Source organism: Anarhichas minor, unplaced genomic scaffold (assembly GCF_050575085.1).
Source record: "Anarhichas minor isolate MPS153535 unplaced genomic scaffold, ASM5057508v1 ptg000058l, whole genome shotgun sequence".
Classification (NCBI taxonomy): domain Eukaryota; kingdom Metazoa; phylum Chordata; class Actinopteri; order Perciformes; family Anarhichadidae; genus Anarhichas; species Anarhichas minor.
Window position 1 is genome coordinate 12,777,144 of NW_027466504.1, and position 137,158 is coordinate 12,914,301.

At 41.3% G+C, this 137,158-nt stretch overlaps 5 protein-coding genes and 1 pseudogene across 7 annotated transcripts; 5 read left to right on the top strand and 1 right to left on the bottom strand.

Annotated features, from left to right (window-relative positions):
* The first annotated feature begins 3,670 nt into the window (after positions 1 to 3,670).
* LOC142932865 (A-type potassium channel modulatory protein KCNIP2) lies at positions 3,671 to 85,516 on the top strand. Of its 3 annotated transcripts, XM_076076954.1 has the most exons (10): positions 3,671 to 3,747; positions 35,597 to 35,605; positions 81,933 to 82,015; positions 82,707 to 82,831; positions 82,970 to 83,039; positions 83,436 to 83,506; positions 83,724 to 83,831; positions 84,331 to 84,435; positions 84,576 to 84,638; positions 85,100 to 85,516. In XM_076076954.1, exons 1-10 carry the CDS (start codon positions 3,671 to 3,673, stop codon positions 85,145 to 85,147), a joined length of 759 nt encoding a protein of 252 aa, XP_075933069.1. In that variant the 3' UTR covers positions 85,148 to 85,516. The 3 variants fall into 3 exon arrangements, with proteins under 3 accessions (XP_075933069.1, XP_075933070.1, XP_075933071.1); XM_076076955.1 differs by lacking the exons at positions 35,597 to 35,605; positions 81,933 to 82,015 and having other exon boundaries at positions 3,671 to 3,743; positions 82,943 to 83,039; XM_076076956.1 differs by lacking the exons at positions 35,597 to 35,605; positions 81,933 to 82,015 and having other exon boundaries at positions 3,671 to 3,743.
* A 766-nt stretch (positions 85,517 to 86,282) lies between these two features.
* On the bottom strand, positions 86,283 to 90,973 carry cox15 (cytochrome c oxidase assembly factor COX15). Its single transcript, XM_076076952.1, has 9 exons — positions 90,763 to 90,973; positions 89,909 to 90,087; positions 89,688 to 89,810; positions 89,273 to 89,459; positions 88,944 to 89,111; positions 88,720 to 88,801; positions 88,230 to 88,384; positions 87,992 to 88,105; positions 86,283 to 87,905 (listed from the first exon to the last, which is right to left on the bottom strand). The coding sequence occupies exons 1-9, from the start codon at positions 90,835 to 90,837 to the stop codon at positions 87,774 to 87,776; spliced, it is 1,215 nt and encodes a 404-aa protein (XP_075933067.1). The 5' UTR covers positions 90,838 to 90,973; the 3' UTR covers positions 86,283 to 87,773.
* Positions 90,974 to 91,385: 412 nt separating this feature from the next.
* On the top strand, positions 91,386 to 94,045 carry cutc (cutC copper transporter homolog (E. coli)). The gene is made up of 9 exons (XM_076076953.1): positions 91,386 to 91,542; positions 91,668 to 91,746; positions 91,977 to 92,036; positions 92,132 to 92,341; positions 93,012 to 93,047; positions 93,215 to 93,348; positions 93,487 to 93,514; positions 93,593 to 93,698; positions 93,817 to 94,045. The coding sequence occupies exons 2-9, from the start codon at positions 91,677 to 91,679 to the stop codon at positions 93,926 to 93,928; spliced, it is 756 nt and encodes a 251-aa protein (XP_075933068.1). The 5' UTR covers positions 91,386 to 91,542; positions 91,668 to 91,676; the 3' UTR covers positions 93,929 to 94,045.
* Positions 94,046 to 98,261: 4,216 nt separating this feature from the next.
* abcc2 (ATP binding cassette subfamily C member 2) lies at positions 98,262 to 119,008 on the top strand. Its single transcript, XM_076076941.1, has 32 exons — positions 98,262 to 98,306; positions 99,967 to 100,143; positions 100,445 to 100,585; positions 100,678 to 100,818; positions 100,959 to 101,081; positions 101,240 to 101,295; positions 101,381 to 101,630; positions 101,780 to 101,964; positions 102,477 to 102,654; positions 102,999 to 103,253; positions 104,036 to 104,101; positions 104,417 to 104,554; positions 104,659 to 104,805; positions 104,883 to 104,967; positions 105,107 to 105,173; positions 105,301 to 105,427; positions 106,487 to 106,663; positions 107,205 to 107,372; positions 107,602 to 107,785; positions 107,967 to 108,102; positions 108,364 to 108,466; positions 108,554 to 108,773; positions 110,683 to 110,837; positions 111,765 to 111,920; positions 112,065 to 112,264; positions 112,592 to 112,718; positions 112,854 to 112,955; positions 113,045 to 113,188; positions 115,719 to 115,877; positions 115,960 to 116,126; positions 116,519 to 116,713; positions 118,879 to 119,008. Exons 1-32 carry the CDS (start codon positions 98,262 to 98,264, stop codon positions 119,006 to 119,008), a joined length of 4,704 nt encoding a protein of 1,567 aa, XP_075933056.1.
* Positions 119,009 to 121,051: 2,043 nt separating this feature from the next.
* On the top strand, positions 121,052 to 124,370 carry LOC142933197 (pyrokinin-1 receptor-like; annotated as a pseudogene).
* A 3,237-nt stretch (positions 124,371 to 127,607) lies between these two features.
* Positions 127,608 to 134,128, top strand: LOC142932860 (rho GTPase-activating protein 19-like). The gene is made up of 11 exons (XM_076076948.1): positions 127,608 to 127,659; positions 127,958 to 128,211; positions 129,197 to 129,277; positions 129,802 to 130,011; positions 130,132 to 130,358; positions 130,711 to 130,797; positions 131,266 to 131,331; positions 131,501 to 131,710; positions 131,795 to 131,890; positions 132,114 to 132,226; positions 132,656 to 134,128. The coding sequence occupies exons 1-11, from the start codon at positions 127,613 to 127,615 to the stop codon at positions 132,663 to 132,665; spliced, it is 1,401 nt and encodes a 466-aa protein (XP_075933063.1). The 5' UTR covers positions 127,608 to 127,612; the 3' UTR covers positions 132,666 to 134,128.
* The last annotated feature ends 3,030 nt before the right edge of the window (positions 134,129 to 137,158 follow it).

Here is a 137,158-nt window from a genome sequence, read left to right on the forward strand (position 1 = left end):
TGAGAATATAAAGCTGCTATGGGAGTTCAGAAAGCTTTCACAAAATTGTAAGCACTTATTAACAATAGTCTCTTTACTGTTGATAGTAGGTCAACTATGATTTTTGAATCGGAAGCATGAAAATAACCTTCTCTTGCCCTTAATGTTTTCTGATGTTAAAAATATGGATGCAAACAACACCCTGCTAACAAAGCAGCAGTAGACCTCCCTAACCAGCTGCCATCATGCCAGGTGTCTGCTATTCTGTTCTGGGATACAGCAAGGCTGTTTCTGGGTCACTGCGCAGCTAAGGACGTGTGCACATCCACATCTAGGTTTTTCTAGAAGTCCCGACCCCGCAGTCACAGACAGCCTCCTTAACTATGACTCGCAGATTCTCTTTATTTGGGCTCCGACTCGCTAAATCCCCTCTAACTCACCATGAATCGATCTCCCAGCGTCCCCTATTCATTCTTGCACACTCCTCCTCGCCTTCATTTAGAATCCACCTCTCCTTGTCTCCTTTCATTTACCACACACAGAAATCCAATCACTAACCAATCGTCCGTATCTGTGAAATATTTTGTTGGTATTAGATGACAGAAAAGCAGGCCTTGTGGTTATTGTGGGCCTCCCTCTGTTTATTGGCAGCACGCAGGGCTCAAATGAGGCTTAGCAGGGGGAACATCCAACTTCTCGTGACCTTAACTCAACTCTTTTACAGGGCGTTTTGGTGCCTTTCAGTCATACTTTAAACTCAAAATGTAAAGAACCACAGATAAACCAACCATGTAGGCATCTATATGGTAATGAGACTAGTAGATTGGGTTATCAGGATGTGGCCACCTGCTCCTCAAGATTCATCAAATAAACAAAGCTAAGCCTGGTAACATTACGGCTTCTTGTTGTTGTGGGGTTAAAAAAAGCAAGTGGCAATAATCAGAGTTCTGACCAAACAGAGTCGGTCTAATGTACCGAGGCCAAAGTCATTTGTGTATACTCCCACTGTGTCATTAATGCTTGCAAACACAGCAATTTTCCCCAAAGAGGAATGTTAGTGAGTCAAACCCACATTTATTTTCTGTCTGCCAAACAAACAAGAAGCAAATTCTTAATTATGCTGTATAATGACACGATGTCAATTTCAATCAGAGTGAGTGCAGTTTTGCCTCTCGTTGAGACCAACCGCTGTGACCAGCTTCATTTAATGGTATTGTAGATTCCACAGTTGTCAGCATGTCAGTTACAAGTAACAAATAACACTTATTAATCACACCTACAAATGAATATTTAGGCATTTTTTGGCAAGATTGTTTAGAGCAAATATTACACTGAGTTATTTAAAAAGTGATATCTGATTTGAATCATTTGAAACAAACAAATTCATTTGATGTGTCGTCCAATTACGTCATGACATCATGACACTGTTTAAGATATACTCTCAGCGCAATAAATTGTACAAACACGGATTCTCAACATTAGCAGTGTTGCCCTCAGTTGGTCACTCGCAAAGTTGGAGAAGTAGTTTTTGAATTGATGAAAAAAGAGTTTGAAAGACGGGTTCACATCCTGCCTTACGTTTGCACCTGTGAACACCTGAATAATCGCTGCAAGAAGTGGGGTCGGATTGACGGTTTTATAAAGTTACAAAAATTGTCAGGTGCAGCCTCCCCTCTTCTTGCATGAGAGAAGCGTGTCGGAAGGGGCCTTCTGATGCTGTTGGACAATCCCACAAGCACCCAGTTTGAAGCATACTGGGCCCTTGGAGTCTATTGTAATCAACATGACTTTCACAGCTGAGCTCCTTTCTCTGTGGAAGTCAAAACTACCAACTTTCAGCTGCAGTCTTTCAAGGCATATTTGATAGTAAAAACAACCACTCTGAGACCTGACGTAGAACTAAATCAAATAAGATGATTACAACATCTTATCTCTCACAGAAGCCAAACCTTCATCAACAACACCATCCTCTTTCAGTGTCACACTTCACTATATGCTCACATAACGGGCAGGTCAAGGGCAACATCTCACGTGCACTGCTACATGTGACAAATGCACACTTGAATGGTTATTGCAGTGACAGATATGACACATCAGGCAGCGCCATCTGAAGACAAGGTCTTATGGCCAACGTTTTTGTGACACGTGTCTGATTCCGATGTCAATTGATTCCTGAGAGATCAGGATGGATGACTGAGCGCAGTGGTGAACAGGGAGGGAATCTAGCACCCAGCATTCTACAGTTTACACTCTTCATTCAGCGGGAGTCAAAAGAGTGTGAACATCTAAATAAAAGAATAACTTCACCACACAGTTACTATAAAAAGAAAGTATTACAATTATTCATACTGCAAACGGATGGATAGAGGGATGGAGAGCGTTATTGATGCAAATCCTGATATAATGTAGGAAAATATGGCATCAAAGACAGATTGCGTGACAGATTGTGACCAAATGTAATTCTGTAAGCAAGCAGGAGTGAGGCAAAGAGAGGAAAAGACACCGAAAGGAAGAGGAGGAAAGGGATAGACGCAAGGCTTCCCAGAGCCAGGGAGTATTTATAGATCAGATATAGTCACAGAACCTCTGCCTGGCAGCAGCAGTGTGCTCCTTGTTGCTCCTGCTGATGTCTCTGTACACATCAGACACAGCTTTGACTCAGTGGAGAACATCAGGAGAGGATTTGATGGTAATGGCAGAGTGGCAGGCTGGCGACCAACTCACTGAGTGAGATTCTGCATGAATGGAGCCAGATAGATATTGCTGGTTACACTTTACAATGCGATACCCAAAATGTGAGTTATTACTGGGGAAGGAGTGAGGAACAAATCAGGAACGACATAACTCTGAAGGACTGTAGTAGATATTGATGAGTTTCTGAACAGACAGGAATAAACAATATCATTGATAGATCATTAGGAAGGCTAATGATTAATCCACAAGTGTCTGTGGATCGGAGTAAGGACTTTCTTCATGAGTTGTCCCTGATTAATCAGCCAGTGACCGACACAGATGACTCATTAACGGTGTCGGTGTTCCTGATTTGGAGACTTTCTTGCTAATTTGAGCAACTTTTGGAGCTACTGCTGCTAGCTACTTTCATTGACTCATTTTAAAATCTAGCATGCTTTTGCTATTCGTTATCCAGTCGTTCCTGATTTGTTCCTCATTCGTTTCTTGGTAACTACTCATTAATTTGTGTATCATGTTGCAAAGTGTTGTCATATTGCTTATTCCCACAGGGGGGAAATGTTGGGGAACTCACCATTGTCATATTCATATTTTGGCTAAGTGTACCTTTGTTCTCCAAAAAAAAAGCAAACCAAAGCAATGTATAGATAGATAGATGTTTTCTGTTTGTATACGTTTTTCTCTTTGTCCCCTCTGTCTGTGTGTGTGTGTGTGTGTGTGCGCGCGTGCCAGCCCGTGTGAGAGTGCCGACCAGAAGCGCGCTTGGTTCACTCCTCCTGGATGCCGAGAGCGCACACAGAAACAGACACGGGAAAAACAACTTACATGGCTCTCTCTCTCTTTATTTTTATTTATGGCAAATCAATTATGACTTCTTAACGGTAGCATACTTGTAGCCATCTTACGTGAAGGCGTACAACAAAACCACTGTTTTCCCACGTAGAATCGCCAATATATCAGCTCTTTGCCACAGTTCCACATTCCGGCGCACGCGGGGAAAATGAAGGCGAAAAACCGTGACCAAAGCTTGTCGGACTCCAGAGAGCTGGACGGATCCTATGACCAGCTCACGGGTGAGTAAACCGGCGTCTGACACACCGGTGCATGTTGTACGATTGTCTGCAAAAAGAAAGATTCAATATGTTCGTCTGATAATCTAAGAGGAGCCCGGGTCCACCTAACTTCAGGTGGCTTTGGAATGTCTCAACCTGTTCGTCATTCATCTCATCGCCTAAGGAAAAACGACTAAATATGTTACATATATTGAGAGTTCATTTGTAGAGAAAGTTTACAGGCTAAGTTAAGTCTTTCTCATAGCTACTTAAATAACCAGCTTCCGGGGTAACACCATTTATTTTATTCATGTAGTTGCTTGTAGTGGAACATAAATGCTACTAGCCTTCTTTGGGTAAATAAATACATTTCATTTTTATTTATCCGAGGGGATAAAAGAGAGAATGGCGACGAGTTGAAAACAAATATATAATTGGAAAAAAATACACATTGAATCTTGTAATGTTATTGTTGCATGTCAGTGTGGTTGCATAATGTGGTGCGTAATGTTGGATGATATTTAAGACAACAATGTGATGTTTGCTGGTGCCGGCTCAGCTATGGGAGACCACCTTATTGTCGATGTCTCGGCTGTTGTGTAAAGCGCTGCGGGGCGGGCCGGTGGGTAACACCTGTCTGACCGAACTGATGATGCCCGAATTGTGGAGCAGATTCCTCTGCTTTGGTTTGTTATCACTTCTGACTCTCGTGTCGCTGTGAGTGTGCTATCCGCCGAAGTCTGGGTTTGTAGTTTTGAAAAAGAGCTGATGTGTCTGCAAGCACAGCAGACACCTGAGCCACACTCAATGCCATGTGGATTTTCAAACGGGGTCAATTTATGCGCACTTTCGTTTGTTGGCGTCAGCTCCGTGCATTGAATCAAAACGTGTCCCTGTATTGTGCTTTATTTCCCCTCGTGTGTTGTGTGTACTTGGTACTTGACACACACCAGTTTTATCGCGTTATAATGAAGCACTTCATTGAGTGGCAGCGAGCTTTCCTGCATATATACCTGCGCTTTGTATGTGCTCATGTGAGCTGAGCACTCTCTTGAGGTGTTTCCCTGTCACCACAGCCTCTCATTGTCACATTATAGCCCACAGCTCTCCCCTGCTTATGTGAGCGCCGTTTGTATGTTAATTGCCAGCTGTTTAGAGAAAATGCTTGCTTTAATGCCTGAACACATCTCAGGCCTGCAGAGGGAAACAGTGCCTGTCCAGACAGCTGTGTGCCTCTGGCTCCACGGGAACACTATAATCTCATTTGCACAAGTCCTCACATTAGCAGCTAAACAGCACTCTCTCCCAAATTGAATGGTTCCCAAATTAGGAAAAGATTGCAAGGTGTCTCAGTGAAACCATGTTTGTGTGTGTGTGTGTGTGTGTGTGCAACAGACCTTCAGTATGTGTGTATCTTGTGCTGGGTTTATCTTTGAATAGTTGTGCATGTGTGTGGGTATGTATGTGTGGGTGAGTTTCGGAGGCAGCAGCTTCACTTTTCTACAGTCCATTGTTGAAAGTCACAAAAAAGAAAAGAATTCAAATTTGTTCTGCCGAATTCTAAAACATCCATCAGGCTTTACTACTCAATATGGGAATTGTAAGTCATGTCGGCCAAACCACACAGTGTGCTGGCCGTCATGCCTGGACAAACACGGAGCCTTGCAGGGCTTCTAAGAGACTACACAACACACTTCAACACACTTCAGCACACTTCAGCAGCCGTGGAAGTTTACCTTTTGTCTCTGTAATCATTTGCAGATTAGTGTGCAACACACACCTGCGAATGAGATGCATTATGGGGGGGATTAGTAAATGTGACAGTGAAGGAGATGAAACTTTCTGTAATGTAAATCTAAACTCCTCAGAAGAATCATTATTTTGTCCTCGCTCTTTCCTCTTTCATCCCCTCTCTTCAGTCCGGCTTGTTGAAGTGGTCCCCTGTGTCTGACTGTCCACAAGAAGTCATATTGCTTTTTTAAATAGTTGAGCGAGGGGAGGGGGAGAGGGACCAAGTCATTCAGTGTGGCGGAGCAATTTACTTGTGGCATAGTTTTTAATGACTTTTTCAAAGCTTTGAATTGCATGGTTGATTAATCTTTGTAAGACGCTGTCAACTCGAAAACATACTTAGCCCCGATGGTTTGGATGGTTATTAAGGCTGGCTCTTACCAAGAACAGTCAGTGTAATGGAGAGGTGATGCAGCTAAATCGGTGGAGAAATATTTCTGGTCATAGGATTTTTCATATACACAGCTGCCCGCAAAGTGTGCGTGTGTGTGTGTGTGTGTGTGTGTGTGTGTGTGTGTGTGAGAGAGAGAGAGACAGAGAGAGAGAACAGGTGATTTTCTGCATAATTCCCACTAAAATGCAAAAGTATAGGCTGTAGGGTGATGTGAGTGCATGACTTGAGAGAATGGATTCTTAAATGGGTTCTCTTGTGTGGGAAGGACCGCTACAGGTGAGTCACTCTTATACTTACAGCGAGATAGTGTATGTGTGTGTGTGTGTGTGTGCGCTGAAAGCAAAGCTGACCTGTGTTGCTTCAAGGTAGTGTGGGTGGTCTCCTATCACCATTTGAGTGAAATGTAACCCTCTCGAAATAACTCCCTCTCAGCCTGCTACATTGTACTGTAAGTGCGCCCCACTGTGTGTGTGCATGTGCCGGAGTGTGTGGTAGCCTGGCGTTCCCCGTTGTGTTGAAGAGCACCGGCTGAGAGAGATGAGAGGTAATTATAGAAGCGTGGTGCAGTAATCTCCTCTTCCACCTCACAAGCCACACTCAAGAGAAATCATATCGCACACACACACACACACACACACACACACACACACACACACACACACACACACACACACACACACACACACAATGGCTTCTCTCTACATATGCATCTATTATCTCAACCTTGTCACGCTTCCTTCTCTTCGCTCAAGTCCAGAATACAACCCTTTGTTCTGTGAGGTAATAGTGTGCATCATCTCATGTTGGTGTTTTTAAATATATCATTACAACTTTTGAGGTATATTGTTTGGTTGCATTGTGGTCTTTGCTTTATCACGCCACTCTAACTTGATGTTCATTTATGGTTTGTTCTTTTTTTCCCTTCAAGCTCTGAAGGATCTGTCAAATCCAAACTTGCCAAACCCTTGTTTTCTTTACATCAATGTTTTTTTTACATCAATGGTCAATAGTTTAAGCATACATGAATTGCTGGAGTGCAGAGGGATAATCACCACCGCTTTAGTGAGAAATTTGTTCTCTGTTTAGAAGTAAAAGGATTAGTAAATAAACAGGAAATTCATTCAAAGTCATTTTCTAAAGCGAAAATGCCCAAAATGTTTTTAATTTAGTTTTTGTGAATTTTTGGTCGTTTCTTTCGTCTTCTTTAACAATAGTAAATTGAATATATTTGGGTGAGGTAACTGCGATTTACCATTTGTGAACATTTTACGGCCCCCTCGAAGTGTATGTGTATTCTTCGGTGAAATCTTGTACTCTTTGTTTTGTTTGGTGGTCAGCTCAAAAATGAGTATGAAGGAGTCCAGAAAATGGGGCATTCAAGTTTATTTGTAAATGTGTGCACGTAGTAAAGACGCACTCGGATAGAAGACAATATTGTGTACAAACACCTTCTTGTGTGTGTGTGTGTGTGTGTGTGTGTGTGTGTGTGTGTGTGTGTGTGTGTGTGTGTGTGTGTGTGTGTGATGTTCACTGTGGAGGATAAGTCGGGCAATGAAGTCATCTCTTAGATTAGCTGTATATCCATTTTGGCAAAGTGAGCTGATTGCCCAACTCTCAACAGTCAGCACAAATTACACACTAGTGCAGATTTACACACACACGCGCACACATACACATACACTTTATACCATAGACAAACGAGAAGTGACCTCTGGTTCTGCCGAGTGAAGCCATAAGGAAGTGTCTTAAAACTTGCATTGTCTATACTGACCAGCAGGGGGCGACTCCTCTGTTTGCAGAAAGAAGTTTAATTGTATGGAAGTCTGAGAAAATGACCCTACTTCTTACTTGATTTATTACCTCAGTAAACATTGTAAACATGAGTTTATGGTCTCAATCGCTAGTTTCAAGTCTTCTTCAATACAGCATGGTGCTTATTTAGTAAATTATGGTCCCTTTTTAGAGTTAAATAGCCCATAAAACGGAGTATGCTTCAGGGCGGGCTTACTGTGATTGACAGGTCGCTGCCGCTACCAGAGCCGTACACGACTACTCTACATCACTCCTCCGCATTCCAAATATAGTAACTTCTCTTCATTGGTTGCAAAAAAAAACCAACATGGCGACTGTGAAATTGCCGAACTCGAGGCCTCGAAACGACATTCCACAGACCGATGGTTGACGTCACAATGACTAAGTCCACTTCTTATATACAGTCCACGAGACAAACATTTGTTGTAGGTTTCCATTCAATTGTCAAGTGAAATTTATCGAGCTTTAGAAATGTTGCAAAACAGAAATGTGAATTGGGCACATTTCCATGAACTGGTTGAAGTGGAGCGAATAAACTAGGTTGGGAAGATTGGTCAGAAGTTGGCTAATGTCCATGTTTCCTCTTCTACTTCAAAATGTGCGTGATACTAATGGTAATGGCAACAAGGCCTTCAGTCATTACTTGAGGTGAAGTCTTACTTAACCTAACGTAACAAATATGTAGAATGTCCTCTATAGCTGACTTGTCTCACGCAGCAGCTCAGCTCTCGGCTCTCGGAGAGATGTTTACCCTTTGATGAATCTGGACAGTTCATTTCTCTCACACAAACACACACACAGCTCTTAATGAGCAATTTGAAAAGCTCTGGCATTAAGAGCCGTGCCAGAGAGAGAGGGTAGAGGTGTTTAAGGGAATGGCATTACTGTAGCTGGTCTGGAAGCAACGGGACACACACACACACACACACACACACACACCCCAACCTCCTGATTGATGCAGAGCCCCCATTGTGGAAATAATAATTTACAATTGCTAGATCAAAACGATTCCAGGGCTGAGATTGCTTTCATAATCGAGCCTGACAGAGGGAATTCAGCCTGGAGTCGCCTTCCCGGCATGACAGTATTTGCTGCAGCTAGAATCGTAATGGCCACTGGCACTAATTAAAATACTTGATTTAATGTGTCATCCGATGTGCCGTGACATGTGTGACATACACTGCCTCGTCAGGGATCCTCTCTGGGTTCCCGGGCCCGGGTTGCTTCTGGAAGTGCCAGGATTGCCGATGTGAAATGACTGGATTCCTACATGGAGGAAACTGCTTGGAGTGGTTCACTTAGGCTTATCTGTCACATTGGCTACATCATCGTGGGAAGGATAGAAGGAAATAATAAAGAAAGACGGGAAGGAAGGATGGAAGATGAGTTAGTTGGAAGACTGTATGTAGAAGGTGTTACCTATTATAAAAGCTCCTCTTGCCAATGCATCAGTGCAGTCTGACCTGTAATGATATAGGTGCTGCCGCCTGAGACCTGAGTTCTCTCTGACATTTAAATGTGTGCCTTTTTAAGGTAAAGTGGATGTTTGCATGTAGAAATAAAGGAGCTCACAGTATGTAATTGCCCATTTATTCTTCCCTCTCCTCTCCCTAATGTCTCCTACATTTCTAAATATTTTGACTGACAGTCCCCACTTAAGCTGCACTCTCTTTTTCCTCTCACTCTATCACACTCCTCCCCCTCACTCTGTCTTCACTCTCACAGATTAGATTACGTAACAATATCGTCAATATTTCTGAGTGTCTTCAGTGTCTCATTTTCCGTGCCCTTGTTCATCCCGCCTCTCCTCCTCTGCTCTCCCACTTTTGTCTGCCCCCCTATCGTTGACTTCACCTTTTAGCTTTCCCATTGTCCATCCTCGAACCAAACTGCCCCCCCCCCCCCCCCCCCCCCGACCCCTCTTGTGCCTCCCTCTTCTCCGACTCTTTCAGGCCCCAGTGGCCTAATGGGCCTGGAAGCCAGCGTCAATCCTAACCAGTTTTAATCTTTGACCGAATCTACGGAGGAGCGGGGAGATCGTTAATTAAAATAAGCCCTGCTCACCTCTCCCTTGTCCCCCCCCCCCCCCCCCCCACCCCTTCTCCTCTCCTTCTTATCCTTCTCTGTAAACACATTAATTTATAAAAGCCTGCAGGGAGGAGAGGAGGGGAGAGAATGAAGAACGAAGCAAAGGGAGATGGGAAGGCGGGAGGGAGGAGCAGAATTTGCCTAGGAAAAGTCGATGTACATCTGAGGATGAAGGAATAATGGGGCAGCGGGGAATGTAAATTGGAAGAAATATTTGATTCAGTGTTTAGCAAATGTACAATCATTTTTTTTCCCTCCCCGTCATCATCAATCTGATGCTTTTTCCTTGTCGGAGATATTCATCAACAAGCGGCTGATTGATCGAGTGACTCAAAGTGACTCAAAGTGTCTCTGAGTGTGACAGAGCCCCGTGTCATTCATTGTGTGTCTCTCTCTCGCGTTGCTGTACTGTCACTCACAACATCTGATCTGCATTACAGGATGATTTTCTGTCCATTAGCTCAGCCATTCTCCATCAGACTCATAGTAGCTCATCAGTATGGGGAAGAGGAGAGACCAGCAGATAGCCAAACAATGCTAATACAATGTAGGTCGCAACCCTGTTCCCCTTTCTTTGTGCACTTTGACTCATTTTGTATCTGTGTGTGTGTGTGTGTGTGTGTGTGTGGGTGTATGTAAGAAAGATTCCTTTGTCATCAGAGGTTATCAGGTTGCACGTCTCAGATTGGAGATGGGGGATCACTGGGTGTGCGTGTGTTGTGTGGGGGAAGCTGTAAACATTTGTGTAGAGGATGTCTGAAGGGCACACGTGACTGCCATCGAAATGATGCCTGCAGAAGTGTGCGCGGCAATCTTTCTCATTGTTCTTTTACTCATTTAAGTGGTGCACGTGTGAAAAATTGACTTTTAACAAAAGATGCTGCGTACGAATGATTTTTAAGAATTTGTTGCCTTCCCCTTCATCGTGTGTGTGTGTGTGAGAAAAGTAGAGAAGGCACAACGAACATTTACCTCGCATGACTGATCAGCTGGTTCTACTGTCACTGTCTTCTCAGATATTCCCATAACGTGCAAATGTTTGTGTTGGTTTCCAGACAGCATGAAACATGGCCAATAGTTAAACTTACCCAATTAAAATATATTCCTGACGACCTCTCCATTTTTTCTCTTGTAGATGGATTAGATGGCCAAGGCAACAATTACAGCTATGCATGACCTATAGCGCTAACATCTGATGAAACTACTACTGTTTATACGCTCCAAACCAGTTGAAACGCGTCTGATTCGCATTTATTCTTTTGCCACATTTCAAAGGTTTGCTTGACAATTGAATGGAAGCATGGCTAAGGAGTGACTGTAATTTAGTTGTGAACAGGCCTGCTGAGGACATTTACTCTATTCACTGAAGGTTCTTCAGTAACAACTTCACTGTGATTGACAGCACAGCAGAGAGTGATAAGGAGGTGGAGGTGATTAGAGAGAGCCTGAGGTTTGCTCTTGTCGAAATCAAAATCTCTCTCACACACACACACACACACACACAGGGTTTTGGCCTGAGGGATGACAGCGCAGGAGAAGACTGCAGCCGGTCTTACAATCAATCAGTTAGCTCTGACAAAACTTTGGACAAGGTCTAGTCAATAACACACAGGCGTGCACATTCACACGAACACACATGCATATACACACATGCGCGTGCACAGTCGGAGAGGCAAGCACAGAGGGCAACGCCTAGTCAATATCTGTCAGTTAGACTACCAGTCAGAATAAACTGAACACTGCTCAATGGACAGAGTGAGTAACTGTTAGCCCAATCAAGCTCTGTTAAATGGAGAATGACAGTTTCTATTCATTCTCATGCCATATGAGTCTAAACGGTCAGGGGTGTTTTACCTGGACTGTAGATACTGAACTAACTGAGGGTAACATGTTACATTTTTCTGTTGTGATTTGAAGGAAAGATTGAGATTTAATGGTAAAGATCAGCTTTTAAGTTTACTTTACAAGTCAACCCCCAAAATCCAATTAAAATATGACTTCTCGTGGGCTCCTTTATCAAAACAAACATCGACATCCATCAAACACAGTCTGCCACGATCAGTTTCTGCTGTAAAATGTGTGGAGAAGTTAAACAAATGATACAAGTAGACGACATGCTAGACGGAGAGAATCTAATTTGAATTTCCTATCAATACTAAGAATCTTAAAATCTATGCTCGTGTCGTCAGACAACATATTGTATTATTGTCCAGCATCATTAGCTCGCTGACGGGCCTAGCTGCCCTTGCTCTGTCCCCCAAAATGGCTGCCTTCATCATTGCTCCTCTGTCAGCCTGGGGCCAGGTTGTCAGAGGGGACACTTCCAGACAACTCGGTCTTTATCTCTCCCAGGAGAGTTGCTGAAGTCAGCCAAATCCGCAACCAGCTAAATATGCAACGTGGGACAAGGTAGAAGGAACCAGGACCGATAGCATTTGGAGGCTGCAATATGGTTCAAGGTATTACAATTGTGTGAGAGAGGGTATTGTCAAATGTTGAAATGCTGAGCTGGGGACTTTGCGTTCAGCTTCACTGAGCTTTTCCATTGTCTCTTGACTCGGCTGGACTTCCCCTAGGCAGCCGCGCCAAACTGCACACTTGTAAATACACGGACTTTAGAAGTCCAACAACATATTTGTGTACTTGAAAATCCATTTGGTTTAATCATCTCCACTGCACACTGCTCGCTCTGGATGTTTGCTTGCTGGCTGTGGGGCTTGAAAATTCTATTCCCCCCCGCTATCTCCCTCTGGCACTGGTAAACCGATTACTCACACAGCAACCTGACGTTCCATAAGTGCTTCTCCCCAGGCACCACGGCCTGGCACAAGAATTCCATAAGAGTTAATGGAGTCACTCTAATCAGCAAGTGCAAAAACACGCACAGAATAAGACTCGCACACAGGCAGGTTTGATTGATTGGTGGAGTGACAGTCATGACGGCAAAGGGATCATTATCGACCTGGAGTAGAGCAACAGCCACTGACATTGCCATCAAAGGTGGACCAGAGCTTAATGTCAGAGAGAGAGAGAGAGAGAGCTGCCGAAAGAGCCTAACTTAACTTTCAGTTATGTATTTGTATTTTTCCTTTCACCAAAAATAATCAATCATGTTACTTAACCGAGAAGCCGTTCCTTCCAGTTATCCAGATAGGTTTGACTTTGGAGTTGGTGACCAACGTTAGCTAATAGCTTGTAAGTCGAGACTCCAACGGCATCACACACAACAATTTAAAATTGACAATAGTGCTTGCTTAGTTCATACTATACATTTAATGATCTTATTACAAGAATGTTTTTGAATGTGTGGGATGCTCAGGACATTTTCTTTTTTGCGATATGGCAATAAGTCTTTGAGTCCTAAGGCATCACCTGACCTGCAATTCCATCTGTAGCCACCAAACCCGTCTCACAGTGCTGGGCTGTTCTCAGCGGCCTGCCGGTCCGGGTTGTCCGACTTCCTGACAGCGTGGTCTTTATGTCTCCTCTGGAGGAACGCTTAAGTCAGCCCAATGCTCAAACTGCTTTAGGTAATTACATTTTTTCCCTAACATTTGAGAAAATGTTAGGAGCTTAAAGTGGACAGGTGGAGATATATACAGGATCAACTCAGAGGGACTGAGTTACTTTTATATTTATAAAACGCATAAAAGATAAAAGCTGACTGAAAATGCTTTCTCTGTATTAGATTTGTTTGTAAAATCAAGTCAATGCATCACGCATGACCAAGCGTGATATTGAACAGTGACTCATACCTCCACAGAGCAGCACTGTAAATAATATTGCATGTAACTATAAAGGCCGTAGTAAAAATGTACTTGAAGGAAGCCATAGAGCATCTGTCTGAAGGTTGTTGTTTCCCAACCACAAGATGTTTCCTTCTGAGAGTGAATTAAGAAAACGAGGTGTGCACGTTCTGATGCACATTCACAGAAAGTCGTTAAGAGGAGTAACGATTATTAATGAGGCCAGTATACAACCCATGCACTGAAATATGGGCCTGTTTGTTTCCTTACTGCGTGATCACGACTGAGAGACGCTCTGCTGGATTCTGGCATCAAAGGAGACTTTACGGTGAATAATGGCGCTCCTGACTCACTGAGCAGGTTGAGCACCATTTGGGGATTGAACCAGTTAATTACAGTTTCACTTTTGTGAGTTATGTGAGTTATATGCCTAGATAGCTATCACATGCTAATCATATTCATCACTGTAGCTATAATTATGTATAATAAATAACTGCCCAAAGGCAAAAAATGATACTTGGCTATAAGGTCTAGTTACTGTGCTCTCTAAAACCTGGTGTCTGTACTCAACCCAAGATTTTAGGTTTGTTGATTTTAAGTTTATGTTACCATTCTGTAACATGCCTCTTTGATTAACAGACTGTGTGTTTTTGCAAACCGATGGATGAGACTTCTCTGGTAAAAGAATCGACCTCATACTTTGATCAATATCACATCACAAGTTTGAGCTAATCAATTTAAGAAGCAATCTATTTTTGGAGCAATATGCTTGTGAAAGCTCTGCAGAAGTAAGAAGGCCACACCTGTTGTTTTAATGTGTCGCCTACGTAATAAATACTGTAGATGTCTAATGGTATGCTTATGCTGCTCATCTACACTTTTTTAATTAAGTTGTAGCTACAAGTTGTAAACATGAATGAGGCTGCTACTCAGAGCTGTGGTGTTTCAGCCAACAAAAGGTTGTTACAGAGCTCAGATCTTCAGAACAGGGAAACATCTTGGTTGCTGTGTGTGCTTTTGTGAATGTGTTGAAGTGTTTGTGGGAGTGTCTGTGCAGTACAGTTCCACCGCGTTGATATTCCTGAGTAGATCTTCACATTAGGGAGTCATTAGAGTTTGCCAAGCGAGAGGCAGAGGTCTATTGTAGATTCCTCTCACTTCTTCTCTCACCTTCACTTTTCACCCTCCTTATTTCTTCTCTTCTACATGCCACACTTTTATCAATGAGAGTCGGTACCAGTTTTAAAGTTTTCCGACTTAACCCGCTCCTCTTCTCCTCGGAGGTGGAAAAGATGATTAAGGTGGATGTAAAATGAATAGTTTCAGCCCCAGCTCTCATGCCTCGGTGGGCTCACTAGATGTGAGTGCACTGTTCACAGTAATGGAAAAATAATGTGTGTGTATATATGCATGTATCTTTGTGTGTATGTGTGTAGGGGTCATTTGTCACTAAGGGAGATCTATTATTGTTCACATTAGCCCTTTAGCTCAGTATGGTCGACAGGGTCAACACGGATTAAGGTTAAAGAAGCAAAAAAAAGATCTTTCTGCCTGTCAGATGTTATCTGTCAGAGATGAGTCAGTCAGAGAAAATAACAACTTAAGGTAAATAATGTAAGTAAATAATGCCCTTCAGGCATTGTGCTATGAAGTGACTTTTACAGTACAAGCCGGCCATCTGGGGTATTTCCATGGTGAAAAATTTCTAATGCAATAAGCTGCCCTTTATTCATTTATCAGTTATGCATTTTTAACATTTCAGGCTGTTAATAGTGGAGAGCGCCAATGGGAGAAATCTGCAAAAACAATCACAGACTAACATCATTGAGATTGTCAAGTTTGCTGAATGACCTCGTCATGTCGCAGGAGCACTATATTGGCTGTGCGGTGCATTATTGTGAATAACTGACTTATTACGACACATTGAAAAGACATTGGCTTATTTTCCCCTTTTGAATGTGTGTTTAATTTGTAATTCCTGCGCTTTTGTTTAAAAATCTTGAGTTTAGTGAGAAGAACATCAAAGGTGTGTGTGTGTGTGTGTGTGTAAATGAGAGATAGAGAGAGGACCACAGAAGTCATCTCTAGCGGCCCTCTCAGTTGTCCCTCTCTGTTATATGGCTTGTGAACAGAGAGTCGCTTTGGTCTCGGATCCTTTTTTCTCTGAACTTCTCCCATTTCTATCAAAGACTTCCAGAATAAAACATCTAACATGCAGTTAAATGTGATCAGGGCAAGCAGCCAGACAAAAACACACGCCACTACTCAAACACACAATTTAATAAGCTCAGATACAACCCTGTAGGTCAATTGTGGGACGAAAATGAAATAACTTAAAAACTTGGACGGCACCGTTATCATCTGGTCTCCTATCTCGTGTTTCTTTTAAAAAATGATTTAACAGGCTTCCCAGGCAGGGAAACCAAGTCAAAGTTGTACAGACTAATGCAGCATCCATTTAGTGAGTATTAGTTTCCAGCTTTCAATCAAGTGAGACACAGCGCGAACACACACACACACACACACACACACACACACACACACACACACACACACACACACACACACACACAGACACACACACACACACACACACACTGGAGGTGAGACTGATGCCTGTTGATCTGTTGATTCAGAACTATAATACTACAGCTGCTCTCTGTCAGCACCTCCAAGCAGCTAGAAAAGAACCTCTGTCACCACTCGCCTGCCTCTTAGTCCACCTTTGTCAGCATAATGCTTGTGGGAATTATTTTTAGCACCTCTTTCATTCTGTCCTTGGATGAAATGCATTATTATTACCCAGGCTGAAAGGAGGGGATGGGGTTCATCATGTGCAACACACCAATAGCCTCCACACATCAAAGCCTGTTGACTTTGACCAGTTTCCTGCAAACCTGCAGCGCAGTGAATCAATGATGGACGATTTACTTTACACACTACATCTGAAAGCTAATGATAACTTTAGGAATATTACATGTTATTGGTAGAATTGTCAGTTGTTTTCTCCTTAATGTTCTTCTTTCTCCCACACAAAGGCGAACAGTGATGTATGTGTCCGTTGATCCCTGGGTTGATTTGGGGGATTTAGAGACAACTAGATGACGTCAACGTGCGTTTATGACCCTCCGCCATTGTTAACGGCTAGCTTACATTGATGTGTGTGCAGCCACTTTCAGTCTCAGAAATGACTGCATGTGTTATACACCGTGCTAGACCTGCAACAGAGGGAATCTGTGCGCCTTCCTGTTCCTCGGTTTCTCCATCTCCTGCTTTGTGTTTAAATGGAGACAGTAACAGAGGGAAAGGCACACTAAGGAAAGCCTGCAACATATTGTGTGTGTGTGTGTATGTGTGTGTGTGTGGGTGGTATGCCTTCAACAGAGACGGGAAGAGAAAAACAGACAGGTGTGTGTTCCTCTTTCACGAGTCTGCTTCTCCATACTTTGCTGTTACAGCAGCAGAGATGAATTGGTCTCTCTATGTCTCCGTTTCCTACCGGCTCTTTAAACAATCCTCTGCACTGCTCTTCACTTAGCTTTGAGTTAGACAGGCGGTCTAAAGATAGACTGGAACAATGAGGACTGCACTGCTGCTCTGCTCTAATAAGCAATGATTGGTACTTTGTGTTTTTTTTTTTTAAAGACTCAAACTTTGAAATAATAAGAGCTGATGTATATCATTACTATGTATAATTAAGTGTAGCCTCAGTATTGTACAATTTGAGAATTGTTATTTTATGATTTATCACTATAATATGTGACCTCTTCATACAATTAACACGTTAATTACCCTGGCATCTCTCCCAGGAAAACTTGGAAAACGTATGTGGCACAAAAGAGGCTGATGCCTTTCATGTGTTATGCAGCATTAATATTTTTTTTCTTTCTGTAATAAATACAAGATACAAGTTAGCATGAGCAGTGATAGTCAAAAAAAGGAGGTAATATGTTGAAGCGGTCTTTGGAAGGTGCAAAAACACCTCAGCAATGAAAGGCAGGCTCTCATACATTGGCACTCATAGTGTGTGGGTGTGCGCGCGTACAGCAGGAAATCGATGGAAGGTTTGGCAGCCACTCTTGCCGTCCTGATGGCGTGCGTGAGAGATTGAGTAAGGGAAGAGAGGAATAGAGAGATGCTGGTCAGAGCTCTCTTCTGGCACAAAAATGAAATGATGTGTCTCAAGGATTTGAGGATCCTCGGTAATGCTGATGACACCTTTTGTCTCTCATTTGTTAGTCAAAGTGCATGCCGTCTTGGCTCAGTAGTAAATCCTCCTCCCCTCTTCCTCCCTTCTCTTCTGACATCCCTCTTCTCTCTGCTGAATTTGCGACCTGCATTGTGGCAGTGATGACAGGAATGCTACGACAATAATCCCTTCGCCTCTGTTCTGCTCCTCACCTCTTTTATCAACGCACCTCCCTCAGCCAGCTCAGCAAAGGCTGTTTTCTGTCACAAGAAGACAGCTGCTGTGTCAGAGTGTCAAAGTATAGGTTTCCACTCCACTCAAGTGGGAGCACTTACAGATTGTATTATGGATGATACGCTCTAGTGCACTCAGAGATACTACGTTGTACGCGCGCATAAGCGCATGCAGAAATACAGAGATCATTTTTGCAGGTAACATTTTACGGTCACCTCGAACAATTTATGCGTCTCCGGCATCAACGCCTCCCCTCTACTCAGCCAGAGAGTTCACCTTTATTGTCCTGAAAACACAAATCACCTTTTACGATGGTTGTTTAACAGCAATAATGCATGCACGTCCACCCTAGCTGTAATTACCACCTGGCACCTTCACGAGGTCATTGTGGAAAACAAATGAAGCGAGGGGAGTTTTCACTTCGGTGGAAATCTTTGTCACATGGCTAAGTTGAACTTCATTGTACTTTCCTTTTACCTTTTGCAGCCAAAGCTGTTTCTCTGGAATGCGCTGCTCAGTTCTTAACAGGCCAGTGCTCGTTCTCCTTCTAGGTGTGACTCATATGTGAATTGTTTCTTACAAATGGGGACTTTATTTTTTTTTCTGTCTGTGTCTTTCTGACCTTGCTAAAGTTTGGCATTTTGAGTATAGCACATAGAAAGTTATAGACAGATGGGAAATATGTGGTTAATCGCACCGGTTAATGGCCCAGCATGAAATCTCAAACACTCGCCCACACGAACACATACACACAGACATGTGCGTGGACACATACAAGCATATTCTGTCTTATAAAACAGTGACATTTATCTGCCGCTCACCTCCCCCCCCCCCCCCCCCCTCTCTTCCCCATCCTCTCCTCTCCACTCATCTCTTCTCCTCCTCCTGCTCCCATTCAGCTGCGTCCTGATGGGGGAGCCTGTTTGTCTTATCGCCCTCCGCCAGCTGTGGTTCGGATCAGGCATCTAGGGGTCTCTCCTTCCCTCAGCTCACCCCACACTGAAATAAAAGGGGGACAATGATGTGTCATGCTTCACACACACACTCGTATACAATTATTGCACACAAAGACACACAAACACTGACGCATTCACACACTTGTGGAGCTTATCCAAATTTCATGGCTGCAAGTTGTGTGGACGTCAGAGGCAAAAATATATTATTGAAGAAAGTAATCTTGTCCGACTCTCAGCTGGCACTTTCCCCTTTCCACTGTCATTAGATGCTCTCTTTGCTAGACTCTGTCATGCCACCTGACTTTAGCTGTTAATGACTATAGCCTCACTTCATTCCCCCATTCTCCTCAGTCACTTAAGCACTTTAATGAACCACCTGTACAGCGTGTGCGTGTATCTTCGGCTGTGTATTTGCGTGTGTGTCTGTGCAATAGGCCTACTTCAACTGCCCGAGGGTTGCCCCCTGTGTATATGAGCCAATTATCTTTACTTACTTCTCTCCTAACAACTACTTTGAAATGAGCACAGAGAAGGTAGAATAGAGACAACTCTGGCAGCCACAAGGAGCATGTTTGTGCGAGAGGCCACAGGTTCAAGCCAATCATGGAGATGACTCTGGCAAAGAAATGTGGATTGCATTTTGATAGTTTAATTATTTGTTTATTTATTATATTCTGCAGTGGACATTGGGCAGTAGTGCTGGACACTCCTTGACCTTTCAGATAAATCCTGCTTTTTTACCAATTATTTCTGCAGTGGAGTTTTAGAAAGGATGGTTGAAATTGACATCATGTATTGTTACTATTTTTGACAACACTAAACAAAATTAAAAAAAAAAAGAAATGAAAATGATAAATAAAGTATGTAACACAGATTTTCAGGTTGTGAAGCAGCCATCGGTGTTCCTGGAGCCTGTACCTTAAAGACAAAGCATGCAGCAGCACCAACATGTGCGTTGCAAACATGAAATATACCCATCTCTCCTTCTTGGAGCTTCGACATGATAGACGGTCTCTGAGGGATCTCTTGCCTTCCCTTTAGTAAGACGCGTTGCATTAAACCCCTCAGCACATCAGTGGTTGTATTCATGAGCGAGGGCTAGAGCTTGTCATGTTAGCTGATGCCGATCAGATGATGTTGTGCGTGACTAGTATGCTCTGCCAGAACCAACATGGTGCTGCATTAGTCAAGATATTCATATCAACGTTAAATCCCATGACTTTAATCATATGGCTGCGTGTAAATTGAAAGTGGTCACTCATAATGACAGAACCCTCGACATTTTCACCTAACTCTGCAGCTCCATGAAGCTTTTTCCAGCTGAGATAAACCATTGTGCGCTACCAATATTCAGTCTCGCTCAAGCTCTGCTTTAGTCTCAACTGATTCCTGAGAAAAATATCTGTTTCTCAAGCTGCTAAACACTCCACTGTGTGTGTTTGCTAGATTCAGTTTAGTTTCAGTTGTTTTGATTTTCTATATTTAGTTTTAGTTTTCCAGTAGTTATAGTTTGTTGTTGTTAGGGCCAGGTATAACGTTTCATAGTATATATTCATACAAAATAAGTGGTTGGAGAACTGTGTAGGAACGGCCATAATGTTTAAATCTTTTGATTTTACTCTACTTATTTGACCAGTAACATCGTCTCAGTTTGGTTTGAGTTTTTTTGGATATTGCTCTTATTTATTAGTTAACGACAATATTTTTCACTGCTTTTTTCAGTTTTAGTTTAAGATAATAACCCTGCCTCAAACCGTCAAAAGACCAGTGAATGTTTTTAAAAGCCCAACTTTTTGCCTCAGCTGAAGGTAGTAATCGGACTGTCTCTCAAGATTTGTTTTTCAGACACGCTCGCCCAGACCTGCCTAATTAAGCCCACACAAACCTTTGGTAGTTTCTCATCACTTTCGCTGTACTCTGGCCTTTTCTAATAAACGTGAGGTCTTAACATGGTTGTGGTGGCGTAGCTGACAGTAATGCCTTTGTTTATGCTGCTCTCCATGTCACTTTCAAATTACCCGAACACAAGAGGCAGCGGTTGCAATCCACTGGAACCTCTGTTTAATAAACAGAATTCATTCCCTCTGTCTCTCAGCATTGCCTGAGGTAGGGACTGGGTTGTGCCGCGTTGTTGAACGCATAGTCAGATTGAAGTGTCCCAGCTTGTAATATTCCTCCTCCTGTTGTTTTTTCTGATATTTGGATATCAAGTGTCTGTCTTCTGTTTAATTATTCAGGTTATTTCTTTGACATGCAAATATGTCCACATGGGCACACGGTATTAACGTTTTCTTCAATAATAACTTTATTCAGCCTTATATCAAGAGAACCATCTACCAACACACAGAAGCCCGACAGATGGCAAAAATCCAGCCACGTTTAATACTTTGACTGGTCGACACGTCAAACAATCTAATTCCATCTATTGGGCCGTTTCATGGCTGCATAACAAACTCTAAGATTAGGCCAGTGTCGGCTCTCTAAGCAAACGCACACATACGCTGTGTGTGTATTTATTTCCTCTCCATACTGAAGGTGTTGCCAGGCTTGCAATGTCTCTGAGGTGTTTGCTTGGATAAAGGTCAGCTGAACAATTAACCTTGTGTGACGAGTGAGGGAGCAATGTAAACAACAGGACAGCGGCCCCTCAGTAACAGACAGTCTGCGCCCAAACAAACACAGACGTATATAGCTATACGCTTGGCACAAAGTCACCCGGGCTTTGATTTGAGCTGCTTCGTGGCTTTGAGGGTTGAGGTGTGGGACCCACTTCATCATATCCCTAATGCCCGTCTGACCAGCAGACTAAATCTGACAGAAAACCAACAAAACAGAAGATCTGCGTGCGCTTCGAGCCCTTGAAAAAGGACGATACAGCTGCAGCCAACAGCTTGGAGGCACATTAGCTCTGTTATTGAACACCTGCTGGGCTGTGGCAGAGCTCTGGCTTCCAGTTCTCTGGGGTATCTGAGAGCTGAAATCTATCTGGGGTTAGTGGAGGGATGAATGGGATTTGAAAATGAAAATACCTGGAGGAGATTTTATTGAAATTAATAAAATGTTTGATAGAGACTAGGTTTATCGGCTGCTATAGTCATAATAGGATTACAACATTTCACACTCTTCATTATCAGGATACGCACCTGTTTAATAATATGTGGCAAAAAATGCACAAACTTTTATTTCCTCATATCTCTTCCAAATAATATGCATTACTGTTATTGGAAGTTTACTGAAGTCAAATGGAGACAGTGAGCTGACGCAACAATCATGCTCCCATTTATACACCACCCCTGTCCTTCACTCTCTGTGCTGCTGGTCTATAAGGGACCCAACACTACCACCCCGTGACTTCAGACTCCCCGCTGGTGCTCAGTCCCCGACTCCCTCATGCAGAGATATTTGCCAGAATCCGCTCATGCATCAGCTCAAGCCGGCTGTGACGTTTGCATAAAAACTTCTCATAATAATCATTTTAATAATAACTTTTAATATGATGTAAAATCTGCTACAGGAGATCCTAAACATATTTACTAAATTCAGCTATGCTTTGTGTTTAATTCATATCGGTATTTCACATATTATCCGGATCTATAAGTAAGAATGCACCGATCTGACTCAGGACTTCAGTCCTGATACCGAAACCTGTGCTTTGGGTGTTTGCCAGTACCTAGTACTGGTCAGATATCAGTGTGGAATTGACTGGGATCATGTTGTGTAAGGCAACATCAAGCTTAACATCAATTTAGTTTGTAAATTTAAATGTAACAAATAAATATACATTTACTGTATTGTTGTATACTATTAAGATAATAAATCATGCATCAGTAACTTGGTTAAAATTTTCAAAATTAACTATAATTACAATTCAGTTCTAGTATATAATGTATATACATATAGAATTGAACTGAATAGATTCAACCTAATGTCACCGATACCCGACCCAGCTATTTGAGTCTGTATCGGCCCGATATCCAATATATGGTAACGGTATGAGTAGGTGTGAGAACGCCAACTGTACATGCATGCACATGGAGAGGCACAGCAGGTCTTTTTTGTCACATTTAGAAGCTTTATTCCCTTCCATTTCCTCCTACACTGCACTACAGTATGCTTTGCTATGGAGTCAGCGTGCAGGAAACTGCTCCACGGGGAGTTGATCTCCAAAGTAACAAGACGGCGAAGTCTGAGAAACTCTGTCCCCCACACAAAGTACAGTCGGTGGCATAATGGCCTTTGTGTTCAAAGGTCATACTTCTGCTCTTTCTCTCCTGCCTTTTAAACTATAATCATTGTGACACCAAAATAAAGAACCACACACCTACATGCTGCATTTTTTCACTTAGGTTTTGCATTGTCATTAAAGCTTCAACTTGTTAATACAAACTCTGTAGACTCTTACTGTACACTCACAGTTTTACTCGCTGTAAGAAGTCTGACACTTACTCCCTCTTTACTGGATCCTGTCCTCTCTCACTGAGCATCTCTCTGCTGTCATTTCTCCTCATTGGCCCACTAATTTTTACGTCTTAATGTATGTATGCATGCGTGTGCGTGTTTGGTTGAGATTTGAGTGTGTTGGCTCGGGTGCACGCCTGTTTGGATAGAACTAATCCATCCCGAGAGATACGGGAAATAATAGAAACTTCATTCAGGATTTATGAGGGACGCATAAACACAAGTTCACACTTACTCACACAAACGCACACACATGGTTTGATCCTGTTAGCTGCTCAGTGTTTGAGTCGCTTGCTATTACTCTCGACTGCAAAAGCTATCTATTTATATTTTGAGAGATGTTGTACTTAAGTCCCACACACACACACACACACACACACACACACACACACACACACACACACACACACACACACACACACACACACACACAGCAAATACTGACAGATTTACAATAGCCAGCAGCTGATATTTAATTGTACAGGTATGAAGTTAACTGCACCAATGATTAACAACAATTTTTTTTCTTTAAAGAATTGTCAATGAATGACACGTTATTATCATTATTAGTAGAAGTAGTATACATTTTTTTTAATTCAACATTTTTTACATAAATGTACATACAGTATGTGTGAGTTTTTAACACATATATGGTACTTCAGTTTCAACATACTAGTTGTTTGACTTTTGCCTGTGTTTTGGCAAAAATACAATAAAGGCACATGTAATCGCAGTATGCTCAATTTTACTGCTGTCATGACACACAATACTCTGTGTATACTTAACAGCAGATGAGCCATAGTGTGCAGTGTTGTTTTTATTAATAATTACTAAAATACACAGGTGGTCAGACAAAGAGTGCCTCCATATTCGATTAATTAATTCAGAATAAAGTGTGAATCATCCCTAGAAACCAGCCAGGCAGCGCGCACCAACCTGGGCAAAGCAGAGAGCCCTGCGTAGGGGCAGGTATACCGGCCACAAAGTTTCTGAGTTTGTCGGCCAGGCCGTATATTATCACCACCGCCAGGCACAGGGTGGGAACCAGGGACTTCAGTGCATGAATAGACAAAAGACTCTTTGACGCTGAGGCACACCATCCCCTCCTCCACCTCCCTGATCTGCACACATGGGAACTTATTGTACGGATCACACAATAACGACGCAGCTGTGAATGTAGTTTGGTGAGAATTGCATTTTTAGTTACGATTTTTAAAAAGCCAATTTTACGCAGCTAAAAAAACAAACAAATTCCGCCTCAGAATTAGAAGATTACAATCTGTTGATTATTAAAGTCATTTTCAACTCCACAGTTGTGCAGATTGTGGCTTTTTTGTTTGGGTCGTAGACTGTTGTGGGACAAAGACATCAACTCGGGCTCTTGGAGATTTTGATGGGCAAATGGAAATGGCATAAGATTTGCAGGTATTTGGTCATTAAAATATTGGGGATCTTATTACAATTCAATCTGAGGTGGACATGAATGTGTGACGCAAATTTCATGACAATCCGTTTAATAGTTGTGAAGACATTTCACTCAAAATCGCAAATGTCAACCCCATGGTGACATAGAGGAAGAGAGGGGTCCCCAAAGTCCTATACGTCATCTGAGATCCATGAATGTCTGCTCAAGATATCATGGCAATCCATCCAATATGATATGTACTGTATCATGAAGTGACTTGGTGCTGTGGTCCTCTGTCCTTGGCCATCCCTTCCAGTAAACATGTCACCTCAGCAATATAGAAATAGCAGTTGTTCCTGCAGCGACAGCTCTCCTTATCCATCGTTGTTTGGAGACTGTCACACTATATTGTTTCTCCATGAGGCAATATGCCAATCCGCAAACAGGATATCTTACTGTCCTCTATCATTGCTAATACTGAGGTTGGTTAATCAACCATGATATAGATCTCTCGGACATCCTCTGAGGATGGTTGTGTGTGTGTGTGGGTGTGTGGGTGAGCACTTTTCTCACCAGCTCCTGGCCCTCACTCTTTGTGCATGAATCAGAATCAGGATCAGAAGATCCTCTTGTTATTGTTGAATATGAGTGTGTGTCATCGAGACTACCTTTTCAGAGACAAACAGACAGACAGTATTTGTATGTGTTGAATCATTTAAGAATGAAAAAGGCAACAGGAGAGCAACAGACGGCTCAAAGTTTCATGTTATTCACTGCAGCATTCATCTTTTCAGCTCTTTATGAACGCTCCTCTGTTTTATTATGTGCCTAATCTAAATAAGACACTCCTATGTCTCTCTTTCTAACTGCTTTTCCATTTTTTTCCCCCCACTGTTGCCTTTTTGTCTCTCTCTTTCCTTGTCCTTGGCCGTCCCTCCCTCCAAACCGTGTGTCGAGACTTAAGAAGCAGAAAGATAAGGACGGAGAGAAAAGATTGAGTCAGAGATGGTGGGTGTATTAGACAAAATTGGTTGGCAGAGATGGGTCGATAAGAGGGGGATGGATAAATGAACACAAGAGAGGAAAAACCCAAAGCTTTTTTTTTTGTTTTAGGATGGTTAAAGCCCAGACTTTTCATAGGGAAAAGTACTTTTTGAAGAGTTTTGGAATGAAATGGTTCGGCAGGGCTTCAGCCAGAATACTTAGTGAATTGGGAACAAGGGGCAGCATGGCTGCATTTAATATCAGCCACTCTATATATTATAGATAAAGGAAAGCCTTGAGAGCTTCTTTTTCTCCAACGCTGCCCTGCATGTCTCACCTCATGCTGCTTCCTCTCTTCTGTCACCCGTGCAGAATAAAAGAGTGCGAGCAGCAGGAGAGAGGAGCACATGCTTCATATTTCAGAAGAAGTGAAAGAGTAATGCAGGAAGGTATTATAAGGCAGTGCTGACAGAAAAGGAGAATATAGCAGAAAAACCAATAGACTCTAATGTAAAGCAGCACATATGCCTGCAGGAACCAATAATTAAATTGATAAAGTAATGTTTAAATTTGATTGACCTTGTCAAAGGCTGTAGTTTGTTGAATTGTTAAGCATATGACATTGTTTTAGTCAATGATGGTGCAAGTCTTATTATGAACTGTATTCCTTTGCAATGCATAAATCACCATATTATCCCCTGGAGCATTACATTATTTTGCAGTGATTGAGACTGTAAATCACAATTAGTCGTTGGTGTGCCATATTCATTTGAAAACCAATTAGCAGAATGTGTCGGCTTTAATAGAGGTCTGACAACCACTATTTTTATGACTGACATTACAAGGAAACGAAAGAGAACTCTGAAGTACGAAGCAGTCAAAATGAAAATAATTCTCACAGGTTGCCCTTTCCAGATTACCAAGTTTGCAGTGTCTGTTGCTGATACATGTGCTACACACAATAAGGCTGCACTGACAATGAGGAACAATGGTCACAAAAAGACAAACGGTGTGTATTTTATTGTGTTTCCGTTATTTTGCCCACCCCATATAGCGGAGGAGGAACGAAGGGAAAAAGAAGAGATGAGAACTATAATGTCATTGCGATGTTTGAATACAACATACACACATACAAGCACACACTTTTTCACTACCTGCTGCACGGTTTGACGAGACCTTTGTATAATTGTTTTATGTTTCTTTGTTTCTTTGTCTCCGAGAAGCATCAAATACACAGGCCTGTCACAGCGACTGATGAAAGGAGGAAGAGCTGAGCTTATTTTCTTTGTATTTTTGGAATTGAGCTGCTTTTTTATAATGTTTCCTTACAGCTCAGGGTATCACCAGTGAGAGAATGCATTAAAGAAATGGCTGCTTACGTTTACGTGTTGTCTGATTGGTGTGCTGGCTGATCATGTGGTCTGTGTCCCCAACATAAACCCTGGTTTAATGTATTGTTATAACACGTTCATTCGTACATTTAACAAAGCACAAATGCAATCTTTGTTTGTGTGTGCGCCAGAATACATTGATAAACAACATCAGTTCACCTGCAGTTATTTAGAGTCCACTACCAACATATTAAAGACACATTTATACCACTATCATTATGCATTGATTTGAAATGTCACCTAAACTCATAAAAAAGGCATATTTGTATGGTGTGTTGCTGGAGGAAGTAGACTTTATGTTATCACATATGGGTCAAATATTCCACTCATTTTTTACAGTAATTTTAAACATAAGGAAGTTATAATAAGACACAATGTTTCATCTTATGTTCAAATGTACGAACTTGCATTGAGAGTACAAGAAAAACATCTTTATTCGTCCGTCCTAAACATTGTCAAAACCTTGCAAAACTGTGTGAGCAGTATTTATCCCACAGTATGTACAGATAATCATCAGTTCAGGTGTTTAGAGAGACGTGTAACTGTTGAACTTGCAAAGAAGATAACCACTCAGAACAGGTCCAGTTATTTTGAAGAGAAGAAGAGAACGAATTCATGAGAGACAGAGAGAAGGAGAGCGTTAAAGTGTGTTAAAGAGTGAACCCAACCCGCCCTCCTCCTCCTCCTCCTCCTCCTGTCACCGATCCATACCTGTCCGCCCACTGATTTCCCATGAGCCTTTGGGTGATTGTGGGAATTTAACCAAGTAGGGCTCCTTTTAGTTACTGTTCATTTACACAAACACACATGCAAGTATACACTCCATGCGAGAACTCATACTGTACACCAATGCTCACATTAGCATTCCCTCCCACTCGCATGCACATACTCACTGTCCTCTGTGTCTTACATAACAGTTGTGTTTACAATGATGGAGGATAGATGAGCCGCTTGCGGGAGAAAACCTACAGGCAACAAGTTAAGTGTCCTCTAATCAATACAACTGTAACTTCATTTTTTATTCTGTGAAAGATGTTTGTGTAGTGCGCGTCAGTGTTTATATTGTCAGGTCTGTCTACATGCTGCAGAGTCTGCCGAGTGTCTGGTCTTTTATCACTGTGTTGTTATAGTGGGTTGCAGTTCACCCTGGTTCACCCCTGGCTCCCTGCCCACATGGTGAGAGAAACAGAGACACAGAGAGAGAGAGAGAGAGAGAGAGAGTGAGAAACAAAGAAAAACTATTTTCCATTGCTTCACTCCCCAGGATCTCTGTTTCAGATTCTGTGAATACCCCCCCACACACACAAACCCATCACACCAGTGTCATTAGACGGCACTTAAGAAGCCCACCAAGAGCGTGCGAGTGAGCTGGATTGAGAGAGGTGGAAAGTTCGGCGGCAGGAGAGACATACTGAGAGAGCTCCTTAAGAAAGCTAGGAGGTGTCAAGAGAAGTGAGGGATTACATTAGGAGAGTTGGTGATTATAGTAGCGTGGTGTAAGTACCGCACTTGTCATGATCAAAGCTGTTATTAGTGCACTTAGTGAGGATCAAATGGGGCTCATGTTACATGAGTGCAAATGGAGAAGCTGTCAAGAAGTTAAAGTATTTGAATTTTTTTCCCTCTTTTTTCTTAGGTGTTTGGTTGTATTTTGTCAGCGAGTGGGAAGGTGTATAGGTTTGGGACTCTGGCAGAACGTAAATGGCTGTATTGGGATTAATGTGGCCTCTGACGGCAGTCCCTCTAACCACCCTGCTCAGACTCGGCATGCTCTCAGGCCCTGTATAACCTTTGCACCAACACTTTTTGATGAATTACCCCCTCGGGGTTAGGGTCCCATCAATAATGCCCATACACACCTTCATGTTCTGGTGCAGCCTTCAAATTTCTGCGCTGAAGCACAGAACTTGAGCAAAGAGTTGCTGTAAGCTTGTTGAAAGACAAACCACCCTCCTGACACTTTATACGTAACCAAATATCACAAACGCACGCATTCCCAAACACAAATATAGGCAGTTGCACGGCTTTCGGCGAGTCTCTCTGTGGATTTCCAATCTGGTGGACTAAATCCCAGTCAAGGTGACCTGTTGTCCTCTGATGGCTGACAGCAATGGGACTGATCTGTCCCCGTTCTATTAGGACTGATTATATCATTTAGATACAGATGGGTCGTTTAACCCAGCAGCTGTCCTCATCAGACACACCAGACTGAGCCCCCTAGTTAATGGCTGACAAGAAGCCATGAGGGTAACAGAGGCTGGCAATGAAGAGGAAACACACGGTCACCAGGGTGTCGCAGTGGATGAAGTAGCCAACCTGTAACCAAAAGGGCTCAAGCCTATTCAATGGAACCCCGGATGTGTTGTCCGCAACAACTTAAGCAGTGTCCCGACTCCTTTTATGCTCACTCCTACAGTAAATAACTTACGAGTGGATCCTGTCCTCACCAACAGGGGGCACAGCAGCTCTGATTTTTCAACCTGAATTGTTCGAATCCAAATAACTTTAGAAAACGTCCAGATTTCAGCGATTTCTGATACGTCTAAAATTTCCGTCAGTTGTCTTCCAGTGTGAGTTGCTCCACCATCTGATTTACCACGTGGTGGTAAAAAAACAACTCTTTCCAATATGTTTGAGGACGTTGTCGTCTAGTTTGAAAAAACTTTATTGGAATTGTCAAAGGACAAACCTGATCAGGGGTTTTGTGTTCATGTTCAGTGTGAGATCCAGGTTGTGACCAGGTCCTTTGATCTGTACAGTGTAAGCGTTTTATGCTTTCGCCTTGAGCACATTAAAACATAGTGTGGGTTAACATGATGTACATTGTCTGCTCAATGACAGAGGTAGGTTGTTTCGCACAAAGTTAGTACACTTGAGAATTTATTTATTTTGAATGAGCTGACGGTGAGATATATTGTATGCATTGGGATGTAAACAAAGGCAGTGACCTGGAAAGGAAAGTGGAGATGCTTTTCCATCATCTCTTCCAAGCATGCACTATTCTAGACCAATTGTCAATTGGTGGGCAAAGAACGAGACTACTGAAGTCAAAAGAAGGGCGGCAATCAACAACTACTTTTTGATACATTAAGTAATTATCTCTAAAAAACATAGCAAACATGAGCAAGTCAGAGGATGCCAGGCAAGATGTTTTCAGAGGGAGAATTATTTCATACAGAAACAAATGTTGCACTTAATATTTTTAGTCACCCACCCACGAGTGGGAAGATATGCCGTTTCCATGACTGTTTTATATTTAAATACAGAATCAAGGTTGGTAAAATAGAGGATGTTCTTTAAATTGGCCATTTGCGGATCTCTTACAGGCTGGTCTTAGAGACAAGATGAGCAGGTGAGAGAGGGACAGTGAAAAAGAAGTCAACACATTATCAAGGAGGGACAGCGGAAGGGAGGGAGAGATGGAGAGTGAGAGAGAGAGAGAGAGGGAGGGAGAGGAGAGCTGTTGTATAGTGTTAAGTCAGCATCACTGAACCTAGTTTTAGGTCAGAGAGTGGGCTGCTGTGAAATTGGGTTACCACAAAAAGGTTTGATTTAATCAGTGCAAACTGCAAAGTCGTAGTGTGTTTTAGTGTTATCTGCATATGTCATGCAGAGAATGGACATGATAAAAAAACGATTCCATCTCTCTTTCTTTACCTCCCCCACTCTTCATTTGCTGTATCAGTCATTGCATGCGTGCACCCACACTGCCTCTCTCCCTGTTAACGCCTCAACTCGGCAGCAAGTCGCTCCCACGACTCTTAATAAAAAGGCTCCTCACTCAGAAGACATACATGAACAACATGGATTAGACACACACACACTTGTATTGAACTGGTGCGACTGTGGTCCGGGGGGGGGGGGGGGGCGGTAAGCGCTCCCTCCTGTTGCAGAGAAGAAGACCGACTCTGAAAATGGAAGCGTAGACTTTCCCTCCTCCTCCCACACAGGCAGCCTGGTTCAGAGGGGCTCCGTCTCTCGGGAGGCTCTCAGATCTTCGAGTCACAAAACACCTGCTGCCTGCCTTCAGACAGGCAAAGAAAGAGAGAGAGAGAGAGAGAGAGAGAGAGAGAGAGAGAGAGGCGGGAGGAGGAGGAGGAGGAGAACAGCAGTCAAGCAGCCAAGAGGTTGGGTGTGAAAGCCAGAGGAAGGGAGACACAGGCTTCAGAGGATTTACAGAGCTCCTGTGTTAGATGATAACATGTAAAAAGGTGTGGAGCAAGATGTAGCAAAGGCGAGGTGATGGCAGGAGTTAACATCGACACAGGCACTTAAGTAATATCAGAGACCTTTTGTCACTCGCAGAATGCCTGATGCCTTCAAGGAGGAGCAGGTAGCAGCATGTGAGCCGGTGCTCCTCTTTTCCGACGTCAGGCTCGGCTGACTTTGCTGCCTGCCTGGTGATAAAATCAATGGGGAAATCACATAATCTCCCCTGTGGGTTATTTGTAGACCTCATGGCCCAGTAATCCATTCCTCTTGCTTATCTGTTCATTTGTCAGTCTTGTCTCCCTTGGGTCCGTCACCCTTTCCTTCCTCATCCTCCATGCAGTAGTAGCTTCATCCCTGGCTTTATCGAAAAGGAATACGCTCCCACGGGGTATAAAGGCTGAGAACAGTAGAAGAGAGGGTGTGTTGGTGTGGAGCAGAGGCATGGCTTGAGTTTCATATTTATTGTTTTGCTTATATTTTACCACAGCAAGGCCAAAGATTAATTGCAAGTGTGACAATTTATTTTGTTGCTATTAATTAATTGTCTGTATCATCTAATTCCTCTTCCTGTATTCCTGTACTCGCTATACAAATCTCTCACCACACGTGACCTTTCAGCTCTTTTTCACCATCACAACGTTGAACTGATACAGATTGGAAGATCAGTCTGATGCCCAGAGTAAAGAGCAAAGCAGAAGTCTGAATCTTAAATCAGTAAAGCTGTGGGCCGATACAGACCAGTGAATATCTCTGCATATACCCTCCTGCATATATAACTCTTCTAATGGTTCAATTACCCTGTTGCTATATTTTCTGTAGACAAGATAATTAACTGTATATAAAAGCAGACAGGCGTAAATTGGTGCCAACATTAATGTAAGAAAAATCGAACCAATAATTGCTTTGCTAAGATTTATGTATTAAGTCATACCCAAGCTATAAAATGTTGCTATCTATGTACTAAAATATTAATTTGGAGTGGGTGCCAACCTTTCCACAATAGCGTATTCAGAGTGGAGGTAATGCATTGGTGAAATGTATAATATATAGTATTGAAATTTATAATTTCGTGTGTATTTCGCTGCTTTCTTATAAATCTAGTTTTTCTGCAGGGCATTATGAGCCCCATAAAATGGAAGGTAGGAAGAAAATTGTTTCATTTCATGCTATAAGGGAAGATTATGAGTTTGCATGAGATATTGTTTTAGACCTACAGCAGCTATGGTTTATACTGGTCTGTAACTGCCCTCTACTGGTCTACACCGTTCAGTACAGCCAACTATTCATAAGTCACAGGACACAGTAAACCCCAGAGTGAGTGGTGGAGTTGATCTGGTGGAGTTGTACCTCTAAGACCAAACCAGTAGATATCACTGCTATTTCAGATCTGTGTTTCTCTGTGTTAAATATTTACAAATGTATTCATGGGTTTACAGGGGTATGTCAGCAGATGGAGCAGGATACTTTGTCGTATACTCTTGACATTTGACATGATACTTACTGAAGCAAACACGCACACACGCCCCCTGATAAAAGGTTGTCCACTCTTGACAGGGGTTGAAGGAACCATGTAAGGTCTGTACGTGTGTGGCAACCCGGTCCTTAGATGCTTACAGACGCACATACTTGAACACACACACAAATAATTATATCCTTCTCATCTTTAGAACAGCTTTTAATTAATATTCATATTTCCCTCCCAGCTGGAAGAGCCATGCATCATTGGTTACTTTGTATATTGTGTGTGTGTGTGTGTGTGTGTGTGTGTGTGTGTGTGTGTGTGTGTGTGTGTGTGTGTGTGTGTGCGCCTGCCAGATGACTTCCTCCGGAGTTGTGGCTCTGCAGATTTTTGCCTGCAGGTGGCAGCAGCGTCATGGAGCTTATGTTCTGGTGTTTGCTATCTGCACTGCTGGACAGCCAATGGCTACAGTGTTGTGCTTATTAGTATTAATCTAACAGAGTTCAGAAATCTAACAGAAATCTGCTTCCTGGTACAGTACCAGTATAAAATAGTATAGAAATACTCAAGTGAAGTGTAAGTATGTCAAAATTGTCTCAAGAACTCAAGGACTCAAGAAAGGATGTCGTGTCCAGTGAGAAAGTTTGTGAGTTGGATTTCAACCTGTGACATTACAATACATGGCACATGTCTTATACCTGCTGAAACACAACACTGCTCTTATTGAACGAGTCAGATTAGCTTCGACTGTTAATTAGGGCCGTACCGTATGCTGATAGACTGCAGGACACATCTGCTAGCAAAGCTCCTGATGCTCCAGTGTTGTCATCTATCTTCTGTATGATGTTTGAGGGTTTGCAGGAGTTATTTTGTGATGAGATGCTGCAATTTCTCTTTTTGGTTGTGCCCACTTTTCCTCAATCTAGTTTATCCGAGTTCAACTTTCAATTATAGAATAAAGCTATACTTTCCCAAACCTGATCCCCACTGACTTAACTATGGAGTGCCATTCCACAATAAATCATACTTGCAGCTTTGGAGAGCCCTCACAGCACATTAAAGGGGAGGGTATAAATAATCAGGTAAATTGCGGGACACACTTGCCACACTCCATAAGCAGAAAATGTCCATTACCATTGATACGGATAATTGCTTTGCTCATTTAGCTGTTCAGTTACCTCACGTTATGTTCTGTTTAACTGTAAATGTGTAACATCCCTGAAACAATCTGCGTATCATGTTCATTTTCAATTGAATGACGCATTCATGTGGAGACAGATCAAATATATTAAAAGTGCTATATAGGAAATTGGGAGCATTTCTATTGCCCCTCAACGGCTCTCAACATGGAGATGACTCAGCTGGCGGCACGCAGCTAATGATGCAAACAGTACTTACAGTGCAAATTATGGCAATAGTGCTGACCGAGCTAACAGTGTTTACCGGGGGGGGGGGGGGGACTAGAGGGTGGGCGCTACGGTTCAGCGACGACACCATTGGTTGGGATGGTGTCATCTGCTGACTGTGAGCGAGCCAGTGGGGCGCTCTCACATGCACAAAAATGCACTAAATGCACGCACACGCAGCCGGGCCGGCTATTTACACGAAGCAAGAAGAAGCTCAGATACACACACAGCCGGAGAGCGACTTCTCATCAAGGTAGACATTACTCCACTATATATTTTTATAGCAAATAGTTGTTTGCTACTATGTTAATGCTCAAAATCCTATTTATGGCACCCTTATAGTTTATTGTCTACTTCCAATCCACACTAGCTAGTTTGTAACAGACCCTAAGAGGGCAAAACCTTTCACACAAATATGCAAATGGAGAGGGAGAGGTTGAAGGGCCAAGAATGTCTGTCTCAGCTCTGTGACAACTTTGTATTTAAGTCCCTGAAGCCGAGTGCTTCCACCTGTGCCTCTTTCTCGCTCCTCCCTCCCTTTCTCCTCTCGCCTCCCTTTCTCCTCTCCTTCCCTCCACAGTGGCATGTTCCCTGTGAATAGAATGTTGAGTGGGTTTCACCAGCTGGTGCCTTTTGCCTGCAACATAAATAGTGTTAAAAGACAAATGTATGTGTGTCTTTGCCAGATACTTGAGTGGAGTGGAGTGTCAGTGTCACTGCCCTCCAACATTACTGTGGGCCTTTGTGCTCACACAGCAGCCTGCACAGACTGCTGCACCGGTTCCAAATCTGTAGTAAATCATTATGTTGTCCTTGTCCCTCGCAACACACGGACACACAAACTTGATCTTTCATAATATTTACCAGCCGCAACACTGGTATTGTTTTCACCTTGTGAGTCAGTGTGTGTGTGTGTGTGTGTGTGTGTGTGTGTATGTGTGTGTCATATTGGTAAAATATGGTCCTGGAGACAACTACTGTAGCAAGAAATGACCACAGAGGCGGTTTTGAGTACTTTACCAGATGTGGACAGATTTTGTGACCCTATAGTGTCCCAATCATGCAAGATTCAGTCTTGATACAGATGTGTAGTTGAGATAGAGTTCGATGGCACAATTTGGCATCACTGCTCTTGTGATCCCAGCTTATCTCTGCATCTGACTCTCCTTCAGTACAAACCTTTTGTGAAGTTTTGAAACGGGGAAGGGAAAGAGGGAAGCAGGTGAATGAGGTCAATCAGACAGTCAGTATAGATTTATCCTCCTGTTGACCTGCCAAAAAAAGCTCCAGATTTCCAGTCTGCTCGGTGATGTTTCTGACAGTCACTTCATGGCGAGGGCAGGTCTTAGGCCTCCAGGGTCTCCATCCTAATGATGGATCCAATCACTCAGACAGCCTGCTGATCTGGAGCTTCACTGTCGGGCCAAGAGTGCAGCAACAGTGCCTGCTACTTAATTAATCTTTCTTCTTGTCTGTTTGACCTCTCTTTCTGTCTGCCAGCATGTTCCTCCTTCCTTCCTGCCTCCCCGTCTGTCCAGTTTTCTGTTTTTTGATCACTGACATTTTAAGGCTGAAACTATTTTTAGTCCTTGAATGAATACAATGAAGAGCTGCTGGCATTTGATTGAAGTCTCAATTAACACTAAATACAAAAGGGTTTGTCAGCGGATAATTGGTGCTAAAAGGGCCTGTTGTGTGAGGTGTTGTGTTCTTTGTTTGTGTTGTATTTCTTGGTAATAGTCGATAATGGACTGCAGCCTGGATTTGGTCTCTGCTAGGTTCACACCATGGACATCTTGGTGGTGGTGACTCAGACGTCTGGACAGAAACAATTGAAAACACACACACACACACACACATACACTCTGAGAACTTGTCTTGGCACAAATCCTGGACATGTGTCACGGTGTCTTAAACAACAACACGTGCAGATATCTCATTCTGAAGCAGCCACACCCCTCTCTCCACTTCTTCTCGTCTCCTCCATCTTACCCCTCATAGAAAATCTTCATCTTTCCGCTGGGTAGCAGTCAACTAATTCTGACTCTGTGTCATTTTTAATTTGACCACCGCTTCTTACTATTTCTGTGTGTCTGTCTGGTTGGCTCAACTAATGGCGCCACAGTGTTGCAGACAATCAGATATCTGGAGATGGTCTGACATGCTCTACCTCACAGTGTCAGAGCTGGAGGTACAATTGTTTGGTGTTGAATATGTAAAGCTTTTCTGAAAGGAAGACAGGTCCCTGCAGCCCAGTCGCCAGGAAAAAATGTTGGCATTGTCTGTAAAAGTGACATGCAGAGCAAGTGACATATACAGAGCAGCCTTTGTTGAAAGTTACATATCATAACGAGTATGAGGGTGAGAAAGTCTACAAAGGGCAGGTGGGAGTGGTGGAAAGGACTTTCACCCAGGAGACCGCTTTTGAGGTCTTGTTTGAAACCAGAAGTAGACATTGAAAAAAGATCATGGTTTGTGTTATAATAACAAAACGTAACTCTGCAACGAGCATAAACACAAAGTACTTCTGTTGCCTAAACCAAACCAATCGTTTTGCAATGTTAACCATGCGGCAGCATGATAAGAGAAGAATATTAAAAGTACTCATTAAACGTATTTTTGGTTCAGGAACTTTTAACGTATCCTGTGAGTCGGAGCTGTTTCTGGAATCAAGTGGGTGTAAGACACAATTGGTCCAGTAGGTGTCACCCTTGTGCTTTAATATTGGTAGGTGTGACCAATACATATTCCATCAAAGGCAAAGAAGCAGAAGTTGAACTTGTTATTAGCTAGACACTGCTAAGCTGTGCTACAGCAAGTACATCAATAATTAACATGACGCTCCTCAGTAGCATTGTGTTTGGGCTTAGCCGCTGCACCCTGGTTAACAGATATTGCCTACATTCGTCTGACTAGGTTGGTCCTTACCTTCCACAGCAGCTTGATTCTCATGATGTCAGGAGATCACGCAAGAATCCTGGTATCTTACCACATATCCATCTTGTCAGACTTCAAGTATTGCCTTTGTGTCCGGCAAGCCAGTGCACGGACCAATCAGCGTCCTGTGAGGAGCTAGAGGCAGCTACGGCGTGGCTTACGTGTGTGTGCGTTCTAAACAACAACGGCAGCTCCTTAATGTAGATGCTACAATAGCCTCAGTTATATCAGAACTGGAGATGGACTGCAGATGGTTCATCCTATCGCCTGCCAAGTATTCTTTGAAAGTGCCTGCCCCTTTCCAAACAGTTTCCACTTCCAGTGACGCCTTCTCAGACGGCTCTGTATAGCAAACCATCTGGCGGGTCAGGTTAGGTTAGTCCCTGACTGATAGCTAACACTTGTTTTGAAGGCAGCAGCATCATCTCTGATCACTGCGTGTTGTTGGTAAAGTTAGTACCCAGCCACCCACCATCAATAGTTCCCAACTTGGGGCTCCTCTTACCAGCTGTCTTGCTTCGTCGTCTCTCCTCAGATGCCAAAATGATGAGCTGATCAGACTCAATGATTAGTTTCAAGGATCGTGTGTGAACCGTAAACTGTGAACAAAAAGTGCATTGCAGATTTTCAACACACATTCGGTAGTTCCTTCTCACAGCATGACAGTTTCATGCTGTGAGACTGATTTTGCTTCTAACACATGCTGGAGTTTTTCTTTTCTTTTTCTTAAAACATTTGCTTTCTTTCAAAATTATTAAACATAATTGTTTTATTCTGTTTTCCTTATTTACTACCTTTCTGCGTTATGCAATTAGAATTGCCTTTATGTTTTGTAGTTGCCTTGCTTTTAAATTCCAGACATATAAATGTTGAGCAGCCTCTTTTTCTTCCATTCTTTCATCTTCTAAGCACAAAGCTGGCTGTATTAAACTCCATCATCAGATCATACACACTGCTGTGTGTGTGTGTGTGTGTGTTTGTGGTCGGAGATGGTACGTTGTATCAGCCCCCAGTGCAAATCGGTAATCCTTCATGCTACACTGATCACTCCATCCATTACTTCAGTTCTTCTTCAGCGCAGTATGTGTATGAACTTACGGGTGTGTATGTGTGCCGGTGTGCTGTCCTTCTCAAACTACAGTGTGACTCTAGACATCTCTATTATTCATAGGCTTAGGGAGAGGAGCAGTGACCATGAAGGTGTGTGTGTGTGTTTTTGTGTTAAAATAAGTTTGTTTGTTTCCCTCGCATTTCTTTACAAAATCCTGGCTGCAGAGTTAAAGTTAAAACTAAGAGATGAGTTTTCATTGATTGCCTATAATCCCTTTTTAAGATTATCTTGCCAGCTTTTATGAGAAACATTTCTAATATATTAAATCTGCTATTGGAGTTGAGCAATGCAGTATGGATTACCTAATATTTCATAACGTGTTGTCAGGCTTGCAGTATACTGGCAGGTTGATGAAGACGGGGCCTGAAGGCAGAAGACAAGTTCAGCTGACTGCTGTCTGCTCTACTTGCCCTCCAATGTCAACACAAATGTATCTATAAATCTGTGCTGCAGTGAGTTTCACATTCTCCACTATGTTCATCAGCTAGTTACCAACTTCGTCTACCTTTTAAATGCTTGACAGGTAGTTTACATGGGATTTTCTTTTCTTTTTTTTCTCTCAAAACAGCTGCGCTTGTTCTAAACCCTGCATTCACACAAGTAGGGGAGTTAATCCTGATCTGAATCATTAGAGATCCCTGTCCCAAGAAGCCAGGAGTCCCCATTAATAATTAGTAAGTGATCCTTGTATGATCTTTAATACCGACTCAGCCTTACAGTCTTTCCCACATGCTCAGAGAGCCCTGACACACCCAAGTAACACAGCAGGACTCTGTCTGACAGCGTTGCATCGACTCTTGGGTTCAGAACAGCTCGCTGTCCAACGCTCACCTGAACTTTGACCCTATTCTTTGACTGCTAAATGAGAATGAGAGCACAGAGCCTGCAGAAAGAGAGCAAGAACGTTTTAGAGGAAGCATCTGCCTGACGTTTGATTGATTTTCTCCCTGACATAAACAACAGACAGGTGTGTATGTAAGTGTGTGTGTGTGTGTGTGTGTGTGTGTGTGTGCCACTACTAGAAAAATCCATGTCATCTGAGGTTGCTGTGGCAACGGTAATCACTTTTAATTCAGCCTCAGGGAGAAGGAAAGAGTATAAAGGTGGAGTGGCAGCAGTTTAGTTGGGTAATGTGGAAGTTGTGGAGGGAGAAACAATAAAACGTGTCGACAAGGAAAACAAGGTAAGTGTGTTTCCTTGTTTAGTGACTCTGCAAGCGTTCACACTGAGTGAGTGGACGCAGAATGATAGAGCTTTCCATTAAAACCTTTCTTTCTCAATGCCACAGGATTTAACAGCTCCTCCTCTCTCCCTACTGGCAGGTAATAATCCGTTTATCAGCGACTGGTGAAGGCTGGTATTTGTCCAACAACCTCTCTCTCCTGTCAGGCTTTTTCTCTCTTTTAAAATTTTACCACATTGGAGAATGGAGGGAAATATATGAATTATGCATTCTCCTTTTTGCCCCATCTCCACCTTCCTATCTGTCTCTTCGTATTCCTTCACTTTTCCTTTTTGCTCCTACACTCCACCTCCTCTTCGTCCTTTTCCTCGCTGAATGCCATTAATGAACGAGCGCGCGAGACAGAGAAGGACGGTGTGTGTGATGCTAATTGATGGGTTTGCTTCGTTTCCTCTGTCACTTTACTCAACCTCCTGCTGGCTCAAACACACACAGACAGACACTCACACACACACACACACACACACACACACACACACACACACACACACACACACACACACTCAGAAGCTGTCTTCTTTATGAGCCATGAGTGGAGGAAAAAGAGAGGAAAAAAAAAACATCAACAAGATGTGTGGAGCTCGAGAAAAACCACCACCTGCCACTCAAGACCTTGTAGTATAGCGCTCACACACGTACACAAACACACACGCACTCTCGCATGTGCGTCGGTCCGTAATCTTTCCGCCACACTCTGCTCCCAGCCAATGAGAGGCCAGAACTGGGCTTCTCAGAACGTGAGGGGGAGGAGGCAGAGAGCGGCTGGCTGATTGACAGCCAGCACCCTACAGGTGGAGAGAATAGCGGAGAGAAAGAGAGAGGGGGAAGAACGACAGAGAGAGGAAAGAGAAGGGGTGAGTGAGGAGGAGAAGAGAGGCAGGCACACCTACTGTACACACACACACACACACACACACACTCACACACTCACAGTGCTCTGTTCCTCTCCTCCTACCTTGAGAGCTTGCTTCCCCCGGCAGACTAGCCGACACAAACACCACCATCACTATCATCACCTCCACCACAGCTGCACCAAGATGAGCCAGTGCAGGAAAAGGTGCAAGAGGCAGCTCACCAAGGTGGCTCGCTATTTCTACCACTTCCTCATGGGAACTCTCACCGAAGGTAGGCACCCAAAACTTCCACTTCCACACCCAGAGCTTTTGCTGGTGGGTCCGCTTATTCTGCGAGTACAGAAGCCAAATGGCGATGGTGTTCACTGGAGTTTGCTGTGTATTTAGCAGAGGCTGTTTCTGATCTTTGCTGATGGTCCTGTGGTTGATCCATCACTTCAGTGTCCTGCTGTGTCTGTGGCTGAGCTTGTTCTCTACCTAAATGATGGTAGGGCAGATGTATACTCCGTATTTGCATAGATCTAAAACAAACATATTTTTTTTCAAAGAGCGTGAGTGAACTTAGGGTTTGCGTGTGTGTGTGTGTGTATACAGTACGTCTGAGTGCTTTGTGTCATCTCCAGACAGAGAAACCATACAAACGAAGACATCAAACAGCTTGAAGAGTATTCTCTGTATATTGTTCATATGCATTGTATATATAAGTATCTATGTATGTATGCTTGTGGGCATATGTTTTCTGTTGGGGTTGAATGAACTCACTCCTCCCCTCTTTCTATCTTTTTTTGACTCCCTCGTCCTCCCTCCCACAGCCTCCTTTCTCTCCTCCTGCTCTCTCTCTGGCAGTCAGAAAGATTGCCCTCTGGAAGCAAGTGGCATTCCACCTCTATTGAGAAACTCTCAGTGGGACAAAGACACGGAGCCTTTTATCCAGCCCTTCAGTCAGCTCTCAGTATGACATCGACTCACCCATCCTCCTCTTTAGCTCTCCCTGTACACTTACACGCAACTTTAAAATGCTAATCTTTACGCTAAGATTAGAATAAACTTGTATAAACCACGTCAGAATATTTTCTTGATACTTAAAAGGTCTTATTTCCTTTATGTACTCACACTCTTTGTCCTACTGAGCGTAGTGTTGAATGAATAAAGTGTCCTTTGCCAGAAACACCCTCTATAATGTGCCTTTTGACAGCCTGCTGCTAAGCTTTACACCCATTCCCTCTCTTTTTCTTGTGAGTGATATTGAACAGCAGCTCACATTGCCTTGGGGAAGACACAACAGAGTAGGGTGTTTCTATTAAATCCCAGCAGTTGATCCTAGAAGGTGGAGATAAAGCAGTGTTTAGATGACCTTGTCAATAGAGCGGCGCGTGAATGCTAATTTGACATCCGTGCCGCTCATCTCCACCTCGGCTCTCCTCGTTATCTCCTCAGACTTTGACATCTGCAGAGCTTCATGTTCGTGCTCTGACAGCAGCGATTGGACGTGAGTGCATGAGGCACGCACGCACACACATACACACACGTTATAATCCATGTAGGAACATTGTATTTTGACCAAAACAATAACATTGCGTATGATGACCAATTTATTCAGGTGGAAAAGTTACCAATATTTGTGCTGATAAAGAATTCTTTGGTTGTTAGAATGATGCTTCAGGTGTTTTTTTAATATTTTGTTTTTGGGACGCAAATGTGTTACCAATTACCACATTAAAACGGTCAAATCTCAGTATTAAAGCATTTAAAACTCAAGCATTTAAACTTTGGATTCAACAGTGAAACACTGATGACAATTCTTTTCAAAATATGGCAGTATATGAATGATTGAATGAATGATTAATTGGCTCTAATAAATGAATAAGATATTCTGTATTTTTCTTATTGTCAACAAATCCAATTTCAAGGTGTAGTCAAAGCCTGAGAGCTTATTGCTCTGTGCCATACACATCTGAAACTACTAAAAGCGCAGCAATTAGCTAAAGTACATTGTAATGAGCTACATGTTCGTTCGTTACAATGAACATGGGCACTGTCGTATACTTTAAGTCAGTACATACTCCATCCTGCTGTTAATACTCCACCGAATGCATATTAATCCTCCGCTGTATATAGTTCCTGACAAACAAAATCTGTTTTATTAGCATTTGCTAAAAACTACAACGCCCAGCTTTTAAAATAATTTACTGAGCCTTTTTTTTTTTAACACAAAACTATGTATTCCTGTGTTTTCTTTAAAAGGTTTGGTTTAATGGTCTTTATAGAGCTGTCTACTACGAAATTCTCAGTCGAATGACACCTAACGACTAATCGATTTAGTTAGATTTAATAAACAGATCTGTAAAACTGAGTTTCTCCACAGATGATAATGCAAAAGCAGTCATTTAAATCTGATGTGCTCATTAGTTTCTTGGAAATAAGTCATTCAGCATGAAAAACATGGATACTTGATTAATTAATTGACTTTGATTGTGTATATACATAATTAATGTACCAGACATCTGTTGGGTGCTTCATGCATCAAAAGCAAATTATTATAAAGTCAGATAAGGAAATACAAACATTGGTGAATTATGGAGTTTGACATCGTGCTTTGCAAAACAAACTACTCTGTTTACACAGCTAACTAGCTACCAGAGTCTCAAAGCCCCTTCACCAGCTCCCCTCCATGATGCATTTACTAAAGTGTGTGTGTGTGTGTGTGTGTGCGCACATACATACGCATCCTTACGTTTGCCCAGAATGGAGTTACCATGACTACTGGCTCCTGTGTGTCTGTTCCAATAGGAGAGAGAGAGAGAGAGAGGGAGAGCGATGTCTGCTTCAGTGTGATGGGAGCCGGTGAGGGCAGAACGGTGTAATGGCTGTGCTACATAGGGATTTCATCAAGGCCATTCACAGTTTGGTATTTGAGTATTGTGGCATTTTTGGCAGTGCTGAGGGACGTGTGATTTAAGTCGCTCATGGACTCTGCCATCAAAGTTGTGTGTGACCCTTAAACTATGCAAAAGAAAAGGACACATGGAATGAAGAAAGTCCCGGGTTACTTGGTGTTTTATTCCCCCTCATTGGGTAAAGTCAACAGACCATGTTTGAAAGATTCTACCAGATTATTCTTGATCCCAACTGAGCCTTGATACCACACAATGTTTCTGGATATGTTGTTGTGTCTATAATTAGTCCAGTCAATTATAAGCATACTTATAAGTATGACCTGCCTATTCCACCACAGACCTACACGATGCTTAGGAGTCTGATTGTGTCTGGTTATGGCTGCTTGGGGTTTGTGTGTGTGCACATTACTGATGACAGTCATTTATAGTCACCCTCCTTCTTGCCCCTACTTTGCCCAGTAATTAGTTTGTTTCATTAGCCTCTGTAGGGGAAACAAGCCACTCTGATGTGTGTGTGTGTGTGTGTGTGTGTGTGTGTGTGTGTGTGTGTGTGTGTGTGTGTTCTCTGCCCTAGAGCTTTGTTCGTGTCGATTTGCCTAATAGTGGGACTAGCTTTGTTTAGTGCAATTAAGATGTATTAAATACCATTAAATGTGTTTGCCCGCCCACATACCCACACAAAGTATACTACTTAACATACACCAACTGTATGCGCACTAACTTCCTTTTCTACTTCACTCTGTTGCATGACACAATCTTCGTCTGTAGATGTGATCTTGAGGCTTTGGCTGCATAGAATCTCTGTGAGCCCTATTGATCTGTCCTTTAGCTGTGCTCTTATCTCACGTAACAAGTCCAAGCTGACAGTACACGTCTCTTTCTTCATTCTGTACCCTCTCCGGGGGCGGTGCAATATATCCATATTATACCTGTATTGTGATACAAGACTAGATATTGTCTTAGATTTTGGATATATGGCATAAGTGTTGTCTTTTGCTGGTTTTGAAGGATAAATTACAGTAAAGGGATGTTATTTTCTTACCATGTCCCACCAGACCTTCCTAGCTGTTCTATTATTTGATTATTTATCAAAAATATCATTGTATGAATATTTTGTGAAAGCAACATTTAGGGGGATCAATTGGCAGAAATGACATATAATGTGTTTTCATTAGTGTATAATCGCCTCAAAACAAGAATCGTTGTGTTTCTGCCTTCTGTGGAGCTGTTTAGTTGTTTGTCTTGAGAGAGGGTCCTCTTCACGGCTGTCATGTTTCTTTTTTTGACCTTAATGCCTCCTTCTTTTGATAGTGATCATCTGGAAAGAGGGAGTTTCAGTTGTTTGCGATCTGCAACTCCACCGCATGTTACAGCCAGATCCTACACACTGCATCTGTAACTGAAGTAATACCACCTGTGGTTTGGCATGAAGTTAAAGAGGTTGGATTTGTGAGCCTGTGCCCACGCTAAAAGGCTGCGCTCACCTTCACAGGTGTTTTCAATTTTGGGGGCTGCCTAGACCTCTGTCCAGGTTGAATTTTGGTGTAGCGATGCTGGGAATTGCAAGATGTAGCAATATGTAATGTTTAGGTGTACCATGGATGTGTATGGTGCTATAACTGATGGCTAACCATGACAAACAGCGAAAATATGTCTTTCACATACTATCTTTGTCCAATTTATATACTGCCACATGTCCATGTTGTGCTCTTTAAGTATTATTTATTTCATACTGAGACCACATAATCTCCTCCAAAACATTGAATCAGTGAAAAAGGCCTTTTGATTCTGTTGCTGACACACCTAAATGTGATTACATCTGTTTTTCACGGCTCAAAAACTGTCCACTGCAATAGTTTGTCTCTTTTCCATTCCCTTATCAATGCATCAGTAATCACAATATCGAACAACCCAGTTTGACCTTGTTGTCTACATGTTTACAGCCCTGCATGCTTTAGCATTGACCCCCGTACGCATTCTGGTTTTGTTTTTGCTAAATAACAATTTCCCAGTGAGAGAGAGCGGTTACGTTTTTTTCTAATCGAATAAACGAGCGACACCTTGTGCCCTAACAACTTTTGGCCGCAGTAACTGTTCACAAACATGTTGCTTTGACTTGCAAATTGCTTTAGCTTGTAATGAATAGTCTTAAATCAATATTTCATATCTGAAGATTAATGTATTTGGGAGCTGTCTAATGAGCAGCAATACATACTGGTCATTGCTGCACATTCATTCTCTTCAGGTGATTCAGATCATGTGTTGCAGAAACTAGCTTCCTGTGACTTTAATCATTTTATAAAATGCCCCGCCCAACACGGCACCTTCATACCTTTCAACTGCACTTCTTGGTACACATATGAGCAAGAATTAGTCAGATTCATTTCCTTCTTCAGAGTCATTTGTTAGGGGATTTGACATTTTTCGAAATTAAACTGGGTGTTAGTCTTCTTCTAGACTAGAGGCTGTTGTGGAAGTAGACAGGCCCAAGCAGCAGAGTTATAAATTACAAAGTGCAAAGTTATACTTTGTAATTCATAACTCTGCTGCTTGGGCCTGTCTACTTCCACAACAGTGAGGGCTTACATGCACATTGGCTCAGATTGACAGACACACATACATTTCCACAAGTTGTTTGATTCTCTTTGCAGCTCCATCGCTGCTATGACCAAAGAGATTTTGTTATCAACCTTTCAGCTATGAATAAAATATGTTCGGTCTGAGCCTTGGCCCAAGCCTTGAGATTCTGAGCCTTATGTGTATTTGTGTTCGAGATATTGCTGCTACGTATTTTGTATTTTATTCAAAAAAAACTCTCTTATGCTGTTTGAAGTATATGTGTATCTTTCCTCTGAACTTATCCCCTTCAAGCACCTGTAGAGTTGATGCAGTTTGCTAGTGTCACCCTCCCTCTTGTCTCTGACAAATATCATTACACACCCATCCATCACGTTCCTCTCCTTTTCAGGAAAATTGACATTAAATGTTAATTTTAGACTAAATGAATAAAACAAAGACTGCCTGTGATGGTAAATTCTGACGGGTGCTTGCGGGGGTTAGTGTGTGTGTGTGTGTGTGTGTGTGTGTGTGTGTGTATGTGTGTGTGTGTGTGTGTGTGTGTGTGTGTGTGTGTGTGTGTGTGTGTGTGTGTGTGTGTGTTCTCTGCCCTAGAGCTTTGTTCGTGTCGATTTGCCTAATAGTGGGACTAGCTTTGTTTAGTGCAATTAAGATGTATTAAATACCATTAAATGTGTTTGCCCGCCCACATACCCACACAAAGTATACTACTTAACATACACCAACTGTATGCGCACTAACTTCCTTTTCTACTTCACTCTGTTGCATGACACAATCTTCGTCTGTAGATGTGATCTTGAGGCTTTGGCTGCATAGAATCTCTGTGAGCCCTATTGATCTGTCCTTTAGCTGTGCTCTTATCTCACGTAACAAGTCCAAGCTGACAGTACACGTCTCTTTCTTCATTCTGTACCCTCTCCGGGGGCGGTGCAATATATCCATATTATACCTGTATTGTGATACAAGACTAGATATTGTCTTAGATTTTGGATATATGGCATAAGTGTTGTCTTTTGCTGGTTTTGAAGGATAAATTACAGTAAAGGGATGTTATTTTCTTACCATGTCCCACCAGACCTTCCTAGCTGTTCTATTATTTGATTATTTATCAAAAATATCATTGTATGAATATTTTGTGAAAGCAACATTTAGGGGGATCAATTGGCAGAAATGACATATAATGTGTTTTCATTAGTGTATAATCGCCTCAAAACAAGAATCGTTGTGTTTCTGCCTTCTGTGGAGCTGTTTAGTTGTTTGTCTTGAGAGAGGGTCCTCTTCACGGCTGTCATGTTTCTTTTTTTGACCTTAATGCCTCCTTCTTTTGATAGTGATCATCTGGAAAGAGGGAGTTTCAGTTGTTTGCGATCTGCAACTCCACCGCATGTTACAGCCAGATCCTACACACTGCATCTGTAACTGAAGTAATACCACCTGTGGTTTGGCATGAAGTTAAAGAGGTTGGATTTGTGAGCCTGTGCCCACGCTAAAAGGCTGCGCTCACCTTCACAGGTGTTTTCAATTTTGGGGGCTGCCTAGACCTCTGTCCAGGTTGAATTTTGGTGTAGCGATGCTGGGAATTGCAAGATGTAGCAATATGTAATGTTTAGGTGTACCATGGATGTGTATGGTGCTATAACTGATGGCTAACCATGACAAACAGCGAAAATATGTCTTTCACATACTATCTTTGTCCAATTTATATACTGCCACATGTCCATGTTGTGCTCTTTAAGTATTATTTATTTCATACTGAGACCACATAATCTCCTCCAAAACATTGAATCAGTGAAAAAGGCCTTTTGATTCTGTTGCTGACACACCTAAATGTGATTACATCTGTTTTTCACGGCTCAAAAACTGTCCACTGCAATAGTTTGTCCCTTTTCCATTCCCTTATCAATGCATCAGTAATCACAATATCGAACAACCCAGTTTGACCTTGTTGTCTACATGTTTACAGCCCTGCATGCTTTAGCATTGACCCCCGTACGCATTCTGGTTTTGTTTTTGCTAAATAACAATTTCCCAGTGAGAGAGAGCGGTTACGTTTTTTTCTAATCGAATAAACGAGCGACACCTTGTGCCCTAACAACTTTTGGCCGCAGTAACTGTTCACAAACATGTTGCTTTGACTTGCAAATTGCTTTAGCTTGTAATGAATAGTCTTAAATCAATATTTCATATCTGAAGATTAATGTATTTGGGAGCTGTCTAATGAGCAGCAATACATACTGGTCATTGCTGCACATTCATTCTCTTCAGGTGATTCAGATCATGTGTTGCAGAAACTAGCTTCCTGTGACTTTAATCATTTTATAAAATGCCCCGCCCAACACGGCACCTTCATACCTTTCAACTGCACTTCTTGGTACACATATGAGCAAGAATTAGTCAGATTCATTTCCTTCTTCAGAGTCATTTGTTAGGGGATTTGACATTTTTCGAAATTAAACTGGGTGTTAGTCTTCTTCTAGACTAGAGGCTGTTGTGGAAGTAGACAGGCCCAAGCAGCAGAGTTATAAATTACAAAGTGCAAAGTTATACTTTGTAATTCATAACTCTGCTGCTTGGGCCTGTCTACTTCCACAACAGTGAGGGCTTACATGCACATTGGCTCAGATTGACAGACACACATACATTTCCACAAGTTGTTTGATTCTCTTTGCAGCTCCATCGCTGCTATGACCAAAGAGATTTTGTTATCAACCTTTCAGCTATGAATAAAATATGTTCGGTCTGAGCCTTGGCCCAAGCCTTGAGATTCTGAGCCTTATGTGTATTTGTGTTCGAGATATTGCTGCTACGTATTTTGTATTTTATTCAAAAAAAACTCTCTTATGCTGTTTGAAGTATATGTGTATCTTTCCTCTGAACTTATCCCCTTCAAGCACCTGTAGAGTTGATGCAGTTTGCTAGTGTCACCCTCCCTCTTGTCTCTGACAAATATCATTACACACCCATCCATCACGTTCCTCTCCTTTTCAGGAAAATTGACATTAAATGTTAATTTTAGACTAAATGAATAAAACAAAGACTGCCTGTGATGGTAAATTCTGACGGGTGCTTGCGGGGGTTAGTGTGTGTGTGTGTGTGTGTGTGTGTGTGTGTGTGTATGTGTGTGTGTGTGTGTGTGTGTGTGTGTGTGTGTGTGTGTGTGTGTGTGTTCTCTGCCCTAGAGCTTTGTTCGTGTCGATTTGCCTAATAGTGGGACTAGCTTTGTTTAGTGCAATTAAGATGTATTAAATACCATTAAATGTGTTTGCCCGCCCACATACCCACACAAAGTATACTACTTAACATACACCAACTGTATGCGCACTAACTTCCTTTTCTACTTCACTCTGTTGCATGACACAATCTTCGTCTGTAGATGTGATCTTGAGGCTTTGGCTGCATAGAATCTCTGTGAGCCCTATTGATCTGTCCTTTAGCTGTGCTCTTATCTCACGTAACAAGTCCAAGCTGACAGTACACGTCTCTTTCTTCATTCTGTACCCTCTCCGGGGGCGGTGCAATATATCCATATTATACCTGTATTGTGATACAAGACTAGATATTGTCTTAGATTTTGGATATATGGCATAAGTGTTGTCTTTTGCTGGTTTTGAAGGATAAATTACAGTAAAGGGATGTTATTTTCTTACCATGTCCCACCAGACCTTCCTAGCTGTTCTATTATTTGATTATTTATCAAAAATATCATTGTATGAATATTTTGTGAAAGCAACATTTAGGGGGATCAATTGGCAGAAATGACATATAATGTGTTTTCATTAGTGTATAATCGCCTCAAAACAAGAATCGTTGTGTTTCTGCCTTCTGTGGAGCTGTTTAGTTGTTTGTCTTGAGAGAGGGTCCTCTTCACGGCTGTCATGTTTCTTTTTTTGACCTTAATGCCTCCTTCTTTTGATAGTGATCATCTGGAAAGAGGGAGTTTCAGTTGTTTGCGATCTGCAACTCCACCGCATGTTACAGCCAGATCCTACACACTGCATCTGTAACTGAAGTAATACCACCTGTGGTTTGGCATGAAGTTAAAGAGGTTGGATTTGTGAGCCTGTGCCCACGCTAAAAGGCTGCGCTCACCTTCACAGGTGTTTTCAATTTTGGGGGCTGCCTAGACCTCTGTCCAGGTTGAATTTTGGTGTAGCGATGCTGGGAATTGCAAGATGTAGCAATATGTAATGTTTAGGTGTACCATGGATGTGTATGGTGCTATAACTGATGGCTAACCATGACAAACAGCGAAAATATGTCTTTCACATACTATCTTTGTCCAATTTATATACTGCCACATGTCCATGTTGTGCTCTTTAAGTATTATTTATTTCATACTGAGACCACATAATCTCCTCCAAAACATTGAATCAGTGAAAAAGGCCTTTTGATTCTGTTGCTGACACACCTAAATGTGATTACATCTGTTTTTCACGGCTCAAAAACTGTCCACTGCAATAGTTTGTCCCTTTTCCATTCCCTTATCAATGCATCAGTAATCACAATATCGAACAACCCAGTTTGACCTTGTTGTCTACATGTTTACAGCCCTGCATGCTTTAGCATTGACCCCCGTACGCATTCTGGTTTTGTTTTTGCTAAATAACAATTTCCCAGTGAGAGAGAGCGGTTACGTTTTTTTCTAATCGAATAAACGAGCGACACCTTGTGCCCTAACAACTTTTGGCCGCAGTAACTGTTCACAAACATGTTGCTTTGACTTGCAAATTGCTTTAGCTTGTAATGAATAGTCTTAAATCAATATTTCATATCTGAAGATTAATGTATTTGGGAGCTGTGTAATGAGCAGCAATACATACTGGTCATTGCTGCACATTCATTCTCTTCAGGTGATTCAGATCATGTGTTGCAGAAACTAGCTTCCTGTGACTTTAATCATTTTATAAAATGCCCCGCCCAACACGGCACCTTCATACCTTTCAACTGCACTTCTTGGTACACATATGAGCAAGAATTAGTCAGATTCATTTCCTTCTTCAGAGTCATTTGTTAGGGGATTTGACATTTTTCGAAATTAAACTGGGTGTTAGTCTTCTTCTAGACTAGAGGCTGTTGTGGAAGTAGACAGGCCCAAGCAGCAGAGTTATAAATTACAAAGTGCAAAGTTATACTTTGTAATTCATAACTCTGCTGCTTGGGCCTGTCTACTTCCACAACAGTGAGGGCTTACATGCACATTGGCTCAGATTGACAGACACACATACATTTCCACAAGTTGTTTGATTCTCTTTGCAGCTCCATCGCTGCTATGACCAAAGAGATTTTGTTATCAACCTTTCAGCTATGAATAAAATATGTTCGGTCTGAGCCTTGGCCCAAGCCTTGAGATTCTGAGCCTTATGTGTATTTGTGTTCGAGATATTGCTGCTACGTATTTTGTATTTTATTCAAAAAAAACTCTCTTATGCTGTTTGAAGTATATGTGTATCTTTCCTCTGAACTTATCCCCTTCAAGCACCTGTAGAGTTGATGCAGTTTGCTAGTGTCACCCTCCCTCTTGTCTCTGACAAATATCATTACACACCCATCCATCACGTTCCTCTCCTTTTCAGGAAAATTTACATTAAATGTCAATTTTAGACTAAATGAATAAAACAAAGACTGCCTGTGATGGTAAATTCTGACGGGTGCTTGCGGGGGTTAGTGTGTGTGTGTGTGTGTGTGTGTGTGTCTGTGTGTGTGTGTGTGTTGCTGTATTTGCGGGCGTGGAGTGTACCCACTACTGTAAGCCATATCACAGTGTGTGGTAATGGCACTCACAGTGGGAAGGCAGTTGTTCATTGCCATAAGGATAACTTACGGTTCTCCAAGCTTAAGCCCCCTGCTCGTGTGCTTTACTGTGGGGTGAAGAGGACACACTCTGCCAGGCTGAGCTGCATGTTGTCTCATATTACTGGATAATAGGCAATACGAAAACCCAGCGGGAAGCAGCTTTTAATCCTCGTGTTTGGATAGAGTGACTTGCGGGGCAGAAACAGAGAGATGTATTCATTTAAAAGATGTTGTTCCACTTCATTTGAGATTATTATTTTGCTGGCTGCAACGCCAAGTTGTGACAAGTGTTTTGTCATTTGATAATCTGTTGACATTATATTAAAAAAAGATCTTAAAGTGAGGGAATAGAAAGATAGAAAGCCACAAAGGGAGAAGACGGGAAGGGATGGATAGAGACTCCAAGATGCCACGTCTGAGCACTCGCATCTATTTTAGGAACACACTCGTTTTGTCGCCAGACATGTGAAGATTCTCACTCAAATTATCTTGCTTGCGCTGATTATTCTTGTCTGTTGTTGACACCTCCTGACTCGTGCATTCACAGTCAAAATAAAACGCTGGCCTAAAAATAAACTCCTTGTGGAAGTTCACGGTCAGAGCCTTTGCAGGAAAAAGTTCCTCTTTGAAGATCTATATTTAAACATTACATCTCTGTTACGCACGTAGTGCCAATTTTATGCACACGCAGTGGCAGTCCAGATCAAGTTATTAAAGGAAGAGCGACAGTTGGTTTGTAGTTATTTGTGCACTCCGTGTATGCTGAATAATCCCGCTGTGTATCTGTTGCTTGCTTTCTCATCCTTTGTTTTCTCTGGCATTCATCCCACTGTTTTAGCCCTAATCTGCTCCATGCTGTTCACATTTTCGCTCCGTTAAGCTGATCAAGTCAGTACTCTAGCTTGCTCTGCCCGTCAGGTACTCTAGTGTCTATATCGGGGTGGTGTCTGCACTTTCTGCTTCTTATACCCACTTTCAACATGATTTAAAGCAGGTTACAGGCTTCTCACCTCCGGCCAGCTCTTCGACTCCCTCTCAAGAGATACTGGGGGAAAGACAAGAAGCTAGAAATGATGTGATTAAATTTCAGTTCTCGCCCAAAGCTAAGGCCGGTGGGAGCTGTCTAATTGAATGGTGCAGTACACCAGACTGTTCCCGTCATACCTCATCTCTCTGAAGGAGAGCACTATCAGATTGGCCTGCTGATCTTCAGCTGCTTGTAGGTCAGTTTGCTGTGCCAGCGGGGCTTTCAGGTGGAAGCCTTGTCCCTTTCACCTTTCCTTCTGCTCCACACTTCCTGTATAGTAACAGCTCTCAAGCCTGCTTCTTATCCCCCCTTCAACTTCCGCTCCATTCACCTCCATCCCTCCCTCATCTTCTTCCCCCTTACGAGAGAGATGTGAAACATCAGCTTCATCTATCATGTGTATACACACACACACACACACACACACACACACACACACACACACACACACTCACACACCTCAAATGTGCTAAAAATAAAATCATATTAGCAGCAGGGAGTGTGGGGAGTGAAAGGGGGCAAAACTAGGTGTGAAAAATGTGACGCAGAGGAGGAACTGAAGGAAAATGTTTTATATTTTTGATTGTTTTTCTCTCACTGGAACTTCTTCTAGGATTGATACATCCCCCCCAGAATTAGACCATGATGCTTCGTTGGTTGGCTTGGTTATAACCACAGATTATAGACATGAGCTAACTCGTATAGTTTCTGAAGGGTTTAGTAAAGCCTGATTTATGGTGGATTAGGACTGGTGGGGGCAGAACATTTTTCAGCATAGAGGGAAGAGTATGGAGGGGTGACGGTCTCATAATTCTGTTGTCTGAGCAAACATGCATCCAAAAACTACTCTCTTAAAGATTAAACATCCTATTTAATCTTATTCTCATCAATATATTGCAGTATAATCTGACACGGTGTAGTGAAGCTGTAACTGACTCATCTCTGTCCTGAATCCAAAGAATCTCTAGTTCTTTAAAAGCCCTTCTGGGGACAGGTGTTGCAAATTGGCATTTGCTATAATGACACTTGCATCGGTTAGCTGTTTGCAGTTTGTATTTTGTGTCAAAAGTCAATTTGTGGGCATAAAACTCTCCATTCTCCGGTTGTTACATGTATTCAAGTTCTGTTCTTGTGTTTGGAAAACAAATAGTAAGAAACTGGACATCTTAGTTAGGTTCAATCTGTCTTTCTCTGTGTCTCTGTCCATGGTGCTGAAACACAGATACTTACACGAGGCACTCATTTTCTGTTACTTTTAGCCTTCAACTTTTGTCTGAAAAGTTTCCATTTAATGAACTGAACGATTTTTATTTAAATTTTTTGCTGGGTATACATTTTTTGTAGTTAATAGGCTGAAACGCCCATTACTTTGACAAATGATCTATTATAATGCACACCAGGCGCAGAGGGACACAATAATGAAGAATACATTAACATATAAGTTGTCCTAAGTCTGTATGATAAAAGTAAAATATATAAATAAAGTAAATATAGAATGTAAATATGGCTTGAAATATTATAGTGCTCCAACTGGCACTTCCTCCAGGTCTTTCTCCTTGAACTCTGACTAGCCAAGTGAAACACCCTCAACCTTTCCACTTCTCTCTGCACTCGGAGAGAATGAGTAACATTGTTGCACAGAGAGCAAAATTCTCAGATGTATCCAGGTGGCCCCAACATTCATGTCTGCATGTATCATATGGTGAAAAAAAACAACAACCCTCTTTACAGCTGAACTTGAACTTGCAACGATACAGAAAATGTCCTATATTGAAGACATGGTTACTTATGCATTAACTTACAACCGGCCCCGATATTTCTGATGGCTCCGTGTCAGCAGCCAGCGATAAATCTTTTAGAGCTAAGAGAATTAGACTTTCTGTGGAATAGCCATGTGTAAAGTCAATCCATTCACGTCCACTAAACTGATGACATGATAAGCTACATTTGTTTTCAACAACCACCCTGGCCAGGAAAAAAAGTGGGCCTGTAGCTATGCAAGACTGTTAGATAAAGAGAGGATTAAGTTCTAAACTGAATGAGAACACCATCTACTAGTTTAATTTTGACCCTGGACAAATGCATAGAGAGGACTGGCCGTGGCCGTGTGTTAGGTTATTGATCTTTCCTTATTATCGACGAATCTCCTTCAGACACAGATACACTGAGCCTCCACCACTGAACGAGAAGCATCCCCAACACACAGGCGTGTGTTCATACATAAAGACCTATACTCTTGATATGAAATTCGGGACATTCAATTTTCACCTTAATGACTTGCTCTCAATTCTTCAGGGGAAATTTTTAGTAGTATTTTGATAAATAATTAATTTTCTAATCAGCTCTTTCCAGCCAGCCCCTCAGTCATTAAAGCCTAACTAACTCAATGGAAGTGTATTTTCCATCCTCCGTTGACAAGTTCTCTTGGCAGGTGGATAAATTTACTGCTAACTATAGCTATCAGAGCAGTGAATAAATGTAAGCTATTAAAGGCCTCCGGGATCTCTGTTATACTCCCACTGCTGTATGAATGTGAGCACAATGTGGACACCTGACTCTTAATTTCACTGCAAAGTTAACGTTTTAGGGCTTGTTTTTGCAGCCGTACACTACATAAAAGAGCACCTTATAGCTAGTGCTGTGATAACAGATTATAGAAAAGTGTACTTGAATAACCTTTCTTGTATGTAAATAGACATGTATGAGGTAATGTTACAAAAGTATGACTTTAGTTATATTTATGTTTTCTCATGGTCTAAAGGTATGACCACTCTATATTTCCACTGAACTATATTTCCCCATACAAAAAGGAAATGATGCCATGGCTCTGATGCGGATAATGAAAGAATATTGATTATGACAAACAGTGTACGTGAGTGACAATACAGCTTGTAGTCTGGTAGTGTGATAATGTACTACGACTAGTGAAGAAACAAGCTGGAATAATAACGTCTCCACTGCTTCTGTTGGCCGACTGGGCTGAGGCTGAAGCTCACAGCTTTTTTAAAGTTATACAAGGGCTGCAATCGAATTGATTAATTTCTGCCAATTACATTGTCGATTAATTGAGAAATTGTTTGGTCAAAAGAAAATCAAGAATATTTTCTAGAGCCTGATATAACATTGTAAAATCTTCATACATTTCAAATTTGTCTTTTTAAACCGCCCAAATAATCAATTCACTAGCATGAAAGATCATCAATTATTTATGAAAATAGTTGCTATTGTTTCAGCTCTAACAAATACTGTAGATGTTTGTATCATGTTAAATTAAGAAACCCCCTGACGTGTAAGCTTAATGGAAAAACAGATGTTATGTAGTGACTCATTTTTGAATAAACTGTATGTGTGCTGACACACTATAGGGCACTGCAGTATTTCAATATGGATCTATGCTCACAAAGAAATATGAACATTAGACTGTAAGCTCATCCATCAAAGAGGTGCCACTAGAAAAACACAAAGTAGGTAAAGTGTCTGACACCTCTGCAAATTGGAAACAGGTTGCCATGATCTGAATAATAATCAGCTGTTGGTCCGTGTTGTTTTCTCACCATGAACAGACTTCACTTCAGTCCACCTGGAAGATGACAGAGACCCACATATCCAGGCGACCTTTGTGTGGTTGTTTAAATTACATCTTTCTCAACTGCTCAAACAAACCAAAATATAGGAGTAAAACATTATACCTTAAGTCATATTTATATGCCAATGTGAAAATACAGTCAATTTGAAAATTGGAGAGAAAAACACAAGCATGTGTGACTTATTTAAAGGAACATTGAATTAGATTTATCCCATCCCTCTTCTTTTATTTTCCTCCTTCGGTCTTTCTTTCTGGGTCATACTCTTTGTAATGGACAACAGTGGGTGCAAACAAAGAAAGGATGCACATCAGGCCTATCCAGCAGGGAGGCTGGTGGTCAGAGGCACTAAAAGTCTGATGGTCCCCAACTGGGACAGAGCTGCCTGTTCCATTCAGCCATCCAGGCATGAGGACGCCAGGCCTCGGACAACCTTGAGAGGCTATGCTGCGGACTTCTAGTCAACATGAGGGAGAGGGAGCAAGAGAGAGGGAGAAGAGGGTGAGAGAGGAAAAGGATTGTGGTGATAGGAGTGTGTTCCGGGGTAGTGATGCATAAAAAGAGAAAAGGAAGCGAAGTTAAGCAGGAGGAAACCCAACCAGCGAGAAGGAAGAAGCTGAAGGAGGCGACAAAGTTAAAGAAGAGTACTGAAGCTGGGATGAGTAGAATGTGTCTATTGTCTCTAAATTATATTTTCAGATACATGTCGTGGGGTTACAAAACTTTTCTCGGCTGAATAAAGGTACAAAATAAAATTACAAGCAACAAACTTATTAAATAAATAATTAAATAGATGATTAAATATGTCAAGCCCCGCTGAGAGACTTCATCAGCACCGTTCCTGATTGACAGTAACGCTCAACGGCTCTATTCTCTCCGTGACTGTAAATGTGTCACTTGATAGTCAGCTTCTTGAGTGGCACTTGTCTGTCATCTTTTCGCGCTGCATCAACTTGATGTCTGTCAGCCAGTTGTGGGCTCCAGAAATATGTTTGTGTGTGTGTAACCATGCCTCTGGGTGGCTGTCACAGTTGTGAGGTGATATGTCATTTAAAGACTTTGTAGCACAAAAAACACACAGACAGACACACACAGGAAACAGACAATGGAACCTTGTTTTGTATCCAAATAAAAGAACCTTTTACTCTTCTAATAAAAATATGATTTATTTTTTCCAATAATGTATTTGGATGATTTTACTGTTTTAGATGAAATTCTGATCATGTTTCTAATTTATGTAAAAAATTACGAGTGTCAAATTTTGTAGTCACAACGTGCTTGTGTTTTATGTAGGAACCACTGAATCAAAGTTCATTATTTGCTTTGTAGATATAAAACAACAAAAGGGCACATAAAGGGCAACATATTGTACTACATAGAGGATAAGCAGCGTGTACTAGATTAGCACTCTTGATCAAGTATAATATTATACCAACAAGTACGAGTTAGTAGTAGTTAGTAGTTCTAGTTATTTGATTGCCCCCCATAAACAAGTCTTTGTGTCCTTGCTGCAAGTCAAACATATTCAAATCAGATTCGTATGGAAACCAGAATATACACCACATCAGTGATGTGTCTTACTCAAGTGTGTCATGCGTTATTAATACCGTGATGTCCTTGAAAGGTTGCATGTTCAGAGCACACATGATTACTATATACTTCAACACTTCACATGCGTGTCACGTATTACATGTCAAAGTGTGCCGTTATATCTCGTTATCGTTCACGTCACAACTAATAATTTCATCACCACCGCGGTTTGCTCCTCCCTAGTTTTCTCACCTCACACCCTCCTATCAATCACAGAGATGTGTTCAGTCTGCTCCTACTCTCTGTTCTGTCCATCTCTTGAGTCTGCATGATGTCAGTCTGACTCCATTTCCTCAGATCCAAGCCTTTTGTGTGTGTGTGTGTGCGCGCGTGTGCATGTGCTCACACACACACACACACACTTATGGGTATGTGTGATCCCATCAGTTCCCATCCCCGGTTCTCCAAATCTGATTCCTCTCGGGGCTATTTTTAGCTGTGGAGGCCCACTCCACACTGTAACACGTCATGACCCATGTTCCTACCTGCCTTTGTGAAAAAGGAGCACAAGACAAAAGCAGCATCACTGTGTGTCTGTGTGTGAGCGTGTCTGTGTGTGTGTGTGTGTGCGGTGGGGGGTGGACGATTTCCAGAAATTTAGCTTCTGGTTACTCACCACATGTTACGAGGGTTTCACTTAAGGTTCCCTCATTCTGTGTTAACTTAATACAATACATACAAGAGCATTTGTGGCAATATGTGACTCCTGTTTTACCGCCATATGTAAACAGCCTTCATGTAAATACACACGCATGCAATCATAGCCATGTGTGAATAGACAATGGGTCAGTCAAATTATTTATTTATATATATATATATATATTGAAAACCGTATTAGCTAAAACACGTACACACGAAAACATCAATGATAGTGATTACAGTTAGAGCAAAGGTATTGTAAAAATCTGTGAATAAACTTTATTTGCACATTAACATTAAGTTCCCTTTGGAGGTACAACAGTCATTGTTTCAATTAACATATACAATAGTGAATTAAGCCAAAAGTGTCTCAAATTGCTCCCTATTTATATTTATTGTACAGCATTTAATTTGACTGTCTAAGTAAATTACATTACATTACAGTCATTTAGCAGACGCTTTTATCCAAAGCGACTTACAATTCAGAGTCTATCACATTTCTATACCGTAGGCACAGCTACAGGAGCAATTTTGGGGTTAAGTGTCTTGCTCAAGGACACATAGACATGCGACTTGCAGAGCCAGAGCCGGGGTTCGAACCACCGACCCTCTGATTGAAAGACGGCCCTGCTATCCACTTAGCTACAGTCCAGTCGTAAATGTATCCACTGTAAAGCCCTAAAATACTCTTCCACAATAACACCACAACAGACTACAATAGTGTTGTTCATGGCATGTACACTACTTTCTGCTAACAATCCCTCAAGTCAATGCTCTGCATTTTGCAGATGAGAAAATGACTGTGACAGGCGACTGTCAGTTATGACGCATAATGATGGTGATTCATTAGTGTCCAAAATGTCTATTTACTGCTCACTGCAGAGTAAACTATTGAGGTTCTATTACTGTATATAAGGCCTAGTGAATGTGTGAATCAGTGCCTGATTTAGGGCCCCTTTTATTTTTTATCTGCTTGTGTTTTAATATATCTTCACTTACACACACACACACACACACACACACACACACAGAATGCTGGCGACACCAGCATAAGCTTTAACTATTTTATTAGCTAGAGACGGACACTGTTGAGGACATAGAGGACCTCATGAGTGAACAAACAAAGAGGTCAATAGTGAGAAAACCAGCAGACAACCATTGATCATGGCTATGACCCATCGTATTCCTGCTAGGATTGATTGATAAAGCCTGGAAATAGAAATCTCTTCAGACAACTACAGTGTGTTTACTTCAAAGATCCTCTGGGAGGCATATGCAGCTCCTCTAACTCCACTCTGCGTGCATGCATGTATTTGTACGTGTGCCCTCTCTGCAGAATACTAATGGGCACCATTGCCTGCACGGCCATGATAATGAAGTTTGTCATGTCCACAAGGTCTTCTAATATCAGAGAGACAGCAGCGCAAAAACGTAACTGTGTGTGCAGTGCAGCACATGCTGAACTGTGTGTGTATGTTACCATGTGTGCTATGCATGTATGCTGGATCAATACGTTCACCTGCGCAATATAATAGATTAAATGGGAATGCCTGTCCGTGTCGGTTTTACCAATACATGGAGCAGAGTGAAAATGGATGGAGCAGATGCACACACAGACACACGCACACATGCACACAAGTGTTTGTGTGTGTGTGTGTGGCTTTGTGTGCACCCAAAACTGGGGAATTGATGCTATGTGTCGTGTCTATTTCTCTCTTGCCCACTCTCGCTGGTGACAGTTGACAGGTTTTAACACAATAGAGCGTTTGACTGGGCCTGGCTGTCAGAGACAATCACAGCTTTAACTCCTTTCCGGTCTCCTCTCCTTTCCTGTCTCCTCTCCTCTCCCATTAAATATGCTTATCATTAAAAATGAATTAGCCATTGAGATGACATCTCCAGTCTTTCTCTACCTCCACAGTTTTCTACATTATATTTCTTTCCCTTATGTAAACAACTGGCTGCACCATTTGACTCATAAACAAATTGTCCCTATGTTTAGGTACTGATTCCTGATAATTCATCTTGTTTGTGTGTGTTTTTATTTTTATGCTTGCTCATCAATAGTGTGTCATCCACCCTCAGTGACTTTGCAGAGTTTTGTGTGCGCAGTACAGGCAGATTTGTCCTTTATTATAGGTTGGATCATTTTGCCCCTTTTGATTAGCGGGTGAATCAGCGTAGCGGCAGCTCCACGTGTTTGTTGCCACTGTCCTGTTTTTCAACTGAGACATTCATTTAGATTCAAACGGATGGACTATGGGGCCTAGCAACAGTATTTGCCCTTAACTCGACTGAGTCAGTCAAAATGATGACTTCATTTGGCAGTTGGTTCCTTTAACAGACGCAGTGACAGAGAATGTGCACATGATGTAATTAAGGGTGTTTGTATTCCATGCAGATTCCCTTTAAAGTCAGGCATTTTGCTGCACTGCTAGCACAGGCTAGCCACGTCAGGTCACTGTACAGGTCAAGGTCTTTTTTTTAAAGATCTTTTACCTTTGATGCACATTAAACCTGTGACTCTTCAGTTATTACCTCGTCTCGCCAACCGCCAGAGCACTCGGCTCTGTGCCAGGCGCTGTATGCTGGTCTATTAAAGGTGAAGCTAAGGACTTGCTGCTTAGATGGTGTTACAGACTTGGCACCAGCTCAAAACTGCCGCATGCTTTTATCAGTCTCGTGGATATGGACAGAACATTTGAAAGTCGGGGGTAGGGCCATCTACCAGAACATTCTGTGCACATTCACGTCTCTGTGTGTGCTTGAAATACTTTGAAGTGTATGTAAATACTTTAATCTACACTGACCTCTAGTGGAGGTTGATTGAAGTTGCACTTGTTTGACCGAACATACAGTGACACTGATGTGTTTTCGTGATGAAGGCGACTTTCTCAATACATTTCTCTTTTAAGATACCTCCTTTCCGAATGCACCCTCACCTTCTATATTATTTCCACAATCCAGACTCGCTCCTGTATTATTTTGTAATTCTCATTCCTCTCTGACAGACTGCTGGTCTGTCTTTCTTCCCTCTCAACCTTCTTTCCCATTCTCTTTCTTTTCTCCCAGTAGATCTCTAGCCATCCAGCACCTGCTCCTTGGTACAGTGAAATTCAAAGCGCGCTCACTCTGCATTCAATTCGTGGTATAAATAATACATTGTTTGTTTTGAACCTTGCTGTTTTTGAACTTTTTTTGTGTGCTTGCAGCGTCAAAAAGCTTATAGTACATTCTTACCCGTATATATCTCGAAACAGCCTTTACCATTAGCTGTAGCTGCGTCTGTTGTTTGTGTGCTGTGCTGGCCCACCCATGTCGCTGCTCAACATCTATTGTGTCTTCTCGTGGAGCACGACAGCAACTACTACAACACTAGTTTATAAGACATACTGTCACAGCACAAACTATACATAAATGAAGGACATTAAGGGCCTCATTCAGACCAGTTGAATGGTTGAATGATGGTAGGCTGCTTTTCTTTTGTAGACATTTACAATAGCAGCTAGATCATGAGGGAAAACGACACACGCCTTATCAAAACAGGTGGTGTATGACGACGTGTGTTTGTGTGGGTCAGTGGTGGATGAAGTACTCGGATCTTTTACTTCAGTAAAAGTATACCACGTTGCAGAATTACTACTTACTTAAGTATATGTACAAAATTATTGTCATTACATACATAAAGTACAAAACATAAAAAGCAGTCATTATGCAGAGTGGCCCATTCCACTCCTATTTAATTTTAATTATTGATGCGTTAATATTTAAATAGATTTAAGTATTTATTTTCCTCTGGATTGCAGTAGAATTATAAAGTAGCAGAAAATATGAAGGCTCAAGTAAAGTACAAGTACCTCAACATTGTACTTAAGTACAGATACACACTATTATGTGTGTGATTCCACCCACAGTGACGGGGAAACCCGACTGTGCCGCTGATTATCTCTGAGTGCAGCGTTCTCATAACACACATGCTGAGCGGTGATCGTGGTCACTCCTGTGTCGGGTATGTGGATTATCCTGAGCGACACTAAGGAGGTCATTGGAGGCATTTATGCACTCATCATCATGTCAATACTCCAACTGTCGTACTGGCTGTTTATGGGGAAAGGTGAGTAGCACATTCTCAAAAGTTTTGAGTTTTTCAATGCATTTTTTATATCATTGATACAGCAGCCAATAAGTGACAAGAATACAGGAGTGTATATTTAAGTGGACAAAACAAAGCATTAGGGCATTGATGGAAGGTACTGCGAGGAAGTTGGATATTCTCATGTGTGTAGGAAAGTATGGATGAAAAAAAAAGAACTACAATGAATGAATGTGGCACTGTTTGCTCTATTTCAAACAATTAAAATAATTACACTGTCTGATATTTGCCCTTTGTGCCCACTAGATGTCCCAGTCTAGCTGACCCAGGGTTTAAAAAACGCTACCTCCTTAAGTTTCCAGTCGAACCATCTCTTCTATCTCGCTGTATATCTGTATTGATTGTCTGTGTGGCTCAGCTCACAGTGTGACGTGGAAAGTAAAGACAAGATGTCTGGCAAGACATCTGTCTTGTTGATTTGGTGATCATTCCAGCCCTCACGTGATGTTGTAGCGTCAAGTGAAAGCGCTACGGCTGGCGGCTGGAGGGGGATTTTGATCTCGGTACTCGTAACGCTTTTTTTCAAAAATAATTTGCCATTGATTCTCTGTGTGCTTGTGTTTGTGAGTTTCGCTCACTTAAGCATGGTCGGTCAAGCTTTATTGAAACAGAGATCAATAGTCATGTTCTCCAAGTAGCACATTCTGTGGATTAGAGAATTTAACATGCAAGGATCGATACACGCCTCAGCCGTAGCAGCTTTATTGCCATGAAGTTCCGACCTTCATCGCTGTAGACAAATGCATTTCTTTGTACTACAAGATAAGAACGTGCAGGCCTGAATTCTGTCATAAATCCTCCGCTGCTTCAAGTCACAGTCTGTCTACCTGGTTTTTCAGATTACTGATTCATAACATTCCCCTGAAGAGATATGAGTGAATAAAGCCTATCACTTCATAAAACCCATGAACCCATCAGCACAAATGTGAACAACACTCTCTCTCGAGTTTAGCACCTATCAATTGACTGGCTTCCCTTCAGTGCTCACGTCAGACAGCATCTCTTACAGCAGAAGAAATTTGGAAAAATCAATCGGAGCCAGAGGGGAAGGAGAGCACAAACTATTTCTAGTATAAGTATTGCACATATGCACGTAAATATTTGAGGATTCAGAGACCATCCAAATACATTAGAAGTAAAAAATCGACCCAATGTGCCACATCTTGCTACACACTGAGAGGATTAAAATGCACTTTTGTCTGGAAAGCATTCCTAGACAATCATGTCATGTGACACTGTAGAGGGGAAACAGTTGAGGTGATAACTGTGTCTGCTCATTTTTTTTGAATTTTTCAGAGAGCTATTTGCTCTCAATTGCTGGTGCAGAGCTCTGAGTTATACAGTAAACAGACCTGTTTCACTGAGTGGTCAAACTTAATTGAACTTTCAGATTCAGACAAAACAAAGTCCCTGAGTTCCGCCAACCTCGGCTCTGTAATTTTAAATATGTGTAAATTTGATGAAGAATAGAGGGTAAAGTAGGGGAGGAGAAAGGTGAGGGAGTAGAGGACACATCTGCAGGTCCAATTTTCTATCATGACAGCCAGAATGAGCTGACCAATCCTCCTGGAGGGGAGAGATACTGGAGGGTAATAAAGAATTGATTCCTCTTCCCTCTGTGCTTTGCAGATCGCCACACAGAGGGACCTGACCTTAGTGTCTTTTCAGTTTGTCCTTCCTTTGTTGCTTCATGTTCTGTTTCTGTCTGTCTTATCTTACTTCTCATTACCCTCCCCTGCCACCATGTCTCATGCAACAGCCTGCCTCGCTTCTTCTTCTTTCCCTCCACCTCTCTGTTTCTCCCCTCGAACTACAACCCGTTAATAAATAAGAGGGCAGAGGAATCATTTTTAACCAACAAGCCAAGCTCCGATTTCTTTCTTTCCCCCTCTCTCTGTCTCGTTTGTGAGTGTATGGTTCAATATTTCTCTGTTGACATTGTCCGTGTCTGAAATGGGAGCTCAGAAGGAATACAGCGGGTATACATTACTGCTATAGAGTGAGGAGGAATTGCTCTGCTGTGGCGACGTGTTTGTCTGCATACACTCCATATTTGAGAAGAGTGACGTGACATAAGATTAGGTTTCCTGTCACCTTGTCTGACTCATTTGTCTATGCGTGTGAGTATACATTGACCCATGTGGCTCTTGGTGATGCTGTTTGTGTGACAGACTTCTCCGTAATGAGGCATGCTGCCGTAGAGCCCAGTTAAAAAATGGAGGAACAGGAATGTCAACAAAGAGAAACAACAGCAAGAGTGTGCGCAGTCACATTTGTTAAAAACCTTTGCTGTGTCTTGACTCTCACAACCTTTTCCTCTCACCCAAGATTCAGAAAGGAAGAACACAAAGAGTGAACATCACACTTATTTTTGTAACATTAGGAGAAGCGATACCCTCCCTGGGAGTCGTGGTGGGAGGGGCAGAACCTCGGATAGTGGCTAACGTGTCGCAGATGCACAAAAGTATCACAAAATCCCCTTTTGACTGACTGATCATTTCCTGTGTTAAACCCCTCCTAATACCTTCAAACCACTCAGTGCCTCCTTGCATGTGAATGTGGTTCTGCGGGTTTTAGTAGTAACTATTAGAATTAAAAATGAAAGACCTGAAACCTGGTATAAACTGGGTATGAGTTGAAAGGTTCACTGATTCACAACAACTGACTAGCAATTGGTGATAGCTGTAAAGAGGAAATGTGTGCGCAAAATTGTTCTCTTATTGACTGTTCACTGTATGATGTATGGTGAACAGGGACCTATTTTAGACGCACCTCAAAAGTTTTCTTGCAACAAAGATGACTACAATTTCCCATGGCATCAATGAATTCAAGAGGGATTGGTTCATATTAAAGTAACAGTTCTGCTTGAGAAGGATGCTATTGAAGCTTTTCCTCACCTGTTCATATAAAGTCACATTTTATTACTTGCAAGACAGATATTTCTCTCTCGGGCACAGTAACATCAGCACCAGAAGCCCCTGTATGCATCTAGGAAATTGCTGTGTTTAGCTCCTATATCTGTTGTCATCTTTGATGTTTTGCGTTTGCTGTACCAAAGCCAACAATCCTTTGCCCATTGAGCTCTGATAGCGACACATTAAGAAAGTTAATGAGACAATGCATCGACCGGCAGGCGTACAGGCTCCAAAGCAGAGGCAGCTATCTCCATACAGTGAGAACACACATTTGATATGTCCCATATATGTCCCAACTATATTGAATTCGGATGAACATAAATATAGTTTCTTTCCATTACTTAAATCTGGCTTTTACCGCTCTCTTCCAGCTACCAAGGAAACCACATTAGGCAAATCAATGAAGGTAATGTCACTTGAGAGGGAGGGCATACCTCAACTCTCTCACCCAACCAAACAATCTGTCTCACTGTGTGTGTGTGTGTGTGTGTCGGTCTCTCTCTCTCGCTCTCTCTTTCTCGCTTTCTCTCTTTCTTTCTCTCTCTCTCTCTCTCTCTCTCTCGCTCTCTCTTTCTCTCTCTCTCTCGCTTTCTCTCTTTCTTTCTCTCTCTCTCTCTCTCTCTCTCTCATTTTCTATGCCATATCTCCCACACATCCATCCTCTCCTCTCTTTATCTGCCGCCTCTCCCTCACTCCCTCTTTCCCCCTCACAACACTCGCTTCCTGACAACCACTGCCAAAGGACTAGCAGGCGCAGCACATCCCCAGTTTCCATTACTCAAAGGGGGCCTGGAAGAAGAAAGAGAGAGGAGAGGAAAAGAAACAAAAACCTTAAACTTTAGCACAGGTGTTGTGGCAATCTGGAGCTCTGTGTTGCATCCTGTAGCTCCAGCAGTGTGGCCTCCAACAGGGATTAAGAGGGGTTGCCTGGGACCAGGTTTTGGGTGACGGAAGAGAAACGCCCATCGAACCAGGCTGCTTTATTTCTTATTTCTATTATAGTTAACATAGTTTTACCATCAGTCTCATATTCTTAAATTAGAATACTAGATTAGATCGAAGTGGATACAAGTGAGTAAGTAGGTGGAAGTCGACTCGGCTGAGCTAAAGTTGGACAAACTGGTCAGGTTGGGTACAGTTGGACAGGTGTTCAGTCGCTGGCCCGACCCGACTTGGCTCGGTGGCGCAGTGCTGGGCGATGACAGACGGCGGTCCCACATGATGTTGAATGTGGATGGCTTGGAGGTGATCGCTGTGCTGGTGGTCATGGGTCTCTTCATCAAGGTTCTGGAGCAGTTTGGGATGTTCGAGCCCATCGGAGGGGAAGGTAATGGATTTTCTCAGAGATTTAATGGTTTAATAACGGGACAGTAACGGTGCAGTAAAAGTTGAGTTCACAGATTTTATAGGTGGGGTGGGTGTTTTTCGAGTGTGTGCATGAGCTGAGACGCTGATACTTTCATCTGCAGTGCCCATTCAGTCTGGTTCTGAGTGGGCTGCAGGTCTGTCTCAGGGTTTCGGTTACCAGTGCAACTGTTGGCCATGCAACTCTCTCTGTCTCTTATCTCTCTTTCTCTTTCTCTCTTTTCTCTCTCTCTCTTTTCTCTCTCTCTCTCTCTTTCTCTCACACACTTACACACTCACACACAGAGAGTAACTTTAGCTGAGTGTGAGGCCTCCCTCTGCCCCTGGGGTGTGTGCTTTTACCCTTTAATCGATAACACTATGGACAGAGTGGGTCTGAGTGCTGTGTAGAGAAACGTGTCTCACTGAGGGAGTGTCATCCTCACTGTCGGTACTCCCATTAGCCTTCGTGGAGCTGTATGAAGACAGAAAATAGGGCTCATTGTCTTTGCTGCAGATCATAGGTCAACATGCTTTGTGGTTGAGTTGATGTGATTTGACAAACATAATTAAATTCCAGTGCTTCATTAAGGGATTTTTTTGTTTTACACTAAAACTATTTTTTTTTTAAAGACAGAAGATTGATTTGTGGTTCATCAGCAGTCGACCATATACTCAATTAGAAGGTCAGTTCACAGATGTTTAATTATAGTTTAACAAAATGAAACATTTACTGAATGATACTTTTACAACACTTCAAATAGCGCCCTGCCTGTAAATGAAGGGTTGACTGAAATGTTCCTTGTCCCACTCTGGCTCACCCCCAGGATCTGTCACCACGTACCAAGGCCTTGTTTGTCTTATCTGGATGACCTGTGCTTTGTCCCCCCCTAAGTCCAATCTACTTTACCTTGTTCACACTCCCTTATCTATTCTCTGTTAGTGACAACAGGGAAGATGGGATTCTTATCTCCATTGTGTTTTTGTTTTACTCTGCTCATTGCCCAGAGTGCCCTACACACTCTGACAGGGTCTTTGGTTTTCTTCTCATGAAAATAATTTGCTCTTCTACACATTTTGAGTCGGCATGTAAAGGGAAAGCATGCAGTCTACAGCTCTCTGCATACTCATGCATAAACACACACACACACACACACACAGGAGGCTCCATTTATACACACTCTGAGCATCAGTCTTCCCTATATTTTGACTATTCTTTATGGAATATGACAGAAGTAATACGTGTGCGTGTGCCAACTCCTCTGTGAGTACTTAAGCTAATGAATTTTCTCTGAATGGGGGAACTTAGTCTGAGTAATACAGCGTCTCTGCCATCTGCAGAATCATGTGCTCACTCGGAGGCTTGTAACCAATGCACAATCCATATAAGGGCATGTGATCTACACTTGACACATGCTTCTGTTTGCTATTTGCGTCAAAATACTGGTGATGCCATCAAATGACTAATCAACCGATCTATTTTGACCAGGTGTTCCCGTGTGAAACTGTAAAGCGCATTCTTTCATACTCGTGTGTAATCTGTCCCCTTTCATAATAATCCTCTGCCAGGCCAGCTTCACTCCTCTTTAATTAATTAACTCCTCTTTAATTTAATAGTTGGCTGCTTGTGTGGCTGTTTTTTTATTTACTTCTCTCTCAGACTACTTACTGGTTGTATGTACTTTAACGGAAACCCTTTCCCCCTTTACTTTGGCGTGACAAGAATAACACAAAAATGGAAAAGTTTGCAATGTTGAAATAAGTGTCTTTGTTTCAGTCAGTTTTGGAAGAAAAAATATAATCAAATATTAATCATGGTTGAAATGCCTTTTCTCCCTCTTGCCAGACTCCTACTGAGTCATTTTCTGGTGAGACAGAGCGAGACAAGTAAAATACAGAGACTGTGAGAGTCCCATTACTTTAATGAGCTGTGTAGCTGACCTTACGCTGATTAAACATACACACACACACACACATAGCATGCATATACTTTTGTGTTCTCTAGAGAAAGTGAAAGAGGAAAAGAGAAAGAGCTGGATGTGTGTGAAGATGCATAGAGTATGTGTGAGGTGCACTCTGGTCTGGAAGTGTACAGGGCTCTGATAGATTTAAAGCCAATGGCTAATGGCTAGAGTGTTTTCCATAGACGTTTATGAGGTGGGAATTGGAGAGTTGTACAGTGGGATGTTCTGGGCTGAGTTGGATGGCAGCGTACCTTTTCTAACACAGCGACTTCCTTCACATTTTTCTTGTCCTGAAAACATTCACTGGATAGAATGTGTTGCCTTCAACTTACTCAAGATGCAAAATATATCTTTGCCTGAGCATTTTATTTCCTCCCACCCGTTTTAGATCACGCTGTCTCTCGGTGGATAGATGTGTCTAATTAGGAACGACCTGCTTGACTGTGTGTGCTGCAGTGAGCTGTGGTCACTCTCTAGCATGAAAGGCATGGCATCCGGCCATATGCACCACGGCCTCTCCCAGCCTTTGATTTTTAGAATAAACTGCTGACACCTTGCTTGATGCGGTCCTGAATGTCAGGGACCTGTTCCATGATGCTTCGTCACTTCTCAAAGGCTTTTGATATTTTAATGTTTCTCCTTGTCTTCATATCAACTCATACCATCGCAGCGGGATATATGAGCCATGTGCCAAACCAGCCTGCAGAATCTAAGCCTCAACTATTTAGAGCAACGTCTTACCTTGCTCCTACTGTTTCATTCACGTTCGATTATTTGGGTTTGATTCCTGTGGAGGACCGAAGGAGAAATCCAAGGATCTGGACTCCATGATGTGACAAGAGGGCATTGATTTATACCGAATATTAAATATACAGATTCTGTGTATATGCTATTTGAACTTTTCATGTGTCAGTTTAAATTCTCAACTCATCTTCTTTATTGTACAGATTAGATAAATACATACAAAATATAATAGAAATGTACCTGGACTCACCTCTTCTGTGCAGCTGTTTGATCCGACATTGCAGTCATTACTCCACTTGTAAGCATATGTTTTTTCTAAGGAGACACTTTTTAATGATGAAAAACCATCGGCACCCAAATCACAATAGGCCTTATCTATAAATCCTGTGAAGAGCAAATTCTGTGCGTAAATGTCACTGCACTTTTACGCATCCTCTTATATTATCTTGTAAAGGTAAACCAGCAATTTTGAAGAGATATGCGTTTAATTTAAGATAAATCACAACTTTGTTTCATGCGTGTCTTATTAAAAACATTTACACATGTTAAATACTTTATAAATGAGACCAAATAAATGTATTTAGGCGGAGTTAGCAGGCTATCTCATTCTTTTCATTTCCTCTCATCGGTTAAACAAACAGAATGTATGCTAGCCTTTCATATTAGATTCAATGTTATAAGTAGGTGACAAATATCAGAACAATACGAACATTCAAGCTCCTCCATGTGGCTCAAAGGTGTGCAGCAGATATAAATGTTGAATACAAGACTATAGAAGAAATTCTGTTAATATATTTGGCGACTCTGATAAAATTTGGTTAGCAAATATTAGCAAGCTAACACAGTAAACTGAGAGGGTGAACATGCTAAACATTATGCCTGCTAAACATCAGCAGTGTATTAGCATTCTGATCAGACTTTTGCTCAACGGCTCAAAATGAGTTTGTGAATGCTATGCTGTTTAGCATTACCCACGATCATGTGTAAAAGAAAAACTCGTTCTGATGATGGATTAGCAACAGACAATGATAGGTATCTTGAATACAAAATATATATTGTATTTAGTTTTCTGGTGTCTGTCGCATATGTGAATGGTCTGATCTGTGTGTGTCTGTGTGTGTACCTTTGATGAATACTGTAGATTTAGCTCCATCATACAACATCCTCCATCCTTTTGCTGGCTACAAAATGCTCAGTAAATCCTTTTTCCTTCTTAAGAGGTTATTTGGCTATGATCAGCAGTGTGTGTGTGTGTGTGTGTGTGTGTGTGTGTGTGTGTGTGTGTGTGTGTGTGTGAGAGAGAGAGAGAGAGAGAGAGAGAGAGAGAGAGAGAGATAAGTGAGGTAAATTGCTTAGCGGTCAGCTGAGGACCCATTTGTGTCCAAGCACGCACACATTCACAGAGGCATGTCCATCTACCCTCATTGTAATTGCCCTTCAATAGACAGGTACACTGATAGAGAATGGTGTGTGCGTGTGTGTGTGTGTGTGTGTGTGTGTGTGTGTGTGTGTGTGTGTGTTGCAGCTAGTTCAGTCTGTAGGGGTCTGAGGACATTATATCTGATGATCTTCTGTAGTGCCTGGTAGCTGAATGATGACAGCATATGCTATAAAACCTCAACATTGATGCGATTCCAGCCTTTGCTCCTTTGTTGCATGTTATCCCCCCCCCTCCACACACACACACACACTTCTACACTGTTCTCTAAAAAGTAAAGGTGAAAATGCCCCCAAAAATGCTCATGATATTCTGTGTCAGTCACCTATAATAGTGCCTTACCCTCAAAATAAACAAAAAAATTGAATCTGAAGTTTATGATTTGTACAAAACCAATATTGTTTTCAATAACCAGCCAGGGAATCATTAACCTACTCTGTTGGGGAAAGTTTATAAAGTTTGCCACAAACTTGTTGTCTAAACCACTGACAGAAGCTACGGCATCTACGTGCCTTTAAACAGTAATATAACTGCAGTGAGTGTGGAGGAGACTGTCCTTGTTGTCCTTGTCTGAGGCTCGTCTTCTTCTAGCCAGCTAGAAGATGAGAGCAAGAGGATGCAAGAGGATAAGACGGGATATTTAATACACAACTCTCTCTATCCTCCATCCACCATCCCCCCACCCCTCTGTCTGTCTGTCTGCATGTCTCTCTCTTTCTTTCTTTCTCTCTCTCTTTCTTTCTCTCTCTCTCTCTGTCTCTCTTTCTCTCGCAGTCGTGTATGTGAGTGAATGAGAGACTGTATTTGTACGGCAGGTGCTTTTCATTTTTTTGCTGCCAAGAACAACAACTTTCCTCATATGTAACAGCTGGTCTTATCCATCATGTCTTTTTTCCCCTTTCGCTTTAAATGCAGTGTTTGTTTGCACTTGCGAGGTTGGGTGTTGAGTGCATCCTTGTTTTGCATTTGCTCAGGGAGATCCTGGTTGCTGTATTGTTTATCCACTGTTCATTCCTACATTGAACTCCACTGTTCATACAAAGGCACTATAATAAAGATGCTCTAAAGTTTTTAATCGTCAGTTTAATCGTCACTTTTGTAAGTTAGAAAGGTTTTTTTAAATGAATCTTGCCATTCATTTGAAATAATAACTTAACTTCCCCACTTCCTCTCATACTAAAGTTCCCAGTCACTCACTCTTGACAGTCACTGGGAACTGGAGAGAGTCTGATTCCTGGACTGGCTAACTATCTCACACACACATACTGTGTGCTAACAAGGGTGCTAACGCCTGGCAGCAGGATTCACCAGGATAAAACATTTATGTTGGGCAGACAGTGGCTATTATTCACCCTGTTTTACAACAACCTGGGAAGGGCACAGACTGCTGTCAGTCTGCAATTGATTTAACTGCCAATTTCATCTTCATTCATGACTGGATCCCAATAAACGTGTTGGATAACTTCCCTTAGTCCTTAGCCCTTAGTCACTCCACTGCTTTTTGTTCCAACATAACAATGTGTTGTTTGGCTGGAAATGGGGTTAGTTTGCTCTGTTGCTGTGACAGTCATTTCCCTTGAAGATTTGTTTTAGTGGTCTTTTCGGGAAACAAAAATCTTTCAACAGCTGAAACCGAACCTTCAGAGAGCCGAGATTCAACCCTTTTAGCTGCTGCAAAGTTGTTGTTTTTTTCTGTTGTATCGACCCGTTCAGGATGTTTACCTGATTTGTCTCCTGGCAGGAAAGAGCAGAGCAGAGTGTTTATGATTTGATGGAAATAAGTTTAGCGCATTGTTGTGAGCGATGCAAACCCAATTTAGATTGACTGCTTTACATCACTCAAAAACACAGCATGCATTTATTTAAAAAAAAAAGAAGCATGAATGCAGCTGAGTGCCAGAAAAGAAGCTTCAAAGTATAACTGTAATGGCTGTAATGTTGTTCGGTCCGCTCTAGTTTTGATCTGACACAGTGTCATAATAGCAAACATGAGTGTTAGTGTCCCTTTCAGTATTGTGTGAGTGTGTTGGAAGTTGTTAATGGCTTGTGATCAGTCATTACCCTCCTACTGTTTGTCTGGTCTCTGGAGCAGAATTTAAATGAAGGACAATAACAAAGAGGGAGCGAGAGAGTTGCTCGAGGGGAACAGCAGGTTGAATATAGGGCTGCAGACAGAGTGTCTTACCTTGCACTGCCCTCTTCAGGTGTAAAAGTTAACTGCTGCGATGTGTGTTTGGGAAGGTCAGAGGTTTTCGGCCTTGCGTTTCAGCCTCAGTGTTTATTTGGCAAATGAAAAAAAAAAGAAACGTGTTGTGTAACGCTAAATATTGAAAACCACTTGCACTTTTATAAATGCATCTAATCCAATTGCTGAGATAAAAAGAAAAAGATCATGTTTAATAATTTATAACTGAAATGTTTTGCTGGAATGTCATTAGGATCGTTATGCTTGGCTTTTCTTCTATAACAAAAATCTACAAAAACGTTTAACTGTGGTCAAATAGTTTTAAATCCTTGATTAAATAGCAATGCTTCACACTTTTGTTTTCTCTCCATCACCTGTCACATAAACTTGTATCCAAACAAGAACAACTATATTCCTGAAAACCAAATGTCTAAATGTTACTATTTATCTAATTGATGTTGTTCATGTAACGTTACGTCTTGTGTCCTCAAATGAGAAAACCTCTCTGATCCACCCGTCTCAACCTGATTGTGACTGTTTCAAAAGAAAACTGTTCATCAGCAGCTTTCTGTAGTTTGCGCTGAAAGAGCTTTCTCTCAGAAGAATGAATCTGTTTTTGTCCCACATCGCGGTATTAAAAATATCCTAAAAAGCTAATGATCTATGCAAATGGCTCTCTTCTTTCACTTATCTAATTGGAAACACACTACATTTTGAGCACCATTTGTCAATGACCTCCTCTGTGTCTCCTCCTCCTGCACGCATTTACACACACACACGCACACACCCACCCTCTTACTCTCAGACATTTTAATCAGTTTTGAGAGTAATAATTGCCAAGGTAGACATCTAAATATGGAGGTATTTCAATTACTCTGTGTGTCTGGCTTCAGGCAAAATATGCCACACAGCGACTAATCAACTTACTAATTAACCTAGCTTTTTATCACAATCTCAGTGTGTGTGAGGTTGTCAGCATCTACCATAGATTAGCATTCAGGCAAGTGCACCTCCAACAACATTTAAAGATCAAATGTCTCTTGGGCTGGATTACAGGTGTCACTTCCTCATATACATCGGCTGTAAACGGTTATATCAAAAATAAGCTCCTAAGGTCTTGTATGATTTTCCATAAGGGAACCTCACTGCCCTAATCGGATATTTAGATGTGATGAGTGGAGGTCAAGCGGAAAAAAGAAATGCCTGAGGAACTTTTCTGAAAGCTGTTTAGTACGCTCATCACTGGTCTCTAATTCTATCACACACAACACTCACTTTCAAAGCATATGGGGCAACACTTTCGCTCAGTTGGACACAGCTACTCCACAGAGCTCATATCTGATTAGCATTGAAGTGATGAGTAATTCAAAGGCGTGGAGACGCTGAATTTGGTTGATTTTTAGTCATGCTCTAGGGTTGGCAATGACGATCTGCCAGTTTGTCTGCAAGTCGTTAGCTGCTGGACGGTTTGCCATGAAATGTTGTAGATATTCATGACCCTCAGAGAACGTATCCTGATGACTGATAGAGCCCTAACTTCTACTCTAACGCCACCATGAGGTCGACATGTGTGATTTTGAGTGAAATGTCTCAGGATGAAATTGCGTGTGTTCCCCTCAGGATGAATTGTAAACACTTTGGTGGCACTTTAACTTTCCATGTAGTGCTACCATAAGGTCAACATTTGTGACCGTTGCCATTCCCATCAGCCTCACCTGCACTTTGTGTTAAGGGTAATTGGCCAACGTTAGCATGGTAACTCGCTATCGGGCGAAAATGGTCAACAAATAACCATATTAGCATTGTCATTGTGAGCACATTGGCATGCGGATATTAGCTTTAGCTCAAAGCACCGCTGTGCCTATCGCTTTCGGCTCACGGAGCAGCTAGTGTGGCTGTAGACTCTTGTTAAGTATGTCAATTACATAACTGTTTTTTCAAAAGCATGGTTATATTTCAGTTTGGAGCAGCTTTTAAATACACATATGACATGATACAATACATGACATGCATGTGAAGCAGTGAAGTCAGCTAGAATTAATGTTACCATTAATAGAAACAACAGTAACAACAGTAACGGGTTCAAAGGTCAGTGCCTTACAATATTCCTGGAATCACAGAGCCGTCATGTCTGAGTTAAAGTTAAAGGGGAGATCTTTTCATGTTTACTTGCAATATATTGATCTTACATTTCTGTCTCGGTATATGACAGATATCCTAATGCTTTATGTAAGCGATAATGGCAGATAGGCGCGACCAGCCTTAATCTCTCACACTTTCATCCTTTAGTTGATTCTCCGACTGCAGACTTTGTTTGAGAATTTACTGGCCTGAATATGTCACTGTATTTAGGAATTCATGTAGCCTATTTAATTCACCGTGCCCGTAAAGGCATGCAAATGTATTGTAGTATAATGCTTTATGTAGATTATAACTCTATATGACCAGTAAATCCCATTTAATGACCGCTTTTCTCAATTATGTTCTCTTTAGTCATCTCAATTCATGTGATCATAAAGAGCCTCTTGTAATAATGTGTGATCCTTTATTGCCATTAGACGCCTTAATATCTTTCTTATCGTACTTGAAGCACTCAACTGCCACAGTTGACTCTCTCTCATTAAATGACAGTGATTGACGGTTGCACTCTTTGAGGGCTCATGAGTTCCGACTTTGAACGTGAACTCAAAACCATTGCTTGTTTGTCGTTTTGTTTACCAAAGAGCAGAGTCTGCCTCTGATTGAGTGTAGTGTTCTTCAGTCTCACAAGGCCCCTCGAGGCTCGGCAGCAATGCCGTTGCTCTGGGTCTCATTCTGACTCCGAATCATTAATCACATGTGACGGCAGATGGATCAAGCTCTCCGTACACCTCCATCTCCTGGTTTCTTTGGCGTTGAGCCAACCTACTCGCAGGCGCAGACCGACACATGCATGCACGTACATATATAGGGACTAAATATTCCCCCGTCTCCCCTCAGTTTCCTGTGGAACATTCACTTCCAGTTTTGATAACGGGGTGTTGTTGAACATGAAGTGGAGGATGAAAGTGATGGAGCACTTTGAATCCAAAGGGTATCACTTTCCCCTTTTGTTGAAGTCTAGCCATTTCTTCTCTTGGCATGCACTAATTAAACTTTTCTTCTCCCAACACCACTTCCAGAGACTGTTCTGACAAAAAGGACAAAAGCATCAGTCATTTTAGCAAATGCCCCCAAACAACATATATTTATGTTTGAGTGAAGTCCCTTAGCACCTGTGGTAATTTTCACACCTGTTCGTACGGAGAAAAGGAGGACGTTTTATGATGTTTTATAGCCACAAGGTCCGCGGACAGAGGAGATCAAAACGTCAGACTGCAACTCACGAGACCTTTGTTTTCTTTCCATTTCCTCAGTCAACATTGGTTTCTTTTAAGCATGACCACGAGCCTAACCTAACCATAACCAAATAGTCTTTGAACACATGACATGCTCTTTCCCTTACTAAGTCATGTTTGTGCTTAAACCTAACCAAATCTCAACTATAGTAGTGTCAGATCAAAAAACTGTTTAATTTTATGATTTATTCTTGTTGTGGAGGGCACAAACAAATGATGTTGACCTGCTGTTAGGGCTGTCAAATAAGAAAACGCCTACATATGTTGTTCAAGAGGGAAGTTACAAACAATCTATTATGAGTACCTGATTTGATACCAGCGTTATTTTTATATCAAATTTAAGAACCTGTGTACCTCACTGCAAGAAACTCGGTAGAACCATTTCTATGTAAGATTGATTATGTAAGATTGGGTCAGAGGTTGCTGTTGGACTAAAATGCAGTCTGCAGCCCACTGCCACCTGATGACTGACAATGGAAACACAGATTTTTTTATAATGAAATTGACAAAGACACTGTATTTAATGGGGGACGTTCACATCAGACCAATACTCGATCACAGTAATGAGGTAGGGATTCAGGTCCAACCGGCGTTTCACATCAGTGCATCCAAACTCCTATTCAGCATTTCCTTCATCAAATCCCACCTCAACATTATGTTCCAGTGGGTTTTAAAGGCTATATCGTGTCTTATTTACAGTACATGTACTGTAAATCCATTTGGGAAGAATGCATCATCATGATTTCATTCTTTTAAATCTTTTTTTCTGCCCCAGTTCTTAAGAGATTCTGTCTGCCAGTGGTATAATGTTAGTGTGCCAGATGTGACATCAATATATATCCCATCCCGACTGAAATATTCCCCACTGTACTGGGCTGCATATGCAATACATGTTATAGCCAGATTTCAACTCCAGACAGTGTGCATGTGTGTGCATGTGTGTTGACTACACTCAGGGGAGATTGACACATCTGTGAGTTTGTCCACAGTAGCCGCTGGGTCAGATGCTTCGTCTCTCTGTCGTCATAGTCTCCCTCCTCCCTCCTGTTAGTCTTTCTCTGCTTCATCCCCGAATGTTATCCTGCATTTTCCCCTTGGTAGCTCTTTGTGATTCTTTTGATTTTTGATTCAGTCCTTGCTGTACCCCTGGTTGCTGTTGTTCCCTCCGTTCCACCTTGCCCCTCCTTTCCCCGTCTCTCTTCGTATCTCCTCTCCGGATTAATTCTTATCTGTTTCTTGTATATGCACCCCCTCTCTGTTTCCCCTCGTAACCTACAAGTAGTACTCCTCCATCCTTTTCCCTCCTTCCTTTTCTCCTCTCCCTCCTCTGCCCTCCCCTTGACTCAGTCCCATCACACTGACCCAATTAAACATGGGGAGGGACACAGCAGGAGGAGAGTGACGGAGGTACGAGAGGGAGAGGGAGGACAGGCAGAGAGTAGAGAGAGTTTGAGAGTCATTTGCTGGAAAAGCAGAGAGAGAGAGAGAGAGAGAGTCGCAAAACAATTGCCGCCAAACTGCCAGGACACACATAGTGAATTGTCCGAACTTCACCTGGAACTTAAACAACCTTTGACAGCCTTGGAGGTGGCGGGGGTGGAGCAGCAAGTCGACAGTCCTGCTGCCACGCACTTACCGTTCTCGATGAAGGTGCGAAGAGAATAACAATCTACCTTGAGAGAAGAAAGCGGGCGGGGAGCCATGCAGAGTTAGGATGGAGGAATACCGGCATATAGAGGGAGACTGAGAGGAGATACTGAAGAGACAAAGACAGTGCATTCCTCGTCGAAGCTGAGGGGGGGAAGTGGTTGCCCCGGGGCAAGAGGAAGATTTTGGTTGACAGTCACGGAGGGAGAGGAAGGGGGAAAGGATGTATCTGTTCCTTAAAGAAAAGTGGGAGGTGGAGGGACTGCAGACGGTGGGCATCCTCCTGGTGGTCTGCAGCTCCCTCAAACTGATGCACTTTCTGGGGCTTATCGACATTTCCACGCCAGGTAAGGGAAACGGTAAGCGAGCGAGAGAGAGGCGCCGAGAGAGAAATCAAAATGATGAATTTGGTGAGGGGACATTAGGAGGAAAAACACTCAGCTGTAAAGGGGAGTGTCTACGTGTGTGTTTGTTAGGATTAAACATAACTGAGTCGTGTGGCCGAATTTCTTCACTAAATAGCTGTCGTGTTTGTCATACCTATTTATGCCCTCCAGTGTTTGTGTCTGTGTGTCTGTGTGTGTATGTGTGTGTGTGTGTGGGCTTTGTCTGAGACTGAAATACTAAAGTACATATGGTATACACCTCTCTAACTCACATATTAGTGCAGAATGGTACAACTGATTATCATGCTTCATTTATGACACAAAAGAAATTCGAAACTTAAAAAAATAAAATACATTTCAATGAAAAATTCATGTCCAGAACACATCTTGATGTCGGCCCATATACTTGGAAAACAACATCTCTGAAATGTATCATTCAATACATTACTTCTTACAACTAAGGGTTTCTGTCTGCGGATTATTTGATCAAACATGAACTTTACTTGCTCCTTTTACTATGATGAGGACGTGCTTTACATTTTGTTATTTAGTTTTTTTGCTTAAAGGGGCACTCAGTATAATGACTTCTGTGTCTCTGGAGGGAACTTTTTAAGTCTGAAAATATCATCAGGGTCAAACTATGGAATATTGGAAGATCTTTCCAGTGAGATGCTAACAAAAAAGCTTGAGCCATATGCTGGACCATATAAGCCATATTTTTCTCTGCCCCTGCTGCATTGATTTTCAGCATTTGTTTCTTTTTTTGCCTCCTGTGAGTCCCCCGAATTTATGGAAGTGCAATACTTAATAAATGGAGTGCAGTTAACGGTGAAGATGGGCAGGACAAGTGGGAGGAAATGAATGGCATTAGGTAAAGGTTCTAGGCCTCATTCGAAACTGCAGATTGTCCATCAGTTCTAATTTTATCCCAATATTTGTGAAAACTGCACCGTTTTAAAAATTGCAGTTCCACATCTCTCATCATCAGAGGGGCCTAGAGATAGCTGAAAGGTTCAGTGTTGGATCTGCAGTATACTGTTTCACTGTAATATGTTTGCCGCCTTCACTTTAGTTGACAGTTTCTCTGTGCCTTGAGAAAATCCTCAGATCTCTTGAGTTCACGAGACACGGAGCTTCTTCAAAAGTTACTGGATATTGCCAAAAATGTGTTGCCATCAAGTTAAAAATAGAGCTGTTTTTCTTATTTCCTGAAGAGTTGTGATGGTTTGTCGGTGTACCCTGGGGGAAACTATTCAACTCTAATTGCACTGCATCACTACAGGTCACGCTGGGTAAGAATGTCTTAATGCTGAGGAACACAGAAAGGTTTTTTTCCTCCCCGATGAGGAATACACTATAGGTTTTTATTGTGTTTTTTCTCGCCTACTCAGGCCAAAATGAAAGAATTTCTGGTGTCATTTTCAGTGCCACTCAAAAAACAATTTTAACTTCAAAGGCTGGGAAACAAATTGATCACGTTACGTCAATGGTGTAATGAGCGCAGTAACCTACTTGTTTTCAACAAAGGACAGTTTCCAACCAGCATTCTGCTCGTATGAACAACTTCCATATTAAGCACTGCATCTTTTTAAAAGGGAGAGAGGAAAAGGTGTCTCAGTCCTAAAACAAGCATATCTAAGCTTTGACAGTTTCCTGTAGATTCAGCTTTCATTACAAGTCCTTACAAGTATTTCAAGCTCAGTGTTCCATGCAGAGCAGAGGAAGGAGAATTCATGAAGTTGTTTTTTTTCTTACCTTTCTCTGTCCAGGCCTTCAGAACAATCAAATTTAATTTAGTCTGCTACACCGAGAGACAAACTGCATCTGTAACACATCTGTGGAGGTTACAAATGTATTTCACAACTATTAAAGATATCATCAAACAATACTTTCCAAACTTTAGATACTCTTAGATATACCACTGGTTGCAATTCGTTTATTAAAGTATTGTGTGTAGGTACAGTTCTGAGGTTTGACTTTACTGATGTTTCCGTTTGCTACTTCTTACTTTCCTTCACTGTATCTTGCAAATTGAACTCCTCTACATGCATTTTTTCAGCTCTAGTTGGTACTTATTGTATATTTACATAAATACAAAACAAAACATATGATGTATTTTATTATGATGCAGATATGATACTTTGTTATGCAGCAGCAACTAACAAATAAAGCAACAATAGTATAACAGAATCTCACCCAATGGTCCGTTTAGTAGCTGGTCTGGAGCCAGATTAGCTTCACCTCAAGCAGTTACGATGTTAAAATGCTACATCCACCACTGCTCAGAAATACATTGTAGTTACTCTGCCATCAGACATAATTAAAGGTTAAGTTTACTTTATAGATTAATTAAGATTTACATTTTTGTACTTTTTGACAGATGGTCAAAGTATTTGATATTCATTTCTGTACCATGGGCAGCTGCTGGGTCCACATAAAAAAACAATATATACTAGCTCACTCAGACAGCTGAGGGCTGGGCCTGTGCTAGGTGGCTGGATGTATTACTCTGGTGTCCATCGAGCAATGTGCTCGGCCTGTTCTGGCTCCAAATGATGCCGAGCCACAGGTCAGGAGGCTCCATGAAGCAGAGAGACAACAGGGTGACACATCACCCACATCACATCATATAGTCAGTAGAGGTGCTGTGGTTCTATTGTTTTTCACCCCATCATGGCCTTCATCCCTCAGACTGCTTGGGTCCTGCTAAAAGGGGTGCGGGGACTGTTACCATGGAAACTAAGCAAGAGTAAGTACATGGGTTCATGTGTGCGAATGTGTTTTACTTCCTCGATCCGATTTTCATTATCACTCCGTGAAACTTGCCGAGATGGGCATCGTGAAGTTTGATTTGAGATGAACTGGTGTGGTGCTAGACGCGATGGGCTCTGGTTGGTTTTGCAATACATCTGTCTGGGTTTGATGGTCTCCGCTGGTTTTTCATACAGTTTGCTGAATGTGGCATCGTGACGAGAGAGCCGGTCTGATTAGTGAAACTGTGTGTTTCTAGGGGTCACACTGTGCTGCTGCTGTGTAATATCTACCGTTTGAAGTGGTATTCATGGTCTCCCATCGCTGAGCCAGGTCAGCAGGCAACTATCAATTTGACTGAACGGCATGAATCAGTCTGTTGTTGCATCTGTCCGTTGCATGGAGTGTGTTATTGGTTTTTTACAGGCATGTGTGTGTGAAAACAGAATTTAATTTGCAGACTTGCGTGTGTGTGTGTGTGTTTAACCCTTGTGATATGGTTGGTGATTACAGGTAATCCTTCCACCAGCCAAAGCAAACAAACCATAAAGCAGCGATTCCTCAAGCTGCTGCCATGCTGCAAGCCCGAGGCTGTCCCCTCAATCAGTGAAAGCAAGTGCTCCTACACTCTCTATACATTTCTGCTTTCTCCCAACAACTCTATAGTGAATTCAGAGGATTCGTACAGATGCTTGTGTGGATGCAGTCATGTACGCTTAGCCAGCGAAACATTCAGTGAACACAACATACAGGAACACACTCAACGTGTTTTGCTACGTTGGGCAATGGAACGTGTGTGTGTGTGTGTGTGTGTGTGTGTGCGTGTGCAGTTATTGACAGGTATTTTTTGGAGAAACAGGTGGAATGAGGTGTCTCCACAGCTTGTAAGATGCCTCTTCTTTACCATTTTCATTCATGTTAAGCCTCTTCTCACTTTCTCGGTATCCCTCTCTCCAGTGTTCTTCAACTTGAAAGTCAAGAAGTCCTTTTATACATGATTTACTGACCAAGTTCTGCTTCGCTTGGACAAAGACGTGTGGACAATGCTTGACTTAGCAACCTCAAAACTATGTATATAGAAAACAGGATTCACTCATGTATTGATTGAGTGAAATAATAATGATAAAAAGGTGAACATTGTTGTGAACAAAGAATGTTATTTTGTTACACTGTATGATGAGCTCAATATCAGTTTGAGTGCTTCATAAAAGAATGTGTCGGCCTGGTCACGGCTGCCCTGGAGGTTTGGTGTGGGTGCAGTGATGATAAATGCTAGCTAACAGTGTGTCTCTCCCTCACACAGACAGCGTGGAAGATGACTTTGAGTTATCTACCGTGTGTCATCGCCCAGAAAGCATGGACAAGCTGCAGGAGCAGACTAAGTTCACCAAGAAGGAGCTGCAAGTCCTCTACAGGGGCTTCAAAAATGTAGGTCTGGCTGGAGAAGAGCGTGACAAGGCAGAAAATAAAACATAAAAAGTCTGGTGCTAGTTACATTATAATGGGAGTTGAGATTTGTATTTTGTGGTAGCTAATGAGGTTTCTCAATTCACATTTGTGTCCCAGGAGTGTCCCTGTGGTGTGGTGAATGAGGAGAACTTTAAGACCATTTACTCCCAGTTCTTTCCACAGGGAGGTGAGTTGTCAACTCCTACTGCTAAACCGGAAGAGCCCAAACTGTGTCCAAAATGCTTCAATTACACCATTCTTTCTATCTTCACAAATGTATATGTTTTCAGATAGCAGCATTCATTTTGTAAACGTACACATGGAGCTTTTTGTCATCACAATTAAATTAACGTAATGAACTCATTATAAATCTGCTCTGCTGAACAATACACTGCACAGAGGGGAGGCAATTTTTCATTTCATGATATTTAGGTTGATGAAATGTTAACCACTTGCCTCCAGTTGTGTCTGAAATGATTCTTATATCTTGGCTATATTTAGCTGGCTGCTAATCCAAGCTGTTCAAAGACTTTGCTTCATGTTTCGAGGGCACACGGGTTACTGTAAGTCTCTACCTTTGCAGATTCAAGTATGTATGCACATTTCCTGTTTGAAGCCTTCGACACTAACAACAACGGCTCAGTTAGTTTTGAGGTGAGCTCTATTCTTATATCGGCTTCATTTTTCGAGATAAAAGCAAATGTGTGCTCCGGTTAAATCTGCCACCATGACTGTATCCACACATGTACACATGTACTCACACTAAAAACGTGCCCACAGAGATTAGTGCTGTGATGAAGATTTGACTGCATTTACTGTGTTAAAACTTAATGCCAGAACAAAACAGGTAATTGTTCCCCTTCTATCTCAGGACTTTGTATTTGGCTTGTCTATCATCTTGAGAGGGACCATTAATGACCGGTTGAACTGGGCGTTTAACCTCTATGACCTGAACAAAGATGGCTGCATCACCAAAGAGGTAACGCGCACACAGATGTTACACTGTTCTTTGCTTCCTCTCAATGACTTGCTGTAATGGTTTCTCAGCAGTGCTGTCGGTCATGTCCTCAGTATTTTGGGGGATGTGGAGTCTCCCTATTACTATTTCTACATTTTGAGTTTGGTGGAAAACAGGTGTGGAAATGTCTGCCAGTATAATGACCTGTTGAATACATCAACTTTTATTTTGAAAGTTAGAACTGTGCTCCAGTATGTCAAACGTACCCTGGGTGTATATGGCCATTACATAACCAAGTTCTTTTGACGAGAAGGAAATGGTCGCCGATGTTGTATTTCACCAACAAAATGAAATAATACTAACGGTGTATAATATACTAAATCATTTTTGGTTAATCAAATAAGGCAAAATATATAAACAAGCTCTACGACTCTTACATAAAATACTGGCCATAGCCCAGCCTCAAATAGTTTTTCTACACCCTTTATAATATTTCTCCCTTTTGTCTTTCACTCTCCAGGAGATGTTGGACATCATGAAGTCCATCTATGACATGATGGGGAAGTACACATACCCCACTATGCAGGACGACATTCCAAGAGAACACGTGGAGAGCTTCTTCCAGGTCAACAGTCTTTACTTTGTATTAACGCCTCAATTTATGATTGTTTAAACTATAGAAAGATTACTGATGGAAGTATTGTTACAAGTTATTTACAAAAAATGTCAGTAAGTACGAATTTGGCCGCTACATTTTTCTTTCAGAAAATGGACCGGAATAAAGACGGGGTGGTCACTATAGAAGAGTTCATCGAGTCATGCAAAAAGGTGGGGTGGAAAGGAAACAGTTCGACATTTAAATCTGCTTATTTGCATTCTTGCAGAGAGTTGGATGAGAAGATTGACACCACTTCCTTGACTTTGCGTTTAGTATGCAGTTGGAGCCAGGAGCAGATAAACGTAGCTCAGCATAAAGTCTGAAAGGATTTTCAGTGACTGCACTCCACTGCGTCTGGCAAAGAAATATTTACACCACATAACTCTTGTACAATCATAATTTGTCGTATTGCATGTTGTTTGTGTATAGATAAAACAAAAGAGAAATAACATGTTCACTAAGTGAGCTTTAGAGTTGCTGGCAGGTGGATTTTATTTTTTTAACTTTGGACAGAGCAAGGCTAGCTGTTATAACTGGTTCACCAAACTTTTAATTCTTACTTTCCCCTATGTGAATCAATCAACACATCAGAAGAAATGTCACCTTATCCAAACCCCTTCTCTCTGTCTAGGATGAGAGCATCATGCAGTCCATGCAGCTGTTTGACAACGTCATCTAAGAGTCGGGACCAGAGAGTACGCTGGCACCAGGGAGGGGAGCTTGTGTGTAAAAGGAATCTGGATTGAAAAGAGAAAGTGTGTGTGTGTGTGTGTGTGTGTGTGTGTGTGTGTGTGTGTGTGTGTGTGTGTGTGTGTGTGTGTGTGTGTCTTCTGACTTGCAAGCTTGTGCTTGTATGTCTGTTGAGAGCTGTGAGCCTTCAGGGCACCGAGAGGCCGTCTCCCGCTTCCTGGACCCCCAGTGACATTTCTCCAAGCAACAATGGAGTTCCCCCGACCCATTTCCTCATCATGCCGAACCTTAGTTTTACCCAAAAAGGCACAGAGAAAGAAGGCAAGCAGCGGCCTCACATGAACTGCCACATGTAAGACCCCCCACCTGTTTTATTCTAACTTTTATTTATTACTATTACCGATGGAGGAACTATCACAGCCTGCAATGGCTGAACTCGTTGCCTCCAAACCTTCATCTGAGCTCACTGTTCCCTGTGATGGCAGAGATTTGGATTTGTGAATCTGATCCTGTCTACGAGTGTGTGGGTAACACCTCCCAGGAGCCGCTAGACTGCTCGCGCACCGGCCATAGAAATAGAAATGAATCTACCACCCTCTTGTGGACGAGACGGAGAAGGACACTTCCTGCGGAAACAACTGACAAATTGAAGATCAAAGTGATTTTTACAGATGGAGGTTCAAATCATGTTGTTTTCCACGAGGAACAGATTACAATATCGCATGATGATGTCACTAATATCCAATTATGTATTTACAGAGATACTCCAAAGTCTGCTTGTGTGTCTGCTGTTCCTAGTCATTCACAGGTGCCTCACCCTTTGCGTATGTGTGTGTGCATGTGTAACAAAAGGAGATGTCCTCCAGCTTACCTATGTAAGAGTCTAATGGTACAACACCCACCTCCATTCATGGGATTCTGGTAGGATAATTCCGAGCCTTCCAAACTATTACAGTCCTAGCTGTAGGTGTCTATTGACTGTTGTACATTTTCTAGCATTCCCAATGGTGTGATATTAGGCAACACAACGTGGGGACTGCACTAATAGTTGAGGAGCTGTTTTGACCATCCAAGTTTCTCTCAACACAGGACAAGCATAACACAGTCGTACTAGTCTATCGATGTACATTCAAGGGGAATTTATTAGATTTCAGATTGTATTTGTGAACTTCTTGTAATCGGAAATGTCATGTGGCTGTAGCAGGTTCTACCACTTCAAAAAAAAAAAAAAATTATTAAATTAGGCTGATTCAATTTCAAGTGGCGTAGTATGTGTGTGTACTGTTAGTGAGAGAGACATGGTTTAATAACAGTTTTTTTATGCCCCCCCTCATGCGGTATTCTCCCTCTTTCTGTAACACCAAAGAGAAGATATAAATTAAAGAGGTGTATATATACAGCCACTCTGAGTTCAGATATATAGCCCACCTGTGGGTGAGAGAGAGGGAGATGCTGTGTAGTATGGAGGGCAAGGGGCAATCGGAGATAAAAGGATATCATTTTGGTAAGTGGCGATGTGGTTTATCTGCACGTTGTCCAAACTGAAGTTTAGTTTTACGTTGCAAACCCATATACCCATAGACATATAAAGAATTTGCAAACACTGATGGGACTGCTGATGAAATTCAGCTCTCTTGCTAACTCCGACAGTATATTTCCAAAAACAGCTTCTTTTCAATCTAGAATGGTGCAAGTAACGGAGACACTCAAGCTGCAACTTAATAGGCTATAGTATCTTTTAAATGCAGACATGCTGACATGATATAGCAATAATGTTCTTTACCACGTATCAGCAACTCTCCTCTCATCCAACCTCTCAGAGCACAGTATAGGGTGCACTCAAGCCCTGATGAAAATATGCACTTCCAACCCTGCCATTTTCTGTTCTGCTTTCTTTAACTTTTTTTCTCCGGGGGGGGAAAAGTGGTTTGGCTCTGATTGTTCCTTGCCAATAGTTTTTAACTTCCATTCCTGACCACAAGTAAAACCTGTCTATACCCGCATGTACTGTGTCTTGAAAACCTACTAACCTGTTGTACTGACTGTCTAGTTAGCTAGCCTCAACTGGTTGCATTACGTATTCAAAATGTGTATATTTTGTACAGAGACAATAAAATTCACAGTTACTATGCAAATGGACTGAAATTTGAATTTCAAAGAGGGTAGATAATTGTCTTGATTAAAATAAGTGTTCTTAGCCTTACACTTCCAAATATAGAGTACAAAGCAACAATCAAAATTTACATACTTTTACCTTATTATTCATCATCACGTCAACAAGAAATGGTTCATAACTTAAATATACATTATTTTACACATAATCCCAACAGCCACATCTGATTCAACTAACAGGCAGTGTATGACCAGAGAAGGCAATAGGTGAGCAACCACAACCAAAATAATTCAATGTCACCACATGAGGACTACATTGCAGCTCCACAGGAGAGACGCTTCAGCCTAATTATGCATAATAGTCCAGCGTTAAATAAAACATTTCTACATTTTCAACGCTTTTGTTTTCTCTCTGAAGGCCTTGTTCATAAGGACACTGCTGGCTCGTAGAGGCTCGAGTTGTGGCTAGTGGGGATTGCTTCAGTCCATAAAGCAGCGGGCTTTTACTTGGGCATCTTGCGGAGCTCTGCCAGAACCCAAATGGCCAGTGAGAGAAGGGCTACTGATCCAGACTGGTGCGTTGCTGCCAGTGGAGTGGGGACATACAGTAACAGGGTGCTGATACCGAGGGCAACCTGAGGAGCACAAACACATGGGAGTTCAGTTACACTGAGGAGTAATGGACTGAGGTTACATGTTCCCGGGCTGACTGACAGCCTACCTGTCCATAGGCCATTGCCGTGAGGAGGCTGATGGCCATCTTAGCCCTCCTGGGCAGCATCATCCTCCGGGAGAACAGATACAGGCCTGTAATTGCGGTCAAAGAAGAGATCGCCTGGAAAAATAAATAAACACAGCGGACCATCAACAACCTACTGAATGGGATAGAAGAAGGGTACAAATAATGTCTGTTGAAATGTTGCCCAGAAGATTATTTCTCTTCAGAAATAATAACACACCAAAATTCTGTGGTCGAACTGCACCGTCGTGGGATTTTCAAAGACGTTCTTGAGGGTTGGAGAGAAAGCCAGCAGATCATCTGGGATCCACCGATCTCCCATTTTAGGGAAGGAGTTATACACCAGCCCAGCATCCAAACCGGCAACAAAGGCACCTATGTAAAAGCATTCGCAAAATGTTTACAAATAAAACTGCATATATGTATATATATGGACTACATTCATTTCTATTATCTTAACAGTCTGCAACATTAGATATATAATAACTTATATTCCATTTTTTATATCTCTTTAAATATGCTCTCCAGTAAATGTTACTGTACTACCTTAGCTTGAAATATGGCAACTAGCTAAGTATCTATTTGCATCCTCAAAGGGTCTTCAAACTGAAAGCACTTCTATCACTATATCACTTTTAAGAGAAATGCATTCAGATATTTGTGTTTGATGTTTTTTGATGACGTTGCATTCACACCAGAACAAACAGTACCTGAAAGAGCAGTAAGGAAGACGAGTCCACCCGTACCCTTGGCAAACCTCCTAAGCTGCATGAGACGATTGGTTTCTACCAGCTGTAAAAGAGATGCCGTGAGGAATACAAAAAAACTTGACAAACTGCGTGACATTTGCACACACAGATCGAGGTTATGTATTAGTTTAGATGTACACTGATTGTATCATAGGTGGCCTGTATGCAAGAGACTGCCTCTGTACCTTGTGTGCAGGCAGCAGCAGAGTGAGTCCTGTCCAGAGACTGGCGCAGTAAAGCAACAAGGCAGAACCAAGGTGAGCACTCAGGCGATACTGGCTGACCCGCGGGATGTCATGAGACTCAGGCTTCTCCTCCAGACCGCTTTTTACCATGTACCACCCCAGAAGGCCCTGAGATGACACACACACACACACAATGATAGGCATTCACGTGTCTTTGACTACAAACGTCATGAAGTGAATCCTGATATGCAAAAAAAAAAAATACCAACACTAAGAGTGAGGTACAGAAAGGATGAACTTCCTATTATCGCAGCTGTATTGAGTCTTACCTGGAAGAAGACAAATCCGCAAAGCCCAAGCACTTTTCCCTTCATGGAGCGAGAGAAGTATCCTTTCCTCCAGAAGTAAGCGGTGGGGAGGATGTACGCAAGTCCAACCAGCCTTCCCCACATACGATGACCCCACTCCATGTAGAAGATAAACTTGAACTCTGGCAGAGTCATGTCATGGTTCATTCTGGGGAAACATGACAACAGAAAATGTGTCTTTAAAATAAGGACCCAATCAATACTTTTGTTTACAACATGCCACTGAGGTGTGAAAGAAGCTGACAACATTGCAGACTTAAATTTAGTTGTGTTCAAGCGTTAGCGAATTAAGACACGTCAAGCAATTTTTTAAATAATTTGTGATAGGGTGCCTTTAAAACTGTCTTGGAGGCAAACAGAGAAGATGGGTCCTCACACTTTGAATTCAGGAAACTGTTGGTACTTGGAAAACTCCGCCTCCCACTCTACTTGCGACTGAGGCGGCCTCATCTCTCTCACCAGATGCCAGTCCACCATAGAAAGCCCAGATTCTGTTAGCCTGATTGAAACAAATGCACATATAAGCACACATCGACACCACTGCAACGCAAGGAAGACAATTAAATAAACAGACACTTCGCTTTTAAGTCACTTTACCTTGTGACACCACCCAAGACAACCGCCCCAACCACCAGCCCGCTGCAGCCAAGTAACCAGCGACCCAATATGCGGTTTGTGGCCGCGTTTGGGACGGTAGCTGCAGAGGAGGCCCCCGCCTCTGCTGTGATGGAGCTCTGACCTCTCTTTACAAGCCAGTGTCGTAGCTGTGGACTCCGCTGGTGTTATAAAGAAAAAGAAAAAAACTGTCACATTTACATTGCTAACAAAAATGTATATTAACTACACTAGAGAAATACTCATTTATAAAGCATTCAACAGCAAAAGTCTGCTTCCAAAGCAGCATATTGATGCTCACATCTGATACGTTTACTTTGACCTAATGACCGGTTACATATTCAGCACTTCTGGACGAAATGATTGCAGGCTGGTTGGTTTAATATCTCTGGTTGTTGGTGGAATTTAGAAGTTGGAAATTGCAATAATACATTGAAGTTGTCGCGAAATTCATCATATCGATTCATTTTCCAGGTTTAGCGTAAATGTGACAGTTCACGTAAACGTTACGTCGGAATTCGGTGAAGTGCCGTTAACGTTAATTTGCCTGTTACGTTAGACTGATAACGTAATAGACTGATAACGTGACGTAAGCTATTGTTGCGGACGTGACAGCCGCAGAGTAACTTTCATCACTGCCATAAAACGTAGCGGTACATAAACGTTGAAAACAACACCAGCGTGAAACAAAAAGGATGTGGGTTGAGATGGGTTAGCTTTTTGAATACGTCTGACGTGTGTCATAATATCGCTTGCAGTGCAGTGTCTGACCTTTTTCAGGCTTATCTAATAGCTAACGTTAGTAAGCTAATGTTAGCAGGTAGCTTTATACTCACGCTGCTGTGTTGAAGTCCCTTTCCAGCACTTTTGCAACTGCAAAAGATGGCTGTCCGTACTGAAGACAGTAACATTTTGAAGTCTAGCGGTTAGCTAATGCAGTGCTGCAGTAAAATATGAGGCTTAGTCCAATGCTGTAACGTTAGGTGGATGTTACTGGTCGTTACACAAACATGTTTCCTAACCAAAAGTTCTTCTTCTTCTTCTGGTTTTACGGCGGTTGGCATCCATCTTATTGGTGCATTACCGCCACCTTCTGCTCCGGAGTGTGGATCATGTGTTGTTGGGCAAAGTGTCTCATAACAGAACAGATCTATTGAACACGGAAAGCCAAACTGGCTGGTATTGTAGATTATAATGACCTGTATTATACCATCAAAATTATTAAAATAGACCTTGTAGTTACAGATTTACAGTCTATTTAGCATGGGTATGCAATTTTCGAGCAGAGGCCTAAAAATAGGGCTAGGGTTTATTAGGTTGATGTAAATATAATTAATTAAATCTTATTTCCACATAATGAAATTTGTATACGCGTAGTTGACATCTTATTATGGAAACAGGATGTTGTCTCACGTAAATCTTTCCCGCTTAGTTGACATCGTATTTTGAAAGCCGGATGTTGTCTCACGTTAATCCCTCCGCTAACTTTGCAAAGTCCTTCGCTCGCTCCCGATCTGTTCCGTTTGAATGCGTTTACCGTGAATTTCAGCATATAGGTGCACTAAAATTCAAGTGTCTGCTGAGTTGACCACGGAGATCTGAAGTGGATTGGACAGGTAGTTGTTGTGGAAGTTTTTTCTTCTTTTAGCGAAATGATTGTGTACGTTTTAGCCTGTTTTTAGCAAACACATTGACGATCAGCTAACTAATCTCTTCCTGTTCCCGACTGTCTGTCTCGCAGGCTGTCGGGATGTCAGAGAGTTTTCTACTGGAGGCATGTGTGGACTCCGTGGAGTCTGCTGTCAATGCTGAACGAGGAGGTTGGTGATGCGTAGTGAACGCTGTGGTGCACATTGTCTATTAAACTCACTTTAATTGCTGAAGAGTTGATACATGCATTCGTAGGGGGAGAGGTTGGAGTCAATCATACAACTTATCTTGTCTCTACTCTGATGAGTTACAAATGGGCGTGCGATGTTATTTCATTTATCAAAGGTCACAGACCATAAAGGTGCATAGGTGCAGTCTGAGGGTTTGTTTCTCTTCACAGGTGCAGGTCGACTTGAACTGTGTTCTAGTCTTCTGGAGGGAGGACTCACTCCCAGTCAAGGTCCGCTCAGTTCATTTCTGTACAGACAATCATACACAACCCTGAAGACAGACCAGACAAACACACCTATGCCTTCATTAATTGCTTGGCCACAGGTCTGCTGCAGGTGGTGAAGCAGTATGTCAAAATTCCAGTCTACGTGATGATACGGCCTCGTGGGGGGGACTTCCTGTACTCTGACCAGGAAGTGGATGTGATGAAGAAGGACATAGAGATGATGAAGAGCCACGGGGCCGACGGACTGGTGCTGGGAGCGCTGACAGAGGACGGGCGGGTGGACGCGGAGCTCTGTATGGAGTTTCTGGGTATTGTCTGCCCGTGCACCTGATCTCATCTAAAACAACCAGGATTCTCAGTTAATAACAATGCATGATGCACAGCTCCACAAAAGAAGCAAAGTGGGTGTTTCTGGCACAACTTCACCTACTTTCAAGGTGATCAAAAGTCTGAGATATTAAAGTTGTTCTTTGACAAGTAACTGGGGTTTTGACCTCTTCAGTTCCACTAATGATCCAGTTTACAGAACAGAAATGTCCTCGCCATGGTCTTTTGAAAAATCTTGTCAAATCAAAACCCCTCATTAAAATGCCATTTCAAATTATGACCTTCACACAAGCAAAGCAAAGGACCAGTCCTCATGTTTATTTACATTTGTAGGGCATTATACATGTGGCACTATATGCAAATGTATTGGATATAAAAAATAACAATTGTCCTCAACATAACCGGTTGACATTTTGACATGTCATAATGGGAAAGGCAGAGGTGTGATTAATAATATTAACGATGGCTGTATTCCATTTAGCTGTTCAAGTTGTAGGCGTCTACAGTACATTTAGGAAAGTAGGCACACTTAGATTTAAATTGTGTAGACTCAGAAAAATTGGTAAAATATTAAGAATGTTTTTATACTGCAACTGACAAGGTTTTGTATCATCCCATGTATTTTTCTGACTGTCATTTTTTGCTTTCCAGCTGCTGCTCAACCTTTGCCTGTCACCTTCCACCGAGGTAACACTCCTTTTAAATCAAATGTAGATTCAAAGCTTTTGAAAAGAGTCCATGCAGCTGCCATCTACAGGAGAAAAGCTGTCACAAAGCCCATGAGAGAGATTCATCAGTGCCTCCACAGACTCTTTAGCTCATGTTTTTAAATTGATATTTTCATCTGAATGCAGCTTTTGACATGGTTCGTGACCCAACGAATGCCCTGGAGACGCTGGTGTCATTAGGGTTCCAGCGTCTTTTGACAAGTGGCTGTGACAACTCTGCTTTGGAGGGACTCCCTCTCATTAAACAGCTCATTGATCAGGTATGTATAACTTATATGTACACATACATGTAAGCATATGTAAAGGGATATTTGTCCGTGCTGCTAAGTCATTGTAGGTGAGAAGCTTGTGTCTCTCTCTTAATGTCCCACTCTCCACCTTTTCCTCCCACTCAACAGGCTAAAGGGAGAATTGCCATCATGCCAGGTTAGTACTTCTGCTTTTTTCCTGTAAAATGTTTGTGTGGTTTTTGATAATAATTGTTTATTTATTTTTTTGAAACAGGAGGAGGTATCACTGAGAGGAACCTGCAGAGGATTTTGGAGGGCACGGGGGCTCAAGAGTTTCACTGCTCAGCCCGCTCCAGTCGTGATTCTGCCATGAAGTTCAGGTCTGAATGATTTTTCCAATCCTTACATACATTACAAGATTTCTGGCAACTATAAGGAATACAACTTAAAGATAAATCTTTGTGTTGTTGCTGTCTGTGTAAATGTTTCCATGTGCAGGAACACCTGTGTGACGATGGGAGCTGCTTTCTCTGCACCAGAGTACGGTCTGAAGGTGGCAGACGTGAGCAAGGTCCGCACTCTTAATGCAATAGCCAAAAATACCATGTGAATGGGTCCTTGACACTCATGACAGAAAACAAAATACCTCAAAAGTGATCATTAGTAATTGTACTGATATGTCAACGTTTATTTTCATTAAAGCCCAGAATAAATATACATTTCTGAACTTTTTCTCCTGTTTTGTTTAAATCCCTGATCAACCAGTCCTTCTAAAATTAGAGCTCAGGGAAAACCTCGCAGGATATCCAGTCAAAGTATCGCACAGTGTAGATTGATTCATAATTTACATCTATTATTGTACACCTGTTTGTTGCCTCAAAAGAAGTGTAATAATATACACAAGAGATTGCAAAATGTAAAATCAGTGCTGCTGTTTTCAGAACAGTGTGTTTTCAAGTTGCCATGTAGCTGAACTATATTTATTTACAGCACTCCCTATTCAGTTAAAAATAATGCAAAGTTGTGACCTCTTGTACTTTTTTTACAAGGACAAAAACATTGCGAGTTTGCTCAGAATTCAATTAAAGTCCCAAATAATTGAACAATTCTGTTCACTTGTGTTTCTTGCCATCAAATGTCTCCGGCATTTAAAACCAGTCTCTTATTAAATCAGCTATGGAAATATGCCATACTAATGCAGAATCATGCTTCATTTAGACTAGTTTTAATTATTGTTCATGAGTCATGTTTCTCTCTTCATGTTCACTCATATCCAACCAGGCTGTATCGACATGACAAATTTGAGTTAGTGAACCTGTGATTCATTCAACAACGGGGCGGATCAATTAGACGATCAATGGGGCACTGACATGGCGGAGGCATAATATGATGCCATGTCATAATAATCTGTTTTATACCATCATTTGGATGCAATAAGTATTTTTTACCATTATTTTACGTCACAAATGTCAATTTGCCTTGTTAATCTTTGTAAAAAAAACATAATTTTCAACACTACAGACTCGTGTGGCATTACAACTATGTGGCGTAATCTATGCAGCCCAGTAACCTGTTATTATACAGCGAAAGATAAGGCTCCGCCTGAAGAGCCTTTGATCCCATACAAGTAAACACCCAGGGGTTGTTTCAAGAACCAGGTTTGATGAGTCATCTGAATGACTAAGAAAAATAGGAACTTGGACTGATGACCACCTGTTCTGGGTTTATTGGAGAAAAGTTATCGAGTTACTTCACCAAACTTACATCTTAGAAACAAATGTGCTGAGCTATACTAGCAAACAGTAATATCGTATTGCGTCTTCTATCTTTTGAGTCCAATAGCGATACCAATGTCTGACAGCATTGTAGTTCTGTGTTAATGATGAACGGTCTCTAATTCATTTAGTTATAAACCAGTTTCATTCATTTGTCTACTCTCTTCTAAATGCATGTAACGGACACCTACTAGATCTACATTAGAATGAATATTAATAGATTAGAAATTATAGTTTCAATTTATTAGAATAAAACTCAGACTATAAATTGTGATGTTTCAGTTTAAAAAAACAAAACATGGAGCCCAAGGTTGCGTATCCTAATTTCTTGTTTTGTTGGGTCAACAGTCTACAAATATTCAATTCATAGAAGACTGAGAAAACAAGCAAATATTCACAATTTAGAAACTGAAACCAGGAATGTTTTTGACATTTTGCTTATAAAGTTACATAAACAAGTAATTGTTTATCAAACTTTTTCTGCTTATCGACTAACCGGTTCCTCTCTAGTCTTAGCCTATTCTGTATTTTCTTTAAGGGGACCTCTGCCTCTTCTATACAGGATACCGTGCTAAAATGTCCGAAACTAAGCTTCTCAAGCTGGATAAGAAACTGTTTTCAATCAAGTATTATACACATCTCTGGTTTCAAATTGCTATCCGTTGTATAATTATTATTTTTGCCATTTTGTAAAGTACAAATAGCATAATGTTTCTACCCTAACCGCCCTACGTCCTCTTGAAGCTGTGTTCGGCATTTGCCTTCCCCCTCTACATAGCTTCTCACAGCTTCAGTGGAAGTCCTTGTTAATATAGTAACTGCACTTCACTATTGTGCAACAAGCATTCAGACTTAGCAGATAGATGCTAAGGGCTAATTAGTATAGAAGGTCATGATTAGCACCATATTTGTTATTCAATTTATTTTGTGTAGCCCAAAGTTACAAATCACAAATTTGCTTCAGAGGGCTTTACAATCTGAACACATGCGACATCCTCTGTGCCGGGACCCTCGCATCGGAGCAGGAAGAACTCCCCCAAACAATCCCTTTAACGGGGAGGAAAAAAAAGGAAGAAATCTTTCCACGGTTGGACAGAAGTGCAATAGATGTGTACAGAATGAACAACATAACAGAGTTACATTACATGCATGTGACAGAAATGATTCATATAATGAGAGTGGCGAGCAGAAAAATGATGGAAAAATTACGACTAGTAATAACAGCAGGGGTGGTTATAGAAGAAGAACAACGATAACAAAAGCAGTAATGGTAATTGGCAATAGCAATCAATGTGACTAATAATAATAATGTTCGTAGCAGTGGGTGTCAGGCAGGGTCCAGATATAACCAGTATCCGTAGAAACCTGCGAGGAGAGAAAGCACAAAGGCTCCTGGGAACAAGCAAAGTTGGTAATGTGCGCTAATGGGACATGAATTCATACAGAAGAAGAGAGAGAAGAGGAGAGAGGAGCTCAGTGTATCATAGGAAGTCTATAGCAGCATATCTACGGGCTGAACCAAGGCAAACCTGAGCCAGCCCTAACTATAAGCGTAAGGGAAGTCTTACGCCTACTCTCAAATGTGATGAGTGTGTCTGCGCCCCGGACTGAAACTGGAAGCTGGTTCCACAGAAGAGGAGCTTGATAACTGAAGGCTCTGGCTCCCATCCGACTTATCAGATTCAGTTCCGGCACGTGTCACATGGCTATCATTGTGGCTGTCCACGCAATGAGTCAGCCATATTACTACCCCCCCCCCCCCCCCCCATGTGGATGTTATCAAACATGTAATTATTAACCGCCACACAGTCCAAGTTTTCTGTTGTAAAGATTGCCACCTTCCTTGAAAGACCTGACACACACGCTTTGGTGCTAAAAGAAGTTGTATTTGCAGCAATGTAAATGAATTACTATACAACAAATCTGCCTTGGGCATGCTGAGTAATCATTTTACTCCATTGCAATTTAGGCAATTTGTATCACAATGTTTGCTTGTTGACACTACTAATTATAGTAGTATAATTTGTCAGCTCTGTTTTTGTTCAATTCGTTTGTTAGAAATTGGCCGTATAAAGCTGGGAACATGCTGAAGTGGTTGCATCCTCTCTGTTTACATCTTATGAGGCTGGATGGCACGCACACACGGATCACAACCACAACAAAGCGGTACTGTTGATACATTTTTGTGTCATGAGTTCATTTTCCTCTTTAAACGCAGACAGACTTACACATACACACCGACGGCAGTGCTTTTTTTGTTTCAGTGGTTTGTGTTGAACTGGTGTCTGGTAGCAATTTACGTCTGGAAAGGTCTTTTAAAAATAACTCGACATTAACGTGAAGAAAACCCGGTGGTTTTACACAGTAGCACAAAACATTGTTTTTTGGTCTTGTACTGTCACTGATTCGAATGCATGATTGCCTAAAACTAATCTGATGTGACTTGAACATACTGTAAGTCTCCGTCCAGAGAAAGTGAAGGCAACCAGAGTATAAGTGGAAACACAACAGGAAAAGGGGGTCTAAAGAGCCCTCTCCCTCCCCTTCCCTAAACACATTCCCTTTTTGGGAGGCCCTCCCCCTAACACGAGGAAAAACAGCACAGTAATACTTGTGCAAGCTCCCTTGTCTCTCTCTCTCTCTCTCTCTCTCTCTCTCTTTCTCTTACATGCAGCCATCTGCCTGAAATATTGAACTTTAGACAAATCAGAGCGTTGAGGAGTGTCTGTGGGCTGGTCACGGCAGGATTTTTTCAATGACTCTGACTACAGTTTTTGAGTTATTCATTCTCCCATCCGGACGGCTGGATGTGCGTGTCCCTCTTCCTGACATCAAACGGGTACTGGCAGATGACAACCCTTAAGATCTTCTTCCTCAACAAAAAAATAAATAAATCAAGACGCAAGTTAGGCATTAACCCATCTGCTTTTTTTTCATTAATCCAGTGTGTCTTTCCTCTGCACAAGGAGGCCGCAAGGTTTAGTTTCTGCTTAAAAGCCTCATGGCTCAAAGTCCCACAGAGTCACGTCCTGCAATTGTCTCTGGGGTGTCGGTGGACAGGGGAGCGAGAGGGAGCGTTTGAGCCGAGCTCGGCAGCAGCGGAGCAGAGGGTGAGAGGCGTCTGGTTGTCTAGTCATCTGAAGGCGACTGAAGCGATCAGTGTGGACCATGTGTGCTGCAGCTCTGGAGGAATACTGTGGGTCTGTCTTTTGGGTGAGTTAGTGTGGGTTGGCGGGGGGGGGGGGGGGGCAATGGCTTCATTGTGGCCTCCAGGTCATCTCAGTTGACACACTTGACTCCAAAGAAGAAAAACACTGAAAAACATGTAAAACATTTGATGCACACATGTATGGTTGTTGGCTTATAGAGCGAATTCACTTAAATGTAACTGGAGAAATACAGAAATACAACATCACCTGTGTACTTTAATATAATACTAAATCTCCGATAAGTACAAACTTTCTTTTTAGTTTTTGGTGTTTATTTTGTGTTTAAAATGGTATTACAATTTTGTCTTCAGCATGCGTGAGACATGTGAAGACATGCTATGAACTATTATCTGAAAGATGTTGTACAGGGGTGTTTCCACCCCTGTACACAGTGAGCTCAGTGAACATGTGACTGACCAGTAATGGCTCTTAAGTAAGATATGAGTCAGCTTTTATGTTTATGAGCTATATGTCATTCGACTGAATATCTTTGGGTCTTGTAGTTTTTGTCGGACAAAAAATAATTTGTAGACATCACCTTTGACTCTGGGAAGTTGTGATTGGCATGTTTTCACTTCTTTGTTTCCTAGACTAAACTGTTAATTAATATAAAATATATTAACCTCTAGTGAAAACAAGCGTTATTTGTAGCTGACAATTTCTTTCCCCTCATTGGGAAACTTATGACAGAATCCATTTAGCTGATAAAGCATCCACGTAATTGCCTGAGTAAAATACATTAACGCTAATAAACACATGATGCCATCCAGAAAACATAAAAACATTCACTATTATTAGTATCAAGAGTGTAGCCTGTGTAATGGCTCATCCGTATTTTCATTTTTATGCTGTTAGATCCACTGCTTAGTTTAATGCTTACCTTTGTGATGTCAAAATGTTTCTTCATCCGACCCAAACAAAAGAGAGGTCCTTTGTCATTGGGTCCCAGCACATATCAAAATACGTCATGCCATCTATTGATCGACTCCAGAGTGTACAGAACACAGCTGCCAGGCTTTAAACCACAACCGAGAGATGTGATCACATCACTTCTGTTTTATTCATGTCTTCACTGACTCCCAGTATGTTGTTTACTTGTTTATTTTAAAGATGATGACGAATGACATGTCTGTTTTGTTGAGCTGCCTTTGTGTAGCACTTTGTAACATGATTTTGAAAAGTTCAGTCTCGAAAAAAAATGATAATAATTATATTTTTTATTATTTTGTATTATTCACAGTAGTACAGGTTGCCCATTGAGCAGGTGATAAGTGCTTGAAATACTTTTAAAGCATTTGAAAAGCTACATTTTCTGTATTGTTTCAGGGTATTCCGATAACACGCTGAACTCATCAGTGTTTCGCTCCTTTCACTCCACATTCCTGTTGGTCCATTTCCACCCATCTCTCCATTTCTCTCTTCTTCGAAGGTGCAAATTACTCATGCTGCTGTGCATACAACCATACGCAGGGATTTAGGGTTTAATCAAATATGAGTCACTGTTGATTACATTTCTGATCGGGGAGGTGTTGTGGGTCTCTGGGGGTACACGGATGAGAGTGCCTTTGTGTTTGCCTTCCTCTGAGATTAGGAGGGCTCTGTCATTCAGTGAAAAGTTCTCCTTGTGTGACGTAAGCATGTGTGTGTTTGTGTGTACACCTCAGAATGCTTCGTATCTGAATAGAGAAGACCCCGACCTCCCAGTATGTGTAGAGCAGACGGTGCTGGTCTGGATCCCCCTGGGGTTCCTGTGGCTCTGTGCCCCGCGACACTTACTGTCTCTCTGCAGGAGAACACAAGTGGACACAAAACACTTGTCCAAGCACTACATCTGCAAACAGGTAATTCATGCACACTGAAAGGCATGCTGTTCTAGTCATAATTGATGCTGAGATGAGGAAGAGCAACAAGTACCCCATGATTATGAAATCTTGGTCCAAGTGGGCAACGATACTATCTCCTCCAGACATTTTTTAGATGTATAGAAAACACTCGCAGAAGCTTGCAATAGTAATCTGTGGCTGGTTTGGTATTTTATATGGTATTTTTTCAACAAAGAAGTTCAATTACAGTTTAAAAAAATCTTTATATGGACTTTAATATGATTTAACTGTCAATCTTGACTGTCTTTCCTCCCCTCAGCTTGTGGTGTGTCTGTTGTTTCTGACGGCCATAGCAGCCCTGGCAGTCACACTAGGAGAGGATTTTGGTCCAAGCAAAGTTTCAACAGTGAAAAATCCTGGTGTATACTACGTAAACCCCGTCCTGTACGCAGTCACATGGGTAAATACAACAGGTTTTGTACTGATTTATTTGGTGCTCAAGATTTTATTTTTTTTAAAAGGTGACGATTTTTTTCATGATTTCTCCGTTAGATCCTTCTGCTGTTGTGCCAGGAAGGAGAGAGGCGGAGGGAAGGATCAGTAGACTCGGCCACTCTCTTCCTCTTCTGGCTTCTCCTGGTTTTGTGCGACATCTTCCCTTTCCAGACCCTCCTACGAGAGGCGCTCAGGCTGGTAAGAGCAGAGACGGTAGATCAAGTTATGAGCAAGGCATTACGCCTGCTAGAAGAAAACTGGTATCCTTAATCAGGCAGAATGCAATCACTTGATTTGATGTATTCTAACTCTCTGATACACTCATTTGTAACCAACAGGGAGAAATCAGTGATTACCCTCGTTTCTGTCTGTTCTACATTTCCTTTGGCTTTGAAGTGATTGCTCTCATCCTCTCTGCTGTGGCTGATGTTCCTCCGGAAGCCAAGGAGCTTGTCAAAAAGGTACCCAAATGGAGGCATTTTGGGGTTTCTACTTTTTTTATTTGATACTGCGAGATTCATAATAATATAACAACAAATATAATACACTGATCCTTCATCATAAGATGGCCTGCGTTGAACGTAATCCAACCGAGTGCTTTTCTTGTTTTTATCCACAGAATCCAGAGGCAGGTGCTGCCTTTTTGAGCAGAATCACTTTCAACTGGATTAGCAGGTAAGTTAGAAGTTGCTACGGTAAGAGTCCAAGCAAACACTCACACATGTACGCCTCAACGTCCAACTTCTCCTTATTTCTCCAGTATGGTGGTGAAGGGTTACAAGCGGCCCCTGGTTCAGGAGGACATGTGGGAGCTGAACGACGCAGAACGCACTGCTGTCATCAACCAGCGCTTTCAGCATTTCATGCATTCGGAGTTGGGTGCTGCTCGGGTCCGGTTCCAAAACAAAATAAAACGGGATAAGAGCAGAGGCAAAGGCCAGGAGGAGGCCTTTCAGAATGGCCTCTCCGACCGTCTGGGGAAAGGCGTCAGTCAGGATGTGCTGATGATGGTAAGAGTGTGCAGAGAAAAAGCCTTTGACACACATGTACAGGACATTCTCTTGCACTCTTTAGTAGTGCCATTGATTCTCTGTTAGGTGGTCCAGATTTATTGTTATTGAGTAGAGCCTATCAGTGTTCAAACCTTGTTTTTCTTTAGGAGGAAAAGGGAAAGAAAGGAGAGGAAAAGAAGAAGAAAAAGGACAAAAAGAAGGAGGAAAAGGACCATCCCAATTCATGGCTGATTTCCACCATTTACAAGACCTTTAAATGGGTTCTTATTGAATCTGCCTTCTTCAAACTTCTGACAGACCTGCTGGCTTTTGTCAGTCCTCAACTCCTAAAGTGAGTCACGTTTTCATTAACACCCTCTTTCAGGCACCAAGATATGTTCCCTGATTTCCTGGAGTTTTGTTGTCAGAATATAAGCAGATATTAATTGATAGTGATTTAAAAATGATTTCATTGCTCACAGAACACAAAGCCTTAACCCAACAAAGTCATACTGTTACTGTTTACTGCTGTTCACTGGTCAGTAATCATTAACTCAGCGTCAATAAACTCTCAAAAGGATATTGAACTGTTTGCATAGCTTAGAAGGCCACAGGACACTAAGCATCATTTTTGACTTCATCATTGTACTCTTGTAATGTTGTTCAGCTTAACTATACACTACTCATTGGTTAGCTTGAATCACAGGGTCTAGCAGGGGAGAGGGAATGATGAGGAATGAATAGAAATAGGATTCATAATGAAGGAAATCATTATAAACATAAACATAATGCCTCTAGATGCTTAAAATATCATAGTAACATTTGTTCAGCTGCTCCATTAACTAAGTTTTTTACTCCTCCTAGATTGATGATCCAATTCACTCAGGACAAAAGCAGGTATACCTGGGAAGGGTATCTGTATGCAGTGCTGCTGCTAGTGGTGGCCATTTTCCAGTCTCTATTCCTGCAGCAGTACTTCCAGCGTTGCTTTGTGCTCGGGATGAAGGTTCGCACTGCCATCACGGCTGCTGTGTACAAAAAGGTAACAACATTCTATACTAACTTTACCTGACACATCAGTACCAAAAGGAAATATATTACCATTCCAGTTCAAATCATAAGAAATCACCACATGTCGTTTATAACACCCCACCCAAGAGACCGTGGGCTCATGCCTTGTATCCTTCAAGAGCAATTTCTTCTACTATCCAATATCTCGTATATAGTTAGATACAGTAATTATTATCGTGATAGCTGTGCCTCCAAGAGCCCACTGCGCTGTATTCAATCAGTCGAGATAATTGTCACCTGCACCAAATTGTCCTCCTCTTAATTCCTTCCCGTCTCCCTCTCTCCTCACAATCTCTTCTTCATCCCTTTTCTCAGGCATTGGTGGTGTCTAATGACACTCGTAAAGAGACTACGGTTGGGGAAACGGTGAACCTGATGTCGGCGGACGCCCAGCGCTTCAACGATGTGACCAACTTCATCCACCTGCTGTGGTCCTGCCCTCTGCAGATTGTGCTGTCCATTGTTTTCCTGTGGTTTGAGTTAGGACCTTCTGTGTTGGCAGGACTGGCCGTCATGGTGCTGATGGGGCCGATCAATGGACTTCTAGCAACCAAGGCCAGAAAAATCCAGGTCAACAGAAATGCAAACTCATACAGGTTGTTACACCTGTAGAATAAAGTGCACTGTATATATCGCAAATAATAGACCTACAATTTTACTTTTGAATTTGAATTATAGCCTAAAATACTTTTTGTCTTCAAAATATAAGAAACAAGTAATATTGAATGCTAACAACCATGCAATTTGAAATATGGTGCACTAAGAAGGAACACAATACACCAGGATTTACTTACGTGCAACAGTTAAGGGGGTGAAATGTTAGTAAACTCCTGGTGCAGAAATATGAACACTACAAACAATGGAAAAGTATTTACATACATTTTTACGAATGTGATATGGGCCAAAGAGTGCTTTGTGCAGAAATTCTCTGCTATATTTATTGCTGAAGAAACAACAGAGAGAGTGGAACCTTTTCAGCTCTTGACTCTTTATTATACTGATTATTTAGATAACACGGAGAATTACTGAAACCACAGACACAAAAGCTAAATATAGCCGTCTTTGTTTCCTGTGTTCAAAATGAAATAAATATGACATTTTAAAAATAACCAATTTCGTGGTCAGCAACTCTCATCTCCAACAACCACATATTCATTCATCAAGAAACAATATTCTGTCTTCTACAAAAGCTGTGGCTTTTAATGAGGGTCAAAAGGGCCAAGTATTTCCCCTGAGACTTTGTAATGCTACAAATGACCTCTCCTCCTGGGTGCATCATTATCAGTTATTCTTACATGAGGTTAACAGGGAGCTGCAATTACCTGCTAAATTACATGTCATCTTCTTTTCAGATAGAAAACATGAAGTTCAAAGACAAGCGCCTGAAGATAATGAATGAAATACTTAATGGAATCAAGGTGAGTTAATGGCCCATCAATGGCGGTTGGTGTAAGAACAGCACGTCTTGTTCCCTTTTCTGAGTAAAACTATTTGAGGCAGACTGGTGAAGGTGGGGGACTCTGAGTGAGGCCTTCCTCAGATGAAAGGACGTTATGCCTCAGGATGAAGCTGAAATGTTATTCCTAAGTGGCTTCCATTATACTGCTTCCACCACCTGTGGTTTATTGACACTGACTACATTAGGTATGAATGCTATTCCTCTGTTCCCTCACCCTTCCTTTTCCGTGTCCTCTACTCCCTCGTCCCCCTCTTTGCCTCTCATCTCCCACCAGATTCTGAAGCTGTATGCATGGGAGCCATCCTTCCAGGCACAGGTTGAAGGCATTAGGGGGGAAGAACTTAAAGTCATGAGGAAGTTTGCCTACTTGACGTCTGTTTCCACCTTTATCTTCAGCTGTGCTCCGGCTCTGGTGAGTCCCGTTAAGGAGCTTCGCAAAAAGACGAGAAGCGGCTGATCAAGGATGGTCTTTGCAAAACCCTTTTTTCTTACGCTGTCTTTTCTTTTTTTTTTAAGGTTTCTCTGGCCACATTTGCAATGTTTGTAGGGGTGAGCTCAGATAATGTGTTGACTGCTGAGAAAGCTTTCACTTCCATCTCTCTTTTCAACATCCTTCGATTTCCCCTGGCCATGCTGCCAATGCTCATCGCTTCCATTGTGCAAGTAAGGGAACAACAACAAACGGTACACGCACACACACCAGACCTAACAGACCACTAACTTGTTCTTTTGCACTTCAGACGACAGTGTCTAAGAAGCGCCTGGAGAAGTTTCTGGGAGGTGAAGACCTTGAAAGTGACATTGTGCGGCATGACCCCAGTTTCAGTATGTTCCCCATCATTATTTACACCTGTTCTTCCGCTGAGCAGTGAAGCATATTTATATACTGTATACATGTACGGTACATAATGTCCTCTCTGTCCATCTGCTTTCATTTGTCTGTGCTTCTGTGTTCATCTGCTAGACTCTGCTATTAGCATATCCGATGGTTCCTTTGCTTGGGAAAGAGAAGCAGAGCCTCTGCTGAAAAAGTATGTTTGTTGTATCAAACACAATATTACACATTTTGGATATTACACTATATGGCTGCAAAACATTATGTTTGTCCATACTGTGTTTCACAATGTTGAACATATTTATTCGGTGCTTGTTTGCCAGCGTGTCCATGGACATTAAGCCAGGTCGGTTGATAGCAGTAGTTGGAGCTGTGGGCTCAGGAAAGTCCTCTCTCATGTCAGCCCTCCTGGGAGAGATGTACAGCACCAAAGGATTTATCAACATTCAGGTAACACCCTATTTCTGTCGTCATATCTGTCTAACAATAATACTATAGCGTGTTTGGCAAGGGGCATATAATATTCACAACATGAAGATGTTTTTTTCAACTGCTGTAATAATTGAACATTCACTTTAGATGACCATCATCTGACCATCAGATTTGCAGGAGTTCATTGCTGTTTGTTAAGCTTACAATACATGATTGAATTTATTTGTTGATTAAAGATACAGAATAACTCTGCGGAGCAGTAATTACAATCACCAAGGATTCAAATACAATAAAGCCTGAAAGGCGTATTGCCACTGGAGTCCTCCAACATACAACGCAACAACAACAGAGAACGAAACACCATTTGAGAAACAAAATGCATACAATGGCAGAGCGGAGCAGCCTACATGTTCCACGTTCTCATTCATAATGTAATTCAGGCTTCAAGTTACTGAGAAACCATCTTTTCAAGTCCATTTCAAAGTTGTGCTTTGATGTGATCAATATTAGGACTAAAGGAGGATTTTTTTGTACAGCAGCAGCATAAAGATGTGTTTTATCCAGCATAGTCTAAAAAACAAAACAATATAAAATTACTACCTCGTTTTAAATATCTGAGTCAATGAAACATAATTCCATTTATCTTACTTTTCTTAGAAGTGCACGCCTTTTCATTCTAAATCCAATTTTGAGAGCTCTTACTTCATCAAGGTTTTACCCCAGTGTTAGAAATGTTTTAAGTATAGTAATCCATAATACTAAGTTGCTCTTTGGCTCGAAGAGCAGTTTTGTCCATATTCAATGGGGGAATAGCTTGAACCTTATTTTACTTCCTAAGAAATTCTAATAGGAAAGGCTGCTGTAGCAATGTGAGTTCTACAGTTGAACAATGCAGCAGTCAAAAAAGGCTTTTAAACCTTTTCTTTTTTTATATATATATATATAAAAGTCCAATGATTTATTTTTGGCCTCTCATCAGGTGAAGTGTTTGATTTGAATGAAAACCCTGGCAGGGTGCTGGACTCCAGTGTGGTTAGAAGGAGCTCTGTGCCTGACTCGTAATCTCTTTCTGCCCAGGGTTCCCTTGCCTTTGTTCCACAGCAAGCCTGGATTCAAAATGCCACTCTGAGGGATAACATCCTGTTTGGCTCTTCCCATGAGGAAAGCAGGTTCCAGGGGGTGATACAGGCCTGCGATTTGGCACCTGACCTGGAGCTGCTACCTGGCGGTGACCTCACTGAGATTGGAGAGAAAGTAAGATTCGAGGATAGAGAACACCAACATGATCATAATTGAACATTCGTCTCAGTTGATTGCAAAGCACACACAACCATTGGCAAGTGATGCCCCTTATTTTCAAAGACAATACCAATGTTCTAATTATTGTCAATGTACTTTTTATCATTGAATATGTTGTAAAATGATTGGGATATTAATAATCGGTCAAAACACCCTTCAGTACCACTGCTTTAGCATCCTGTAGCCCATTTACTCTAACTTTGGTTTACTTCACATTGTTTTTTCTGCTGTTTTTTCTTCTTTCCAAATATGAAACCAACTAGCAGAGACTTAAAATCTGCTCACAAATCCATTACGAAGTGGTTGTATTTTTCCTCAAGGTTGTTATTTTTAATTGAAATGTAGTTCCAATAATGAAGATTCAACAGCTGAGACTTATCTGCCCAGCTGCCAGGCAACAGTACATTGATAGCTCCTTGTATTTAAGAGAAGCTCCGGATGATCCGTTGAACCTGATATTGTCTTGTGTTGTTTCTCTCTTCTCCTCTGTCGTTAGGGCATCAACCTCTCAGGGGGTCAGAAGCAACGTGTGAGCTTGGCCCGGGCAGCTTACAGTCAGGCTGACATTTATTTATTAGATGACCCGTTGTCTGCTGTGGACTCTCATGTAGGAAAGCATCTCTTTGAGAAAGTAATTGGACCCAATGGACTACTCAAAGACAAGGTTTGTGCTGAGTTTACAATATGCATTGATCCGTAATATATGTTTCACAGTAACATGTTAAATGTATGTTAGTATTGGTAGCAGGCAGTTCAGGATATTTTAAACCAAAAGTAGGTATAATAAAAATATAAAAAGTGGATTTACAGTCTTTTCACAGATCTTATATATTTTCTTTTTTACTGTCCTGAAGTGAATCATGATTTCACAGCTGAGGTCTTTGTCTGTACAGACTCGTATCCTGGTGACTCATGGAGTGGGCTTCCTGCCATACGTAGATGAAATAGTGGTCTTGGTGCATGGAGTGGTTTCTGAGGTTGGATCCTACAACAGCCTTCGTGCCAGCAGGGGAGCTTTTTCTGAATTTCTGGACACATATGCTAAAGAGCAAAGCAATCAGACCTATTCAGAGCCAGGTAATTACACAACTTCTTCTCACTGCATTTTGGATGTAAGCTGCACAGAATACTGCACTTTTGTGGCACAACCAATAACTGAGGTTGGAATATGTCAATGAGTTACTATGTGATTATGAGATTTATATAGACCTGCAGATTTGTAAAACACCATGTATGCTGTGTGACCACATTCATTCAGATCATTACCAGGTCGTTGCAGACGTGGAGCTCATACCTGAAACAGAGGACACTCTACCCGACTCTCCTTTGGAGGACACAGTCTCTGTTACACTTAAGAGAGAAAACAGTATCCGCCGCAGCCAGCGAAATGGCAGGTTAGAGCAATGAAATGAAGTGGAGGGCGAAAAAAATAGAGGCACAGCTTGTGTGAGTGAGTGAGGATTAATGTGGATGCAGTGGACTTCTTGTAGAGCACACGAGCAAGTCACTGCGATTACAAGATCTCATGTCCGGAAACAGTCTCATACACTTCTTCTTGTTTTCATGCACAGCATGGAAGAACACTATTTGAATGTCCTACTAAGTATGTCTTTATTATGTTTTCTTATTTGGTCTTTTCTGTTGTTTTTTTCTAGTGTCAGACTAAGAAAAAGTAGCTCCTTAAGAAAATCAGACAATGTCAGTGATTTAAAGAAAGGCCAGAGGCTGATAGAGAAGGAAACTATGGAAACAGGAAAGGTAATCCAAGTTCTTAGTTTTTTTAAATAGCACAAATGATACAACATTAGAACCTGTTTCTTAGCCTGTTTTCTCTCTTAAATCCAGGTGAGGTTCTCAGTGTACCTCCAGTACCTGCGTGCCATGGGCTGGGGATATACTGTCATGGTCTTCCTGGTTTACTTCATCCAGAACGTTGCTTTCATCGGTCAGAACCTGTGGCTGAGTGACTGGACCAATGATGCTGTGGATTACTACAACATGACATACCCTAACTGGAAGAGGGACACCAGGGTGGGAGTGTTTGGAGTTCTGGGAGTGGCTCAGGGTAACCGAACATATAAACTCATTACAGTTTTTTTGTTCACAAATATTTTCAGATTCCTAAAATTTAGCTTCAAAGCTAAAATAAATTTTATTTCTCTTGGGGACAGTAAACTCTCGTTTCCCGTAGTTTTACAATATTTTATATGCGACCTGCACATTGAGTTTTTATATGCAACATATTGTATTGAAGGAATAGTTTGACATTTTGGGAAGTACGTTTATTCACTTTTTTTGAAGCTAGAGCCAGGAGAATATTAGCTTATCTGTTTTCATGTCATGGTGGTGGAGATGGAAACATTGTCATGGCCTACGTGCATTCACATCATCTGACAACTCAAGACAGTTGCACTCGGGATATAAGACTATATCCATTAAATTAGTTTTATTACTTTACGCAACAGACATGAGACGTCCATGTGTTTGGTTTCAGGCTATTCTGTACTGTTCAGCACCACATTGAATATATTAGAGCTTTCTAACAAATAGTTACATCACATAACTATTAAACTAAACATTAATCCTATAACTAAAATCACAAATTGCCATTTTCACATTTCTGTTTGTGTACAAATTATATAGACAAGATATGACATGTTTATTGGTGAGCTATAGAGGTGCTGATTAGCTTGTCTTTGAACTCTGGACAGAGCCAGGCTAACTTTTTCCCACTGCTTCCTGTTTGTATGCTTAACTAAGTTAGCCCCCACCCTGGCTGCAGCTCCATACTCAACACAGAGTTTGAGAGTTCATTTCCTCTTTTAACTCTGAGCAGGAAAGCGAATAAGCGTATTCTCAATTAAACTATTCCTTTAATCTAGTTGCCTTGAAAGAAAAAAACCTTTTCTTTGGCCCATCATCTAATGATGTTGAACTAATGGGCAGACTATGGTAATTGTTACTGCTAAATTGTAGTTTTCAAACATCGTTTATTTTCATTTTTGAAACAGCATCTTACTGTTCTGTTTCACTAATCTGGCTAATGTAGGAAACTAAGTACAAACAAGGAGGGGTTTTGGATGGCACAGAGGAATGATATCTTGTTTTTGTTTTTGTAGAGCAACCTGTTATTAGATTGAAGATCAAAAGAACAAAAGAAACGTATTACAGAAGTACAAACATTTAATAACTTGTAACAACTAGTGCATATTTGGTTCAAGAAGAAATATAGTATCATTGCTACGACTACTACTATTACGTTTTGAAATGTTGGTTTACATTCTAAGACAGCATATTACAGGGGACATTACATAACAATATTGCAAACAATAAGGACAAATTACCAGCAGCAGTACTTAATGTCCTACAGGTTTGGTTCCTGAATAACAGTTGTGGTTTGGTTTAATTCTTCCTTTTGTCAGATGAGGGAATACAAATAAGAATGACTGACGGTCACAAAGCCATAACTGCATGTGCTGACCCTGACTTAAATTACATCTGAAATATAAAAGACAGAACACCCGTATTGTGATACTTAAAGAGGTTTGTGAGTGACTGAAGGTCAGCCTGCAATGATTATAACAGATCTTTACACATTAGAAGTACACCAAACGAAGTTTGCTCAAAGGATGTGTTGGGTTTATCATTTATTTTTACTGCTGCTTTCTGCCGGAGAGTAATTGGAGTCATCACACTCTCCTGAAACAGGAAATATCTGATAATGAACAGTATCTTGTCTCCCCACACTGACAGCTGCTCGAGTTTATTCAGACGATTGTTCGCACTTTCGTGTTAAGTACCTCTTTTGGATGTTGATGATGGAACCACTTATGCTAATCAGCTGCACATGTGATGTGTACATTACTCCAGAATTATTCCTGAACTAATTTAGTGCTCTATTTTTAGCAACTGTGGACAAATGGATTTCTCTGTGTGAAGATGTAGTTATGCATTTTGTATATCTTTTCTGGCAGGCCTCTTTGTGTTCATCGGTACGCTTCTCCTGGCCAATGCTTCGGTCGATGCGTCACGTACCCTGCATTCAACGCTGCTTAACAACATACTTCGAGTTCCGATGGTATTCTTTGACACCACACCTATTGGAAGAGTGGTCAACCGCTTTGCAAAGGTAGGCTTTATCATTTACCTTTTGATATTTGTGTCATAGTTTCATTTTTTTTTTTTTTTTTGTGCTTTCTTTTGGTCTGGCTGAGGTTTTGCTACCTATTTATTCTTAACATTGTGATCTCACTAGGTCTGCATAAAGTCATCTCTGTTGAATGCCGGATATATTAGAACAATCCACTGGACTGTGGGCAATTTCGCTACTCCAAAGCAATGTTAATTTGGCAATCATTATTGCCATGGAGACTCCACGGCTCCTAATGAACAAGTATAACATTGAGGACATTTAATATAAGATGTAATTTTGAAGCCATCTAATGGCTCAATGTGATGCCCCACTTCTTTCATGTTCACTCCATGTGTGCTCACCTCATGGCAATTCCACAGATGCTAATGAAAATAGAGGGAACCATTGACGTTGGATTTTCTTTCCTCTGTTCTGGGTGATCTTGAAAGTACTGTAATAAGTTTCTATGATGCCCAAGCCCATATTGCATTATAACCACTGTTATAATACATTATAATGTGATTATAAGTTACACTAAGTGGTCATTGGGTGCTGTAAGTGGTTGATGAAATTCCTGAGGTATAGGCAGATTTAATACGTTACAAGCTGGTTATAAGTCACTATAAGTGGTTATTATTTGCTTTAAGTAATGTTAAAAACATCTCATTAAATCTATGCCAGAACAACTTTTCTCTTTACTTAAAGCACCCAATGACCACTTTGAATTGATTATAATCACATTATAATGCATTATAACAATGATTATAATGCATTACAGCTATAGGAATTGTAATACGCTATGATACTTAGCAACAAAAAAATGTAATTATTAGTATATTTGTAATGCATTATAGGTATGGCCGTATTTGAAAGTGTTACCGATCATTTTAATAAAGACTAACTCTTCCATCGCTTGTTCTGAAGGACATTTTCACAGTGGACGAAGCCATTCCACTGTCCTTCCGCTCCTGGCTCCTGTGTCTGCTGGGCGTGTTGGGGACACTGTTTGTAATCTGTCTGGCCACTCCTTTCTTCACCGTCATCATTCTTCCTCTGGCCCTGGTCTACGTTTTTGTACAGGTAAGCTGACCAAGATAGCACAAGAAAAAAATTTTTTTAAAAACTTTTAAAAAAATTAAAAGTAAGGAATGCAAAACATTGAATTTGAAATTAAACCTTCCGCTGTTTTCTGTTGATTTCTCTTTGCCCTCTCTCTACACCCAGCGCTTCTATGTGGCGACTTCAAGGCAGTTGCGTCGGCTGGACTCAGTGTCTCGCTCTCCTATATACTCACACTTTGGTGAGACAGTGTCGGGTCTGTCAGTGATAAGAGCCTACGGCCATCAAGAAAGGTTTCTTAAACACAATGAAACCACCACTGATGAAAACCTCAAGAGCCTCTACCCGTGGATAGTGTCAAACAGGTCAGATATTGAACTCCGACAAACTCACTCGCTGTTTTCAAATCTAATCTTAAGACTCACCCGTTCTTCTCTCCCCTAGGGTCCCGGCTCATATATGTTTCCTTTTAAAATTTGTTAATAATTTTATTTACTTTTAAATCTGGGTCTATTTTGTCTAAAATATAATTCATCCTATTTGAATCCTTATTATCACATGGTTCTTTAGTGTGAATTTAGTTTTAATGTGACGAACCTTGAATGGTGGCTTGTATTTAAAGTGTGCTATATGAAATACATTCATAATTGTTGATATCCTTATGTTTGTGTATGTGTTTATTCACTCTGCAGATGGCTGGCCATTCGTCTGGAGTTCCTTGGAAACCTGGTGGTGTTTTTTGCTGCTCTGCTTGCCGTCATTTCTAGGAATTCTCTGGACAGCGGCCTGGTTGGCCTGTCTATATCCTACGCCCTTAATGTCAGTGACGCACACACTCATTACACACACGGCAGATAATGATGATGTGAATGTTAATGGAAATATTTGCTTGATGAGGATAATGGTGGTATATTTATGCTAACAATGCAACGGGGTCCTATTGCGGCTTTGCAGGTGACCCAGACCCTCAACTGGCTGGTGAGAATGACGTCAGAGCTTGAGACAAATATCGTTGCCGTGGAGAGAGTGAGCGAATACTCCGAGCTGGAGAACGAGGTATGTTGTATTGAGAGCTTTTTTTCTTCAGGTGGTGTCATTATGTCTCCACCATTTCTCATCTACGCTGTGTGTCTTTGTTTCCACAGGCCAAGTGGGTTACTGACACTCGGCCTCCAGAGAACTGGCCCCAGGCAGGAAGGCTACAGTTTGACAACTACAAGGTCCGTTACAGACCTGGATTAGACCTGGTGCTTCATGGAATCACCTGTGACATCGACAGCACTGAGAAGGTCTGTGTGTATTTTGTCTGTATACCCATCATGTGGGCATGTCTGTGTAACAAACCTGTAGGCTTTATCAAAGTGGACATCTTAATTGGACTGCTGAATAGATAAACCTAGATCAGGGGTCGGCAACCTGCGGCTCTTCAGCCCCTCTGTTACGGCTCCCTGAGTCTACATCAGGGGTCCCCAACTGACGGACCGGATCCGGACCCAGGACCTAAATCCGATTGATAACTCAGAATTATACATATTAGGCATGAGTTTATACTTTAACCGGCGCCTCTTATTCAGCCGTTACGGCACTTGTTCGGCGGTGCAGGAAACACACCGACCAATGCATTGTAAATCACATCACGTGATGCAGCTCAGCCAATCAAATATGGGTATTCTGACAAGTTTCCTGACTCGAGCGAGGTTTACACACACCGTGACACACGGGGCTAAGTCGAGGAAATAGAAAGAAGAGCAGGGAAATTGCGCTGAGCGAAGAAGATATCTCGCATGACATTCTCCAAAAAGAGAAACATGTTCAGAGAGAATATAATTTATAAACAAGAATGAACAGAATCTTATATGTTAATTATTCCCACAGGCAGTCAAATCCTCTACCTCTGTCAAGCGCTTTTCCCCCGCGAACCCGAACGGCTAATCATGATTTTCAGATCCCCGCCCTCTGTAAACTATCAATGGATAAATCCAAAAAAAGAAAAGTCACAGAGGAAAATAGAGAGTTTAACTCTGCGTGGACGTCTTCATTTGCTTTCACTGCCAACGATGCTGGTTTACCTGTATGCTTCCAGAACAAGCACACAGCATGTGCTGAAAAGTGTCACGCTGGAGATGAGCGAAAAAGAGCGATTTCTCAACTGCTGCAGCAAACTGAGCTCTTCATAAGAGTTTGATATTGTTATAACAGGTAAAATTGCAGTAAAATGTGAAGAATTGTCTTTATTCTTGTTCTATATTTTCACAACAAACTATAGTTTTTGCATATATAATATAACTATATATAACACTTTATAAGCTGTGATATCAAATAGCTTTTACGGCTTCAGACACATTTTATTTGGTGGAAGATAGGACAAAATGGCTCTTTGGATAGAAAAGGTTGCCGACCCCTGGCCTAGAACAATAGTAATCTGCCAGTATACCTCAAAATATATCAAACATGTGTTTTGAGCAATAGAATACAATATAAAACAACCAATTATGTTTAGTTACAGTATGTAGATGCTGTTTATCATTTGCAATCAATTGTCTAACTTTAGATCAACAAAACCTGTAAAATCGAATGTAACAGGTTTGACATTAGAATAAGACAGACAGGGATTGTTTTGTGTTAAATTTGAGTCAGTTTTACCACTGACTAGATACTACAAAGGGCGGGTTATATTGCAGCCTCCTTAAGATGATGAGAACAACATCCACATTTATTTGTAGTGCCATCTCATTTTGTGCCTTTCATCTTTAAAAAGAGAATATTGATTACCGTATTTTCCGCACTATAAGGCGCACTTAAAAGCCTTTCATTTTCTCAAAAAACGACAGTGCGCCTTGTAATCCGGAGCGCCTTATATATGGATCAATTGGTTAATTGGTTGATCCATACTGGTTGTACACGGCGCTCTGTCAAAATGTTTCAGTACGACTGGTAAACTACAAAGCCGCACCGCGGTAAACACCGGTACTGTGCTTACTCCTAGTCCAACACCACTTGTGTGTATAAAGACCCCAAAATGGCACCTTTCAAGAGACACGCTTACGACGCTATTCTATTCTATGCGCCTTATAATCCGGTGCGCCCTATATATAAAAACAGTTCTAAAATAGGCCATTCATTGAAGGTGCGCCTTATAATCCGGTGCGCTTTATAGTGCGGAAAATACGGTATTTGTTTCCTCTTGCCTGCTCTCAGCTGCTTTTCTTTGCAGAATTTTTGACTTTATTTTTCCTTGGTCTCATATCTTGAATCTCTCATCAGAGTGTTATTGTATCTGCAGTGTGCAAACCTGCTGCACTGGGCATGCACAGCTAACAACATAAAAAAAAGTACAACATATAGCCTCTGATGTTATGGAAGTGCCTTCAACAAGGCAGAGACGATGCATGTGATTTGACTGATGGGTGTGCTTTATAAGAGAGCTACAGTTATCATTAGACCCACTCCAAAGAAACGCTGCCGCTGTTTCTTAGAAGCTTTCAAAAACTCTGTAGCGGGATTCTAAAGGCACCTGAGTATCCATGTGAAGAAGCCTCAAATTACAGTATTGCTTTGAATTTCTGTTGTTATAGAATACAAACATCCTCTTCTTCCTCCAGAAACAGATTATAAAACCTATTCGAAACCTACAATTTTCAGGAATGATGTTGTTTGAGGTAAAGTGTTGGTTTAGATTTGTATCTTGGTTTGGCGTGGGTTTGAAATGGCAAGACACATCTGTATGTTAATTAATTTAATATAATTGTGCATCTTTTGTTTCTCTGTTTGTATTTTGTAAGTCAATAGTTGATATTTGTTGTCTCTCCCTGCGTTCAGATTGGTATAGTAGGCCGCACAGGGGCCGGGAAATCCAGCCTGACCAACTGCCTGTTCAGAATTATTGAAGCTGCTGAAGGTCGTATCCTCATTGATGATGTAGATGTTTCCACAATTGGCCTGCATGACCTCAGAAACAGGCTCACAATCATACCACAGGTATACACAACAGACAACACAAACCTACACGCAGCATTCGGTTTAAAATGGTACACTGACCTATCCAACCCTGTGGGCTCAGGATCCAGTGTTGTTCTCTGGGACCCTGAGGATGAACCTGGACCCATTTGACAAATTCAGCGATGAGGCGATATGGAGAGTGTTGGAGCTCTCCCATCTGAAGCACTATGTGGCGGGGCTGCAGGAAGGACTCCAACATGAAGTCACAGAGGGGGGAGAGAACCTCAGGTGGGCCATGAAAACACATGTCACTCTTCTGACAACTAGTTTTTGCTTTGAGTGCAAAGCAGTTCACTTTCAGTTGGGTTATAAATATATTTAAACACACACAGTTAACACTCAGGTAAATGGCACAGAATAAAGTTGAAGATTTGTTGATTTGTAAGATAAGATAGGGGACAATAAAGTATATATAGAGTTGAGATCAAAATCAAGGCAGAGTTCAAAGATGGGTGTGATTCAAGCAAAGGTCCCAGAAGTAGGGTGGTAGGTAGTGGAGAAGGGGCCATAGGCCACTTTATACCCCTGGCCCAATTGTGTGTTGCAGCTGCTCAGATGGTTTGTGGTGTATTTTTTCTCTCTGTGGGTTAGAAAAACACTTTTTGTCACTCTCTTCTCAGTGTTGGGCAGAGGCAGCTGCTGTGTCTGGCACGAGCACTGCTGAGGAAGTCTCGTATCTTAATCCTGGATGAGGCCACAGCAGCCGTTGACCTGGAGACAGACGACCTGATTCAGAATACCATCCGCAAAGAGTTTTCACACTGCACTGTCCTCACTATTGCCCACCGTCTGCACAGCATCATGGACAGCTCCAGGTGAGTTTAGTGTCACCTAATATGTCTTGATGAGGTGTCTCTGCATTCATTTCTCATTTTTCAATACCAAATTTGTTTCTTCCCTTCACTTGCATATGGTGTGGAATCTACATTTAGCCTTTCCACGTTATTTATGCAACATTTTCTCATGGGGTAATTCCACCCAATTAAAATGTGTTTGTTGCCAAAGGACACAAAATAACAAATGTTATGAAGCTAACAAACTGAAAATGCCATATTATTGTTCCTCTGCTGTTGCATCCACCTGTCTTTTATGACGGTACTAAATAGCAAAGTTGTGTTTGATAAAACTTAAAATGTGCAATAAGAAACACATACATGTATAAAGACAAAATAATCCAAACTCCAGGTCCTTTCTGTGAGTAGTGTCAACAACACTTCCTACAATTTCTCCCCACGAAAGCATTAGGAAGTTTTGAGACTCAAAGGTCACACATGTTCAAAAACACTTGAAGAAATGTGATTTCAAAAGGATATATATATATATCAATTTTATTGACAATTATTATCTTCTAAAATGACAAGCAGTCCAACTTCAAAATACAGACCAGTGCTGACAACAAGTTAGCTGCACTTCAAATATTTCCACACTACCCGATACACATGAGCAGAGTTGGTTTTCCTGTTATGATAAGTGTAGGTTGCTGCGTCCAGTTGTCAGCCTGCTTTTGCTTTTTTTTTTTTTTTGCTTTTGTTCCCCTACTTCTCAAGAATCATAATATCATATCTGACTATACCGATTGGTCTACCGAGTAACGCCCCCAAAGTAAACAAAAAAAACAAATGCCGTATTCTTCCTTTAAACTGTTTAGCATGGAATTACTTTTGCTTATTATAATAAAGTCTCCTTTTATTGTTTATATCCTATTCCTTCTGCCAAGAGTTAATTAAGGCTCTTCTAAATTAAGGGTTTGTCTCTCCCGTACCATACGCTGCTTTAATCATTTTGTATACTTTAAGAGCCGTCTTTGCCAATTTATCTGCTTGTTTCTTTACCTTTATCAGCCATACGAGCAGAGACCCAACAAAACTGCACTTCTAAACCCATCTTGATGTGGATTCCTATCATGAGATCTCCTCTGATTGTTTGCCTTGATGACAAACCTCTGAGAGTCGCTGCTCAATCTGAGCAAACTACTTTTTAATGGCTGTACTTGTTCTATCCACTGACGGCCAAACATGATCGCAGTTGCAACTTAATGGCGGTTAATTTTTTCATCCTTAAGACAACTCTAGTGTTTTGGAAATTTTCCGTAAATTTACCGACCCTTTGCAACCCTATGCATTACCCCTCACTGGAGGTCACCAGAGTAGTAAGTAAGTAAGTAAAATGTATTTATAAAGCGCTTTTTACAGACATAAGTCACAAAGTGCTTAACAGGGCAGAATTACAAACATAAACAACACAATGTAACCATAGGGCCAATAATTTACATACACACAGAAAATACAAAATTAAAACATGGTTTAAAAGCAGGTTTAGGACATGGGGTTTACCCAAACGCCAGTCTAAAGAGGTGGGTTTTGAGCTGATTTCTGAATGCATTCACAGAATCTGCAAAGCGTAGGGGTGCAGGCAGAGCATTCCACAGCCTGGGTGCTGCTGCCTCAAAAGCTCGGTCACCACGGGTCTTAAGGCGAGTGCGTGGGACTGACAGAAGACCTAAAACGTTTGACCTGAGAGCGCGGGCAGGTGAATAGGGGCGAAGTAGATCAGCTGCATGAGTAGGAGCCTGACCGTGTAGTGCTCTGTAAATGAGAGTGAGAATTTTAAAGTGTATCCTAAATGCTACAGGGAGCCAGTAGGGCCTATCCAACCATGTTTTTCATCAAAGCATCAATCTGGATCTGGAGCTTATCCCAGCATGCATTTGGAAAAGAGCAGGGAAAATTGCTGGGCAGTTTTCCAATCTCTTGTAGGGCTGATTGACGTGGAAAAACATTTACACCTAAATCTGACTATAATCCTTACCTGAAATAAAAGGTATACTATCCCCCCTATCCATAATGGACGGCACAAAAGGCTACACATCCATTTCCTTCACATTTAAGCAGGGAGTTAACTTCTGTCCTTCTCTGCCAGCCAATAATGACATGCACATTACTCAGCGGGTTCCACTTTCTGCCTTGTTCTTCCTCCACAGGGTGATGGTGCTTGATGCTGGTAAAATAGTGGAATTTGATTCTCCAAGCAACCTCCTTCAAAAACATGGCCATTTCTATGCAATGGCAAAGGATGCTGGAATTACGCGAGACGAGACCACAACTCTCTGATTTTGCACCTTTTTTTTTTTTGCACAATTAACTCGAAAGTGTATTTTAATTTTTTAATACAAACACATATTATAACATCTGTATTTATAGGAAACAATAGAAAGAAATCATATTTTGTATGTAAATTATTATTATTATTATTATGCAACAATAAAAAACCTTTCTTAATTACTGCTTAATTGTTTTTTATACTACTGCATCAGTTGTTTCAACTCTCTGTCTTATTGAACATTAACTGGGTCTTTAAATGAATAGCTGTACATTTTGGGAAATACACTTATCATAATGGCAGAGAGTTAGATGAGAAGATGGATACCGCTCACATGTCTACAAGAAATGAACAAATGAAAACAAATTATCATTTTGACTTTGTACAGATTAAACACATTATGTAATATGTAATGTTAATTAGTGAGTTTCAGAGGTGCTGGCAGGTGGATTTTGTTACTTTTCTGACAGAGCCAGGCACTCAGTTTTCCCCTGTTTCCAGTCGTTGTCCTCATGTTTAGCAGACAGGTATTAGAGTGATATGTCAACCCTCTGCCAGAAAGCGCGTCGTGCAGAATCTCTGGGCGAAGATCAATATCGATCAGCATGTGTGGTGATTATTAGATGCTCTCTCAGTCACATGATGCGTCCTGGTAACCGGGCATTTAAAAAAAAAAAAAAGTATCTAATCGACCATTCCGATGTGTGTAGATGTCTATCGTTATACTGTATCAGCCTGGTGTCCTTTTCAGGCGACATGAGACACAGCTGTGCGCAACAGCTCTTCGCTCTTTCGCGGCACGTCACGGAGCCTGCGGATTTATCAACAGGTCTCCTATTACCTTCAGATGCTGCAGGGATTTCATAAACATAAGCTTCTCACACACTATAAAGCAGCGGTGGACAGCCGATATTGAAAGTAATAAAATAAATAAAGTTCATTCACATTTCTTTCTCAACACGCACACTATCAGACTGTCTTGCATGTCAAAGCAGCTGCATTGACTTGTTTACAATTTCTATCAGCCACTTTTTTGAGAGACGAGAGAGAGAGAGAGAGAGGAGAAGAGAGATGATCACAGCTGTGTATTTTTGATTGTGAAGAGCGCTTCACCCTGCATCTTGTTCTTGTTCCTCTAGAAGGTAAGTCTACGCATTATTGATCCAATACACCTTCTCACATTAACTGACTGATAATGGCGCTGAAATCTTTTCTTTCTTTTCTTTTTTCAACTGGCTAGATTGGCAGCGCAACAGGTTGTACAGTGTGCGCTCTGATTTTAATTTCAATAAGATTTCTATTCAATAAAAATGAAATGTTTGACAGATGAATTTAATTACAGGCAATTACATGCACTTTAAATAATGTGCATGATTAGAGCGGAAAATGCAACAGGTTTCTGAGTGAATGTGTTCAGGACGGCTGATTTACAATGATAACCTCTCTAAGGTTAAGCTTCGTCAAATATGCATTTGTCTGTTATTTGCTGAATGATTTAGTTTGTGTCAGTGACTTTGTCCTAAATGTTTATGAATGTAGGCTTACAGTCAGCATTTTTCTTGACAACTGCTGCTGAAAATCACTGTATTTTAGTGCATAGCAATATGTGCTATCAATCTTATATTTAATATAAATTATTAGCTAAAATAGCAAGAAAGAAATTGTGCACATTAAAAAAAATCTTTACTCTAAAAAAAGGATGAACATGGAATAGTTGATTGTGAGATCTATCCCTTCTTATTTTCTTCTTTCAAAGACAATAATCGAGAGGTCACTCTCTCATGTATGTGGTATGAGAGTGTAGTTTAGCAGGCGACCCTCCTATTATCTTCTTCTGGCTGGTTGCTCTGCTGAATTGTGCACGTCTATGCAACACCATAAAATAGTGCAGCACTCATTTAAAAGCAGCCTAATTTAAAACAATAACATCTGACCTGCAGAATGGTTGCTAATGTCAGTCTCATTGTCATTGTTATCATTAACCCAACACAGTCATGGCTTTTATATACTATTTCTCTATAACATTCTTCTAGTTGTCAACCAGCTGCCGCACCATGAACTTCTCGGAGCAGATGTTATCCCTCTTCAGCTGTAATGTCAGCCTGAGTGAGAAGCCGCAGCTCGACATAGGCGTCTCTAAAAGGGAGCCCCTGGTTATAGCCGTCCCCATGACCGTTTTCTACAGCATCATCTTCTTTTCTGGAGTATGAACAGTCATTTTACTAGACTCAACACACTATCAATGTTACCTTCTGAATTACAACACTAAGTGGTATTGTGTGATGATAAATTACAGTAGTAGCCACAATAGTCATACAGTGTTAATGATATGCTGACAGCACACAACACAAACTTTTTAATGCTCACTAAATGCTGTCCCTTCATGCTACAGGTCTTACTCAATGGTGTGAGCATACTGACCCTCTTCATGGATGCTCAGATGAGAGTCAGTGCCATTCGTTTCTACCTCATCAGCCTGGTCATATCAGGTACACGCTTCCACTCAGTTCAAAACGACATTAGAAAGTGTCATCTTTATGGTCTTGGAAAGTCTTACAATTTCCTTAAAGTATCTGCAGAACGTCCTGATTCTATGTCTGATGAATGTAGACGTCAGTACCTATTTGCAGACAAAGTGTTTCACCGAGCTCAATTTGCGTTAAATGTCTCACAGCAGTGTAGGAGTGCGCTTTATGTTTCATATGTTAAAGGAACAGCTTGTGCCTCAGATATGCCGATAAGTTATGTTTTATAACTGTAATGTGGGAGATGGATTGTGTTTATATTTGCTATGTGTGATATTAACATATTTTGGCACATGACGCTTTGTAAAATAAATGTACTCACATACTTACTTACCATGCACTTTATGGAAAATCAGGACTAACAATGTTTAAAATTAAAGAATTCAATAAAAGTAAAAAGAATATTTATTTCTGATGGAATTAAGTGTGAAATATACATTTCATTGTTTTTAGGCTTGTTTATTGTCTATTAACATCAGTGGGTAGTATAGAACACATTCACTGAATTTGTATCAACAGCCCCCAATCATGACAAATGCTTTTGATGTTTTACGTTCCATTTCATTACTAGGTTAGTACACTAAAAAGCATTCATTCTGCATTTATTTTGGGCATGCAGAGATGTATTTCAAACCTGAAAATTATTAAATAAATTTCATGTAAAATGAATGTTGTATGTAATGCGCACACATTTAATTTAAATTTCAACAAGTTATTTGTATGTATTATTGTGAGTCCTGGACTGTGGTGTATTGCCTACTTCGAGGAACCATCTTCAGTGCAAATTTTCTGAATGTATGTTGTTTTTTTCTCTTTGAACTTTAGACATTTTGCAGCTGTTGACCATCCCGATAACTTTGTATCGCTACTATTGGGAGAGCTACCCATGGCGTCTGGGCCGAACAGTATGCAAAGTCTACTTTATGGTGCGCCAAGTGTACTGTGCCACCACAAGCTTGGTTATCCTGACCTTCACCACTGAGCGTTATGCAGCCATTTGCCACACCATGTGGTCTGTCTCCAGCCTGAAGGTTGAGTTCTTGCAAAAAAATTTAAATGCAAAAAAGCTTTGGGATGTATTCTAATACTGTTTACTACATTTGTCCGCAACTGTCATCATTTGGCGTGATGTTCATGTTTTGGTTTCTTCCCCAAAATTCATATAAAACAGGTTCAAAACATGTTCATACTGCAGACATTTTTGAGAAAACATGATTTGAGTCTGGCCAGATAAAAAGAACACAGTGGGATGCTTTAACGTTTCTATATTTGTATTTTCCTTTCCAACAGAAGTTTCGGCTGCCATGCCTTCTTTCAGTCTGGATCATTTCTCTGGTCTCGGCTGTACCCTTTGCTCTGGTCTATGACGAGGCTTTTGCCTGCATCCTTGACTACACTGCCGCTACACTAAAAGACGCCTTCCATGTGTCCACCGTGTGTGAGATGACAGAGCCTGATCCTGCACACATCTACAAAGGTGCTTTACTCATCAGAGCAGGGATCTTCTTTCTGGTGAGATAAGTGCTTCTTGAAAAGCTATATTTGATAACCTGCTTCACACGCAAGCACTCAACATGCCTCTTCAACAGGTCCCTCTCATCTCCATCTGTACTCTCTATCTGCTCATCCTGCTCTACCTGAGGCGGAACGGACGTCAAAGGAGAAACATGGGTCTAATGCGGCCGGATCCACAAGGAAGACCAGACATTCAGTGCCATCAGAATGGAAAGCTGCTTTCAAATGAAAAGAGAGCTCTAAAACTAATGGGTGAGTAATGGGAAATTTATAAAACCGTGTTTATCTCTTGAGGTTGTGGCATAGTAAATCTCCCAAGTGCTCTGATTTATCTTAGTCTGATGATGACCTTATGAAGGTCTAAGTGTCCAGAAAGTGGGACACCGAATTTCACATGTCCTTGCAAAATAGGTGACGCTGGACCCTTCGTGACTTCCTTCCCTCTTGGTTGCTAACCAGGCAATGAATAAATTACACTGAGCTCGACATTAGTTTCAGTTCATTTAGGTTAATACATATTTGCAGGCAAAAAAAACATTGTTTGTCTGCATATTATTCATTGTCCATCATGGTCTCAAATTCATCTGTGACTGTGATGCTGTAAACAATTGGCTTTTGTCAACTTTTCATGTCCAATCAGATGGTAGCATGCACTCCCATATATGAGGTGTTGTCGATGGCACACATAGTTACCTCATGATATAGTGTCAGGATCTGTCTACACTTTTGATGCCCTTCATTTAGGCCAATTATGCTAGCAATTGCTTATTTACTGCAATTCATTTAAAAATCCCTTAACATGAGCGAGAGCGATTAACATCTTCTATGCTGTGTCTTCCAGGTGCAGTCTTGGTGGCCTTTTTTGTTTGCAACTTTCCGGACATTGCCTCGTCGCTGATGCAGGTCGACGTGGTTGTGTGGTCCGACACTGTCCTTTTTGTCTACACAATTCTGAAATCCTACTTGTCGCTTCCACTGTGGTATATCAACGGTGCTCTGGACCCGCTGCTGTTCTGTATTTCCTCCCACACATTTCGCAGGGCGTGCAGGAGAACTCTGGGTAGGCTCAGGTCTAACTGCTCCTGTAAATATGGGAGCATGTCTTGGCTGAAGAGAAGTTCTACTGAAGAAGCAAGCACAGTAACAGTCAGTAAGAGGATTCATGGTAAATGCTATAGAGTGAATATGGCCAAAAAGAGAAATACAATCACGAACAAAACTAATCAGAGGAATGGAAATATCCATGAAACCGCCTTTAAACATGAGCAGCAACAACAAGCAATCTGAATTATTATCTCTTTTAGAAGCCGTTCAGATCCCCCGGCCAATTTAATGGAAATAACTTTTCTGGGATGTCTAGATCTATGATTACTGTCATCTGACTCCACCAAAACGCACACCCTTATTTCATTGGATGTCTCCAAGCTAATCACAGTGTTCCACATAATTAAAAGTGGACAGCAGTAGAGTCTCACAACCAGTGGCGGCTGGTGGAAAATTTTCTAGGTAGGGCCATCCAATCAATTTCAGCAAACATCCCAGTATGATTTAATGCAAACAAATTAAGGTATCAAACACGTATTACAGTTAAATATTTAAAATTTATTCCAACACGAAAAAAAGCAGTAAATAACACTTTGATAAACACGTCAGGACATAATATTTTTATCACCCTCACAGGGAATTCAGTATAATAAATATATATATATATATCATATAATAATATTCTGTATAATATAAAACACACACATACAGATATATACAGTATATATATATATATATATATAAAATAGAATAGAATATAATAGAACATGTTTATTTATTGAGATGCCCCTATGGACCTTGTTATAGGGAGAAGTAAACATGAAGTGTAATTAGGAATACTGATGTTAAATTAAGCTATGATGAGTTTTCACTGTTAATTTACCATCTCAATTAAATGTTGATGCCTCCATGACCAAGATGAGACTGAGGACAACTATGTACAAGAAAAGATGTTCACTTTGCCCAATATGGCTGACAGAGTTCTCCATGTGTGCCCTGGTGTTCTCATGTTTCCTTACTTTTTCAGACAGGTGCATTCATGTCCCTCACTCCCGTTACTGTCCATGCTGGATCTATCCCTGTTGTTTTAAGTTATAAGCATGACTGCATCCAGCTAGCAGTTCTCCTCTCAAAAACGGGTCTTGGAGGAGTAGTGCTCGCGCTCGCCCGTAGAGACTTCTCCTGACGAGGACGCGCAAGCTATTATTGACAATTTGTATAATTTATTATTATTATTTTTATTTTTTTTGTGGCTCAAGGAGGGGCGCTCAAGGTGGGGCCACGCCCCTCTATTGGCCAGCCGCCACTGCTCACAACCTTTGTCGACAACCACGGATGATCGGCAGGCAAGCAAGGCTATCAAATGAAGGCCACATGTGCAGTGTAACTGGAGTTACAAGGTTGCAGCAGATGGTGCTAGAATTAAAGAGATGGTGTCCTCTCAGGTGCTATTTGGATGCGGTCTACCTGACAGATGTGTTGGGGTACGCTCAAATTAATAGTGATCAACGTTTTAAATAACATTTGCTTTTGGTCTTTTATTAACGATCTGTTCAATAATTGCAGGATTGTAATTCTCACCCATGTAGGCTGGTATTGACGGCCTCCCTGCACACCTCAGTGAAAGGAATCGATCATCCCTATGTTCTATGATTGTACAGCAGTTCGTGAACCTTTGGGAAAGTGCAGATCAGATTTTACTGTGCATGTGTTGTACACATAGACTGCAAGGTCCAATACCATTGTCCCCCCTAAGGCCTTCAGCCCTGAACCCTCAGGGACTTAACTGACGTCACCTGGTAAATGGTTGAGTATTAGAGACTGCAAGTGCTGGAAATGGTATAAATACGAATGTGACCGAACTTTGCCGCCATATATCTCGTTGCCTTGATGGGGCTTAGGGCTGTCCCTCTGTCAAAAAGGGTTTGAGATCTCTCTCTCAGACTTTTTTAGCCCTTCATGCAGTTGTTTGCTGCTGTTCAGGATGTTAAATACAGGGCTTTTAATTAAAGTAAACATGGGATGTTACATTATACAAAGATTTATAGCATTTACTAAGGATTTCTTTTTTTTATTTTTATTAATCCGTCCATTGGAATGGTTGGGGGATCTGAATGTCACCGCAATAAAAATAAGGAATCGAATTGGAAAATATTGTTCTGTTTTAAACTTTCTAATGTTAAGATCAACTTATCATGCATCCTATTTATTATAAACACAGAGTATTCAACTCAGGAAGCTTTGAACACACTGTTTTCTTTTATTAATGAAAAAAAGATAAATGTTGTTTGTTGAAAAAAGGTCTCTTAAGACTGACTTATGTTTAATTAGGTGTTATTTTTACGTTCAGATTGGAAACACAAATTTCATTGTATTGAACAGAAAGAAATAATATAGTCTTGTAAAGTGTTTTGGTTGTAGTTTATTGCCAATGATTTATAAATGCATTTAGAGAAGAAATCCGCCATTATGATATTTTTTGGTGTTTGGAACATTCTTATCCTTCTATATTCCTGGAAAATTATCTCAGAGTGTTGTTGAAAGCTGGAAGTATTTTTTCTGTGAAAGTGATTACTATGTCTGGAGAATGTGTGAGATTTTATTGATGTCAAGTATTATTTCTGTTCCTTATTGGAGCCAGAAAAATATCTTTGGTGCCTAGAAGCTTACAGTATTGTGACTAATGTGAAGACATTCAATGTAACGTATTTTGTTACATATTTTGTATTAAGTGTGATACGACTCCGAAATTTAACCGAAATTACAGGATATGGTAGTGTGTATTTCTATGCTAAGTTTGAAATATTACGTATGTTGTTCAAGAGCATTATTCAGGTGTATTTCTCACAGCATAACTGTACAGGTTACATACCAATGTATTTTTCAATCTAGAGATAAGGGGAAGGACAAAATGGTCAGTTAAACCAAACTTTGTACATTTCTGTTCTTTGTATTAATATTAAATGTCGACAGTAATGTTAATATTGTCAGTGCCATTGTCAGAAAAAGAAGAACTCGTAACAAAAAAAGCAGTGTATGGTGTGGTTTTTCATATTTCATTGCAAAAAATTACTACCTAGCAGGGCCGTGTCTAAAGGAGTGGCAGGGCTGGTTAATCTTCATTAATTCTGAGTTACCCACAGACAAATGATTGATGGTGTCCACTCTCCTGCCTATGGTCAAAATGTAATGAAAATGATGTGTCATAGCCTACTAAGGTTTTGTAGAAGTACCCTCTGCCACCAGACTACAGAGCATCTTATTTCCTAAAGCTGTAAAACTCCTCAGCTCATTTTCTGCACTCCACCACAATTTTCTTTTGTTAATTCTTGTGTAGCACAAAGGGACAACACCATGCATTTCGTTGTGCAACCCTTAGAATGACAATAAATGAGCCTTGACATATTTAATGAAAGGGGTAGTCCATGTTCATTATTTATCAGTTGAGCAGTCTTGACGTGCGTATATTTCAGCCAATCACAACACCGTGGGCGGGACTAAAGATAAAACAGCGGAAGATTCAAAACGAAGATGGCGGCTGCAGATGATACCCACAACAATCACAAACTGAGCAGAAGGTCGACACTTTTCCTTTTATATATCCTCAAATTAACAGACAATAAACTATTATATGAGGAGTTTCTTGGAATCATTAACGTTAGTGCTAATACAACATCTTGTGAACTAACGCTATTCAGTAGAGTAACTAACGTTAACTACTAGCGTTAGCCATTTTAGTTAACCTAGCAACAACTTCGTATGCTAGTAATAGCTAACGTTAATCGGCTAATACCTGTTTTAACTTCTACCAGCCCGAAGCATTACTATTCCGTTGAGTCTCGAAATGACCCCCGACTCTTTGTTTCTCATGAACAGGGGGACGACATGCAGTGTGTTTATCAGCCAGGAGAAGCCCAACACGAGCCAGCCTGTGATCTTTAACCCGGACTTCTTCGTGGAGAGGCTGAGACATGAGCATCCACAGGCCTTCGCGGATTTGGTACTAAGCAACATCACTCGTCTCATAGACCTTCCCGGGGACGAGTTTGCCCAGCTCACCGGAGAGTCCGAGGCGAAGGTGCCCACAGCCGCTGGCTTCCTCCGCTCCTTCAACTTCCTGAAACGTAAAGGTGAGGCCAACATAGTGTGCTCAGAGTCTTTGAAACGACAATTTACACTAACATGTTTGGAGTGAAGTTATTTTCTGTTACATTAGGAAGTTTAAATACTAGAAAAATGACTACTGTTAATTTATCAACAGACTACACACACAGTGTCTTTTAATTAAGACTTGCAATGCATGTATCTCCACCTGGGATGAAATGATCATTTAAAAATAAATGAAATCATCACATAGATGATACACACAAGTAAACACATGGAATCTGACCACTGCATTTAACCCATCCTAAGCATTTATAGGTATTGGAATAGATATTTATGATTTGTCCCCAGGGTGTTGTATTGTAAGAGTACCTTTATACATATAATAGCAAATGCATATCTTGAGTTTTGTATCGTTGGTCAGACAAAAAACTTAATGTGAAGATGTCACCTTCACACTTTTTAGATTATTTAATTGATGAATAAATAATCAATAGAAGGGCTTCAGTTGATTATTGTTTTCATTGCAGATGAATTTGCACATTATTTTTACAATTATCGTTTGTTCTATAAAATGACAGAAAATACTGAAAAATTTCAATCACAATTTTCTGAAGCCAAACTCAACATCACCAAACTGATTGTTCTGCCCGACCCAAAAGGTATTTAAATGTATTGTCACATAAGTCAAAGAGAAGAAGTGTTACAAAAAGCACGAACAAGGGAATGTTTGGGATTTTTGCGTGAAAGGTGATTTAAGTGATTAATTTCAATCTATGAATCAACTAATTGTTTCAGTTTTAATATAGAGTTTGTTAATTCATAATTTAAGTAATTGTTAGTTTCTGTCTCTGTTTTTTCACAACGTGTTGTAGGTTATGTAACGGGGTGCAGCCGGTCCATGTGATGGATGGAAATGATAAAAGGGAGCTAATGAATCTAGTGAGAATGAATAAAGTTGTACACGTAAAGTATAAAAACAGTCCTTCTGTTCTATTTGATGACTTTCAGACAAAGGAGTGGTTTTCGGTGCACCATTAACCGAAGAAGGAATTGCACAGATCTATCAGCTCATTGAATACCTAAGTAAAAGTGAGTACCACTTCATAGACATGCATGACTTCAGCCACACTTTCCTCCAAAGCACTTTGTGATATCATGACTACACACATTTCTAATGCGTGAGGAGACAGATCTGTAACCATGATGGTATTTGCGTCAAACGCTTGATTTAATAACGTCCTAATATAGCTAGTTGAATTGCTTGATCAGCATGTATCATTAACTCTTATAACTATTGGATTTGTTAGACATCGAGACTTTATCCTAACTCTTACTACTTTGACGCAGTTGGAAAGCAGTGAATTATCAGAAGTTCGTGGTTTATTTCTAGAAAGCGATGATGTAATTCAGCGCAAAATAGACACAGGGAGCAAATGCTTGGGTCAATAATTCATCTGAAAGCTCTTTGCTCCGGCTATCTCCCTCCTTCCCGCTGTCCCTCTCCTCCCTTCTGAGTCTTTGTCTCCCGATGTCTCCTTCACTCTGTGTCTATCCGCCTACACACCACATCTCTTTTGTCCGTCTCTCACCATCCTTTCTCTCTCACCCCTCAGACCTTCATGTGGAGGGGTTGTTCCGTGTGCCGGGCCACAGCCTCAGGCAGGCGGCCCTGAGAGAGATGCTGAATGCTGGGGCAGAGATAGATCTAGAGACGGGCGACTTCCACCCCAATGATGCGGCCACACTGCTCAAAGCTTACCTGGGAGAGCTGCCAGAGCCTCTGCTCACGCACAGACACTATCATGCCCACCTGAAGATCGGAGGTGTGGGTTGACGATACACAGATCCTTGTCATGGCTCAATATCAGATCAATCTTAAGAAAATAAAATAATAGCGCACCCCTTTGCTATTTTGTAACAATTCTCTTATGTGCTGTGTCCAGAGCTGACTCGCTTTGATGATGGAGGGGAAAAGACGAGTGTGCCTGACAAGGAGCACCGGATTGAAGCGTTTCAGCTGCTTTTCATGCTGCTCCCAGCAGCCAACCGCAGCCTGTTGAAACTGCTGCTGGACCTGCTGTACCACACGGCTCGGAATCAGCACATCAACAAGATGTCTGCTATCAATCTAGCTACAATGTTTGCTCCACACATCATCTGGCCCAAAAATGTAAGGACCGTAGGTTTGTTTTGTTCTACCTGCTGAGTCTGTGCCAACTATCCTCAGGGCGTCGTGGCTCAGGAGGTAGAGTGGTCGTCTAGTAATCCGAAGGTTCCTTAAGAGAGCATCCAAGTGTCCTTGAAGGAACACACTGAAACCCTAACCGCTCTTCATGAGCAAGTTGGCACTTTGCCCGAGAATTTGAATAGATGAATGTTTGCATATGTTGTAAAGCGCTTTGAATGGTTGATAGACTAGAAATGCACTATATTAATACATTTTATGAACTGTTTTCAGTCTAGTAAACCTTGACTGTTTTCTTGAATTTGTTTTTGTTTTTTGGGGTGTTTCTATGTTGCAGGTGATGGCAAGTGATCTGCAGGCAAACATCGAGCAACTGAATAATGGCATCGCGTTCCTCATCAGGCACTCGCAGAAACTGTTCAAGGTAAGCAGATCTACAAACCGCTTCTCTCTTCTTTGTCTGATAAGAACAACAGCATGAGGTGTTGAGGTTGTCTGTATTCTGTGCTGAACTTAATGTTGACATAAAAAAACAAACACACAGGGAGGTATTTCTAATGGGAGATCATTTGGAAAGAAAAATGTAGTACATCACAACCATGTAGTAGTGATGGTTCCCCTGAGATCTCATAGTTGTTGGCAGGGTTACAATGAATGCAAGCAGGGTAATTAGAAAGAATACGGAATTTACATGTCCAGTGCCTGTAATCAGTAGCCTTTCAGATCTCAACAATCAGCTTATATTTCTTCATTAATTTCTTTATTCCTTTTGTTAGTTTCTATATTGTACACATAATATATTCTTCCAAGCAGCAGATTAAATACACCGTTGGTCCATTCGTCACAATGATTTCATCAGAGGATTTCATTTACATGTTTCCTTCCATTGAAGGCACCTACATACATCAAAGAATATACCCGCGTGTACTTCACAGGATCTAAAACTCTCCAATCAAAGGTGAGTGGTTCATTTCAGATACTTTGTGTCTAAATACAGAACTTTTGAGAGACTCTTATCTGCTACTCGGCTCTTAATAGGATGATTTTCAAAGGATGTTGCTTTTTGCGTTGCAGTGAGATAACAAAATGTAAAATATCTGGTCACATGTTACGTCTGATCTTTCTAGGATGACTTGACACTCTGTTCTGGGACTCAAGATGTACCCGTAACAGCTGCCTCCCCTTCTCCCTCCATGAGAACAAGAAGTGAGGTCAGCAGCAGCTCCACCACCAGGTCCTTTGAGACCCAGAGTTACACTGAATCTGCCCTCGGAGAGCTGTACCGGCAGGTCAACAACATGCCGGAGTCTGCCAAAAAGAAGAAGCTCATCAGACAGGTACAGCACCCGCTGGGAGAAGAAACAACACACAGAAAACAATTTGCAACCCAGCAGCTGAATGTGTTGTGTTTTTGTGTGTAGTTTGATAAGCAGCCTTTGCGGACGCCTTCGGCTGACACACGGACACCCTTCAGCAGGAAACATTGGCGTTCACGCTCTTTGGGTGGAATTATCAAGGTTTGTTCACAGCAGTCCTCTGTGCAGCCGTCACCTTTCAGCCGTCATTCCATTTTGAGGATTTTTTCCTTATTTGTTAACATAAAAATTTTGTCAATTCGATCTTTATGGTCTTATATACATTATAAGTATATTATAGTGCATTTAACTATAAAAGCCCGTTTGATGAACACAGCCCTACCCTCTACATATCTTCCAGTAATGATGTTTGTTTATGAAACAGAGGAAGGTGTTGGGAAGCCAAGTGTTAACGGAGAAAGAAAACGGCAGTCTGCAGAGTCCTCTACCCAGCGGCCGTTCGATGGCCAGGCGAGATAAAACACGAGCTGTGGAGGAGTGAGTATTGCATTGATGCAACACAACACAAATGAAACAAGTCTTAGAATGAGTGTGTGTGCCTTGTGTAACATGGGAGAATCTACAGCTTCACGATAAGAAGACACCATCGCCTCCTGTTGTGGTCCTGTAGGTCTAATGATGGACATGTTTGGAGACGCGCTCAAGTACTAATTATCTTTTATTCAAACCAAAACCAATCAAAATGTCACATTTACATTTTTCACTCCTGAAAGTGTCATCCACCAGTGACGAGTAGTTCTCCTCATGACTGTGTTGAAGGAGTTTTCTGGTACTTCTGTCTGTGGTTCACCACAGGCCAGCCTGGCCTCACCGTGACGCAACGGTGCTTACATTGTTAATGGTGCCTGATGTACTCAGACATTACCTAATCTTTTTCTTCTCCGTCTCTCTTTTCATCTCGTCCAGGATTCTCTAAAGGAATGCGCTCTTCACAACTAAGGAAACATCAGGCTGACTGTTATGTGCGGGGTGTAAAATCCACAGTGTAAAGCAAGGCAGTGAAGTTTGTCTTAAAGGTTATGAAGAAAGCAAGAAAACCACCCGAACGTTTTACTTAAGCTAGGGCATACAAAAGGGGTTAATAGACCACATGCACTATTGTAAGTCAATGTTATTGACCAGTTTTCTTACCCAGTCTATTCTTTCACAATGTTCAGTGACATGTGTTAACACCAGTGAATTTGTGGCTATTTAGCTTTACCGTTGACTGAAACATGTATTTATTTCGTATTGGTCATCTGTGCGTTTCGAGTCCTGGAATCGAGTGCATCAGATGTGTTGGACCAAATGTGATGTGCAGGCTTTTCTATTTAAATGTTAAATTTGTTTGTAAATTATCGTAGGTTTAGTTGGACTCACACAGTCGATGCAGAGCGTTCAGGACTTTTATTAGAAAAGTGGTAAATTCTGAGATGTGCCTTAAAGTGAATATATCTTAAATTACTTCATAATGCAATTTGTATTCAACATTTTCTCTTTAAATTCCAGATAGCTTTAAATGTGTGCTGACATTTCTCTACAGAATATATTCAAATGTTGGTAAACTAGGGCAGTGAAGACTAGTGGAGGTTGGGAGATACCGAGTTAAAAGCCAAAGGACCATCTTGTGTAGATTATATGAATTGTTTCAACTAGCGCAAACCCTTTTGTGATACTAAAGAATACTGTGATATTTAAAAACTACTGCTACTTTTTTTTTTAAATCAATTTTTATCTTTTATTTTCAAAGGTTACTGAAGAGAAATGTGTTGTTTGCCTGTTGTGGTTGTTAATTCAGGTGCTTTCTGGGAGAGTTTAAGCCACTTAAACCTGCTTGTTGTCTTCAAGCAGTTTCCAGATCAGTCTATCACGTCGCCACGCTGTTACAATTCAACTATAATGTGATGCTTTTTCCAACATGTCACCTGATGGCATTGATGCTACTGTGAAGCTATGCACCTCACTGCAATTAAAAGACATCAAGCTGAGTTCTGTAGGAGTCTTTTCATTTGAAATGTTAGCATGTGGACTTAAGTAGGATGGAGACTTAGTTATGAACCGTTTTGCTACTTTTCCTCCCTGGAATGTAACTCGTGTTGCTCTCTGGAGCTTGTGATGCTGTTTGACTTGGAGCCACAAGGTGATGCTGTTTAGTTGCAAATAATTAGTCAGCCGGAGCGCCTGATGTGCAACATCTTCTCTGATCTGGTCAAGACAATATCTTTATGAGAGAAATCTGCTTATTAGCTACTCCTGTCATGTTAAATACCCAAAATATGTTTATTTGAACACTCAATATTTTAATAAATAACAAAAAAAAATGAAATATATTGGCCAAGTTGCCAATCTTAAATCTCAAAACCTATTTGAATATGTTACTTAAATGTTACCTTATGCTTCTCTCTCTCCCTTCCTTTGACTTCTCCCTTCTTTAATGTGTGTGATTCAATGTCAAGCAGCCAGATTGAAATCTTTTAGGCTTATGAAGGCTATTGCAGCAAATACAAAAACGGGACGGAAAGAAAAATTCAAACGAAAGACGTGACAATATATGTGCTGAGATATACACAGATGTCAAAATATAATTTAAATGTGAACTAGTTTTAGGCTAAATATGACCAATATATACCCACAAGGTCACCAAAGGAAATGATTGCTGTTTGCAGTAAATGATTTTTCCCAAAATTGAACACATTGTTTTACGGAGTTGGAGGGTGAGTGGGTTGTTAGTATGAGTGAAGGCAGCTCTCCAATAGGAGGAATGTCTGTGTGTGTCATTATGGTCTCCATGTCAATGCATGTTTGGTATTGTAAGTATATGTTGTAAACATCTGTGAAAATGGGTCTGCTTTTTCTCCTGTTCTGTAAATATACATCAGACAGCTTCCATAATAGGAGTAGTATTGTTTTACAGCCAGAGCTCCGGAGCGGTTTTTTTTATTTAGCATTCCTGCTCCACAATGAGCATGATGACTGTAAAATGAGTCAGACATACTGCAATCAACTTTACATTATCTGGTGTGCACAAAGAAACCACAAGCATATATGATGAGTGTGTGTGTGATCTGGCTTTAAATGTTTGCACTGCAATGACTTTCAGAGGGTGAGCTACGTCTAGAACTACAGATAGAGAAGTAAAGTGAACACTAAAGGGGAATAAACAATTCAAGGTTGAAATATTGTTGTAGACTCCAGCATAGTTGTTTGGGGTTCTTTTTCCTCAACAATGGACAGTGGAATAATCTCTCTTGCCTTTTCTCTGTGAAGCAGCTCTTCTGAGGGTGAAATACACATCACTTCTTTTTGGTTTGAAGCATGCTGTGGAATTTTCTAGATGCTAAATTTGGTTTCTTTCTGTTTTTTTGTCTTTTTTCTTTTCCCTCTATCAAGCACTTGGAAGTTTTGTGAATTTGTTCCTCTATTCAGACACGAGAAGCTGCCAGCTTCGTCTTCGTAAACATTTGGTTACAAGCGGTAGGAAAATATTAATTGAACTCCATAGGCTCCGGCACTAGAGGTTGGTTGCTATTCTACATTAATTGCACCTATTTCCTCATCAGAGTCAACTGTTGGTGAGCTCTTCTGTTTTGCAAACTCTGCTCTCCCAGACTTAATTGTAAATTGCTGCCATGTCCTCCAACGGCTGTCACGGCTCTGTGAGAGCGGAGGGACGTTAACATCCACCCCCCTTAGCACTAAGCACCACTGTCTCCTCTTTAATTAGCCATTCATAGAAGGAAGATCAACACTGCACTGACACTTTTACCAGCACAGATGGAGCTTTTTTTCTGTGGTGTGTATGTGTGTGTGTGTGTGTGTGTGTGTACACCTGCATACAGACACACACACACACACACCTCAGCATATGTATGCTTTTCCAGTTGGTCAAGCAACAAAGCAGACAGATGCACCCAAACTCAAATGTTTCGTCTTGCATCTGTCCTGCCTGGTTCTCTATGTGCCTTTGTTAGTTAAAGTTAATGGGTTCTTCGGACTATGTGGGATTGTGCTGATGTTTAGAGGGATCCAAAATGCAGCAAAGCACTCTGTAGAATTTGAACAGAGACGAAGTGGCTCGAGCTGAGCCGAGTACAGCCGTGGCTGAATAGCTGAGGTGTTTGTTACTTTTTGTTTAGTTCTATTAAACTACCAAACCTTTAGTTAGTTTAAGTTTTTAATAACGGTGTAGTTTCAAAGCAACCAAACTGCTAATAAATGAATAGTCGTAGTTCCTTACTGACTCTGAATCAAGAATTATATAATTAGTTGGACAAAAACAGACAACACAAAAACTGACAGATGCTATACAAATCAATATATGAGCCAGTGTCGAATAATTAGTTCCGAGATATCTGTGAATCTCCAGATGAGCACCTAATGAATCATTCTTTGTTAATGCTGAATCAGGTGCTAAATGACACTAAACCAATGACGTATCATTACCTCCTCGGTTGCCAGTGCACTGCCGTACACGAGGGGGTGTTAAACTAGTAACTAATATATACGTATGTATGTATAATAGGATAGCGATCTAAACTTATTGTTTTCTGCCTTTTAGCAGCTGATCCAGCGTTAATCAAGAGTGCCTCATGATGGTGATCAGCATGAGGATTCACAGATATTTAGGATCTAATCATTACACATTGGTTCAATAAAAGTTATGCAAGAAGTGCTTGTTGTTGCTCTTTTTCCTTTGTAACTTCTCTCAATTCCCTATACCTAATTTTAAAGTGTGACCATTTGTTTAATTGTGTGGATAGCTGTGAACGATGCACGTTTGTCTTGAACCTATAAAAGCGAGAAGTGTGTTTACCCACATCCGGAATACTGGTTTGCAATTCCACGAACTGAATCAATATGCATTTAGAAAGGTTTCCCGAAAGCTGCAATTACACTGTCAACAGCAGCTGGACTCTAATATATCCACTGTTTTAACTAAATGTCAACCTTTGCAAAATACTATTTATTAAGATTTCCTGTGAAGTAAATAAAGCATTAAAGGGGTTACGAAGGGGATTATGTGCCAGTTACTGCCATAAATCTGAATGAACAGATTAGGTATGCTTGAGTGTAGCTGTTTATCTTTTCCTTTGTATATATGAGGATAAAATCTCTGTCCCTGTGCTTAAAATATCGTGTTTACTTACTTTGTATGGCTGTGGTCTGCCTTCCCAACAGATCATGAATACTTGTATGTCTGTGAATATGTTTGTGTGTGTGTGTGTGTGTGCGTGTCCTTCATTTCAGTTCCCTGCTGCAGCTTCTGTGTGTGTGGCCACACTTGATCTACATGTTAAGACCCACATTTGCGGATTATTTATTCCGGCTTTTTGCCTCCAAGGACTCAGGTGTTGATTCCTCTCTTCCCCAGTGGATTTTCCTTCGTTACATGTATGCACACACACACACACACACACACACACACACACA

Coding starts and splice junctions, on each gene's coding strand:
- LOC142932865 (XM_076076954.1), top strand. CDS start 3,671: ATGAAGGCGAAAAACCGTGACCAAAGCTTGTCGGACTCCAGAGAGCTG. Junction 83,040..83,435: donor CCAGTTCTTTCCACAGGGAG/GTGAGTTGTCAA, acceptor CTACCTTTGCAG/ATTCAAGTATGTATGCACAT. Junction 84,639..85,099: donor TCATCGAGTCATGCAAAAAG/GTGGGGTGGAAA, acceptor CTCTCTGTCTAG/GATGAGAGCATCATGCAGTC.
- cox15 (XM_076076952.1), bottom strand. CDS start 90,837: ATGTTACTGTCTTCAGTACGGACAGCCATCTTTTGCAGTTGCAAAAGT. Junction 89,112..89,272: donor GCGGATTTGTCTTCTTCCAG/GTAAGACTCAAT, acceptor GTGTCATCTCAG/GGCCTTCTGGGGTGGTACAT. Junction 88,385..88,719: donor CTTCCTTACTGCTCTTTCAG/GTACTGTTTGTT, acceptor GCTTTTACATAG/GTGCCTTTGTTGCCGGTTTG.
- cutc (XM_076076953.1), top strand. CDS start 91,677: ATGTCAGAGAGTTTTCTACTGGAGGCATGTGTGGACTCCGTGGAGTCT. Junction 92,037..92,131: donor AGGACTCACTCCCAGTCAAG/GTCCGCTCAGTT, acceptor GCTTGGCCACAG/GTCTGCTGCAGGTGGTGAAG. Junction 93,048..93,214: donor GCCTGTCACCTTCCACCGAG/GTAACACTCCTT, acceptor ATCTGAATGCAG/CTTTTGACATGGTTCGTGAC.
- abcc2 (XM_076076941.1), top strand. CDS start 98,262: ATGTGTGCTGCAGCTCTGGAGGAATACTGTGGGTCTGTCTTTTGG. Junction 101,296..101,380: donor ACTTTCAACTGGATTAGCAG/GTAAGTTAGAAG, acceptor TTATTTCTCCAG/TATGGTGGTGAAGGGTTACA. Junction 105,174..105,300: donor GCAGAGCCTCTGCTGAAAAA/GTATGTTTGTTG, acceptor CTTGTTTGCCAG/CGTGTCCATGGACATTAAGC.
- LOC142932860 (XM_076076948.1), top strand. CDS start 127,613: ATGGCGGCTGCAGATGATACCCACAACAATCACAAACTGAGCAGAAG. Junction 131,332..131,500: donor CTAAAACTCTCCAATCAAAG/GTGAGTGGTTCA, acceptor TGATCTTTCTAG/GATGACTTGACACTCTGTTC. Junction 131,891..132,113: donor CTTTGGGTGGAATTATCAAG/GTTTGTTCACAG, acceptor TTTATGAAACAG/AGGAAGGTGTTGGGAAGCCA.